The sequence below is a fragment of the Pelobates fuscus genome, chromosome 1 (assembly GCF_036172605.1).
Source record: "Pelobates fuscus isolate aPelFus1 chromosome 1, aPelFus1.pri, whole genome shotgun sequence".
NCBI classification, from domain to species: Eukaryota; Metazoa; Chordata; class Amphibia; order Anura; family Pelobatidae; genus Pelobates; species Pelobates fuscus.
Genome location: NC_086317.1, coordinates 105,184,384 through 105,312,130, shown reverse-complemented (window position 1 = coordinate 105,312,130; position 127,747 = coordinate 105,184,384). Strand labels below are relative to the sequence as shown.

Here is a 127,747-nt window from a genome sequence, read left to right as displayed (position 1 = left end):
TCATAGTGTAGAACCGGAAATACAAGCTCACTTAATGACTCTATAACAGATCTGGAACAAACCTACTTAAAATTGTTTTCTGTGACACAAATTAAAGAGTCTTAGGTTAATTGGGGATGATTTATTAAAGTAATCTGAAATACAGAGGCATACCTAGGGTATTTGGCACCACCTTGACACACCAAGCACCATAGTTCATTGTAGTGATTATGGTTACCCAATACCTCCTATTCTGTTTTTACAACCCTCTTCCTGTTTGTCCAACATCCCTTTTCATTCTGTCATTCCTCCATTCTCTTTGTTCACTCCCCCATTTTCAGTTTGTCCAACCCCCAAACCTTTCATTCTGTCTGTCCAACCCCCATTCTTTGTCTGTCCTTCCCATTCTCTGCTTGTTCATCCCTCATTCTGTGTCCAACCCCCTTTTCAGTCTACCCACTCACATTCTGTCTGTGTCCACCGCACATTCTGTTTGTCCAGCTCCATCCCTTCCACTAAGTCTGTCTACTCCTTATGCTCTCTTTGTCTGTTCACCTCACAATTTTCAGTCTGTGTAACCCTCATTCTCTGTATGTCCACATGCCTTGTGAATATCTCCTTAATTTTTGTGTAGCTGAGTGGCACTGAGGAAGACAGTATATGAGAGGTGAGTGGAGAGAAGATATTACTTTAAGCTTCCACCACCTACACTCACTGCAGGCTAAAAGCGCCAAGCTACTTAGACAGGCAAGGTTAGAGGAGCCTGAATACCCTCTGTCGCAGTTCTACTCGGCTTTGGCACATTTAGGCCCTGCGTAGTAAGGAGAGAGGAACTTGGTGCACTCCCATATTGGTTGTCACCTGGGTGGCCGGTTTCCCTATTCCCCAGTACTCTACTACTTAAAGGGACTCTCCAGGGAGGTGATTTTACTCACCTCGTTCCAGCGCCGGGAGCCTCGTGAAGCCGCGCCCCCTATTTCGTCAAAATGACGAAATAGGCGGGCGCGAGCAGGGAGCAATCAGACGCTTCCATTTGGAAGCGTCATTGCTCCCTTGTGCGCATGCGCGGCTTCGCCGCACATGCGCACATACTTCAGAGGGCGGCATGCATGCGTGCGGTGTGTGACAGCTCAGCTCGCGGTCTTTGCCCGCCCCCCTCCTCCGCTGACAGGCTGGAGAGAGAAGGCGTGCACACAGTGCCTTCTCTCTCCTGAACACGTCAGACGTATTTTAATACGTCTGACGTGTACAGGGCCTTTTTAGGGCCCTGCGTGATAGGAAGTCCCTCTAGTGGCCGTCTGAGTGATGGCCACTGGAGGTATTCCTATCAATCAATGTAAACACTGTATTTTCTCTGAAAATACAGTGTTTACATTAGATTGCCTGCAGGGAGCTATAGATAATACCTGAACAACTACATTAAGCTGTAGTTGTTCAGGTGACTATAGTGTCCCTTTAAATGTCTTGTCTCTTCCAAATAAAAGTCAGTGTTCAAAGTCTACATTCGCCAATGCATCGGTTAGTGAAAATTCAGCTGTGGAGAGCAGATATTCACACTTGGCGAGCGTGCCTTGGGCCAGGCTTGCAATGGGGAGTAACTTTTATGACCTGGCTAGTAGTGTAGGATTTGAAATTTTAAACACTGATATTAGATTATCACTGTGCTCATATGACTCCTTCAGCAGCACCCTTGATAGCTCTGCCTACCACTTAACCTCTTGGAAGAGAGTCAGGGTACGGTTTAAATAGGCTTTTGGTATAGAACCCAATTCCTACTGTAAATTGACAAAAATAAATATTTTTGCTTATCCCTACAAGCACTGTTCATCCAGCTGCTGCTGACAGATTATCAGATAAACTCATTATCCCCTTCTCCTGAAGTTCAGGAGCATTGACCACAACATGTTTAACAGCAGCTTGTCTTTTGGGGTGGCTGTTTTAAGCTTCCCTTCGAGGTGAAGAATCAGCAACTCACCAGCCATTCTTGACGCATTTAACATCTAAACAGGCACTTTAGGCTCCAAGCTTCCATGATATTACTCAGTTTCTGTGTGGCGTATGCAGTACATGCCATGTTTACCAACAGTGTGGTCACTTTAGTAGTGATTTATGGAACGGTTCAAATATGTTTATTTTTGGTGTTTTTGTTTTTTGTTATATTTTGTTTAAAATGGTGCTATATGGTCTACAAATGTCCTATTCTGTTTTTATCCCCGTCAAAGGGCAGTCAAGACTGTTTTGCCCAATGTGAACTTCTCATTGCTAATATATGTGCACTATGATGATCCAATGTATCACAGAGCTGATTATGATACCTACAAAGTTGTAATATGAATAAAATCAATATTAAACCGATTTCATTTCTTTTAATAGGTTACCTGATATTAATTGAAATAAGTGGTTCAGTTGATTAGCTCTTTTAAGTATTATCTGTCAAGTGTATGCACGCAAAAGCAAACCGCAATTACAAGTTTATGTTTGAAAAACTTTATTGTGTTTCATGAACAATTGCACATTTTCAAAAAGTATTATTACAGGTTCAGAGGAAATTCAGAACAATGATTAAAACGGAATGTTCTGTAACTCGTCATAAAGTTTGTTGTAAAGGTTTTAAAATTAGTATGTGAAGCAAGTTAATTTGTACCATAAGTTATAAAATAGGCTGAATCAGCTGAATACATCTAAAGAAAAATGATTTAAAAAAAAAAAAAAAAATCTTATGTACAAAATAAAAAAACAGGTTTTATTCAATTGGTTATCACGCTCATGTTTGATAGAAATTATTTCAGAAATAACTGGTTTTATTTGTGTTTAAATGTTGTGGCGTTTGTATCTGCACCAATATAACTTTTGGTCAACGCTATTATATAATTGATCATAGAAAATAGATGATTGAGAAAATGCCACTTTGATCCTATTTTGCTGTATAAATCAACAAATATATAGACACATTTATTTATTTTCTAACACATTTTGTAAGTAATAACTTGGGAATATTGAGTTTTTTTTTTTTTTTAAAGCATTGATGGTTAAACTGGATGCCCCAGATATATAGTTGGCATAAATTTCGGCCAGCAGAAATGTTAGCCCTTGTTGCAGCGTGCTATGTAGATGGTCTTGTTGTAGTCTAGCTAAAATAAAGAGCATTATTTATACAGCAACTGTCATGCAAATATCAAGTGATGGCATTTTATAAATGCATTGTGCAGAGGTATCCTTATGCTACAGGCATAGAGATAATACACTGCAAGTATGCCACTTATATTCAACCACACATTGTGCAAAGTCTGAGTTGGAAACAAGGGGCATGGAGATCTATGGTTATGCACATCTGGGTGCCGGCCACCATCACCCAGCCACACATGCACAGCCGAGTCTAATATTTATGTTTAATGTTGTTGTACTTATGTTTAATCATCAAAAGCATCTATTATGCGGTGAATTTGGCTCTTAATTTCTATTTTCCTTCTGTATCACGGGTGAGTAGATTGCCAGCTAGGGGAAATTGAGCACGGCCCGGGTCCCAAAGTGGAACTGGCTAAATTGCATACATTGGCATTTCTGCAAACACAAAGTGTATAAAGTATCACATACAGTTTTGTTTCTACAGGTATTATTGGCACCCATCGAGGCACATGTAGCAGAGAGCAGGGTAAAAATATAAGGGAATTATAACATTAATCTATACATACAAAAACCGTTTTAATGGAAAAATGTGTGAGATAAATTTTATTTACTCATAAAAATGTTTTTACCCACATATTAGCCTTTCAAACAACCTCTATTTTTTTTTTATAACGGCAATTATCTGCACAGTATATTGTATTTCAAGCTCCTATATGTTTTTTTTTGTCACCTCTATTTTTTCTGCTCCAAAAGCACCTGAACAGTGCAATAGGATACACCAGCCCACCAAAGTAACATGCTTGTTGCATAGTTCTATGTCAACTGGGTTATCGAGTATCTGCACAAATAGAATTGATGGACCAGCAGCACCAAACTCCTGTACACTAGAGTTTATTCCACCAAAGAATGGACTTAACAATGACTCATTTCGAAGGGGACAGAGAGTTTGGTGGAATAAACTCATGGCTTCCTGAGTTTCGTGTTGGCTCAGTAATGTATCCAAAAACTAGATTGAGGGAATCTATATTTAGGTAATTATCTAGACAATTATGGCTCTTTGAAGTTTATTTTCCCATTATTGATAATGTTATATCTGTTAATACTGGTTCAATTAGTAAATCCCAATAAATGAGGTTCCTATTCCTGATTACATTGACCTGTATTGTTATCCAGACCCTACGTGGCCAAATTACTGAGCTGCAAATTTTATTTAACTCCTCTAATTTGCCTAAATTTTGTAAGTATATTTTAAACTCACCACATTGCACTGTTTAACAAATAAAATATATATATACTTTCATATCAAGGCAACAGGTTGTTTTTGTATGTGATCCACATAGCATTGGCATGATAATCATTTTTATTTTTAAAAAGTAATTTTCGTTTTGTGTTTTAAATGTAAATCACGTTTCTCATATATGGTCATGCTTACTAGTTAAAGGACCACTCTAGTGCCAGGAAAGCATACTCGTTTTCCTGGCACTAGAGTGCCCTGAGGGTGCCCCCACCCTCAGGGACCCACTCCCGCCCGGCTCTGGAAAGGGGAAAGGGGTAAAAACTCCTCTCCGCCTCCGTTCCTCCCCGTCGGCTGAATGCGCACGCGCGGCAAGAGCTGCGAGCGCATTCAGCCGGTCACATAGGAAAGCATTCATAATGCTTTCCTATGGACGCTTGCGTGCTCTCACTGTGATTTTCACAGTGAGAATCACGCAAGCGCCTCTAGCGGCTGTCAATGAGACAGCCACTAGAGAATTAGGGGGAAGGCTTAACTAATTGATAAACATAGCAGTTTCTCTGAAACTGCTATGTTTATAAAACAATTAGTTAACCCTAGCTGGACCTGGCACCCAGACCACTTCATTAAGCTGAAGTGGTCTGGGTGCCTAGAGTGGTCCTTTAATGAAAACACACACACACCTAACAGATGTACTTTGCCTGAAAAAAACAAACCAAAAACAAATAAAATACGGTGGTTTGGCTATGCTGAATATTTTTAATGAAAACAAATTCAGGAAAACTAACCAGACAAACCAAAAAGCGCAAAAAGTATAAGTATTATGTGTATAATCTGCAGTATAGTGATAGACATATATTTTCTGCCATTTGGTTCACAGTTCAAATTAAAAAAATATACATATAAACAGAGGGAAAAAAGGAGCAGTGAAAAATCTATATGTATATTTTGATATTTTTCACTACTCTTTCCCCCTATTTAGGTTTCTTCTCACTTGATCTGTGAATAGTAACACCAATAGTGACCATTAGGTGACTGTCCTCTATTAGCCATCCCCATCAATCTTCTTCTTCTTTCTTTTGTTTTTTTTTTTCACCCCAACATATACTGAATTCAGAATCACAAAACAAACGCACATGCTTATCTCTGGCACATTTTATTTGGTTTGTGATTTGGCTTCATTTTGGCTCTGAGTTTGGGAATTCAAACAATCACTGACTGATCCACAATTTGGATGAATTGGGGTGTGAGAAAACGAATGTCCAGGTCTACAATCTACAGTCCTACCTTGCGGTATGTATTCTTTATCTACAGTGCTTTTGTCATACATTGAGCTTGGATCCAGGTGCTTATTCATGAGGGAGAGAAGGTTTGTGCCTTGGATGACAACTCTATAATGGTTGGTCACAATGTTATACCCTAGCCCTGTGATTTATAGAGGTGCTAATGGAATGATAGAATTCTCAATGGTGTATGGGCTGAATTCAAAAGCAAATGCATTGTAAGACTAACCCATTAAAATATAACTAAGATTTTGGTTATGATGGCTGCTTACTACACCGCTCAGAAGAAGCTCAGCCAGTTGGTGACGTCACCAGGTATTTGGATTGCAATGAATTTCAGCAGGATTGCTAAAGGCGAACTACCCCTAGTTGGTATTGGAAGTGTAGACAGGTAACCACAACCTTTGACAATTGACAACTCTAATAATCCTCAGCCTACATTTATTTTAGGAATGATGATCATGGGAATTATAGTTTGACAACAGACAGAGCTGTTTGCTAGTTACAGACCTGTTTTGCATTGAAAGTGAAGTGTATACAAACATCCCCCCCTCTACTTCCATACATTTTTATATAAAGATTAAAATGTTTGTGTATGTGGCTGGCATCTAGCTTTGTGTGCACATCTTTTATTGATGTCCTTGGTAACCAATAGAAACACCATCAGTCAAGTACTTTGTTTAAAAAATAGAGAGAGAAATAGTTCATACATAAGGTCAATCTCTGCTATACTAAAGCGTACAAAAAGCACTTGTAAACATTTGAGATGGAAAATACAAGTGAAGTATGAGACATAATTAAAACACATGCAAAGAATAATGTATACAGTCAACATACCATTTATTGAAATGGTAAAGAGCAGGCATTGATTGCCTAATGTCCTCATCCTATGGGGCTTCCTATTATCCATTGGTGACTTTCTGTCATCCTCAGGGAGCTGTCTAGCATCCTCCCACCACCATGGTCTCTGCACTCTTCATGGCACACTCTGTCATAATTTGGTGTGTTTCTACTATCTTCAAAGGAGCTCCAATATCTTTACACTACTGTTTATCAAACTCCGGGGGCTCCTTATCATCCCCAGAGGGCTCTATGGAATAAATTGTGCACTCTTGTAGCAGTTAGTAAGACTAAAAACAGACTACAAGTGTTTTAATCTTATATAGGCACAGCATTATCCTGACCCCTGAGTTTCCCCTTCAACAGCTGTTACAGGCAGTCACTGGCAACAGGGGGATTCTGTGACCTCCCCTAATGTAGGAAGGTCCTTCATAGGCATTCCTTTTTGCCCAGGTGACAAATTACCATGCCTGCACTGCTTCTTATAATCCAATGATGTTCAGCCTTGACCCTTAGCTTTTATTGGACTATATTTCCCATAAATCTCTGAAAATAAATATACTCCACCAACAGCTATAAGGCCAAGGCTGGACATCTGTGTCATAACCCAGTATTGCATAATTGTTTTAGATGACTTGCTTCTCAAATCTATTCAGAAACATGGAACGTAAATATTATTTGAAATAAATATTTTTAAAAATAAAAATACAAAAACATTTCCCTAAGTAAGGAATTGAGCAAAAATCATAATTCTATAATATGAATTTTTGAAGTAAAAAAAAAAGGAAAAAACGAATGTTATTAAACAGCAGTCATGGTCTCATCCAGTTTCTTAAAACAATATGCAAAACTATCTACTACTTTTTTTATAGTTGTGATTAAGAAAGAACAACAAAAAATGTAAGGTTTTGTTTTTTTAACACATTAAAATTACTTTAGTCTTCGGTCATTGTAATCTTGTTTGTTAGTCATGGTATCTATGGTAATATCCCTCATGGTGTCGATAATCGTCTTGATAACCTTCTTCATATCCTTGGTGATGGTAGCCATGGTAACCATATCCACCATACTCATCTTCAGGGCAACGCATACCCAGTGACTGCTGAATGGCCATTTCTTGGCGCCGAAGTTGCATAGAGTCAATTAAATCATAAACTATGGCCATGGACCACATAGGGGAAGGATACCAGGATTTTACGTTTCCGTCTTTTCCAACCAGAAGCATGGAAAAATATTCTGGGCTTACTTGAAAATAATTTCTTATGTCTTTCACCAAGTTGGAAGTAAAATCTTCTCGGTCTACACTGGAGCTTCCTGTTAGGAAAATACAAGATATATATTTTCAGAGATGCTAAGCTAGTAATATTTTCTGAATTTGTACATATTGCTTAATACACTGATATGGACATTTTATTACGTGTAGGTAAGAGGGGCTGTTTAAAGTATTGCCCTCAAGTGGAAAACTCTAGGCACCATAACCACGACAGCCCACTGAAGTGGTTTTGGTGCAATGATATTATGACACTGTACCCTGGTTTTACGTGTCAAGCTGTTTTGAGGCAGTTTGAAAAAACATGGCTCTCCCTTCAACCATAGCACAGGCTCTCTGCAGCCACATTAATAATGCACAAATTAGATTTTTACATTATCAGTGCAAACATGTTTGTGTTTGGACAACAATAATATGCCAAGAGCAGTGAGGATGGATTACTCCAGTACTCTCAGCCTTAAAGTGAATTTACAAATTTACAAAGGCCTCTGTGTAGGCCGAAACGTTGCTTCTTTTTCTGTTTTAATAAAGCTGCAATCTGTGGTATCCAGATGCCTGGACCTGATTTATTTTGTCTACTATTTTACTATATTGGGGTTTGGCAGCCCTGGGTCTGGAGCACCTGGGCCATGAGGCAGGAGTGTGGTGTCCTACAGTTTGTGTAAAAGTGAATTTTTGGGCTCCTATGATAGCACTTACCGTATGTCAGTTCTCTGACAATCCTGATGGGGACTTATTATTACAACTAATTGTGTGCGCTAATCACTGTCATGCCACCATCTGCACTGTCCCCTTTCTGTCCTGCTTGCATACGTTCAAATTATAGGAGATGCTTACCTGTCAAAAACATGGATTGATCAGATAGGAGGTTTCAAGGTGGTGCTGCTCAGTGATACAGCTCGTACTGTGAGACTTTCTGTTAGGCCTCATAATTTGACATTGTAAAATCTTTTTATATGTTTGTTTCACTATTTTAAAGAGATGCAGTGCTGCACATTACACTTTTGCTATCTGTTTATTTAAGGTGTTTTTCAGTGCAATATATGGTAATTCTGAGATTTACTTTAAAATTGAGGAACACTTCTTCAGTCAGTTAAGCTGTACATTTATTGAAGCTTTCTAGTGGTTCCCCTGTATATCGGACAGCCATCTTGATTCATCCTTTATATGCTATTTTATATTGCTTTACAATGTTTTTTGGGGGGATGTCAGACCAGTGTCTATGATAATATGTTACTTTATACATTAGATGTTTTTTTTTATTATGCATTACACTTATTTTTTTGTTCTATTTCTTTTACATTTAAAGTTATGGAAAGTAAAAAAAAAAAAACTATCCCTATGTCAATATATATTTAGACACATGAAGGGTATATGGGCTTATAATTATTTGGGTCACTTATGTGTGATTGGGCACACCACTGACATTCTGCTATTTAGGAGGTTGCAATATGTAGTGCCAGAAGAAAAGAGTACCCTTTGGAATGTGGGGGAATGCACATTTCATCTCAATGAAATAGTTTGGGTGCAGTGTCCCTGTCCTTTTAACCATGCAATGTAAAAGTTTTTACACCTCGCAGGGTTAAGTATGACAGCCACAAGAAGCACTTCCACGGGCAAAAAAGTATGCGGTGTGCCCCTCTATGACGAGCATAGGACATAGGTGGAGGAGGCCATGCCTCCTTAAAGGGATACTATAGTGCCAGGAATACAAATCTTATTCCTTACACTATCGCTCCCCTGCCTCCCCCCTCCCTCGCTCCTTCCCAGCCAGGTGAATAAAGGGTTAAAAACCTTTTATTTACTAACCTTATCCCAGTGCCAATGTTCCTCGGCGCTGGGCCGACACTCCACCCCCTCGGACATCCCGCGACCAGCTGGCTCTAATGCACTTGCGCGGCAAATGCAGTATGCGCGTTAGACCTTCCCAAAGGAAAGCACTGAATCAATGCTTTTCTATGGGGGAAAATCTGACGCTGGAGGTTCTCATGCAGAGCGTGAGGATGTCCAGCGTCAGATACCGGACCAAAGGTCCATTTCAATTCAGGAAGCATTGCCGCACTAAGTGCACCCAGACCATTTCAATGAGCTGACGTGGTCTGGGTGCCTCCAGTGACCCTTTAATGACACTGAGGGGGCTTGGGCGTGGAAAAGAGTAACTAAATCTTTGTTTATTCTATCTTATTTTTTCTTTACAATTTTAATGCACCAGGGTGACCTAAGAGTCGGGACAGGGACACTATAGAGTTAGGAATACAGATTTGTATTCCTAAAACTATAGTGTTCCTTTAAGCGCCAGGATTACTGGCCATCATTCTGGTGCTGTAGTACCAAGAGAAAAGGGGTGGGTGTCTGACCTATTTTTTTGTGTGAGTTGCTCACATGAAACACATCTCCCTTGGTTTTGCCAAACTGTAACATAATTTTAAAGAACCAACATTTTTTGAAGTTTTTACTTTTGGGACTGGATATGTTTAAGTCCTGGAAAAGCTGGTATTTATATGTTGTTTTTTAGTTACTATTGACTAAAAAGTCCAACGCTACACTTACTGGAACCCAGTGAAACACACTTGAAGAATAGTTGCTGAATCAAGTTACTAATGGCGAGGTAGTGTTACATATTTTTCCTTACTTTTTCTATGTTTAGGCGCCTTTACAGACCAAGGGATTGGGGCTGCCAATACGTTAGTAGGCAAGAGCATAGGCATTTTCTATCAGATTAATATAAGGTCCTGTGGCCTCCAGTACTTAGAATATACAATGTATCCCACATCCAAGAGCCTATGGCATGATGGAAAGAGCCTGGCTCATTAACCAATAATCCACTGCACTGGAGGTTGTAGTTATCGAAGAGGGTCTTCACGACCCTCTTGCTTGCTTTTTGTTTTTTAATTTAATTTCTTAATGTTGGTTGTACCTTGATGATGGCATGGCCTTTTAAAGCTACACAGGAGCTAATAGGCCTCTACTTTACAGACAACCTTTTAACACCGGTTGTCAATACCATTGACCAACAGGGATCACGAGTGTAGGACAGCGCATGACAGTTGTTCTTTCTCCCTATCTGCGTACTCTGCTGATGGGCTGGATTCACTGTATTCAATAGTAAAATGTAAGAATGTTTCATAAGTTGTTTCAAGCTAAATTTTTACATTATTATTTGTTTACGTTTACCACAATCCATAGTTTAGTGACTCAACCCCAGTTTTGATTTTTAAAAGTTTAAAGTGACTTCTTACCATTAATAGGATACAGTTCTAAGACACCATTGGCTTCAGCACCAAGTCCTACCATTTTTAGGATCGATAAGTGACGGAGACCTATAAGAAAGAAAGAAAAACAGTGATCATTTTCTGCAGTATTGCATTATCCATATTTCCATTAGCAAAAGCTTGTATATGTTATATAAAACTCCAGGCTCTGAGTTGCTTGACAGTCTAAATAGTGGGACAGGATCCGATGTGGATGTATCATTATTACATTCATAATGTGTGTGTATACATTGTTTAATTACATGCTCTTATTTCAATGGTCGTTTCATCTTGAAAAAGTGACCAATAGGGCGAAAAAGAGGAGGAAGACTTAAAAATCCACCAGCAGCAATACTTGCAGTGTAGTTGGTGTAGCTGCACAGGAGTCCTCAGGCTGGTGAGCCCATCAAGCATCTCTCACACTTAGGGACACCCAATGGGCATCTTTGATCACTTCCTACCTGGTTACAGAACACTGTGTGGGAAGGGTGAGGGGATAACAGAAAGAGTTGGGGAAAGAGAGAGGAAGTAGCAGTCTACCATCAGCCCAAGACTCTCACCAGCTTCAGGCAGCAGCCAGATTCTAATGGACACCAGAGAACCTTCTACACCCAAAACATATGACAGCAGAGGGTGTATACAAATATGTATATTATGACTGCTGTGTGTGTGTGTGTGTGTTCGTGTGAGCCAATGTGTGTATCTGTGTCTGTGTGTAGGTGTATGTGTGTAGCTGTGTGAGTGTGTGTCAGTGTGTGTTAATCTGTGTCAGTATGTTTGAGTATCTGCATTTTAGTGTGTATTTGTATCTGTGTGACAGTGTATGTGTATATGTCCATAAATACTAGCATTCAAATGCCCACACTATACACAAAACAACCCTGCAGTCAAATGCCAACACTACATACAAACAGACCCCTGCATTCAAACACCAACATCATATACAAACAAAGTCCTGAATTTCAATGCCAACACTACACCCAAATGCACAACTGCATTCACATTCCAATGTCCTGTACAAAGCTTTGGATTACTTACTTAAAAGAAAAATTCCCGTATGCATATCAAAACAAGGCCACCCTTAAGGATAGTGAAGATGTAAATGCCAGGGAAATTCCATGTGCATAAGAGAGCGAGCAGCCTCAGCTCTATACTGGCGCCTTAAGAAAGAGCACACACTAGGATTACGCTAAAGTTGATATGTGCCATTCTTAACTGAGTAACTCTTTGTTGTCATGATGTCAATACAATTATGGTCTCTCCCTAAGAGTAAAGGAGAGGTCCAGATATTGACTGTGTGCTTACAGTGTCTAGTTACGTACTGTTTATACCTCACTAAGACTAAGACACATGTACTATGTCTCATATATTCACTAAACGTTTTACTAGCAATACGAGCAAACTAAACCTGATTTGAGGTGCATCTAGGTGGGCACCATCCTTTAGCACACATTTTCTCCATTCCTGGGTGAGTCTCTCTTAGACTTTGGAAGACTCCACTGAATACTCCCGTTTTGACCCTAATTCCCACAAGGAATCCTTATTCAGGGTTTCCCATACTTTGCTGAGAGAAATCAAGTGAATTTATAGGTTAAAGCGGCACTGTCATGCCGAACTTACCTTTCCCCAATCGATTCCTCTTCTCTCCCTCTCTCAGGATCTGTTCTTCATTTCTTCCTGTCTGCTCTAGTTTTCTTTAAAACATAAGACCATGTAGGGACTATTTGTCTCATGGAGGCTTCCTACGCCTGACCATCTATGACTAGCGGAGGAGCAAAGTGTGCTCCATTTCCTGTGGTCAGAGAAATGTCCCCACAATTCTTACCTTTCCTCCGTGATCTCGCAATGCTTCCTGTCAGTATTCCCAAACGTCCTGTCATTTAGACAGAACGCCGTCGAAACTACCAAATTTAGTCCTAACATAATGAGAACACTCTGATCTGGTTTACCATGGCAACACTCTAATACATTTACTGGCACCAGCCAGAAGGAGCTGGGGTACCCCACTAGGGGGACACACAAGCTGCATTTCTAATTGGACCACCATGGATCAGGATTCCTCCTTCCCTGGCCCAAGTTAAGCCTCAGGGAAGGGGGAAAAACTGCATTTGTTTTTTCCCCCTTTAATTAAAGCTCCTTATCTGCCCCACTACAATGACTAACCCCCGCCACTTCAGCCTCATAACCCCTATGCCCCCATTACATCCTCTATCCTCCCACTACTGCTCCTAAACCCCAAACACTGCCCCTAGTCCCCACCATTACTCCTAAACCCCAAAAACTGTGTCTAAACCCACACCACTGCCCATAATGTATAACTTTAAAAGGACAATTTCAATAATATATATAAACACATATTATAATATTTAATATAATAAACAAATATTAGAAAGGTATATTTCTAAGTATGAACCATTGGGTAATAAATATAAAAAAAGAAATTCAAACTAATGTGGTTTAGGGGGAAAGTAAAACCAAGAGGTTAAAAATAAGAAAAGGACATTTAAAGCATATAAATATTATTATTATTATTGCAATTTATATAGCGCTGGGAGACCATAAGCTTTCCTAAAGAGATAGGTTTTAAGGCACTTCTTAAATGATTGAAGACTAATCTGATAGCGGTAGGCAGGCTATTCCATAGGAAGGGAGCCGCCCGCAAGAAGTCCTGCAAGCGTGAGTTGGCCGTACGGGTGCGAGCAGCGGTTAGGAGAAGGTCATGGGCAGAGCGGAGAGACCGAGAAGGGGCATACCTATGGATCTGTGAGGAGATATAAGAGAGGTTAGAATTGTTCAATGCTTTATAGGTATGGATTAGTACTTTAAATTGACTCCTACGGTATACAGGAAGCCAATGTAAGGACTGACACAGGTGTGAGAGGACCGACTGAAGAGGAAAATCAGTCTGGCGGCAGCATTCATTACAGACTGTAGCGGGGCAATACAGCTTTTAGGAAGACCAATTAGGAGAGGGTTACAATAATCCATGCGAGAAATTACTAGAGCATGGACAAGCTCCTTAGTAGCATCTTGCGTAAGAAAGGGGCGGATTCGAGCTATGCTTTTACGATGAAATCTACAGGATTTGGTAACATACTGGATGTGAGGCTCAAAGGTGAGGCCAGAATCAAGTAAGACGCCAAGACAGCCCGCTTGCAAGGATGGACTGATGAGAATACCACTAACTTGAAGGGAGAGCAAAAGAGGAGGATCAGTATTAGAAGGAGGAGAGACAAGGAGCTCAGTTTTAAAGAGATTGAGTTTCAGAAAGCTGGAGAACATCCAGTCAGAGATGGAAGAAAGTAGTGACACGTTGCAGGACGGCAGGGGAGAGGTCTGGGAGGAGAAATATATCTAGGTGTCATCAGCGTACAGGTGGTAGTGGAATCCAAAAGAGGTAATAAGTTTGCCAAGAGAGGCAGTATGGAGAGATAAGAGGAAAACTACAAGAGGACAGAGTTACAGAGACTGAGTGATTGAAGAGTTTGAAGAAGGAGAGCATGATCAACAGTGTCAAAGGCAGCAGAGACAGATCTTCTCAGTAAGGAAGACCTCTCCCACCATAACAAGTGCAAGAAAATATTAAATACTGGTGTTGTTCCTTTTTCTAAAAAAAATATTTTAAGCCATTAGATAGAGCTCTCATAGCTGTATCTTTTAAGCATGAAGATTTCAAATGATTTATGAGATATTCCATACGTTTTTTTAGAATGTGAAAAGCGTACATGACAATTTACGAATCAGAGAAATGTATGCACCACTTTATATTGTTGAAACATATCTTATAATCTCAAATGGCACAAATATCATCCATGACAAGGCTACATACACATGCTTAATCATGCATAAATATGATAATGAATGAGTAATGAGTCATTTTCAGTTCTCATTTGTCAGTAAAAAAAAGTAGATATAAACAGCAGGTAGAAATGTTTTTTTTTTTTTTTTTTTTTGCACTTCTGTATCTATCCCAGACAACCTACAAATGTTTAAGTGGATACACAACTTGGAATCATTAAAAATATTTATTAAAATTCGGCATACTTTTGTGTCTAATCATCACTTGTATTTGTTCATATTTACATATTCTAAATATCAGCAATAACCAATTCCCACTCATTGGTGTTCAGCAAAAATGTGCGTTACTATTTATAGACCTTCCATCCCTAAACTCAGCTCTGGTGGTTTCCTTTCTCCCTTGTTGCAATGAGTCCTGTACTATTGCAAAAATAGTTGGGGGTGTAAAGCTGTCACTGACCACTAGAATTATGATGTTCAGCTGTAAATGCTAAAAGAGAGCTAAATGTATGGGTATACCTCTTAGCTCTCTCCATGCAGGTCTTTGAGTGTTATATCATTCACATTGTTGCAACTTGAAAATGTATAAAGGGAAAGAAAGGTAACTTTCTGGGAAATTAAAACTAGTAAATTATATTCCTTGACTTTCAGTTATATTTTTTCTTTTCTATCAGGGCTATTTACTAAAGCCAGAATTCAAACTGAATTAAATGTAAATTTCAAATTTAAAGGAAAACTATAGTGACAGAATACAAACACAGAATATTCCTGATACTACAGTGTTAAACTGGCTGTTTAGGTGACTGGCCCCCTCTCTGTGCAGTAAAATGGTGATTTTACTCACCTTTTCTCCCACACCGCGCCAGTCTCACTGTGTTTGGCTCCGCATCCATGTCTGAGATCATCAATCTTGATGATCTCAGCCAACCCAATCCTTTCCCATAGGAAAGTGTTGGGAGGCTATTTTGCGGCATAATGCCACGCGGCGCCATTCAGCATGTCCTCATTGAGATGCAATGAATCAATTCATCCATAAGGGGAATGTTTAGCGTCTCCATGCAGTGCATGGAAACGTTGAATGCCAGTGCTGCACACTGTGTAGAACTAGATTAAGAAGCACCTCTAGCAGCCGTCTGAGTGACTGATACTATAGTTATTAGCCACCAATGTAAACACTGCCTTTTACAAAGCTAATACTGTAGGGCCACCAGATACAACTACATTAAGCTGTAGTGGTTCTGGTGACTATCAGGGCCGGCGCGTCCATAAGGCAGCACAGGTGGCTGCCTTAGGGCACCAGAGCAGGGAGATTTTTCTTGTCAACATTTTTTTAAAGTAGCCCCTGCCCCCCTTCTACAGCCCCTGCCCACCCCTTCTACAGCCCCATGTCCCCACTTTCAGCCCCTGTCCCACCTCTCAGTCCCTTTGCCCTCCTCTATAGCCCCTGTATTCTCTCTACAGCGTATGGCTACAATGGATAAGTTGGTTGCAGCCCTTGTGCTCCCTTCTCAACCCCTGTTTTCCTCTACCTAGCATTTTTTTATAACGTCTGACTACTACTTACAGTTTAAACTGCTACTTTTTTAGCCCACTTTACTTTACAATAGTTGTCAGTAGGTTGTATCTTTGTAAATAGAACCTCCATCAATATACTTATAAATCAGAATAACAACAATAATAATATCATGACAAACTTACTCATGTTATAAAATAGAACAAAAAAAGAAAAAATATCAGACTAAATCAACATTAAAGGGACACTATAGGCACCCAGACCACTTCAGTGGCCTAACAGTCGCTATTTATGAGGACATCCAGATTCTGCTAAAAACATATAGTAAATATATGTGAACACATGTGCATTGCACATTAGGTCCCCAACTACGGCCGACGGCAAGGGAGGAGGAGGATCGGAGGCAGAGCCTGACCCAATGCCGAGGGACATCGGCACTTGATTCAGGTAAGGGACTTAAGGGTTTCTGCGCTGCTGGTGGGGAGGGCGTGCGAGCGTGGGGGGCACTATAGGATGATATAGTGCTAGGAATACAGTTTTGTATTCATAGCCTATAGTTTTCCTTTAAGCAATAGAAACTGTTGGCAAATTTTATTTTCTAGCATTCTGAACAAGTAATAAACCAGCTGAGTATGCTGGATGTTGTATTTCAACAGACGCAGGTCGCTGTGTTTAGACATATTGTAGAGTACTATGAATCATGCTCAAGACAAGTTAAGAGAAAATGTTCGATATATCCTTCCTAAGCATGCATTCAAAATCATAACTCTACAAAGTAATATATTATAAAAACAACATGTTAACAAGCTTCTGCCACCTGCAGCAATCTCCACAGACCTCCCTGTTTGAGACAAAATTACACATTCATTCTGTTACGTTCTGGAAAACATATGACCATTGGGATCAGGCCTGCTCTGGCAGACAGCCAGTAGAAAGCAGCAAAGTCTTCAGCAATTGCACTGAATTGCTTAAAAGGGTACCCGTTGCCCACAATTTAAAATTCTCCATAAAAAAAATCCTCTATAATATGTTACCGATCGAATGTGAAATGTAAAATGTTAGTATATAATGAAGGAAAGGGACCTCAATTAGGAAAAAATGACTTCCTTACATGGGAGTTTACAAAGGAAAAAGGTCTATTTCAGCTGTCAAAAGTAAAGACAAATAAGTCAAAATAAGTCGATGGGGCCTGATGGAATGCACCCAAAGTAATTAAAAGAACTTGGTGGTGTACTAGCAAAACTGTTTGCTGATTTATTTAAACAATCATTGTTAACAGGAGTTGTCCCAGAAGACTGTAAATTAGTAAATGTTGTGTCAATTCACAAGAAAGGTAGTAGGAAGGAGTCAGGCAAATATAGGTGCGTTTCTGTTTCCTCCCGAACTGCTAGAAGCTGAGTGATTATAGCTCGCAGTTTGGGTGTTGATTCGGACATCCTCCCGACGAAACTCAGCATCCAAGTAAATTCACAAAGCAAGACAGACGGATACCCAAACATCAGCCTAGACTAGATGAAGGGTACAACAGGAATCAATTTATTCAGGCCAACTGGCCGGTTTATATGCAGTTACAAATGTACAGGATTTACGGTGACATATTCCAGGGGCATTCCCCACTGGACCTGAGAGGGGACAATGACAAAATACATTCTGCAGTTACATTTGCTCTCAGGTTCAGGACACTCCAGCATAAAATAATATAATCCTTCTCCTGTGCCTGGGAGATAATTGAGTCAAGCACTATACTATACTCAATTATCACCAAAAAAAACACATATTGCCACGAAACCCCTGGAAACCCCTCAAAAATCATTTCCCCTGATAGCCCTGATCTGGGGGACCAACATATTCAAAAATCACCCAGATCGGTTCAGGGGTTCGGAAGTTCCATGGAAGTCTTAATTTGACCGACTGCACACGAGGCTCCTGCCTAGAAAGAGTTCCATGAAATTATGCTGTGCGGTTGGTCTCTTTCGGGAAGTCTAAAAACAGAACAAATCCACGAACGGTTCCCCTGGCTCATAGGTAGCGTCTGTTACCCTGGTTCATGGGAACAAACCTACCTAATAGCGCTCTCCTGGCTGGTCAGTGAAAAGAAGCAGGCGTTCGTGAAATTGACCGGCGTTCGGGAAGTCGAGTGTCCAATTTTAGTTCCAGACACTGGACGACCAAGTCCCGCTGCCCCTTTTTTTCCATTTTCTCCCGCACGTAGCGTTTGGCTATACAAATGGCAGCCACACAGAAAGATCACTTAATCTGCGGTCTTCTTTGTAGTTAATGAGCCAGTGGGGTGGTCGGTGTTCGGTAGTTTTATCTACTGAACGAAGAAAACTCTTCTAAATTACTCTTCTAAACTCTAAACTCTTCTAAATTACCGAACACAAAGAGTAGTTTCTTCACAGTCAGTAAGCCTTACTTCACTAGTGGGGAAAGTAATGGAAACCATGTTAAAGGATAGGAATGTTGAACATCTAAAATCACATGGATTTCAAGATCAGAGACAACAATGATCAGGGAGATCATGCCTAAGTAATCTTATTGAGTTTTTTGATTGGCTAACTAAAATAATAGATCACAGTGGTACAGTAGACATTGCTTACCTAGATTTCAGTAAGGCTTTTGACACTGTCGCACATAGAAGGCTTATCAATAAACTGCAATCTTTGAGTTTAAATTTCCAATATTGTTGAATGGGTTAGGCAGCAGGGGCCTCGCTAGGGGGGGACCAGAGGGAGCCTTGGCCCGCCACCTACATCATGCAATTCCCTCCCTAGTGCCCCCCCCAATTGCAATTGAAGCTGGGAGCATTGAGTCTCCATTCACAAGCTGCAGCAGCAATGCTGTCAGCTCCACCACTGATTCTCACTTGCCAGGTGGACCCTCTGGACCGGCGGCAGTGCACAGAGGTGGGTGGTCCTTCAGGGCCCCTTCCTCCATCTTTCTTTGAAGTATGGAACCCTAGATGGAAGTTCCCATGTGCTGCCAGAGGGAGAACTTCCTCCTGGATCATAGAGAGCAGTGTAGGTGAGAGAAAGGGAGAGGAAGCTCAGCTCTGCGCAGAGGCATCCAGGCAGCTGCTGGTAAGTGTGAGTCAGTGTGTGTATGGGTCAGCCTGTGTGTGGTGGGGGTTCAGTCTGTGTTTGTATGGGTCAGTCTGTTTGTGTGTGTGGAGGGGGTTTAGTCTGTGTGTATGGGTCAGTCTCTGTGTGTGTATGAGTTAGTCTGTGTGTGGGGGCAGTCTCTGTTTGGGTTATGGGTCAGTCTGTGTGGGGGGTAGTCTGTGTGAGTGTACAGGTCAGTCTGTGGGTGTGTGTATGGGTCTGTCTGTGTGGTGTGTATGTCGGTCAGTATGTGGGTGGGTGGTGAGGGTTCAGTCTATGTGTGTGTGGAGGGGGATCAGTCTGTGTGTTTGGGTCAGTCTGTGTGGGGGGCAGTCTGTGTGTGTGTATAGGTCAGTCTGTGGGTGTGTGTATGGGTCTGTCTGTGTGTGTATGGGTTGGTCTGTGTGTGTGTGTGTGTGTATATGTCAGTCAGTGTGGGTGTATGACTCAGTCTGTGGGTGGGGGTCAGTCTGTGTGTGTGTGTGTAAGGGTCAGTCAGTGTGTGTGTATGACTCAGTCTGTGGGTGGGGGGCAGTCTTACCATCAAGCCCTTCTGCAATATCACTAATTAAAATATTGAAGAGAATGGGTCCAGCTATAGATCCCTGAGCTACCTAAATGGTAATAAGACCGCTGGCTACCTAATGGACCCCCCCGGCGGGCGGCAGAGTTCCTGTCAGACGGGGCGAGGGAGCTGTGTTCTCTCTGCTCTGCTCCCTCCCTCGTGCGCCTTTTGTTGATGCCTGGAGCCAGAATATGACGTCATATTCCGGCTCCCGGGATTAGTAGACATTAGTAGACAGCGCGTGAGGAAGCAGAGAGAACACAGCTCCCTCGCCGCGTCTGACAGGAACTCTGCTGCCCACCGCACTGAAGCCCCACTGGACCCCATGGACAGATCCATGCCAGCTCTCCAGGTAATAATTTGTGTGTGTCTGTGTCTGTGAGTGTATGTGTGTGTCTGTAAGTGTATGTGTGTGTGTGTCTGAATGTGTGTGTGTGTGTGTCTGTAAGTGTATATGTGTGTGTGTGTCTGAGTGTGTGTGTGTGTCCGTCACATTCTATATGATATAGTAATGGTAATGCATTCTACATATTATTGTTTTATACTCTATATATCAATTTTAAGGGAAGATAATATATTTAAAATAAATTTTATATGTGTTACTTCTGACACTATCGTCTGTAATACCTCTATAAAAAGATTAAGTCTTTATCCCCTGAAAACTCTATACAGGCTCCTTGGGGAGACTTATCAAACTGTTCTGAAAAGTGATTGTTAAATTCCACCATTATTTTGATTGTATGTATGTCAGTCTGTATGTATGAATGTATGTCTGTATGCCATTATGAATGTATGTGTGTATGGATGTCAGTGTCTGTATGTCTGTATCTATGAATGTTTGTATGTATGTCGGTGTCTGTATGTATATATGTGTCTTTATGTCCTCATGCATGTGTCTGTATGTATGTTAGTATGTGTCTGTCTTTTACTATGTATGCCTGTGTGTATGTCTCAGTATGTGTGTGTCAGTATGTATGCCTGTATGCGTGTATGTCTGTTTCAGTATGTGTGTCTGTTAGCAGGGCCGCCACCAGAAATTTTGGGGCCCCTGACAAAGCACAAGGTCTGGGCCCCCCCCGCCCCATCCCCCCCGGCCCGCCCCATCCCCCCCGGCCCACCCACGACTCCGCCCACAGGACTCTTACCTAGTCCGCAAACAATGATGCAGGACTGAATGTGGTGTGTATAGTGGAATTAGAATGTGTGTAATGGATGTAGTGTTTGTGTGTATTAGATACTGTTTGTGCAGTGAATGCAGAGTATGTGTTTGTGTAGCGGATGCAGTGTGTGTAGTGGATGTAGTGTGTTTGTGTAGTGGATGTAGTTTTTTGTGTGTACTAGATGCAATGTGTTTAGTGGATGTAGTGTGTGTTTTAGACGCAGTGTCTCTGAATAGTGAATGCAGAATGTAAATGTGTGGTGGATGTAGTGTGTGTACTATGAATACAGGATGTTTGTGTAGTGGATGCTGTGTGTATAGTTAATGCAGAGTGTGTGTCAGTGTAGTGAATGCAGAGTGTGTGTTAGTGTAATAAATGCAGAGTGTGTGTGTCAGTGTAGTGAATGCAGAGTGTGTGTGTTAGTGTAGTGGATGCAGAGTGTGTGTGTCAGTGTAGTGGATACAGTGTGTGTGTTAGTGTAATGAATGCAGTGTGTGTGTTAGTGTAGTGAATGCAGTGTGTGTCAGTGTAATGAATGCAGTGTGTGCGTCAGTGTAGTGGATGCAGAGTGTGTGTTAGTGTAGTGGATGCAGTGTGTGTGTTAGTGTAATGAATGCAGTGTGTGTGTTAGTGTAATGAATGCAGTGTGTGTGTTAGTGTAATAAATGCAGTGTGTGTGTTAGTGTAATAAATGCAGTGTGTGTGTTAGTGTAATGAATGCAGTGTGTGTGTTAGTGTAATGAATGCAGTGTGTGTGTTAGTGTATGTATGTAATGTAATGAACGTTATTCCCCCCTCCCTGTTTCTTACCTTGTTCAGGGAGGGGGGAAGATTCTTTGATCCCTGGTGGTCCGGTCCGGTGGCATTCTGGGCCCCCCGGCTCCCTGTATTTGCAGAGGGGGCCCAGCGGACTGCATGAGCACTTTCCAACATTTCCCTGCATCTAACTCCCGCGAGACGTGGTTTGCGCGTCGCGCGTAGCGTTGCCATGGTAACCCATGGCAACGCTCTACCGACCACACATCTTGCGGGAGTTAGACGCAGGGAAATGCTGGAAAGTGCTCATGCAGTCCGCTGGGCCCCCTCTGCAAATACAGGGAGCCGGGGGGCCCGCGGCTGCACATATATATAGCGATGATCGCTATATATATGTGCAGAGTGTAATTGTGGGGCCCTGGACTGCCAAAGCAGTCCGGGCCCCCCAGGACCGCAGGGCCCGTGACAACCGTCACGGTTGTCACCCCCTGATGGTGGCCCTGTCTGTTAGTATGTATCTGTGTCCTTTTGTATCAGTGTGTGTGTTTGTGTCTGTGTGTGTATTCCTGTGGGCGGTATTTGGAGGCGGACCCAGTGGGCGGTATTTGGAGGCGGGTCCCCGGGGGCCCAGACCCTGAGCTGAGTTAGGGGCCCCAAAATTTCTGGTGGCGGCCCTGCTTATTTGTATATTTATACATATTCCAACTGAAGAGGTTAATGCATACATTGTAAGCAAATTGCAAATTGCTTCTTGTGTTCAAGGCCAACTACCCAGTGAAAAACACATCTAAACATACATGGGCCAAAATGATGTGTGAGACTTTTCATTGAGTTTATAAAAAAAAAAAAAAGCCAGACAAGTTGGCTAAGTGGTCTTTATCTACAGCTAGGTTGGTTTGTTCCACAGCCAAATGACTCATAAGGGAAGACTCTGAAGTGTGTTTTTACATAATCTGGGTACTTTCCAAACATCAGAATTTCTAAATTCTCCTACAGGTTTCTGGTTAAGTAGCCCAACAAGTTCTAAACATTTTAAAAACAAGGCTGCCTTTTGTACAAAGGTTCTGTTGGTGCAGACAGTAAAAAACTAATACTGATAAACTAAGGTCTGTCATTTGAAAGGACATTCTGGGTGTGTAACTGAAGTCCTTTACTACACTAGTATCCTTCTTTGTAAATTTTTACAGGGATAAACACAGTATTGTGTGTAAACTGCATCATGTATGAATATAAAAAAATATGGTAGATTTCTTAATTATATAAATATTTAATGAAGTTAACATTACATTTTTGACAGTGTTCTGTTTTGGCATTTTGTTAGACGATATACATATATATAATAGGATATGGGCATGCAAAAACATTGTATTGACTACATTTAATATGGAGCTAACAAAGGGATTATTCATACAGCTACTCAGGGTACAGACTGGCCAATATAACCATATGGCATGGAGGGGTTGGCCATTGGCATACAGGCTCAGCTCACTGTGTAGGATTATAGTGTAAAATTACATAATATTTTTTATGAAGGAGGCTAACGAGGCTGGGTTCTGGTAATGAAGCAAAAACAAAGAATATGAGAATGGGTTCTGGTAATGTTACCCATTTGTACTACAGTCATAACACTTCACAATAAAAATGTGCAATGAGGCATTTTTGAAAACTGCACATAAAATGCCTGCATTGGAAGTTAAAGGACCACTATAGGCACACAGACCACTTCAGCTTAATGAAGTGGTCTGGGTGCCAGCAGTACATCTAGGACTAACCCTTTCTGCTATAAACATAGCAGTTTCAGAGAAACTGCTATGTTTATAATAGGGTTAATCCAGCCTCTAGTGGCTGTCTCATTGACAGCCGCTAGAGGCGCTTCCGCGCTTCTCACTGTGATTTTCACAGTGAGAAAACGCCAGCGTCCATAGGAAAGCATTGAGAATGCTTCCCTATGGACTGGCTGAATGCGTGCGCAGCTCTTGCCGCGCATGCACATTCAGCCGATGACGGGGAAAGGAGGAGGAGAGTCCCCAGCGCCAAGGGAGCCCGGCACTGGAAAAAAGGTAAGGGATTAACCCCTTCCTCACCCTAGAGCCCGGCAGGGGGGGGGGGGGGGGGGCACTATAGTGGTTCTTAAAGGTAACAAAACAAAAAATGTTTTAGTGCTTATACTTTTATTGTTGTTGGCAGTATAAAGACTTCAGATTATTGGAGTGCTTATGGTGCCCAGAATCCACTGGTGCTGACTCTAAGGTTTGATTTTTTTTTTTTATTCTTTATTTTGTTCGTGCAGAGATAAAACATACGATTTGCACTGCCACAATAGCTGGTGCAGATCGATTGGCATTCACATATGTTCACATGGCATCAGAGACATTGCACTTTTTTTTTTTTTAAAGCGAAAAACCAAACAGGTTTACATCGTATACTTCCTAACCACCTAGAAGGAACAGTCGCTTTGCCCACCGATTGATAGCGTGGCTTAGGAAAAGGTAGGGGTTAAGGTCATGCTAAAACATCTCTTTATAGAATTGAGTCGAGGGCAAATGGCTTTGTGCCTAGCTTCCTCATGTTAGTGCCTAGTGCATTGAAACAAGAAAAATAATACAGAACAAGTTTGATAAACAACCAAGAGTTGGTGCAAAGGTATGACGGTACAATTTCTCACAGAGCCCCTTCAACAATTGTCAGCGTTCTGAGTGACATATTAAAACAGCGTTAAGCCATGATATACAATGCACATTTTTATAGTTTTAGTAATATACGATGAACATACTAGTGTTGATTGTCAGTGTGTAGGTTAGTGTGGTCATTAGGTTTGTCAGCGGACTGTGTTATTGAAGAGGGATATGTTGCTTAATAGCCGCTTCATGCGGCTGGGAGAGGTACACAGTGACGCTATGTCTTACAGCTATGTGTGTTGAGTGTGGTGCCATAGCCGTTGTGTCCTTGTGGTGGGTCGGTGGTAGTAATTATGTAAGACTACGACTGGTGCAGCGTGTGTAGCACCCAGAGTGCAGTCAGACATGCTGTGCTCTGTGTCTAAGTGCGGTTGAGTTGCACATGAGACATATAAGGGATATACACTCTGAGTCCTACACATGGGAAAGATAGGGTAAAAAATACTGTACAAAAATTAGGCAAAAGGCAAGTGATCAAATGGCAAACATATGTCATACATAAGGCAAACCATGGTACATGTGAGGTCTCACGGCTGCAACCTTTGTGTAAGGATCAATAGGAGATATCTTGTTGAGTCACCTTTTCAGCCTATTCCCGCTGTCGGAAAGTGGCTGTGTCCCTCTGACTGGTCGTGGGGAGCAGCCACCGCTCCAAGGTGAATTGGGGCGTCTTTCAGTTCGTGTGGGCTAGGGTGAGTAAAATGTGCAGGCTTGAGTACAGTCCCTATCTGTGATAGATCGCTTTGTGGGGCGTCCAAGCATCTCAGAGATGTCTGCTGGGGTGGCTTTCATTCAGCGTCCAAAGATGATATAGTCCCTGGGGTGCTGTGCGTATTATGAGGTGACCGCAGCGTAGGATTCAGGGGTCGAGCCTCTTGGGATAAACGGGTTGATTTTTGCCGTGTCCCAAGTCTGCGCTGGGGTGGTCGGGTGAAGAAGTCTTTCCTGAGTGAGCGAGGTCTGTGGAATGCCCAGAGTCCGCAGGAGGTCAGGGGCTTCCTGGATGTCGTGAATCAGATGAGAGACCGTTCCTTGCTGAACACTGAGGGTTCTAAGGTTCCGCCAGCGGTAGCTGATGTCGTACCGTTGGAGCAAAGATGTGAGCGGTTGGAGCGATCTGCGCCAGGCTAGGGTGCTATCCGACAGGTCAGCAAAGAAGGTCAGTCCCCTGTTTTCGAACTGCATGGGGGTTTTCCCTCGGAGGGCCGTGAGAATTGTTGCTTTCTCTTTCCCATTTCGGAAAGTGATTATAGTGTCTCTTGTGGCTGAAGGTGGTGCTCTGGGGGGTTTAAGGATTCGAAATTGGTCCACAGGGGTGTGATAGCTTTGGTCTGTCCGTGTGGCAACATGGCCGCTATCATGCGCCGCATAACGTGCGGCAGGTCGGTCTCAGGTATCTCATCTGGGAGCCCTCTGACCTTTAGATTTTGTCTTCTTCTGCTATCCTCTTGGGCCGCATAGCGGCGTTCATGTATCTGGTTCTGCCTTTGTAAGTCCTGTACCGCCTGTTGCAGGGACGATAGGTCCTGCTGGTGTCCTTGTGATGTTGTCTCTAGTGTGCTGATGCGGCCTGTCAGGCCCTGCAGTTCTCCCCTGAGGGCAGTTACATCTGTCAATATATTCTTTTGAAGCTCTGCCAGTAGAGCTTTCATAACCCCCGTGGTTACCAACTCACCGTCGGTTCCCGTTGTTTGGGGCTTGGCCTTCCATGTTATGGCTGGGGCTGTCAGGTAGTAGTCCTCAGCGTCTCCAGAGAGATCATCCGAGAAATCGGAACAGCCGCCGTGGAGGGCCGCCATATTAGGCTCCATCGTGCCTCGTGCTTGCCTCCAAATTTCGCCTATCGTCCGCCCAGAGGTAGGCTTGTCTGGACCCGGTTTTTTATTTTTCTTCCCCATTGTGTTTTGCTTAAGGGGGGGTCTCCGCTGTTGTTTGGAGGTCAGTGAATGTTATTTTGTTTAATTTAATCGGCTTTTCCGACGTTTGGCGCTCGGAGCTCTAGGTTCTTGCAACTGCTTTCCTCGGCAGTTCGGCCACGCCCCCCTCTAAGGTTTGATTTTAGACAGTTTATGAATTGTGTAATGCTGAATGAGGGTCCCCAGGCAACATTAGCCTGGCTGTCAACCGGAGGGATAACTAAAGTAGAGCCATGCCAATTTATGGTGGAACTGTATCCATTCCAATTTATATATAGATACAAACAACAGTTTATTTCACAATTCACAAAGAAAGTGTTTATGCTGAGTCTCTACCCTGAAGATATCCTCTTATCTTCAACACACAAATCTAAAAAATATAGGGGTGATCCTACTAAATGGAACAAAAACGGCATAACATAGAACAGAATGTAAGAACACTTGGAAAAAGTATATGGTACAATTGGCCACTTACAATTGATAGATAAAAGCATAGCTGTATGCACTGCAAAGACTGTCCATGAGGAAGTCCCATTGTTGATGGAATGCGTAGGACTTGTGGTGATACTGCACACTTGTTGTGATTAACTTCCATGTAAGTGAATACATTTTTTTCTGAGCTTTATTTGGTTTTTACTTCACTTTGTTGCATTATATCACTTTATTGCTGCTAACTGATTTGCCAACCGAAGATCGGGGAAGTCACCTGACGGTATACATCACTCTAAAGGCATTCCTACAATCCAGACACTTGGAGGTCTGAGAAGACTTGTATTATTCTAAAGGCTCTTTATGCTTGTAGCAATCGTGAGTGGACAATTGTACCATATCATTTTTCCATGTGAACATACATTGTGTGCTATTTAAGCTGTTTTTGTTTCATTCCAAGTTATACAAGCAATGGGTGACTGTGTAGGATGAGAGTGGTAGGCTGATACCCCAAGTCAATCATTGCCACCCACCACTGCTTTGGCTAATGCCTGACTAGCACAGCACTGTTAGTGTTAACCCGAGTAGCACAGCACAAAAAAAATAAATAAAATTAGTGGTGGCTCATTAATTCATTGAAAAACAAATACAAAAAATGACATAGTATGAATCGTAAACCAAAGAGCTTAGAAGCTGGTGGTGGTAATTCAAAGAGCTTAGAAGAATCTTAGTGTAATTCTCAAGTAAGTAGTCTAGCAGCAGGAGCCAAAATACAAAGACTGTAAGTTGGGAAAGGTAATAGCTGCGAGTGTAAAAAACTAATTCATCATATCAGCGAGACTACCTGTGGGTTCCCAAAAATAGAAATTATGAAAATTGTACTAAAAAATATATTCTTAGTTGAAGCCCTATAAGCTGAAGATGCTCGTGTTTTTTTTTCAACTAAAATGAATAAAAAGTATATAGATTTCCCACTAGCCAACATAAACACTTGCCTTATTACGTAATTGTAGAAAATAAACTGGCCCAGTGTTCTCAACCTGTATTTTAAATGTAAGCTATTTATACTCTTTCTTTGAAGCTGTTTTACAATTTGAAAATGGACTAGAAAAGGAAATTCCTGCACATGGAAAAGCATACAATGAAAAAAAAAAAAAACTTACAAAACTGGGAAAATATGCATTATTTTATTGGACTGGGACGATAACAAAAAACAATCATACCCGCCAAACATAAAAATGATATATATATATATATATGAGTTTATTTTATTGGCCTTGGAATGAGGCTATGGCGCAGTTAAATGAGACCTGAGCGTGCAGTGCATGGTTTGAACAGTTTCTACAGTTGTTGCTTTTACCAACTGATCTACCTCACATGTTTCAGCAAGTCTTTTTATAAATGAACGTGAATAGTTTGAAACCTTTTAACAGCAGCACCAATGAAGAGAAGCTTAATCCAGAATACATATTTAGCTTTACTCAGCTTCCATAATAAAATGTATTTTGTATCTTGCTTTTGGAGGGAAGAGGAAAGGCAGTCTTGCATGTTTTGTGACTCTTGGGCACTTTATGAAGCCACTTTATCAATCTTTGATAAAGTATCCTAGAGGTGTAAAACGCACAATACCATTTCCCTTTCTGCACCCGCTCCACCAGTAAAACTAAAATATACATTTTATTATGGAGAATGAATAAAGCTGGGTTTGTATTCTGAATTGAGGTTTTTTTAAGACCAAATGAACCCAAATGGAAGCCGACTTGGAGAATTCTTCAAAATCAGCTATTTTGGCCTTTAAATTTGACATTCACTTTGACTTCCTGACTTTAGTAAATAACCCTGTAAGTATTAAAGTATGAGTCTTAAAAACGGTTTTAAATACTGAGCATACCCCAAACTTACCCATGTTACATGCTTGTCCAGTAAGTGCGTTCAGCTGCTGTTGATAGGCCCATTCTTCATCGTTGGGAGCAGAGATAACAAGTAAACGTCTTCTCCAGCGGAACCTTTATAAAAAAAACAATAAAATTGTAATGTTCACAAAGGTTTGTATAAAACATTTTTAATATTATAGATATATCTACATATAAAAAAAAGACATGAAAGTGCTGACATTTTGATTTTTTTAAAATCTGTTTCTTATACGATATTCTCCTGGAAGATTCATTTTCCTTCTGTAAAATATATTAACAGAAAAAAAAACATTTCCCTGAATATTGGAACAAATCTTAAATGTATTGAAATAGCAGACATGAGTGATATTACATAATGGGGAATGCATTTCTGTCCAATGATTGTATTTTAAAGGACACTTCATGCGCCAAAATAATTTTTAGCATTTGGCCTAAATAATCAGCTGTCTTATTTGTTCGATTTTGTAAAATATGTTTTATATCATTCTGCAACTTAATCCTGACTTGTCTGTCCCACCTCCAGCATTCTAAAATACATTCCTTCCATTCGTGTCATCATGAATGGGTAGATTCTTAGGATAACACTCTGTAGATGACTCAGTTGGTGAGTTTGTACTTTTCGTTTAGTTAGACTAATTAAGTACTTTTTTATTAAACTACAATGTACCTTTAGAGTATAAGAAGTATATGACAGTGAAATTGTTTTAAAAAAAATTAAGTCTAGAGGTCAACTCATAGGACTTAGGACTCATAGGACATAGAAGTTGTGTTTTGTTTTTTTAGGGAATTCTTTTCCCAACTGTTGGTAGCCTTATTTGTCAAGAACCATATCAATGCTTGCATCACCATTATATTTTTTAATGTGAGAATGCTTAATGGTGCTTTATGGACGATCCCACCAGGGATCTGTTGCCTCTAATCAATGGCTGACAGCTAATATGAATGGGAGAGCTATCTGGTTGGCCCAAATACCTGCAAACCCTAGAATGAGAATGAAGCTCAGTGTGGACACAGAGTTGTGAATCAAGCAAGAATGCAATAACTTGTAATTGTATAGCGCTGATAAATATCAAAACACGATACAAATACAGAAAAGACTTATTATCAGAGAGAGAGAGAGAGAGAGAGAATGACAGACAAATAAAGCAGGCTTAGAAAGTCCTATCCCTGATGCAGTTACAAATGTCACATCAACTAAAATATCAAAATACTAGCTCAAAGTACAATATGGCAGCAACGTCCGAGATATATGCAAATATTGTGTGCAATTCCAAGAAGTGATATGGCATCTGTGTCATGGCAACTCAGATTATAATATTCTATTGACAGATTTGGTTTGTTTATCATGATTTTCATAATTACTACCTGCTCTGAATTCTTGGCTGCTTAGCCAATTCTAAACCTGACCTCACTCCAGCTATAACCGTGTTTGTGCTTTTCTTGTAGTCACACAGTCCTGGGCTTTCAACACCGGATGGAAATGTTTATCCCTGGGTGGCAACGAATTACTTTATAGATGTTAAATTAAACTGGGCTGAAGAATGGAGGAAATAGAACCAAACGTAATTAACCCTCTGCCGTTTAGAAGTTAAAGGTGTAGAACCATAATAATGTGAACATTATAAAATATAAAAACAAGAAATAGTCATCAACCGATCTTATCTCTAGATACTAAATACAACCAATCTAGTCTCTAGTACTAAGTGACACACTCACGTTAAGATTTGGATCACAAAGCCATTAATTATAGATAATCTTTATTTAGCTCTGAATCAACTTAAATTAACTTTTTTTTGAAAAATGTATAATAGAAGATCAAAAAATGAGTTTGATAGAACACTCCTAAATATTTTTTTTCAATTGTTTTGTGTTACATTACAGTAGATTTGATTTAGTAGCATCAGTGGAATTACAAGGCATTAGAGAACACTATTTTATAATAATATATATATACATTCTCCACATCCTCGGGAGGGAAATGATCACTTTTGTGTCAGACAGAGGAAGAAAAAATAAAGATCAAAGGCTTCTTTAATTCATGTGAGATGATGTGTAATACTATAGACATAAAATAAACTTGAGTTCAGTAAAGAGGACCACCTGACATGATGAAACCGTACTTTTAAGTAAAAGTCTAGGGTCAACATTTCTGAAAAATCCCTGAGTACTAACTAAAATCAACGAAGAGAATGCATGTTAGAAGATGTTACTTTCTTTTTTATACACAATCTTATGAACATGATCTGACAATTACATGTTAGAACTATACTGCTCTGAAGGTGCATTGATTAAGGTAAAGTGCTTGTTACTATGCTAAGGCTTGTCAGAAAAAACAATATGCTTCTTGAGCATAACTGAAATCTACAATCAAGACCTGAACCAGAGTAAATGGAAATCCCAAGTTACTACTAATAACCCTTCTATATCCCTTATCAATTATATTTAATGGGAGAAAAAAAAAAAAGGAATAAATTGACACCGCTCTAGTTAGCTTTATTCTGGAACTGGGTGTTTCCATCTTAACTCATTGAACATTCTAAGTTGAGATGGAGAATGTGCTTTAGCAAAACAAGTGCAATCATAAATACTATTAAACAGGTCTCTTCAACCAGACAAAGGCAGAACTTAATAAAGGAACATTTATTATGAAGGAAAAGTAGTCACGCTGTATATATAGAAAAATAGACAATAAGCAAGTTATTTACACCTATATATTTATATTTATATATATATCAGCAGATTTGTGGTGGGGGGAAAAAGTGTGGATGAAAACACTTGATACATGGATTCCTTGGAGTCTGTGTTTGCTGTATACAACAGCTTTGAAACAACTCAGGAAGAGGAGCAAAGCCAGAGAACCACTCATGGACAGCTGTTTCATTGTTAATGCAACTCATCAGCATGCCAAGGAATCCATGTATAAAGTGGAATTATGAGGCAAAAATGTGGTTCTTTGTTGAGCTTATTTGCATACGCCTATCCACAATCCTTTGCAGTAGTGAGAGCACTGTTAAAGTGAGATTTCTGTGGGAAAAGCTAATTTTATGGATTCACTGATGTGTATTTGTGTATAGCAATGTAATAACTATCCACTTACTTTAGGTGGAAGGGGTTTTCATCCCCACTTTTTTCCCCACCACCACTCTATTGGTATGTACTTCACAAGTATCGGCAAGCCTCCATTGCAAGTCAGTAACCAACCTCATGCTGATGAGGCAAAAATGTGGTTCTTTGTTGAGCTCATTTGCATATGCCTACCCAGAATCCCTTGCAGTAGTGAGAGCATTGTTAACGTCAGATTTCTGGCATCTGGCAAAACAGACCGCATAGAGGGAGTTGCATGGCAATAAGGACCAAACTATTGGCCTCCTCTGCTCTAATGGAGTCCTGAAAAACATTATTGCACCAAGGCCCTCTATTCATTATTTATGCCACTGGTAATCTAACCAAAATGATATCATTATGTTTGCCTAAACTCTTGTGCTGAGGGACAAGACCAACTCATCAAGTGGTATCTGCAAAGCAAAGTCAATATTCACATTGCAACTCTGACCATAGAGATTATAAGTTTCTTGCCAGGATCCTGGTAGTTCTTAGTTTATATCTGTACTTTCTCTTTCAAATAACCTCATAACTCAAGACTTATAGTGCAACGTTCCACTTGCTTGAGATAAATATTTATTCTTGGAGAGGCATAAAGGAACACTCAACAAACTGTGCAAAAATGAAGACAAACACACGTTATTGGACGGAACAGTTTTGGCACGTTAAAGTGCCCTCACACATTAAGAATAGTACTATTTGTGCCGAAACTGGTTGGTTTAATATGAAATACTTTACTTCATTTTTGAAAAGCTCCTTGAGCATTTTTTGCATGCCTTTAAGAATAAATATTTATATCAAACAAGTGGAACACTCAGTAAAGTAATTTTGCTCTGAGTTGTAGCGTTTGCATGAAAGAAAAATACATACAGTGTGTCAAACACAACACCATTTAACCCTTTAATAAATGTTTTGTGAATATTAACTTTGGCACTCCCAGACACTTATATCTGATTGCATGTTCAGCTCGTCTTTAATCCTGTAGGGTGTTTAATCTAGCTGAGCTAATCTTGATTCCTATAGTAAGGGACTAGTGATTTTAGGTCAATATATAGATGTTACATCAATTTATATACATATATCTAAAGCCAAAATGGAGAAGCTGTGTGTGAAAGTACAATTCAATAGTTTATGGAACCACCATTAGCAGCAATAGCTTGTGGAACCACCATTAGTAATTGTTTTCTGTATGAATTTATTATGCACAATAAAGATCCACACCTGCTTAAATGTATTGGTATAAAAAAATGTTCTACCTCTTGGCATGGAGGAGCTATAAAAAGGTTACTTGGGAAAACAGAAATGGAATGGGTGTATAATCTTCAGACCCTTATACCCCATGGTCTTAATGCAGACTTTGATCTGCATAACTTTTTATAACAATAAGTAAATATGTCTATACCTTTAAATTAACTTGTTCTTAATTTGTAAAATATCTTTTTATGTTTTCTACTTGTTTTCTATCCAGGTCACTATTTAAAAATGTCTATTTACTTTTGTTTTATTTAAATATCTTATATTCCCCCTTTTTTTTTATTATTTATATATATACCCTGCCTCAATACACGTTTTACTAATTTGCCCTTCTCAATATGGCCTCTATGCACTCTTTTGCCCTTCCTAAGATGGACGCATTCTAATTTTAGCCAGTAACTAAACCCTCCTCCCCTCTGTTTACACGGCCACCATTTGCGGCTACTCGAAACTACATCTTCCATGCAGCTGTGCGGTTTAGCTTCCGATACGCGGAAGTGCCGCAAGTCACGTGGGAGATTTCAATCGCTAAAAATCATATCTTCCCACCCTCGTTTTAGCCACATATCTCGAGACACATATCTCAAAATTGTTGTGTTATTATAAAGAACCCATTTATGTTTTTAATTATGTGTTTTTGCTCATTTTATTTTAATCCTATTGGCTAGACCATTTTGGCGCCAATATTCCAATTACTTGTGTTCCTATATAACACATTGCCAGGTATTGTATGTTATTCCATTTGAAAAAGTCTGTTGACGAAACGCGCTATGGAAATTTAATATTGTGTATTTTTATATTAAAGTATTTTGGTCATTTGTTTGTGCCCATTATCTTTTTTATATACACATAATTTTTATTTTACCCTGGCTTTTTATTTTTATTATTTTATCTATTTTTTATTGGTTTTATAACCGTTTGGAAGTTTCCTGCACCCAAAGAAATCCTATGTGGGGATCAATCCACCCATGCTGATATCACAGAGCAGTCGGTCTGCTCTCTATTTGTAAGTACGTTTTTAATTAATTTATATTAACACTGTCATACAGTGAGCACTATTGGCTGTCTCTTTTTTTCTGAGAATTGGACACCAGAGACGGAGAGTCTACATATCCCATAAGCGGGGATTATACCGATGTACGCGCTTTACCCTAGAGCTGGATATAAGCTCTTGTAAATGTGAGTTCTCTACCATCATTTTTTATTTCGTCCATATTTGAGCTATACATATTGCACTATTGGTTGTCCCTCTTTTTTATCTTCCATATAAGTGGAATCACTACAATATCTGAAGACCCCGTCACTGCACAAAAGACCATTCGTAAGGATATAAAAGTTGGACTTTTTTTTATTTAGACTTTGCTTATTATTATTTTTTATTCTATATTCTGTGGCGCAGCCTTTTCTACCATTGTTTTTTATTTCTTATATTGTTGTGATGGAATTTTAGCCCACTCTTCTTTACAATGTTGCTCCTGTTCATTAAGGTTTGCTGGCATTTGTTTTTGCACAGCTCTCTTTAAGGTTCCGCCACAGAGTTGAAGTCTGGACTTTGACTGGGCCATCGCAACATCTTGATTCTTTTCTTTTTCAGACATTCTCTTGTAGATTTGCTGGTGTGCTTGGGATTATTGTCCTGCTCCATAACCCAGTTTCAGCCAAATTTGAGCTGTTGGACAGATGGCCTCACATTTGACTCTAGAATACTTTGGTAAAAAGAGAATTTCATGGTCAACTCAATGACTGCAAGGTTCTCAGGTCCTGTGGCAGCACCACCACTGCGCTTGACAGTTGGTATGAGCTGTTTGTCCTGATATGCTGTGTTTGGTTTTCACCAAACATGGTGCTGTGCATTATGGCCAAGCATCTCCACTTTGGTCTCGTCTGTCCAATGGATGTTGTTCCAGAAGTCTTGTGGTTTGCTCAGATGCAGCTTGGCAAACATAATCATGCTGCCTTGTGCTTTTTAGAGTGAAGGGGCTTTCTACAGTGCATTCTGCAGAAGCCAGATTTTGTTCAACCTGCTTCAGAGGTGACCCAGCGCCCAGAAAGACCCAAGCACAAACTATTGCAAAATGGTTTGCCCCATTATTGGGAACAGTGCCAGGATACTCCTAGTATCATCACCACTACAACAGGTTAATGCGGTTATGGTGCTTCAAGTTATGTAATATATGTAAATTGTCAGATTCCAGATAAAATATTATTTGCTTATTAACTAAGTTTTCAGCCCTGCAGCCTTCTCTTCCTAAAGCTAATTGCACATAACTGGGATTTGAAATCATAAATACATGTCAATTACTTAACGCTTGTAGATGGAAGCTGCTTCCCGGTATTGCTTACTCGTGTATGATATTCATCGAGTTACTGCACTGATTAATATTCTTGATCACAGAGATGCTCAGAGGGAAGTTATAAATATATATATAAATATATATTTATATTTATTTATTTTTGCTTATTTTATTGCATTAGAACATTTTTGTTTAATGTTATATTTTATTGTGTAACTTTTTTCAGATTGGCACCTGATTTATAAATAAAACATTTGATAAATTCGACCACAGACTGTTCTTTAGTGAAATAAAATATTGGATTAATTAATGGAATTAATAATGGAATGTCGCATATATGATATACTATTCTCTTCACTGCTACTTTTACAATGATTATATCCTTAATAGGAAGTTGGTAAGGAATAGATTTTTTTTGTATCGAGATAAGATTACAGTAATCTCACTAATCACTCATCAGACAGATGACGGGAAAGAACACTTAACTGGCACTTATTTATAAATGCCTTAAATACTTAAGAAATGCCTCAAGACCTTTATTTTGTGATTTCAACTGTGAGCTAAAGTTTAGAGATTCATTATATGCATTCCCCACATATGGCCATAAACAAATGCAGCTTTGTTGATGGGATACAATATTACTACATTTAAAAACTTGTAATCTAAAAGTAAAAAAAAAAAACGGTATAAAACAATATCTCGCAGAGTGGACATGTTTCTGATGACCCATTTACAACAATGACCTTTATGATCTGTAGGTCATTTAAATACACATCAGGTGGCTCACATTTTACACCTAGTATATTTTTTATAGCAAGACAAATTATATCTTTTTCACTTTTATGAACATTAGACATGGTCAAACCTCAGTTACAGCGAAATGACGTTAAAAAAAAAACAACAAAAGGGGGGCGGAGTTAACAGCCGAGCTGGAAAGTCGCATAGCACATGGGCTCCTGCTGTACTAGCCAAATAAACATAAAAAATAGCCGTTTGCCACCTCCAAACCGGCAACCTTTTCGGCTCAAGGGAGTGCCAGGCAATTCGCCATCAAGATGGGGCACAAAACGAAGAAGCCCAGACCGGATAAACCGAGACAGGGCCCCAACATCGCGGAACTCTTGCGGCAAACGCAGGGGGCGCCTGGGCCCAAAATGGCCGCTTACCCTGAAACCTTCTCCGAACTCTCGGATGATTTCTCATCTGGGGAGGAAACACCAGACCTACCCCAGATGGCAGCGCCTAAGCCGAATGTCCGGGTAGCAGACACCTCACCGGTAACAACGGCAGTCCTCAAGTCTCTATTAGCCGACCTCCAACGGACTCTCCAAACGGACGTGGCGTCCCTCCGGGCTGACATCCAAGGCCTAACGGGAAGAATCAGAACCCTGGAGGCATCTACTACTACCCACACATCACAGATAGCTGCACTACAGCGAGAGGTACAAGGCCTCAAAAGCCAGAACGCAAGGCATGAGAGCCAGTTCGCAGCCATTGAGGACGCAAGGCGGGCCAAAAACCTGAAAATCAGAGGCATCCCGGAAGATATTCAGGCCGCGGAGCTCCCACATATGCTAAGGCGGCTATTAACGGCACTGTTACCGCCGCGACAAGCCAAAGCAGCGCAGCTGGACAGCTTCTTTCGAGCCCCGAAACCGGCAAAGGCACCTACCACGGCACCCCGAGACCTCATCATACGTTTCCAGCACCACAAGGACAAGATGGCGGTCGTCGCAGCAACCAGGGAATGCTCCCCTTACAAGTTTGAGTCGATGTCGCTTTAGTTTTACGCTGATTTAACCGGCAGTACACTCGCTTGGCGCCGGTCATTCAAGCCATTTACCAAGCTGCTGCAACAGCAAGAAATGCCATACAGATGGCTGAAAACGCGTGCCATATGGCTCCAGAAGGGCAAGACCAACTACAATATAGGCTCCCTTGAAGAGGCGACGGCTTTACTACACACCCTGGGCCTGCCTAAAGACTCTCTTCAACCTACGGCGAACCACACAGGGCCTACTCCGACTCACCAGTGGAATCCTGACCGGGTACAACCCTTTGTTCCACGCAGAGCGGAACGGAACCGAGATGAGGCTACAGCAACATGAAGCAACCAAGTCCCGATAAGGACTCTTTGTTAACCCATAGTTCTCTCTTTATTTCGTTATGCATTATTATGTTTCTTTTCTTTTATCGTTTATCTCCATATAATGTTTCCAACTGGACGAGACACTACACCCCTACCTCCACCGACTGACAGGCATTTCAGCCATGTTCCACCCTCTCCCCCCCCCCCCCCCCGCCTGACAGGAGAACGACATAGGACAAGCGACAACACCTGACAAAGCCAGGCGTAACACCACTCACAATAAGGTACGGCCCACATAGATCCACGCACATACTCTGACCCGAACAGGGACCCACCGCCACGACTGACCTCAGACTAAATAAAGGCTTTACCTGGCCAAGGAACCCAAACTAGACGATGAGTCCCCATCACAGTACCGGGCACATACCCCTAGCCATGAGATACCACGTACTAGGCCGAGACAAAAATATAAAAAGTGCAAGAATTAACAAGCCACACGAATGTCAATGAATATTGTTGTATTACTCTCTGGCACAAGCTGTGAAATACTGTATGTTTGTCTATGCACGGTCAAAATAAAGAAAAAAAAAAAAAAAAAAAAAAACTATATTTAAAATAAATATGATTATCACATTATTAACATTTTACAATTTCATATGATGTTAAGGTACTCTGCATTTCATGAGACAATTTTCCCTTTGCAATAACGCTTGCACATATAATTCCAACAAGCAATAATCCAGCAGTTCTTTATTGCTTCATATTGCTGCGCCCCCCATTGGGGCATGTTGCCATATTAGTCCAATATGTAGGAGACTATATTTAAAAGAAGAAAAACTACCACAACAAGAGGACAACAAGAGGACATAGTCTTAAATTAAATTAGAGGGACAAAGGTTTACAAATAATATCAGGAAGTATTACTTTACTGAGAGGGTAGTGGATGCATGGAATAGCCTTCCAGCGGAAGTGGTAGATGTTAACACAGTGAAGGAGTTTAAGCATGCGTGGGATAGGCATAAGGCTATCCTAACTATAAGATAAGGCCAGGGACAAATGAAAGCATTTAGAAAATTGGGCAGACTAGATGGGCCGAATGGTTCTTATCTGCCGTCACATTCTATGTTTCTATGTTTGAAAAAGTCACACTGAAGAGACACGACTATATATACAAGCGCATGTCCAAATAATATATATGAGGGCTGGATGGGAAGTGAGGGGGGGGGGGTTAATGAGGGCTGGGTGGGGGGTGAGAGGTGAAGAAATTAGACAAATGGAGGGACTGGGGAGGAGCGGGGAAATGAGCCATGGAGTAGCTGAGAGGGAGAGAATGAGACTCGTGGAGGGGCTGGGGGGAGGGAAGGAGACACGTGGGGAGCGGGATATATATATATATATATATATATATATATATATATATATATATACACACACACATGCAAACACCCCCCTCAGGGCAGCTGAGCCACTTGGAGTCATGACCCCATTCGCAGTTGTGACCCTGCAACCACAGTAGTTACGCCACTGCACATTGCATCCCTTACACACTGATGGCTGATGGCCAGGGGCCGAGGCCCTGACTGATGGCCAGGATCTCCCCGGCCAGCCCATGCAGGGCCGATACTATCACTGTGCCGGCCCTGCTGTGTGCCTCCAAAGATCAAAGATCTCCCTCACCGGCCCAGAGGCACTGTAACACTGTTATGCCGGCTGGGGAGGGAGGAGGACCGGCGGAGCTCTACCCTGCAGCTCCGCCGGGTTCCTCTTGCGAGGTCGGAGCTATGCCGCGGTTACCGCGGCAACGTTCAGAACTCGCGAGAGTGAACTCTACCCCAGGAACTGCATGGTAGAGTTCACTCACCTTTAGGACCACCAGGGACTGCAGCATGGGAAACCACCACCAGGGACTGCAGCATGGGAAGCTAAAGGTAAGAAGGGAGGGGGGGATATGAAGTTTATTATTTTTTATATTTTTTTTTTTATCCACTATTTCTAAAAATCTGATTTTATCCCACATTATTTTTAATTATAATAATAATAATAATAAAAAAGAATCATACATTTACACCTTGCCCCCCCCACACACACAATCCCTCCACACACACACAGCACACACAGCACCCTCAGACACACACACTCACCCACACAGCAACCCTCAGACACACACAGCACCATTAGACACACAGCACCCTCAGACACACACAGCACCATTAGACACACACAGCACCATTAGACACACACAGCACCGTTAGACACACACAGCACCGTTAGACACATACACAGCACACTAACAGCAACCTCAGACATACACTGCACCCTCACACACAGCACCCTCAGACACACACATCACCCTTAAACACAGCACACTCAAACTAACAGCACACTTACCCACACAGCACCCTCACGCACACACAGCATGCTCAAACACACAGCATGCTCAAACAGACAGCACCTTTAGACAAACACACAGCACCCTCACCCACACAGCGCCCTCACGCACACACAGCACGCTCAAACACACACACACACATATATATCATATAAAATAACCCTCAGTGAATTAACAAAGATAATTAGACACATAGAATGTGATGGTAAGAACACCCTCACACACAACACACTGCACCCCTCACACACAACACACTGCACCCTTTACACACAACACACTGCACCCCTCACAAAACACACTGCACCCCTCACACACACATGCTGCACACAGCGCACCCAACACACTGCACCCCTCACACACACATGCTGCACACAGCACACCCAACACACTGCACCCCTCACACACACATGCTGCACACAACACACCCAACACACTGTGACCCTTACACACACACATGCTGCACACAGCACACCTAACACACTGTGACCCTCACATATACATATACATATATATAATATATATATATATATATATATATATATATATATTTGTGTTCGGGGCATTCTCATATGATATAGAATAAGATGGTTGTAGCGATGTAGCTTTAGGAATAATCGGTTGAGGTGTGCTGAAACCGACGTATGCTGTAGGCCGGTAAAAAGTGGGCAAAAAGAGAAATATTAATGCAAAACATTATACAGGATCATAGTGCATTTGTTAACCATCAGGTAGACATTTTAATGAAAGCTTCCTAATTCCTGAATCGGCTGTGGTATGTAAGTCGCATAAGCCTATGATTCCGAGCGGCCCCGTGTCTTTAACGTGTGCGGGGATATCTTGGCTATATAGTGCATGAAACTTCCCTGTGTTTTGGGAAGTAGAAATACGTATAATGTCCGTGAGATAATGTTTAACCGTGTTGTGCGAGAATTTTTAACTAAAGGTGGAAAAAAGAAGTGAATGCCATAAATGGTGAAACCTCAAACCAGCTATCTAAGTCATGGTCCGACATGAAACGTATTGTATAAGTGGAAACCCTGTAGCAAGCGTGTTGAGTGCTGGTGGACAAGGCCAGTTTAGTCAGAGCCCGGTTATGTTGGCGAGGTTCATGTAATCCATGACCTTGACCATAAATGACCCCCTGCCATGGCGGCTGTCACGTCAGCTGCCACAGTAGTTTACCATTACGTGTGGTTAGGTCTGCCGTGGCTTGGTTGTCTAGGGACAGCCCCTGATCATCATGCGGGAGTGTGGAAAAAGCAAAGTGGTCTGATATGAAAGCGCAGCCTGCGGTATGATGCGCATGGCAAATTTTAAGGAACCTGGCAGGGATTGTAGTTCCATGCGGTTGCGAGTACCAAGCAGGAGTTGGTAATTGGTGTTGTTGCGACTGTTTCTATTTCTCACGTGGTAACTTGTTGGCAAGGATGCCAAGTCAAGTTGTATGCCCAGGAATGTAACGATAGTGTCTGGGTCTTCTGTGACCTTAGGGAATACTGGGACCCCCAAGTGTTCAGGCATACAAATGGCTTCCTTGAAGCTTCTAGAGGGAAAGGCGTTCCCTTTGACCAACAAGAAATCATCTCGGGAGTGTATGACTGTGGGGCATCTGGATATGTTTAACCACAACCCGCAAATAGTTCTACGAATATATTTAGGCCGGGGCTGCTCTTGACCCGAAAGTTAAGCAGGAGAAGAAATATATGACTGCTGCCCATAAATGCCCTGTAAGTGCCAGTGTAGGGTGGATGATGGCAGTCTGAAATGCGTTGTGATGTCAGTTTTACTTAACCAGGCTTCCCCCGCTGCTTGAGTGATAGCTGTAATGGTATGAACAATGGTGGCATACTGTAATGAAGACTCCTCAGAAGGGTATGAGAGAGTTGAGACTTGGGGTAGCCGAGGCGGGAGGTGCAGATAAGTCTATGATCAGTTACAGTGTGAGGGAAGATTCCCTGTGACAATCCCAATGGGATTGCGCCACGCGGTAAATGGTGTAGATCGGAGAGGCCCAGATAGAAATCTTTCTGCCATTCTTGGGCCATGAGTGTAATGCCAGCTGTTGTGATGACTGCAAGTTAGGGCATTCTAGATTTCCCCAAGAGTATTTGGCAATACCTGTCCGGAAGGCCTTTAAAATCGGAGATTAGGAAATCAACTAAATGTCTGGAAGGGTGAGGAGTTAGAAAGTACTGGAAATGCATAATGTTTACAGACGTGAAGTAATGTTCAGGGTACATTTATTGGGACACATGGTTTCATGTGCCCTGACGTACTGGGAACATATCTGCCACAGTCTGCATACACTGAAACTACTTGTGCCAACATGGAAATTGTTGCAAATCTGGGATTTGCCAAAGAGAATGAGATGACCCAATTTGTCTCTGGTAGTTCTGAGGTGCTAGAGCTTGGAGCCTGAAACGTGATAGTCCGCTGTGTTGGGACAAAATTGTCGTGTGGGACCCGCAACATCCTCTCCAAGTGAAAGATGAAGATAGCCATTATTATATAAACCCACAGTGTGCTAGTACTGGCTTGCTAGCTAAAGCCACATGGCGAAACAATTAATCCTTTGTTTTGTGACAGGTGAGGCCCTGCTAGTTGCCAAGTGGCTTGAGAGGCATTTTTCTATGCAATGGCACGAGGGAATTTTGTGGCCACCAACGTAATGGCAGGATGTTGGCCTCTCGGTGACTGTAATAAGAAAAAAGGGGTGGGGAGTGACAGGTGAGGCCCTCTCTATATACCATGCGAGGCGGCTAGCTCACGAGTGGCCCGATGGGTGTTTGCCTCCGAGCGTTGAGGCGGAGTGTTGGCCTCGCGGGACCACTATACGACAGGCGTAGATGCCAAGAAATGAGAATACCTATTGGAAATCTATAGTCCCTAATTGCCAGTACACTAATTATGTATCCAGGGGAAAACAGAAAATGTATGTAAATACCACATAAGCAGGTGTATATACCTGGTAGTATGATTAGATACCCTTACTGGTCGTAAGGGTTATAAATACCTGTATCCCGGATGGGTAAAACAATGTATGAAAATTGAATATAGACATTTAAAAGCGTATACCCATATGTGTGTTATGCACGTTTAATAGAGCAAAGTGCTCCGTCCCAATGTTTATTGTATGCTTGTTAATGCCCCTGTTTGTGGAAATTAACTTGTCGGGAGTGTTATATCATCTGTGATATGGAATGCAACTGTACCCGGAAACATGAGTGTAGTGAACCATGACTGGCTGCTGAATAACCTAATGTGTGAAAGTATGTAATTGGAAGGACTTTAAGCGTGCAACCATGCAAATATTCCGTAGGAGTCAGTATAAAAGCGAAAATGCTGTAGTTAGTTTGTTTGCTTATGAAGTGAAATAAAGTCTGAGAAGCCTGTAGTATACCGATTGACCAGTAGGGGTCAGCATGTAGGCGAAAATGCAGTGGTTTCTTGGTTTCTACATGAAATGCAATAATGTCTGAGAAGCCTGTAGTACACCGAATGACTGATAGGGGTCAGTGTGTAGGTAAAAATTTAGTGGTTTATTGGTTTGTACATGAAATGCGATAATGTCTCAGAAGCTTGTAGTACACCCAAAGACCGGTAGGGGACAGTGTGTAGGCGAAAAATTGTATTTCGTTTGTAGTTTTAACCGCACAGATGATTTTAACCCAACAGATTTTACATGAACAGCTAGGTGAGTATTAGGTAATGAAATAACCGTGCAAAACGAAAGGAAACTGTTAAGTGAGGACCCGTGCTGTGCTGAGCGCCGTGGGAACTAATCCTGGCACGACAGGTGGGTCAACTTACGGTTTGAGAGTCCCTGAGGCACCAAATGTGATGCTGACCGGAAAGAAAGCCACTGGATTAACGGAAAGCCCTGCAGCAGGATTCCTGGACACAGCTTGGAGTATGAGACCTCATGGAGCAAAGGTGAAATCAAAATGGCGTCTTGTATGACCTGGAAGTGCTATTCGTCTGACCCACAAAGGTAAGTAGGGAAAGGGGGGAGTCCCTTTTGTAGGTCTATAACCCCTCCCACAACTTCAGGCCATGCCTTCCAATATACACACACCACACTATAGCACCCCTCACACTGCACCACTACACACATTACGCTCCAGATACACGCTAGATCTCTTACCCAACTCTGGATCCTCTAATCTACACACACATACACACAGTGGATCCCTATATACACACTAAATCCTCTACACACACACAATCTCCTATACACACTCTGGGTCCTTTACACACTAGATCCCCTACACACACACTGTACCACCCACACACACTACATTCCTGACATACAAACTCTGGATCTCCTATGCACACACTACATTCCTTGTTAACAAACACATGCTACATTCTCTAAACACATACTCTCTACAACCCTTACACACACTACAGCCGGTATGCACACACTCGCTACATCCCCAATACACTCTATGCCCCCTATACACACACTCTCTACAGCCCCTAGCACGATAAGCTTTCCTGGCCCTTTTGTTCTCTGGTATCCCACTTACTGAGACACCAGAGACAAGTGAAAAGCAAACACAGCGCAAGCATGTTATTAAATTTGCTTGCGCTGCGCAGACCAAATACAGGGCCTTTTTCTCATGCTAGAGCTCTTCAGCAGAGCTCTGCGCATTGAACTAACATGCTCACTTTTGTGCTTGTCCTTAGTGATGACAAAACACACCCTCTCTGGCCCCGCCCCCTTCTCAGGGGGCCGCTCTGATTGAAAAATGCCCGGTCCAAATTTTCTTCCCAGTCCGGCCCTGCACACACTGCATACACTATTCAAACACACACACTGCATTAACTATGCACACACTCACTGCATCCACTATGAACTCTCTGTATCAATTAACTTCCTCTCTGACATACACAGACACACAAACAGCATCCACTACATCCCCTACACACACAGGATTCCCTATAAACATACACTAAATCCACTAAACATAAACTACACTGACTACCACAGCTCTAAGTGTCTGCAAGATGGTGGTGTAATTGATGGTGGGTAACTTGGTGCTAGCCTTGTGGGCAGACTTGGGGCGGGCCCCAGGCCTTGAGCTGTGTTGAGGGCTTCAAAATTTCTAATTGCAGCCCCGATCATTGTATTTCAGACTATCATTGTGTATGGCTGTTACAACGTGTATTTGAAAGTAACTTCTGGTGGTATATAACTATGTAATACTGATAACTAATGATAATATTTTAAATTGTCTTTGGAAAAAAAAAGTTCCCGACATTATGAATAACAAGAATCTTCCATAATGAGAGGAAATTCAATCACAAGGATAGTGAGAAAAATAACAGAAGCTGTTGATATAGGAAAGTGGACAAATTCTGGAAAAACAGATTTCACAGGAATGACTCACTGTCACACCTTGATTCTTTGTTTGTATTATTTATAGTCTGCAACATTAAAAAAGATAATATACAGTTACATTAACTGAGCACATTGCAAGGATCATGAATAAGATGTTCCACATTCAGGGCCGGACTGGCCCACCGGGATACAGGGAAATTTCCCGGTGGGGCGCGGCACCTGGGGCTGGGCTGACAGCCCTTATCAGTGAATAGGCTCCTGTGATCCCCGCCGGCTATGTGCGAGCTGTGCGGCCGCACAGAGCCCCATGGGAGCAGCGGGAGCAAGGCGGCCGGCACAGCCCCCACATGGCCGGCCGGGATCATTAAAAAAAAAAAAAGCGGTGGGGGGCGGAGCCTAGTGTGCGGCAGGGGCGTGGCCTAGCGTGCGGCGGGGGCAGAGCTTGCGGTGCGGCGTGGGCCTGGCTAGCTGCAGCATGGGAAGCAGGAAGTCCCTGCTTCCCCAACAACCAGCCTTCAGGAGCTCCAAGCAGGAGTTAAGAAGCAGGTCAGTGTGTCTATGTGTGACTGCCTTTGTGTGTGTAACTGTGTGTGTGACTGTCTGCCTGTGTGTGTGACTGCCTGTGTGTGTGTGACTGTGTGCCTGTGTGTGTGTCAGGGACCAGGAACCAGACAGAGACAGAAGTAGATGCAAACACACCTTTATTAATAAATAACAAATAATAAACAAAAGCAAAGTCCAGGAATCAAGCAGGGGTCAGTCACCAGAGCGGGTAGTCAGACAAGCCAGGATCAGGAGCACGGAGAGCAGCGGAGTCAGGAACAAGGCCGGAGTCAGGAACCAGGATCAAACAGGAAACACAGGAACAAGGAGACTTCTGGGAAACAGGAAACCACGCAAGGGCAAGGAGGTTCTGGGCTTAGCTGCTTAAATAGGCAGAACTGATTAGCAGCAGGGTTGATTACTACTCACAGGTGAGTAACCGTGGCAACAAGCAGAAGCAGCTCATAGTAATTGCAGCTGCAAACTCAATCACTGAAACAGAAAGGTTTGCTGTTTAAAACAGCAAAGAAACCCTGACAGTGTGTGACTGTGTGTGTGTGTGACTGTCTGTGACTGTGTGTGTGTGACTGTGTGTGACTGTGTGTGACTGTGTGTGTGACTGTGTGTGTGACTGTCTGCCTGTGTGTGACTGTCTGTGTGACTGTCTGTGTGTGACTGTGTGTGTGACTGTGTGTGTGACTGTCTTCCTGTGTGTGACTGTCTGTGTGACTGTCTGCCTGTGTGTGACTGTGTGTGTGTGTGACTGTCTGTATGTGTGTGTGTGTGTGTGACTGTCTGTGTGCGACTGTGTGTGACTGCCTGCCTGTGTGCGTGACGGTCTGACTGTGTGTGTGACGGTCTGCCTGTCTCTGTATGTGTGGATGTTTGCCTCTGTGTCAGTGACTGTCTGCCTGTCTCTGTATGTGTGGATGTTTGCCTCGGTGTCAGTGACTGTCTGCCTTTGTGTGTGTGCATCTGCTAGTGAGTGAGCGAGCATCTGTGTGTGTGTGTGTGTGTGCGCGCGCATCTGCTAGTGAGGGAGCCTCTGTGTGTGTGCGCCTGCTAGTGAGTTTGTGTGTGTCAGTGAGCTTGTCTGTAGTGAATCTGTGTGTTAGTGAGCTCTTCTGTAGGGAGCATGTGTGTGTCAATGGGCTTGTCTGTAGAGAGAGTGTGTGCGCATCAGTGAGCTTGTCTGTAGTGAGCGTGTGTGTGTGACAGTGAGCTTGTCTGTAGTAAGCTTGTGTGTGTATCAGAGTTTGTCTGTACTAAATGTGTGTGTGTGCCAGTAACCTTGTCTGTGTGTCATTGAGATTGTCTGTCAATGAGCCTATTTGTGTGCATCAGTAAGATTGTCTGTGTCTGCATGTGCGTATGCTTTACTGTATAATTGAACTACCCTGAAATAACTAATATTTTGAATTAGAAGAAGAAATGTATCAAAATATATATATATATATATATATATATATATATATATATATATATATATTTGTGGTCATGGCATAAGCCGTAGTACAATTTATATATAGGACAAACAACGAAATGGAAATGTCAGTTGTGGTGTGCCGGAACTGACGAGGAAGTAGGCCTGAAATAAAAGAGGACCTACCTTATAAAATGCTTGTGAAAGCGGTGTGGTGGGTGGGACAATTCGTCAGACCTAACAGGTAACTGGAGCCCCTTAAGAAGGGGAACCAAGCCCCTCCCACAACTTCAGGCTACGCCTTCCATATATATATATATATATATATATATATATAAATAAAAGCTGTTGTACCTTGCACTCAGGCTTCAAAGTTGTGTGACCGGGTGCATTACCAGGGCTCCAGTATCCAGGCAATTGAAACAGTTGGCTGCACTCTCAGATTTCCTTAAAACGTAACTTTTATTGAAATATTTAAGAGAAGATCAACGTTTCAGTCCCTCTTGTGGACTTCCTTTCAGTCCCGCCGGAAACCGGAACCTGAAATTGAAGTTCCTGTACCGCGGCGCGCGCTGTTAAGCCGGCCCACGCTACAGGACAGGTAAGTAAAGCTTCATATTCGCTCCATAAGACGCACAGACATTTCCCCTCACTTTTGAGGGGAAAAAACTGCGTCTTATAGAGCGAAAAATACGGTAATTCCCTTGCACATACATGGTAAGAGTGTTTGCACTTTACAATAATGTATCTATACTTTAAAAATTACAGCTGATGCCATTTATAAACAAAAGAAAGAGAAGCGGATTATGCTTATTTATTAATTATGGATTACCAAACTTGATAAAAGTGACAGCTTTGGGGGGCGGGGCCTGATTGCAGAGCTGGAAGGAAGCAAGCCTTAATAGCTCCAGCTATCTGAGACAGAAAAAGTTGAATTTCACAACTAAAATAGCGATTACTCGACGCAAACAGGCCACCAAGGGAGAGGTGACATCCAGGGGCACAGAATGATGCCACACAAGCGACAGCCAAAGCAGCAAACACCTGGACCCATGGTGAGGCCTACCACCAGTATAGGCGCAGGAGGGACGGCCGCCCTCACACTGCTGCAACTCGCCGAAAATCAGCACGAGAGCCCCTGTTCCCCCCCCCCCCCTTGGATCTAAGTCCTCCCTGTACAGCTATGATCAAGCAACAACACAGCAAAACCCCAAACAAACTCTCCATGTGGCTCACAAAATGGCCGGCTGCCCCACCGATGACACAAGCAAGGCAGAGCATGAGACGGAGCTCCGGCTAAACAAAATATTCCAAGCCTTCTGGCAGAAACTAGAGGCCCGCATGAACCCCTCTCCCCCAGAGACTTTGTCCACGAACCTACCACACTGCTTGCCCCGAAGGGACAAGCGGCTGGACACCATGACCCACCTTAATAACACCATCACGGCAGACAAGCACCCACAAGGGGCCACCTCTGGAGCACGCTCCCGGAACCGGCCTAACAAAAAGCACCGCAGACCTCCTCATCCTCGAGCCTGGGAGAAGCAGGAGCCCCGGTTCGTGGACAAAGTCTCTGGCGGAGAGGGGTTCAAACGTGCGGCAGAACACGGCAGGCCCTCCCAGAGTTCGGGCAGACCGCAACAGTGCCACGAGGCGCGCCAGGCAAAAGAACCCGCAGGAAGGATCTCAAGCTTCTCCCGGAGCGCACTCCCGCCCGGCACAGTAACACGAGCAGCATCGAGGCATCCAACGAGCCGACACATCGACACACTCTGGGTTCAGAGGTCCCAGGGAATAGCCTCACAGAAACCACCAAACCAGCAGTGCTCACTCCGCTTGCCTGGCTGTCTTCGGACAACAAGTCTCTCAAAGCTGGACTCAGAAGCACCCCAGCGGGGAATTGGCTGACGAGGGGGCAGAGCATTGCAAATTTCCTTGACTGGCATCATACCACTACTCCTACCGTTACTTGATGAGTATATTTCTGATGTTCTCCGTGGTTATATTCTCCCTTGAAGGGTACATTTATAACATACCCAGGGGCCCATTGGGTGGCTTTATCACAATGTGTGACGCTCACTGTACCAACAACTTTCTATTTACAGCCTGTTGATAACTCAATGTAGTTTATACAAATAGTATAAAATCGTTTAAACGTAACTGCCCAGTTTTCTATGTTGTAGACAACCCAATGTAGTCAATGCATAACTGTTTAGACAAAGCTGACTAGCTTACTACACTATCGATAACCCATTGCAGTTAATGTAAATAGTTTAGAATTGATTAGACACGTGTGCCTAGCTTACTCCTATTCTTTTAAAACAAAAATGTGCAAACCCTTCATGCCACTGTTTAGCCTATGTCTAAATATAAGAGAACGCTGTTGTGGCGTCTGTCTATGCTTTGTAATCACCTGTACGTCAAAAATAAAGAATTAAAAAAAAATAAAAGTGACAGCTTTATAACTATAGGTTTGCAAAATTATTTCCACAGTTGCACTCAAAATATTCTGGCAAATAACAGCAAAACCACTATTTTACATGTTTTATTGTGAATAAATTATGGTTCTTCTTCATTTCTTAATCTTTGTTATGCAGCTATGTAGCCAAAGGAGATTTCAGGACAAATAAAGGTGCTCTGTTTACACAACATTTAAAAAGCATCTCTAAATATTTGAAATGCCTCCTTAAACTAGCTTTATCCCTTGAATTTAACCAATTACCATACATCAGTTTACACTTGCATCGCATGTCCTTTTCAGATCCACATAGGGCTTGTCACACTGCTGAAGAATCAGGCTGTGATGCTGGCATAGTTTGGCATTTGTACTTGTGACATTAAACTGAAATATTCTACAGTACGGTTGTCCCACTGGTAATTGTCACATACATGCGGGTTTGAGTAAAAATTAGAAATCCAAACGAAGGATAAAAAAAATTGAGAAACATGAAACCCCCTTGTGCAGCATGGTAAAACTTATGCAAAACACAGGGTAGAGAAGTGTCTGAAAATGGTAGTACTTCAGCACCCCTTCTCTCGCAAGTAAAATTCCATGACTGCATTCTAATAGTCAGAAGATGGGGAGAAGAAGAGACGGTCTCTGAGTATACCACAGGCATGCCTTGCTGGCTGCTATAGTAGTATATAAAACCCTGGATGGATCGTAGAGATATTTGATGGTCACCAAAACAACTTTAGCTTAATGAAGCAGCTTTTTGTGTATAGATCATGCTTAATTCTCTGCCATTTAGGAGTGAAATTACTTTTTTTTCTGTTTATGCAGCCCCAGCCACACCTCCCCTCGCTGTGACAGGTACAGCTTGCATACAAAAAGTGGTTTCATTTTCAATCAGATGTAACTTACTTTAGTTTTTATTTTGTACTCTGTAATTTGAACTTTACGCACCTAGAAGAGACTTCTGCAAGGTCTAGCAAACAATTAACAGTGCAGTTGAAAAGAAATTCTAAATTAAACAGAATTTGCAATAAAGGAAGTATAAACATTAGATCTCACTTTACAGGAAGTGTTTAGGAAGGCTGTGCAAGTAATATGCAGGGAGGGTCTAGGGCTGCATAAACAAAGTGTTTTAACTCTTAAATGGCAGAGAATTGAACAGTGAGACTGCAGGAGCATGATCTATATACCAACAATGCTTTATTAGCTTAAAGTTGATTTGGTGACTATAGTATTCCTCATTGGAAACTGAGATAAGTATATCTACAAAACGTAATTCACGCTCTGAAATTATGGAATCCTTGAGAAAATAACAATTGATTTACCATGAAATAATGATGCTCCAACTGTGATAACAAGTTACTTGTCACTCGTTTCATTGCCAACATTTTCATCATAATGTAAACTGAATGTAAACATTTATTTAATCTAAATACAATTACTGATTTAAATCGGATTATCCGAAAATCAAATCTTGTGAATTCACTAACTTTTTAAAAAAGGTTTTATTAATATTCAGTTTAGAAGAGCAGCACACAAATGTAACTCCTAAGCATAAAAAAGAAATACAAATTGATCCTTTAACATTTATTACATAGAAACACAGTTCCCTACACTTTGTTTACTTTCATATTGGAATCCATATGTGAAATTTTAGGTTACAATTCATGCATTCAAAATAGCTATAAAGGCCAACCCCCGGAGCGAAAAGGGAGGGGGGAGCATGACTGCTGCCCTGAGGAGTTGGCATAGCAACCAAAAGGATACAGTTGGTTTTACAGTTGAAAGCATGGAATTCTGGGAAAAATTACCAGACTACTGGTGAACAATGATGAGGGAGCCTGGCAGTGTCTTTCCTCTGGTAGTCTCTGTAAAAATGACTTTATTAAATTGAGTTTCACTCCCTGAGGAAACCTGGCAGTGCTGTTTCTCCTTAAAAAAAAAAAAAAAAGACAGACAGAAATTAATTTTACCTTCTACTGGGGGTACAGGATGGCCCACACCCCTGCTGGGTCTAGGGAGGCCCTGCTTACCCAATTGCAGGCCTTCCAGAGGACCCATGGGGCTGAATCCTTCAACTCGCTGCTCCACAGTACCGGTGAAGGAAGTGCAGACTAGGAGTGGACATCGGGCCCACCGTTCCAGACTGCATAACAGACTGTTCTCTAGTCCAGTGCGGAGGTCCAGGGTCGGAGTACCACAAAAGGGTCCGGGGACGAGTGAGGCTGGCTCCAGGCGGCAGGATGCGGGCAGCGTGAGGCAGAGGAATGGCAGCAGGTGGTGCAGAAGTCAAGATGGCCGGGCTGGGCCTGGGCAGCAAGATGGCGGTCCCAAAGATGGCGCCGGAGGCGAGGTGAGGTCCCACAGTCCTCACCCTTCTCTTCCGGTGGTTGTGGAAGTGACGTCGGTGTGTGCAGCCGCACGCAGGAAGAGGCGGAGCGCCTCTCGCCGGAACTCGGGGGGCGCGTACGTGACATCTGCAAATCTCGCAACACAGACGTCACAGGCCCCAGCCAAATTCGGAATTCCCAGAGCTCCTTGGACTGCGGAATCGGAGGAGAAGCACAGCTGGCTCTCGGCAAGTGGGGCAGGCCAGCGGGTGGTGACGTGCTGGTGGAGGATCTCACCAGCTTCTGGAACGGAGGCCAAGGAGCACGCAGGATTCCCCTCCACATGCCTGGCATGGACGGACTGGAACACCCTGGGGTGTGAGCCTCCGCTCCACTGACAGAACAGCAGGTAGGCGGACTGCAGAACCCTCACAGCTAGATAGACCGGAATTATAGCCGGGGATAGAGAGACCCCTTCTCCTAAACCGTGAGTTGGAGTGTGCTTGCGCTTGGCAGGAGTTAGGGGGGACTAAGGGCTAGTGGGGGAGGGTCAATGAAAATTGGTGTAATTGCTTCGCTTAGCGCTTGGCCGGTCGGTGCCTGCAGGGACCGTTGGGGCAGCATACATGCGCAGGGCTCAGCGCTTCCCTCTGGGGCTCCCCCTTGAGGTACAAGTGAGGTGAGTACTTCAGGGGGAACTGTCTGTGACATTTCACCCCTGGGGTTACATGTGTCTTTGGAGGTGAGAGAAAAGATACTTAAGGGTGTGATGTGGACCTACTATCCTTGGTACCATTTGACAAGGAGTAGGCGGATAGACTGCATCGGTGTGACGCAGCTGAGGGCGAAAAGTTAAGCAGACCCCCATACCTCAGGGAATTGGTTGCATCCTATCAGCTAGGTTTCCGGAAAAGGCCCCGTCACGTTTTTTTGCATCTGGTCTTGATTTGGGGTGCTTATAATGTGTACAGGGGGCAATGCTGGTTTAAATACGACCAGCAGTTAAAATATAAATAAATAAATAAATAAAAAAATACAGCGGTTAGGCCAAACTTGGATTTCGGTGTGAAAGACGGAAACCTATGGTTGCTTCTTATTAATCCCTGTTGTCCGTCGGGTTCTTACTTTCTGTCGGCCGCCGGGACTTCCGGAGGAGCATCGGCGGTTCACAAGAAGGGCATCTGTTGGCTCTTTAACGTTTAAGCATGAGTGCTCCCACTGTGGTGGGGCTCACCCAGCCGTCTGTTGTTTTAAGAGGTGAAAACCCCACCCGATGTCTGAGTCCAAGGATTACATTCCTTGGGGAGAGGACGCCATTGAGGGCAGAAAGACAGGTGCAGTGGCTCTCACTCTGTCTCAGGCGTTCCCATTTACTCCATCAGGGGAGGAGTCGTTGTGCCTAGCCTGTCCTCGGTTCGGCTAAGGAGGGGGTCCTGGCAGCCGAGCTAGGGGAGGAGGTGGAGCTGTAGGAAATCTGTCTTATCCGTCGGGGTCCTCGGTTCATGATGGAATTTCAAGGAGGACTGTCGGGTGCGATACACTTCTTTTGATCGGGCTTTGGATTTGGTTTGTGGAGTAGTACCCGGGGGCCCTGTTGGCGACGTCTGATATCCAGTCGGCTTTTCGGGTGCTGCCAGGTCACCCAGATTGTTTTCATCTGTTGGGGTGTCAGTTTCAGGGTGATTTTTCTTCGACATGTGCCTTCTCATGGGTTGGTATTCATCTACCTTTTAACTTTACTTGCCTTTTGGGAGTTTGGAGTTTTGTTCCTTGTGGGTTACAATGGTCAGACATATTGGCGCAGTAAAAACCGTGTCTAACTTGGCCTTTGAGCTGTTTATGGAGGCGGCAACTCAGTTGGTTTTGGTGCTTTTTCTGAGGGCTATGATGTTGGCGTGGTCAGATTCCTTTTTGGTGCTATTCCCAATTGTAGTGTCGGCCAAGCTCTGGGTCTCAGCTTTGGCAAAGAAGCAGGTACTTTTCCATGCAAAAAACCTTAGTGTGGTTCATGTTGTTAACCAGTTATCTTTGGGTTCTCTTCTGGGATGGGCTTTATTGCGACGGTTGGTTCTGCATTGCTTGGAATTTAATATTTGTTTGGGTGCAGGTGCCAGGTGTGTCTAATGTATTGCCGACTCTCTTTCTCGCTTCCAGGAGGATGAATTTCAGGAGGTGACTCCAGAGGCAGAAGCTTGTGGAGAGCACTGAATTCTTCTGGAACCTCAGTTTTGGAACTTGACTGACTTGATTGAGAGATCCCTGTCTCCTAAGTCTTGGGCAGCATACTTGACGGTGTGAGATCAATTTGGTTGGTCTTCTTCAGAAAGTAGGTTGTTATCCACTTAGCCTTTCTTTCTGACTTGCGGCATCGAGGGACATCCGTGTCAGTGGAACAGGGTATGTCAGCTCTTTCAATCTTAATGCACTTCATGTGAGGGGAAGATGTGACTAAAGCATTTGTGGTTCAGCGGGTATTTCACTGTTGGAGACGTAAACTGGTGGCGGTCGTTAGGCATCCTGTATTTGTGCACTTTCTGGTAGACATAGGTGGGATCCTGCCTGCTATTTATGTTTTCCCATTGGAGGCAATTCTGTTTCGGGTAGCCTTTTCTGTGTGTTTTTATGCAACTCTATGCGTCTGCAGATTGGTGGAGTTCTAGAGCTCAGTCACCCCTTTTTAGGAAGGAGGTTCTTTAGTTTCAAAAATAAGTGAAATTTCTAATTTGGCGATCTAATACTGATCAAGCGGGTAGTGGTAGAGTGATTAGGATTGGAGCGTCCATAATTGGAGATACGTTCCAGTGCATGCATATCGGTTATTATCAATTCACTAGAATGTTTATGTTGGTGTTGTGCTCGTTAGGAGTGGATTATACTGAATTGCGCTTGTTAGGAGTGGACTCCCAAAAAAATAAATAAAAAAATAAAATAAATAAATGAATTTAAAAAAATGATAGTGGTTATTCAACTCATTCATTCCGCATCGGTCTGACTCTGCAGGCAAGCAGGTTAGGTCTGTCAGACTCTTCCATTTGGCTGCTGGGTCGGTGGGAATGAGCAGGTTTTTGATTGTATGTTCGGCCTTTAATAGGTGCCTGGGTATGGTTAATGTTCGGTTGATTTCTTTATTGCTAGATATTCTCTATATGTTTGGATCCTTGGGCATTCTTTTATTTATTGGGCAGCTTGTCAGGTAGACCAGAGGTCGTATGACCAGGATCTTGGGATTACTCATCACCAGGTCAATGTTAGGTGGTGTGGGATCAGGGGGTTGCGCTGGCAGCAATTTTATCTGGAGAGATCGCTTCAGCGATATGTGGCAGAACCAGTTATACTGCTGATTCTGCTGATCCACGCTGGTGGTAATTACCTGGGTCAAGAGCGCGCAACGCAAAAAGGGATATAATGAGGTGGATGTCGCTTCAACATGACAATATCACGATTCGTACAATGCTTGGGTGGATTGGTGATTCCTCATGTTGAACTAGAAGGAGATAACCATAATGCTATGCATACTAATTTGGTACATCTTACTCATGTTGGTTTGGATACATTTAAAATGTGGTTACAAGCAATAATGACACAGGCGCTGGGTTTGGGGGACGCATCCCCCTCCCTTTAGTAGCGGTGGCGGGTTTCCTGCGCCAGCAAGTTTGGTAAATGAATAATGCCCGGACGGGCTTGGGGAGTCGCAGCCTGAATTTGGTTGATGACGAAGGACAGGCTGAAGAGGCTCTGGAAGAAGTTTAAAGTGTACCTGTCTGTTGGGTGAAACCAGTAGCTGACAGTATTTGGTTATGCTGGTTTAAATAAAGCTATGGCCGTTGCCCTTACCCACTTAACATGGTGTTGCGTTACTTATTGGGAATGGAAGGGTAACGGGATTTGGTGATCGAAGGAGTCAGCAGTCAAGGCCAACCCCCGGAGCGAATAGGGAGGGGGGAGCATGACTGCTGCCCTGAGGAGTTGGCATAGCAACCAAAAGGATACAGTTGGTTTTACAGTTGAAAGCATGGAATTCTGGGAAAAATTACCAGACTACTGGTGAACAATGATGAGGGAGCCTGGCAGTGTCTTTCCCCACCCACCCTCCCCAACTGTTCTGGAATTATTGTTTTGTGTTGTGTTTTCTTTGTTTTTAATTTTGTCACAGCTGCGGGTTTCCTGCGCCAGCAAGTTTGGTAAATGAATAATGCCCGGACGGGCTTGGGGAGTCGCAGCCTGAATTTGGTTGATGACGAAGGACAGGCTGAAGAGGCTCTGCAAGAAGTTTAAAGTGTACCTGTCTGCTGGGTAAAACCAGTAGCTGACAGTATTTGGTTATGCTGGTTTAAATAAAGCTATGGCCGTTGCCCTTACCCACTTAACATGGTGTTGCGTTACTTATTGGGAATGGAAGGGTAACGGGATTTGGTGATCGAAGGAGTCAGCAGTCATGTAATAATCAAGACGGAGCTACATGGAATCTATCAAATTAATCACAACTGTGTGAAAAAAAACATGTGTATTGGAGTCACCCCTTTCGAAGTCATGTAATTGAGTTGTCATTTTTTTTTTAAAACAAACTAACATCAATGCCTATGGACAGTGCTCCTAAAAGGAATTCAACAAGAGTTAAATTCAGTCTGAAATTATAGAATTAGCACAGCAGCCAGGTCTGCATTGCAAAATCAAAGATAAACAAACCATTTACGTCAATTCTAGAAACTACACTTTGGAAAATCAGTTTGATGGAGAAAATAAATGATTGCCTTCAATAAAGAAAGAAAACAAATATTCAATATGTATAGAACATATAGAACCTATGAATTTTAAAAATGACAAAATGTGATACCCTTTACCACTGTAATTAGAAGAAGATGCTGAGAGGATAGAAAAAAAGATGAATTATATATTTTTTTATACCTTTTATTTAATAAATAGTGAGTCTTATGAGCCCGTGTAGGTAATCGTGGTATACTGGAGCATTTGCATTAAATATCAGACATTTTGTTCCACACATAAAAGCCCCTGCATTCTGATATGTTATCCATCTTTCACATGTTTGAACGTTATTGAGGAACTATTGTTCCAATTATTGTTCCATTTAATATTTTAAAGTAAGACTACAATCACCATAAATACTACAGCCTGCTGTAGGGGTTATGGTACCAAGAGTGTACTGATGCTCCCCAGTGTAAGTATTCAAACGGTTTGAGAATGGTTTGACACCTTATCTGGAGTCCAAAAGGTGCTCACAGATGCCTCTTCTGTCCAGGGCGGTCTTGCACTGAGCTTATTGGCTGAGAACGCTAAGGGGTTAGTTAATAGGAGCTCACAGAAGCTTCTTGCAGGATTTTCCTTTTTTATTCTGCTAGCCTTCAGGACAGGCTCTATATCCCAGAACCACTACATCAGACTGTAGTCTCAATGGTTCCTATAGTATCCCTTTACATCCTTTTAAATCACCAGAAGACTTCGAGCTTTCAATGGACAGACTGACACCCCAGTGTCTCTCTGCATGCCACAAGTGATCGGCACTGGGCTCTTCCAGCTGCCAACAGTAGAGAGCACTGACAGAGTGCTCTGCACTGTGTGAGATGGGAAATCCCTCTGTTGATGTCAGGGTTAGGGTTAGAGTTATGGGTAGGCATATAGGATTAGAGGGTTGATTAGGGGTAGGGTTAGGTTCAGAAATAGCGCTTATATTTCATACTGCTCAGTACGCTGACACAGATAATGTAATTTTACCAAATCACATCCCTAGTATGTAAACAAAGTGACATGTCAGTGGCATGTCTGTTATTTGTCCCTACACTCTCTGAAACTCCTGGCAAAGGTATACATGTGGGGTATCAGTATGCTCATTGCATTACTGACCCTGTTTGGTGATAAAATGGTTAAATAAAATGCTTTCAGTTTATTAGCCTTGGGATCTACTTTCTACTAATGTATACATTTATGTAGGGGTTGGTATTCTTTGACTAATATTAAGATAACAATTTCAGCACGCCAAACAATAAGGTGTTTCTTTAAAACCGTAATGTACTCCTTGCCATATTTGCTTTATTATTTCTAAATGTTTATTGAAATCCTAGACACATTGGGCATTTTGACAATTAGGACTAATTAGTGAATCTTCTTAAATTGAAATAGAAAGTATTACATTGAAAACTGAGATGTATTTTGTTTTCTTACCATTGTTTAATATTGTATTTATTTATTGTTATGTTATATATAAAAGTAGAAGATTATTGTAAATGACTCCAAAGGGACAATCACATTTCTCCATGTACCTGCAAGCTATTAAAGGTACACTCCAAGCATCACGATAGTTACAACACTCTGTAATCGTTATGATGCCAAGAGTGCCCTGGGGCTCCCCCCCATGTCAGTAGTCAAATGGCTTTTACTTTTTACCTGAAGTCTGCCGGGAACCTGTTACATTATCTATGAGAAAAATAAGCTCTCGGTTCTTAGCTAAGTTTACCTCATTGGCTGGGAATGATTCAGCTGACTCTCTCAGCCAATGGGCTGGCCTGCAATACAGGGCTTTGGTCAAGAGAGACAACAGAGCTTCCTTGCAGGAGTTTCCGTCTCTCCACAGCAGACGAGAAGAAGGAGGAAGGCACGGAGTGGTGTTTGACAGGCTCCAGGTGAGGAGTCAAAGGAGTCAAACAATTAGCAAATGGTCTGATTACTTACATTTGCACTGTGGCAGCTCACTCTTGGCATCATAACCACTACAGCATGCATGGAGTGTTGCTTTAATAATATTCCTATAAACTAGTTTGTCACCCATTTTCCGACGGTAGGTGATATTTCAGAAGATGACCTCTTGTCCTTTGTACAGACCTGAATCTGAACCGGCAATCAGAGAGCCATGCACATATTTGTATAATGTTATCATTACTAAAGTGCCTTGTCCTTCATACATTTGACAGTTATGTTAGGCACATATGTGCTCCTGTAATCCTGTTCCTGTCTTGTGGCCAATTTCAAGTGGCCTTTGCATACTTGATGAGTATGTTGATTACCTACAAAGTCCCACCATTAGTGCATTTGTCAACTCCCAAACTTACTGCTACACTGAGGCTCCTCCTGTTAAAACGCCACCACATCTGGAAATTCACCTTGCTACTAACAGAGGAACAATCCTCAGGAGAATTCAATTTATTTTAATTATGATGCTCAACTGCTTAGACTATTGAACCTTTATTGTTCTTTATAAAACCCACATATTTTATAAGCTAAGCTGATCAAACGTTTCAGAGTTAAATACAGCGGAGAACCCCACCTAAGAATGAGAAACTAAAGGAATGCAAAAGCAATCACAGGGAACAAAAAACGGTTTTGGAAATTTTGAGTAAGTAATCTGATATACAACATAAGCCATCTGAAAATAAAAGCCATGAACAACTTAGAAATGGAATATCCCAATAGTATATCCAAGATTAATCAAATCATTTAACAGTTATAAAAGGAATGCAAATTCATATGGATGGGATTTTACTTTCAGATAAGGGATATGATATTCTTTGCTTATTGTGTTTAGGTGGTGTCTAAAAAAAACCAAAAAGTAATGTTGTAGAAGGGCAGTATTAAGCATTGCATTATGAGAGTTTCCATTGATATTTAACAGTGGACAACCTTTTATCTTTAACATTAAAAAATATATATAAATATATAAAAATATATACCAAAATACAAAAACATATTTACTCTTCACTAATTAGTACTATAAGAGATTCTATAAAGTATGATGCATTTTATGGAGACACATGTGTCACTTAAAATCATGGGTTACATTGCAATCCCAGGCCAGTAACTGATTGACAAGGTTGTCTGGATTTTGACTGGAAGTTTGCTCTTAAACGGATCACTATTCAAAAATGTATGGACCATTTTACTGCTTGTAAAGTGGATGTTAAAGTCAGAAAATGTTATCGATTTAAAACTAGATTTGTCAATCTCAAACTGTTCGAGTTTGACAATCCAATATTTGCAGATTAAAGGGGCACTCCACTATCCAAATAAGACATATAAATAAAATCACTGTTTTGTAGATATACTTACAATTAATATCCAAATATCCTATATCCAAAAACAACTTGCAAAAGGTGCAAATATTTTTTACTGCTGCCTTTACAAACCCTCCCCTTCTATGCCAGCCCAGACTTTCTGTGGCTGTCCAATCACAGGCTTCCCAATGCAGCTTAATGGGAAGTCTTTGCAAGTCAGGTGCTCTAGTCAATTGCTGCCTCTTGAGTTTAGCTCCACTGAGCTAACCATACCAGGAAGTAACAGGACCGTTCGTCTGACTGACAGCAATGGGGTGTACCAAGATTGGAGGTCAGGAGGACAAGCTATTCACACATAAAGCTTTTCAGCAAGCTAAAGTGTTTTAGGGCTCTAGAGTGTCCCTTTAACAAAATCATAACTGGCACCATTGTGGGATTTTCCATTACATCACAAGTTGAAGATTACAGACCACAAAGTGCATTGATGATGCTAAAAAAAAATGAGTCAGCAACTTATAGTATCTATATGGACTTTGCAATGTTTTGCGTGTTTCGTTAAGGAAGTTGAAAATGGACAATTTAGTTATTGTGCACATGTATTTGATATGTTATGGATTTTGCTGTTATATTGTTGTTACAGTGCTTATGTGTCCTTATTTTAAATAATTATTGAAGATTTATTATTTAATGTTAATGTTACTTAATGCTAGTTGAAATTGCTTGCACACACAGGCAAGTCAAAATAAGTGCTTGTGGTACTTCTCTGCTTATAGATGTTGACTTTGGTCCAATGGTTCTGTTGCCATAATACAGACACTTACTCGAGTATAAGCCGAGTTGGTTTTTTTCAGCACAAAAAATGTGCTGAAAAACTCGGCTTATACTCGAGTATATACGGTAGTTTGGTTTTGATATGCTGTCTGATTGTGTTTTGAAAAAAAAAACCTTTAGCTCAAGACCAACATAAATCGTGGCATCAGAGTAACTCCCATTATACCCAGTAAACACTAAAGCTAACACTTAAAGGGACACTATAGTCACTAAAGCAACTACAGCCTATTGTATTTGTTCTGGTAAGTATATTTATTCCCTTCAGGCTTTATGCAGTAAACACTGTCTTTTCAGAGAAATTACAATGTTTACATTACAGCCGAGTGAAAATTCCACTGGTCACTCCTCAGATGACTACTAGAGGTACTTCCTGGGGCACTGTCATTCAGTGTCTCCACCCTCTGCATGGAGACACTGAACTTTCTTCATAAAGATGCATTGGTTCAATGCATCTCTATGAGGTGATGCTGATTGACCAAGGCTGTGTTTGACTTGTGCTGGCTTTGCCCCTGATCTGCCTCCTTGACAGTCTCAGCCAATCCAATGCTTTCTTATGGGAAAGCATTGTGATTGTCTTTGAGCAACACTTCTGATGATGTCAGTCAAGCAAGCAGATCATGTCAGAGCCAGCAGCAACAGCAGCAGCAGCAGCAGCAGCAGCAGACTGGAGTAAAGGTCAGATTATATTATATTTAGGGAAGGCATGGGGGGTTAGGGGTTGGGGTGAGGGTAGATGGTGGTTTTAAAGGACCACTATAGGCACCTAGACCACTTCAGCTCAATGAAGTGGTCTGGGTGCCAGGTCCATCTAGGGTTAACCCTGCCTGCTGTAAACATAGCAGTTTCAGAGAAGCTGCTATGTTTACATATGGGTTAATCCAGCCTCTAGTGGCTGTCTCATTGACAGCCGCTTGAGGTGCTTCCGCGCTTCTCACTGTGATTTTCACAGTGAGAAGACGCCAACGTCCACAGGGAAGCATTGAGAATGCTTTCCTATGGACTGATTGAATGCCACGCATGGACTGATCTTGCCACGCATGCGCATTCAGCCGAAGAGGGAGGAGAGTCCCCAGCGCCGAGGGAGCCCGGCTGGAGAAAGGTAAGTGTTTAACCCCTTCCTCCCCTTAGAGCCCGGCTAGAGTGGGACCCTGAGGGTGGGGGAGACCCAAAGACCATATAGTGCCAGGAAAACGAGTTTGTTTTCCTGGCACTATAGTGGTCCTTTAACACTATAGGGTCAGGAAAATATGTTTGTGTTCCTGACCCTATAGTGTTACTTTAACTGTTGACTGTAGCCGAAAAATATCACATGATATAAAAGATAAAATATGTTGAAATGTGCAATATAAGAAAATGATACCATGTCAGAGTTCGGTAAATACTTAGAAACTAATTGACTAATCAGTCCAATGGTTTATTATGATGTCACCAGAATTCCTTGAAGTCATTATTTTACCATAATAAGGATCATCCTGTCTCCCTCGTGTGTATATAAGATTTATGAATGAATTAAAAAAAATATAAAAGGTTATTCACTAAAGTGAGAGTTAAAAGTGAATTTCAAATTTTTGGCAAAAGTAGCTAAACTGGAAGCATAGCTGAATAAGAAAATGTTTCCAGTTTGGCTATTTTGCCTTACATTTAAAATTCACTTTGAATTCCCACTTTAGTAAATAACACTGATGGTATGTATGAACACTTTCACTAGCTCACTGCCTGATTCTTCATTACTATTTTCCATTCTTTGCTACAAGCGATTGAGCACTATATTTTAGTTATTAGCCTGTAAAAACTCCATACAGTTTTCATGATAACTTGCACATATGGAGAACATGAACAGTCAACTGTAAAACGAATGCATATTTTAACAATAACCATGGTATCGGGTTTTTCATCAGTCTCGTATTTCTTTCACAAAACTGTACTCAAGGCAAACTCTTATATCTGTTAACCTAACTTAACAGAACAGTATGCTTAAAAATAAACCACACTTGAAAAAAAATGTAGCAAACATCCTGCAGGGGAAGCACTAACGCACTAGCAGTTTAACACAAAATCCAGAAATGGGAGCATGTTTGCCACAAATCCCATCAAATAGGCAGTTGATTCACATAAATATAAGTATCTGACACTGAAATATTAACCTCTTCATGACTGAGCCTTTTCCCAAATGCTGTTATTACTAGATAAAGGCTTTTTTGGCATATTTTCTAGGTGTTTTTTTATCCCATCATATTTACCCATACATAACATATAACAGTTTTTAAAGGACAGATAGGGTGTTCTTCTGACACCCTTTATGTATACATAACATGTACTAATTATTACCAAAGTATTAAAAATAAGTGCTTTTAGAAGCTTTGCTCATAATAACTTCTACACAACTAGTGCAACTAAATAAAACATTGTCTAAATAGATTCACTTATTAGTGCCCATTGTGAAAATGCCTCATATTTCTAGGATTTTAATAAATTTTTGGCCACTAAAGGACAAATATGGCAAACAGTGAATTACAGTTTTACAACTAAATCTTTGCCAAATTTGGCATGCTGACACTTTAACCTTTATAGCAGTCGCAGAATACAAATGTGCTACTCAAAAGTATATATTTGTAGAAAATAGATGCATCAGGCTATTTATTTATCAGTATTTTGACAGTGTTCATTTAACTATTTTGACACCAACCCAGTTAAAACTACTGGGTATACCCAATTAGTTTATTTTCTGATTTTCCAAAATGAGTAATTTTCTTGATTAATTTCACAGACCATGTATGTCCCACTACTATAAAGACCCCTGATTTGTATTCTGCTACTGACACTAAGTGCAACACTAACCCACTTGTGTATCTTTGCTAGGTTTGGTGGTAATTTTTGCATTAGAGAGTGCCCTAATTTTTACATGCCGCTATACCTGCTTTACATATACACTATTTGTTGGTTACACTATCTGTGTCAGCATATTGACCAGCATCACAGCTTTTTCTAACCCTCTCTTAACCCTAACCTTAATTGTAACCCTAATGCTAACCCTAAACCTAACATTAAGTCTAACCCAAGCTATGCATTTTAGTAGATTGATCCCCCAGGCTGATTTATCACCCTGGAAGCCAATCACAGTAATGCCCTGCCTTGATTGACAGTTTAGGCAGGTTATTACTGTAAATAACTCTCAGGGTCAGGATGGCAGCCAATCAGGGATTACTGCTGGACTGGCTCTTTGTGATGTAGTCCTCCAGTAGCCATTTGACAGCTAATCCTAGCATTACATGCAGGAATTGGGGGGATAACTACTGTGATCACAGTGAACCTATGGTTGTGACAAGCTCTAGTCTGGATGCTGCTTCTGGACAGTCTCAGGACTCAGACTGTCCGGTAACAGCATGTACATGAGGTTAACACTGAGAGTGTGGAATGTACAACTTGTAATGGAGGCCTCACTACTTTGTGATGATGATAAGAATGGCAATCATGGGGTCAGCTGTTCCCACAATCACCTGCATTGTAGGTCCTCCATACAGCATCTATGCATTGTAGGACCGCCATACAGCCTTCAATCACCTGCATTGTAGGACCTCCATACAGCCTCCATGCATTGTAAAATATCCATACAGTCTCCAATCACCTGAATTGTAGGAGCTTTATTGTAGGACCTCCATACAGCTATTTCTGTGATGCCTCAATGGTGGCAATGTTAATGGCATTTAAACCTAGTCCATACGTGGTACTGAGCTTGTTAAGTACATTAATGGCATCTCCATACCACACACAGACTTTGTCATGAAGGTTAAACATTAGTCTTGATAATAAGGTAGATCTACTCACCACATGCAAAAGCACACATGGATTGCTACTTAAATGAATCCAGAACATGGGGGATTAATATTAGCATAGCAAATACCCAAGTAAATCAGCCAAAACTCGGATACATATACAGGTATATCTATCTTTATATATTTACCTAGAAAGGAAGTTCTCTAAGGACCTCGTCTTGTCTTCCTTCTTGCATGTAATCCCTTCTCTTTTTTGCCTTTCCATTTCCTTGATTCTGGACTGAAAAGTATCTACTATGTCGAACACTGACTTCATTACAATGGGAACTTCATAGTATTGCTGTGTATAAATAAAACAAACAATAGTACATAAAACAAAGATCTAAGTATATCAAACACAAATGAAAGAACATGTCCCATATGATCAGTCACAATATTAAAACCACTGACAGGTGAAGAGAATGACATTGGTTATATTGTTACAATGGCACCAGCCAAGGGGTGGGATATATTAGACAGCAAGTGTGGTGCAAGGAGGTAAAACTGGTGAACCAGGGTCAGGGTCATGGGCACCCCAAGCTCATTGCTGCACGAAGGGGTACGAAGGCTAGCCTGTCTGATTCGTTCAAACCAAAGAGCTAATATAGCTCAAATTGCTGAAAAAGTTGATGGTGATGATGGGAAAGTGTCAGAACACACAGTGCATCAAAGTTTGCTACGTATGGGGCCGCATAGCCAGAAATCAGTATAGGTGCCCATGATAACTCCTGTCCACTGCAGAAACCACCTTCAGTGGGGATGTAAGCGTCAGCACTGGACCGTGGAGCAATGGAAGAAGGTTGCCTGCTCTGATGAATCATGCTTTCTTTAGATCAGCTGGATGACCGGGTGTGTGTGCATCATTTACCCATGAAGAGATGGCAGTAGGATGCACTTTGAGAAGAAGGCAGATGCAGCGGACGCAGTGTTATGCTCTCGTCAATATTGGAAATTTATGTGGATGTTACTTTGACATGTTCCATCTACATACAGATTATTGCAAACCATGTAAACCCCTTAATGGCAATGGTGTTTCCTGAAGGTAGTGGCCTCTTATAGCAGGATAATGCACCCTGCCGTACTACAAAAATAGTTCAGGAATGGTTTGAGGAACATGCCATAGATTTCAAGGTGTCACCTTGGACTCCAAATTCTCCAGATCTCAATCCCATTGAGCATCTGTGGGATGTACTGAGCAACAAATCCGTTCCTTGTAGGCCCCACCTCACAACTTACAGGTCGTAAAGGATCTGCTGCTAAAGTCATTGTGCCAGACATCACAGGACACGTTCAGAGGTCTTGTGGAGTCTATGCCTTGACGCATTAAAGCTGTTTTGGAAGCATACATGATTTTAGGCAGGTGGTTTAAATGTCTTGGCTGATCAGTGTATAATCCTACTTATTCTTATGTTGGCTTATACAATTCCTAGAAGAGGGGTCCATTTGGCCTATTAAGTTTGGAACTGTGTGTACCAAACGAATGCAATCCATGTGCCATGCATGACACATGAATTGTATTCTCCTGGTACACGCAGTTGCCATGCCCAAATATGCCAGATGGAACTATTAAAAGATCTCACACGTGAAAGCCTGTGATCTGCACTTCCAGCGGTTGCAGGAATCCAGTGCTTCTGAGTGAATCAGAGCATTGCCATGGGCTACCATGTCAGTACTCCGACTCATTGTTAAAGCACCAGAAGACAGGGAGAGAAAAAAGATTGCAGACCATGAAGGAGACCACAAGTTCAACCACTGGACCACCAGGGATTAATGAGGATTCCTGCACCTGTTTTTCACACATGGCTTCTCCATTTTGGCTTTATTTTTGTTAAATATATCATGACACAGTGTAATATGTCACACATTTTTGTACATCTGAGGTTGTATTTACCTTATTTTAAAACCTGATAAGGAACAAATGATTGTTATTATATCCTGATATGTAAAACTATAGAATTCAATACACACATATATATGTAATTTCATTCTAAGTGTATATTGATTTATTATTTTAGCATAATTGAGTGATTGTACTAATTCTATATTGGGAATCTGCCTGACAACCCAGGCAGCCCCCCTGCAGTGAATCCGCCAATCAAGCTGATCTGAGTCACATTGCGATCACATGATATGGATGGGCTGGATTGGCTGCAGGGGTACTGTCTGTATTTTCAGGCAAATCTCCAATAGGAGGAGGCTAAGTGTCTGGGATGGGGGAGGACGGCATTAAAACCCTTTTGTAGCACGACATACCAAAGCCTTCATCGGAAAAGGGGTTAAGCTAAAGTTGTTTTGGCGACTATACTGTCCTTTGAACTTTGCATTTTGGATAATATTTAATTTCAGAGTAGGAATTTAAATAAGGAATATACAGGTGAAAATTTGAATATTGTGCAAAAGTTCATTTATTTCAGTAATGCAACGTAAAAGGGGAAACTAATACATGAGGTAGAAGCATTACATGCAAAGCAAGATAGTTCAAGCCGTGATTTGTCGTAAGTGCGATGATTATGGCTTAGAGCTCATGAAACCCCCAAATCCACAATCTCAGTAAATTAGAATATTACATGCAATCAGTAAAACAAGGAGTGTACATAGAACAATATCGGACCTCTGAAAAGTATAAGCATGCATATGGACTCAGTACTTGGTTTGGGCCCCTTTTGCAGCAATTACTGCCTCAATGCGGCGTGGCATGGAAGCTATCAGCCTGTGGCACTGCTCAGGTGTTATGGAAGACCAGGATGCTTCAATAGCGGCCTTCGGCTCTTCTGCATTGTTCGGTCTCATGTCTCTCATCTTTCTCTTGGCAATGCCCCATAGATTCTCTATGGGGTTCAGGTCAGGCGAGTTTGCTGGCCAATCAAGCACAGTAATCCCACGGTCATTGAACCAGGCTTTGGTGCTTTTGGCAGTGTGGGCAGGTTTCCTGCTGGAAAATGAAGTCAGCATCCCCATAAAGCTTGTCTGTGGAATCATGAAGTGCTCCAAAATCTCCTGGTAGACGGCTGTGTTGACCCTGGACTTAAAGAAGCACAGTAGACGAATACTAGCAGATGACAAGGCTCCCCAAATCAACACAGACGGTGGAAACTTCACACTGGACTTCAAGCATCTTGCAGTGTGTGCCTCTCCATTCTTCCTCATAGGGTCCTCCAGACTCTGGGTCCTTGGTTTCCAAATGAGATGCAAAAGTTGCTCTCATCAGAAAAGAGGACTATGGACCACTGAGCAACAGACCAGGTCTGTTTTACTTTAGCCCAGGTAAGACGCTGCTGACGTTGTTTGTTGTTCAGGAGCGGCTTGACAAGAGGAATACGACATCTGAAGCCCATGTCCAGGATCTGTCTGTGTGTGGTGGCTCTTGATGCACTGACTCCAGCCTCAGTCCACTCACTGAAAGTCCCCAACACTTTTGAATGGCGTTTTCCTGACAATCCTCTCCAGGCTGCGGTCATCCCTGCTGCTTGTGCACCTTTTTCTTCCACACTTTTCCCTTCCACATAACTTTCTACTAATGTGCTTTGATACAGCACTTTGGGAACATCCAACTTCCTTTGCAATTACCTTTTGAGGCTTTCCCTCCTTATGGAGAGTGTCAATGATGGCTTTCTGCACAACTATCAGATCAGCAGTCTTCCCCATGATTGTGATTTCTACTGAATCAGACTGAGAAACCATTTAAAGGCTCAGAAACCCTTTGCAGGTGTCATGGCTTACTTAGCTGATTAGAGTGGGACACTGTGAGCCTAGAATATTGCATCTTTTCACAATATTCTAATTTACTAAGATTGTGGATTTGGGGTTTTCATGAGCTGTAAGCCATAATCATCGCACTTATGACAAATCACGGCTTGAACTATCTTGCTTTGCATGTAATGTGTCTATCTCATATATTAGTTTCCCCTTTTACGTTGCATTACTGAAATAAATAAATTTTTGCACAATATTCTAATTTTTCGAGTATCACCTGTATATTCATTGGTGATATGATAGGGTTGGTACTTAGGTTTAGGAATTGGAATTGAAATTGGTGTTGTGACATTTAGGGTTATTATTTAAGGATAGTTTGGCGATTATCGCTGCCTAATCCTGTACCTAGCTAGTATAACGCCTGCAAACTTACCACGATGATACCGACTACAAATAATCTGTTACCAAATCTATAGTAACCTTAGAATAAACAACTATATACTCGGGTCTAGCAATTTGTCAAAACGTGCATTCATCTTAAAATACAGCCCAAATTTGCTTTTACCTTTGTTTTATGTTTTGCTCATGTCTATCTTATATGCCTCTTGAATGATTTATGTTCCTAACCATACAAAAATATGCCTGACTTACCATGTACCTATGTGTTCAACTGTTTTATTGCGCTAGAGGATTGCCTTTGGGGTACCTCACATGTGAATGTTATAAACTTACGCACAACAAAAATAACGAATTAAATATATATATATATATATATATATATATATTTAAGGATAGGATTAGGAATCGATTTTAGGTTGAAGTTTATAGTATGGTTATGGGTGACATTTAGGGTTAGGAATGGTACAGTAAGGCTTATTAGTATTATTATTACGAATGAAACAAAATGTAGCATGATAGTATGTGGGATGCCCAATGATTTAGAAAATCTGTGAAAGAGATCTACTTCAAAAAGTTTGGAACCTTTGCTAGAAGTAAAGTGAATAGTTCCTCGACCAGGAGAAGACAGTGGTAGATCCAGATAAGTACGTGTTTTGATCTACATTTTTTTTACTGGTATAATTTATCCAACCGCCTAATGGTGTCACATTATAGGATGACAGGCCCACTTTAGACACGCACAGATATTTCCCTTAAAAAATAGCTTTACCACTTTTCTTCAAGCACTGTGTTTTATGTTCCTTAGATGTCAAATATTGAAATCACTTCTCTTACATGTAATCTGGAACAAGTTTGTATAGTAGACTGTTTATATAAAGCCTTATCAAAACATATCGTAACTGTTCTATGTAGGTTAGATGACTGGACCTTACAAATAACCAGCAGGTTTGGCCTTTTGACAAGAATGTTGACTTACCCAACAAATTGATTTTTTTTATCTTTAAAGTCTGAGGAATTTCAAACAGTAAGGCTTTTATTAGGCAGTAGGTATGCTGTGACAGAGAACATGTTAACTTGAAGGCTAACTCCAGCTGCTGCCTGCAGGATTCCAGAATATTGCTTTCTTTCCTGCATACTTGCACCTTTTGGTCATGATCAAAAGCTTTTTCAAGTTGTAACCTTATAATAAAACATCTAAGACATAATGAACACAGGCATCACTGCCATAATTTGCTACAAGTGCCATTTTGAGGGTTAACTTGAATTATGCAAACATTTATTTAAAATAGATTCTCGTTTCCGAATGAGACATTGCCTCTCATAAGACTCAAAGAAACAGCATTAGGATACAAAGTTCCTTTTATTTTGCAGTCAACAAGTTTCTTGTCTGTGAGGGTGCGGGGAATCCAGTTCTACTTCCTAATGGCTTACCTTGAGACATAATGGCATTACCAGCAAATTAATTAAGTTTAAGAAAAAGCTAAAACTTGTGCTGATATTTGTTTCTTTCAAATGTTTTCGCTCCCAAGTGTGGAGAGTTTGGTACTTGTTTTAGAAGACAAACTAATAGGTGTTTTGATTGTGGCAGATCAGAAACAGGATTTGTTCCATTTTATTCTGACCATACTGAACTTGATCAACTTGACCAATGCACTGTTGAGACTGGGACTAATTTCAGTGATGGTTCACTCCAGTTCAAGCCACTGGTGGATTGTTTTGTGGTCTAGACCCCTCATTGCACAGAATGTCAGTCATTGACTAAAAGCGATCAGGTGATAAATGACGGCTGCCGCAGCTTCCGGCTTGTGCAATTCTGCAGAAGCAGGTGAACAAGATACCACAAAATCACCAGGGAGCCTCAGAGCCTTGCAGGGGCCCAGATAAGAGGACAAACCATTGCTAAACAGTTTTCTACAGTGAACCAAGCCAGGGTACTCCTGGCAAAATAACCACTACAAAGGGCTGTAGTGCTTATGGTGATTGGAGTAGCCCTCTAACGTTTCTCCAATGCGTTTTATCCAGTGTATTTTTTCGTAGTCCATGCCATGATACTGCTAATTGTACCTTCTTTATTTCTTAAAGGGACACTATAGTCACCAGAACAACTACAGCTTACTGAATTTGTTCTGGTTAGTAGAATCATTACCTTCAGGCTTTTTGCTGTAAACACAGTCTTTTCAGAGAAAATGCAGTGTTTACATTGCAGCCAAGTGATAACTTCACTGGCCACTCCTCAGATAGCTGTTAGCGATCCTCCCTGGGTCATGGCTGCCTAAAATGCATGCAAACATTCAGTGTCTCTTCCCTCTGCATGCAGACACTGAACTTTCCTCATAGAGAGTCATTGATTAAATTCATCTCTATGACGAGATGTTGATTGGCCAGGGCTATGTTTGAATCATGCTTACTCTGCCCCCGAGCTGCCTCCTTGTCAGTATCAGCCACTCCTATGGGGAAGCACTGTGATTGGATCAGGCCACCACTTCTGATGATGTCAGAGGAAGTTCACAGGCAGAGGCAGCAGCTTCATACTTGAATACAAGTAAGATTTTACTACATTTAGGGAGGCAAAGGGGGCCAATGGGGCTAGATAGTGGTTTTACCACTATAGGGTCAGGAATACATGTTTTTGTTCCTGACCCTATAGTACTCCTTTAACTCAAAATTACTGACTGCCGTATCCGTTTTCCTGATATACCAATAACCCTATAACATTTCTTACAATGTGAAGATATAACTATTCATCTAAACTTCGCTACCTGATGGTGGTCTATTTTTTCAATCCCAGCTTCTTATATAAAGTCATATTTTCTTCTATAGAAATATCTTGATCTGCAGCATGCATTACAAAAAACAAAATAGGAAAAACAAAAAACGCATGAGTTTATCCTTATTTGTAAATGGCTTACCTTAACTTTCATGTCTAAATCAGTCAATACCATGAAGAAGTCATTGTAAGTCATTCCATACTCTTTCCTTAAATCACTGATAAGATCATGGTCCAAGAGGTCATCATCGCCAATAACTTTCATGGGTTTTTCATTATCTGTAAAAAAAAATATCTATATCAGAAAATAATGAGACATGGTACAGACACTGTCCTTAGGGATAGAGTAGCTTAGAACACCAAACTAGAGGAAAAGCCCTTTCCCAACCCTAACTGTGATTTTAATGAAGTAGCCTGGGGATTGAGGTACCAGTGTCATAATTACATAGATATCAAGGAAGGAGAATCTTAATAATATATTTTTTAAGGAACTCAAATTCCATAATGCACATTCTCAGATTTCAGAAAATCAGCAGCTAATAGATGTTATGATAGCCAATTCAATGGCTCTTATTTCATTGACCTCAAAGGATGGAACATAGAGTAGCCTTCCAAGGAAACAAACATGATAGCCTGCATTTGGAATTGTACCTCTTTATGGAAAAGTATTTGATATTCCCAGTGTTCTACTTAAGATAACAAGAGCATGTGGTTTACATTTTCTTTTATGTTACAAGTGTACAAGGTCCTACTTTAGTCATGCACTGCTACTCATTTAATGGGTGTGTTCCAAATTCATGCATTGTCAGCAAACCGTAAGAATGAGTACCTTCTGAATATGTGGACTCATCCCCTCGAGTTGACATGACTTTCATAAACAGGGGGATAACTGGAAATGTCTGACATTGTGTAGACCAGGACACGTTAAACATTTTGAATATTAATTATTCTGAATGGTGGTGGCAGATATTAAATACTCTCCTGCTTGCTGTTGTGCAAACAATCCCAAGGGATGATTACATTAGAACATATTGCAACGCAAATGTGACTATTATTCTTTAAATGGATACTCTAAGCATCAAATCAACTGAACTTAATAAAGCAGTTTTAGTATATAGATCATGCCCATGCAGTCTCATTGCTCAATTCACTGCCATTTAGAAGTGAAATCACTTTGTTAATGCAGCCATAGCCACACCTCCATTGGCTGTGATTTACACCCCCCTACACACTTTAGCTTCCCTTAGTGGGTCTTATTTAGAATTTCTTATCTCCTGCAACAGTCTCATGTATGCGATTACATTTCAACTAATAGCAAAGGAAATACAAACTTCTAAAGTATACACACTGTGCTGTTAAAATTAAACCTTTTTTTTTATGAAGGTTGTGCGAATCTCTGTCAGGCAAGGTGTGGTGAAGACTGCATGAACAAAGTGATTTCCATTCTAAATGGCAGAGAACTAAGCAGTGATACTGCAGGGGCTTGATCTATGTACCAAAACTGCTTCATTAAGCTAAAGCTGTTTTGGTGCTCAGAGTATCCTGCCATATTTCCAACCTGTAAATAAGAAGTGTAACAAAAAGAATGAAAGGGACACTATAAGCACCCAGACCACATCATCTCGTTGAAGTGGTTTGGATACACTGTCACTGCCCCCTTAACCCTGCAATCTAAAACATTTCAGTTTGCAATGTTTACATTGCAAGGTTAAGATTTCCTCTAGTAAGCTACTCTCGGCGCTTACTGCATTTACACTTTAACTCTGTGAATCGATGCTTGATGTTCTCACTTTCAATGCTTTCCTGTAGAGAAGGCCTAATGCTTGCATGCTTATTACGTTCTCTCTTGGTGTCAGATGAGGTGTAGATGGAGCTAGCGCAGGGGGACTTCAGCACTGGAAAAGGGTGTGTGTTTAAATGGGTTTTAGCCCTTTAATTGCAGGGGGGAGGGAGCAGAGGGACACTACGTCAGAAATACAGCTTTGTGTTCCTATTACTATAGTGTTCCTTTAACTAATATGGGTGAAGACTTGGAATTAAAGACACAAAGTTTGTAATTATTGTGTTCAATATCCAATTTTACAATGTTTTTCTTTCCTTGTGTTTGTTTAATACACATCTTTTGAGCCTGGGATTTGGTGGAAATATATGAAGCAATAAAATACAACACACAGTTATGAGAACAGCATTTTAGAAAGGCTACCAACATAATTTTAATAAGTTGCATTCTTTATACAGTAATTATGATCTGCGCGGTGGGTGGGGGCCATAAATTAAAATTGGGGGGGACCTACTGTCCTCCCCCCCCAGCCCCCACCCCTGGGCGGCGGGTGGGGGCCATAATGATAATGAGGGGGGGGACCTACTGTCTTCCCCCCCCACCCGGCCCCCACCCCTGGGCGGCGGGTGGGGGCCATAATGATAATGAGGGGGGGGGACCTACTGTCCTCCCCCTCTCTGGCCCCCACCCCTGGGCGGCGGGTGGGGGCCATAATGATAATGGGGGTGGAGACCTACTGTCCTCCCCCCACCCGGCCCCCACCCTTGGGCGGCGGGTGGGGGCCATAAAGATAATGAGGGGGGGGGACCTACTGTCCTCCCCCTCTCCGGCCCCCACCCCTGGCGGCGGGTGGGGGCCCTAAGTCAAATCCCCCCCCCCCATTAAAGGTGACTAGGGGTCCCCAAGCCCCTAGTCACCCAACCCCCCACCCAAATAAAAAGGCCCCTACCTACCCCCCTCACCCTAAAAAATAGTGAGGGGGGAATAAAATTACTACCCTGTAAAGTAAAATGAAACTTACCATTCGACGTCTTCTTTTCTAAAATCTTAATTTTTCAGCCCCAAACAAGGCCAAATAAAAATCCATTATACCCGTCGAACTTAAAATAAAATAAAAAACCCAAGCACAAAAAAAAAACCCGACAAATAAGAAAAAACCCGAGCGTAAAAAAAATAATCCATCTTCACCCATGGAGGACTCCACGCAGACTGAGCTCCGCAGGGCGGGGGAAGGCTTATAAAGCCTTGCCCGCCCTGCAATTAGGCTAAGAACACTCTGATTGGTGGGTTTAAGCCAATCAGAGTGCTCTTTGTCATTTTACACAGCGTGGGAAAATTACAAAGAACTTTCCCACGCTGTGTAAAATGACACAGAGCACTGTGATTGGATGGCTTGAAATCCATCCAATCACAGTGCTCTGTCATTTTACACAGCGTGGGAAAGTTCTTTGGAATTTTCCCACGCTGTGTAAAATGACACAGAGCACTGTGATTGGATGGCTTGAAATCCATCCAATCACAGTGCTCTGTGTCATTTTACACAGCGTAGGAAAGTTCTTTGGAATTTTTCCATGCTGTGTAAAATGGCACAGAGCACTGTGATTGGATGGATTTCAATCCATCCAATCCCAGTGCTCTGTGTCATTTTACACAGCGTGGGAAAGTTCTTTGGAATTTTCCCACGCTGTGCAAAATGACACAGAGCACTGTAATTGGATGGCTTGAAATACATCCAATAACAGTGTTCTGTCATTTTACACAGCGTGGGAAAGTTCTTTGGAATTTTCCCACGCTGTGTAAAATGACACAGAGCACTGTGATCGGATGGATTTGTGGGGGCCAGGAACTCGTGGCAAACTCACTTGAAATGGGGAGTTTGTTAGAGCTACCCTAGGGGCTAGTGAGGTATTTATTTTGCCATGGGGATAAATTTATTGATGCAAAGTGTGCCCATCTTTACAGAGCCATTCTTTGTATACATTCTGAGTACGTCATTACTAAGTAATCAGGATGTAAATGCAGGCTCTATGAAAATAAAATGTTCTGTAAACCAAACCACAATTTTCCATAAAACAATTCAATGTGATGAACTTTGTTTAGCTTGAAATCAAAATATAATTTCCGTTAAGTTATGTATTTCCACATTGCAAGCCGTTATCTCAGGCCTTGAAAGCATTTGAGCAAGCATATTCTATTACGTAACGGAAAAAAAATGTAAATAAAATAGTGAGAGTATACAATCTGTCATAAAATGTGTTAAAACTAATGACCTATTACGAACCTAACTGTGCCCTTAACCCTGTGGGTGCCAGAAGGCGGAGAGAACCTGGAACGTATGTGATTTTTTTTATTGCTCACTTGATTGTGTATGGGCCAGACGTGCTTTCCAAAGAAACAATGAAACTATAAAACGGTTGCATCAAGGAAAGTTGATGTTAACCCTGTGATTACCAAGCACTTTTTGTTTAAAAAAATATTAGCATCACATTATTTGAAACATAGGATGCCGACCTAGCTCATAAACATATGATAAAGCAGCAATTTTATGTATAGATTCAGACGAACATAAAAATGACAATCCATCCCACTTCAGTTTCTTGGTGTCCACGGGCACCAGAAAACTGCCCCCTGCCAGCACAGAGCGGGGGCATCACTAGATGCTAATTAGATGTTAATTTTGTCGACTAACAATTTTAGTCAAATTTGTGAGATTTAGTCAATTAAAACCAGACTAAAGCTAAAACAATACAGATGACTAAAATACGACTTACATTAAAATGGCTTTTTTAGTCAAAAGACAATGACTAAAACTAAATTGAAATTTGCCGCCAAAATTAACACTGCTGCATGATCCTGTCGGTATTGGAGCAACCAGACAAATCCTTCAGAACGCTTTTTTGGGTAGCAGCCACTCCCCCTTCCCTCCTGCTCCAAGTGCCAGAGGAGAGTCTGGAGCTGGAGGACAGACAGCAAATCATAAGGAAGGAGAAGAGGGGGGAGGGAGGCAGTGTATTAATTTAAGAGAGGGAAGGGACAGTGTATTAACTTGGGGAGGGGTGGCAGTGTATTAATGGGAGATAGGGGCAGTGTAATAATGGGAGGGGGTAGTGGATTAATGGGAGGAAAGGGACAGTGTATTAACTTGGGGAGGGGTGGCAGTGTATTAATAGGAGATAGGGGCAGTGTAATAATGGGAGGGGGTAGTGGATTAATGGGAGGAAAGGGACAGTGTATTAACTTGGGGAGGGGTGGCAGTGTATTAATAGGAGATAGGGGCAGTGTAATAATGGGAGGGGGTAGTGGATTAATGGGAGGAAAGGGACAGTGTATTAACTTGGGGAGGGGTGGCAGTGTATTAATAGGAGATAGGGGCAGTGTAATAATGGGAGGGGTAGTGGATTAATGGGAGGAAAGGGACAGTGTATTAACTTGGGGAGGGGTGGCAGTGTATTAATAGGAGATAGGGGCAGTGTAATAATGGGAGGGGGTAGTGGATTAATGGGAGGAAAGGGACAGTGTATTAACTTGGGGAGGGGTGGCAGTGTATTAATAGGAGATAGGGGCAGTGTAATAATGGGAGGGGGTAGTGGATTAATGGGAGGAAAGGGACAGTGTATTAACTTGGGGAGGGGTGGCAGTGTATTAATAGGAGATAGGGGCAGTGTAATAATGGGAGGGGGTAGTGGATTAATGGGAGGAAAGGGACAGTGTAATAACCTGGGGAGGGGTGGCAGTGTATTAATGGGAGGGAGGGAGGGAGGGAGGGAGCAGTGTATTAATATCAGTATCAGGATGGGGCAGTATATTAATGGGATGGAAGGGGCACTGTATTAATTTGGGGAAGTCAGGGGGCCAGTGTATTAAATTGGGGGAGGGGGAGGGGCAATGTATTTTAAGGAAGGAGGGGGCGGTGTATTTATTTATTTGAGGGAGGGAGTGGGTCAGTGTATTAGAGTGGTGGGGGGCAGTGAGATAAATTAGGGGTAGGGAGGGCAGTGTATTAAAGTGTAGTGGGGGCAGTCTATTCAATTAGAGTGGAGGGAGGAGGGACAGTGTATTAGATTAAGGGGCAATGTATTAGATTGGGTAAAGGGGGCAGTGTATAACAATGGAAGGAGGGGGAGGCAGTGTACTGGATTTGTGGGCAGTGTATTAGAAAGGTGGGAGGGGCAGTGTATTAGATTAAGGGGCAATGTATTAGATTGGGTAAAGAGGGCAGTGTATAACAATGGAAGGAGGGGGAGGCAGTGTACGGGATTTGTGGGCAGTGTATTAGAAAGGGGGAGGGGCAGTGTGTTAGATTGGGTCTGCATGTAGGCGCTGAACGCTCCCCATGGAGATCCTTTTTGGCCGCGTAGCTTTTTGCCACACATGCACAATAGCTTCCCAATGCTTTCTTATTGGAAAGCATTGGATTGGCTGATATCATCAAGTTTGATGGTCTCAGCCAAAGTGAAGAACACACTCATAGAATTTCAAAATAAACAAGATAACGTAATTTGTTTTTTACAGCTGTGCAACAGCATACATTCACCATTTCAGTCCCATTACCAATTTCTTAATATGTCAAGGTAGTTGGACTGAAATGTTGGTTACAAGCAAATGCATGTCTCCTTAAAATAAATTCGCTCTTTTGTTTACTTTGAAGCCCTACAAGTGTGAGGACGTCCAGTGTCAGTTAGGCAACTTTTTTTTTACTGTACTATTCAAAATAAACCTACATTTCTATGAAAACTCACGTTCTTGTTTTTTTGCGGCCCACATCAAATGTTTATTTGGACCCTCTTAGCCTTTGAGTTTGACATGCTTGGTGTAAATGCACAATTTTCCTCACATGCAGCAGGTATGACAAAAATACATAAATAAAAATGCTGAAATAGTTTGCTTATAGATGTAAGGTGCATGATGACATCACTAGCAGTGCAGTTCAATTAAAATGTCAACAGAAGAAAAAGGTCTGTATATGAGCATAATGCCCATGTACTTTAAGTACAATTATTTTATATATTTTTAAAATAAAGCAGTGTCTGCAATGCTAATATAATGCTAAGAGGCATATGGGAGAATACATTCACTCCCCCCTCGTCCCCAGGGGGGACAATCTTTGAAGCTTCACTCTCTGTTTGGAAGGAGGGAAAAGTCTTGTCATTTTCAGACCATTTGCAGACATTACATGTGTAGTATGGGTTCCAAGCAGACAAAATCATTCCTCTACAAATTAGTCATAATTTCTGGAATATAAATTTAGGTGAGTGAGGCCTATGAACTACATTTCATTGTGCAAAGCAGATGAAAGTAATAATGTGCATACATGCTGTTATTGGAGCCCTCCCGAGTTTGGGCTCTGGATCCACCTCTGCTTAGAAGTGTACTCAGCTAGGCTTCCAAATAAAACGTACCGTATTTATTTAAAGAGTTGCTCCAAGCACCATGACCCCTTCAGTGTTTTGAAATGGTCATGGTGCAAGGAACTTGTAAGTGCTGGTTTCTTTAAGAAACACTGTGTAACGGCACCCCGGGCATAAAAGGGGTTAAACCGCCCTTTAGGAGATCTTCCCCTTCCAGAGATACAGGCACAACTATTGTAGAACACCTAACTCCTGAACTGCATACAAAATAGCACTCCAAACTCCCGAACTGGAACCTCACGAATAGCTGCTAGTAGACGAACAGGAAAAGCATCCAAAAGGCTTACACTCCTGGCAATCAGTCTCTAACCACATACAATAAATCCCCCCAAAGACGAGACAGAGCTCCGTGTTGAGGGTCAAGCAGTGGTCTGGTTTAATGTGGGCTACCTGCCCGGTATTTATGCAGGTCTTCCACCTGGGGGACACTCCCCTAGGGGACCAGATGGAAGACTGGGACACAAATGGTAAAATGACCAATCACAGGCATACAGGGCTAAAACACTCCCACAGTACATTACAATACCTCCCCTCTATCCTGAAGTAATCCAATTATCTCCAAGGACAAAGGCAAAACTCCATTAAACACATGGTTACAATAAAACACTAAAATACAATAAAATACATAATGTTACATTTGTCACATAAAATATATACATGTAACCCATCCCCAGATAGCTGGGATCTGTGTGCACAAAAGTACCGAATAGCGCTCAGATCCTATGCACACAGTCCAATCGCAGTGGAGTTAAAGTGTTCACAAAGTCTGTTCTCCATACGAATAGACCCCACGGGATGGCTATCTGGGGTATTGCTGTTCATGCGGTTAAACTACCGAATGAACAGGCATCCGGTTAAATGACCGAATGCAGAAGCAAGGAGGCTGACGGCTCAGCGGTGTTCGCGCAAATAAGTGTCCGTTTCCAGTTTCATAGTTTGGGCGCTGAACAATGCTGGCCATTCGGGACTTTAAAATGGCTGCCGCCACGTGTTCGGCAAATTAACAAAGGCCACCCAGCATATGTCAATTAAGCTGCGGTTAACCGCAGCTTCTGGAAGGTAAATTGCCGAAACACTCCCAATACAGGTGGTCCAGTCATTCGGTTGTTTGTTCGGTAGATTGAATCTACCGACCGCCGGGCAGAAAGGCACGAACAAGCCTTTTCTGCAGGGGAAAAGAAGGCTTTTTAACTTGGGGCCATAGTTCAGAGGCAACAGGCGGGCAACCAGGCTTCTCCAATGCAATATGGCAAGATTGGTCTCGTCACACATGTATATGCTGGGATGTATTATTTTGTTGCTGAATGTGCATCTCCACCTCCTTCAGTCTTCACTGACCAGCTGGGAATTATATTATTATAGTTCCAGACTGAGTAATGTTACTTTGGTGCATACTCTGTGCACAGAGGCTCATTCGTTGAGCTAAAAGAGCTCCTACTTTTGATTAAGTGTGCTGCACAGGATTACTGACTCCTCCCACTGGGATTAATGTGCTGCATTGTGAGGTCAGACTATGATGTCAACTTAATAGAATCATCTCACTAGACTTCTGACTGTGATTGTCCATGATGCATTATGATTACATTGCCATACTAGTCAACATTTTTCATTTTTAAAGGAACATTCTAAGCTGTAGTGGTTTTGGTGCCAGGGATTCCATGGAGCCATCCCTATTGTAAGTAGTCAAACTGTTTTCTGTGCAGAGCTTAACTCATTGGCAGATGATGATCAGCTGATGCTTTCAACTAATGACCTAAGCATATATTGCCGGGCTTAGCACAGAAGAGCTAACGGAAGCTCCTGCTTAGGATAGTGGAGGCAGAGAGTTGGCAAATGGTGGACTCCAGGTAAGGTGTCAAACCATTCAAAAACTGAAAACTTACAATGGGGGCAGGGGCGAGGGGTGAGCTTTATTGGTTATGGTATTTGTGGTGTTCCTTTAACTGACATTTTTAAGTGAAATCTCTGCTTAACATAGGAAATAATAGTATGGGTAGCCATGGTAACTATGTGTTTAAATGAAAGCCATTAAAGGGACACTCCAGACTCCTAGAGTACTTCAGCTTGCTGAAGTGCTTTATGTGTCATGAGTGTGATCTCTTTTTCCATTTTAGAAAAAGTGCAGATTTCAATACAATTTGGCACTTTTATAAACTAATCTTGTTACACCCCTGACTGTAAATCAGACATGCAACCCTGTTACTTCCTGGTTTGCTTAGCTCAGTGGAGCTAAACTCAAAGGGCAGACAATTGCTTAGAGCACCTGCCTTGCAAAGACTTCCCATTGAACTACTTTGGGAAGTCTATGATTGGACAGCAACAGAAAGTCCTGAATGAGGAAGAAAAAGGCTGACAAGGGCTGCAGAAAAGAGATCTGCAGCTTTTACAAGCAGTTTTTAGATCTATTCCTAATGGATTTTATAAAAGTATATCTACTAAACAGTGATTTAAAAAAATATTTGAGCAGTGGAGTGTCCATTTGTTAAATCTATATGGAGTTTTATTCACTAGATAATAATCCAAAGAGGATCATTAACTGAACTTAGAAAAGTATTACTAAAATAGAAAGATTCTAACTCACGTATGCAACTGTTGCCTTTGATGTATACACCCCAGCAACCATCTTGGCTATTTTAGTACTAGTCTAGATAATTTTGTTTTCAATCAAGCAAAAATAATTGTATTGCAAATAAACAACCACAATTAGTGAACTGCTAGATGGAATACTTCATTGTAGGATATTAAATATAATTAATATTTTAAAGTATCTTAGAGTTTGAACAATAAAGTAAAGGTCGTAGGTATCAATATAACTCAAAGTAAAAGGCATTTAAAGGCATTGTGGCAGGCCATGACTGATATTCTGACCTCCACACATTCCTAGACCACAGTAACAGACAGGCTTATTAAGGTCTCTCAATCCTTATTACCGATCAGTGACAAACTATGTCTGTATCCTGCCGCTAGGATCCTGCTTTTGTTTGTGTGTGCTATATTGTGATGTCAGCATTACAGAATCCTGTCAAAATGTTGTTTCTGTATGTGGATGGGTAAGGAGCAAAAGGAGATGGAGGGGGTAACCTTAACTAATGGGTAATCAGAAGTATTAAAAACTAAATGTTTAATAGATAATTTTAAAAGTCCAAATAGGACAAAGAACAAAAAGACAACACTCTCTATAGTCAGACTATATGTGAAAAATTAAAATAAAAAAGACACACAAAAAATAAATGAAAAACTAATATATGCAGATGAACGGCTGCAATCAGACCACAAATATATATAAATAAATGGCTACAGTTAGCCCAATAATGTCTATATCCCAAGTATAGTATACATGTCTGTTAGGATATATAGACTATTACTTTGACATGCTAACGTGGTAATAGGAACCTAATAATGAATGGGGGAAAGATTTCCACCCTCTAGGTTGTTCTGTGTAATATTATTATTAAACTAGGGGTAATGCAGTCAGTAATGCTGGCGACTACACCGACAGACATGGGCAAGGAATATATATTTTTGGAATTCTTCTGCTGACTAATACGGAAGGATGGCCTGATATTATGCTAAGGATATTATCCTAATTAGTACTGGCGACAAAATGGAAGGGTATGAAAAGAGGTTATTTGCTACTCGGCTCGTATTACTAGATGGCTTTGTAGAATGAAAGCTATTGCGGCAAGATTAACATTGGTAACTATATGACTGTGTTAGCTGACAAAGTAGCTAATATACAAGATATACATATTGCTACTAACCGTTGTGGAGCCCAGGTTTGTAAGTTGGACAATAGTGGACCTAGTAGCTTTATTGGGTAGGGTATGCTGCAATGCTAAATTAATATGATCGGGGTAAGTGCCCGGGAGGGATATACAGAGGATTGAATCACAAGAGGTTAAAGTTGGAGATACACTTTCTCACCCTATTCTGCCTTTGAGGGCACCCCTTAACCCATCAATCAAAAGCTCACCTTTTAGTGAAAAGCAGACAACCCCAATCTTAAAATAATGATAAGAAATAGTAGGTGCAGTATCAAAATATATACATACAATATCTAACAGTAGTTAAGTGACCGATAGATAAAAAACTAGTTGGCAAAAGTTAACTCCTACGATGCTGTGCTCTGATAGTCTTTAGTAGTTGACTGCAGTAGCTATTGTGATTCCGAGAATTCCAAATCACAGAAATAAAGCGTAGGTGAATACCGTTAAAATTTGCATTTTTCTAGTATTTAGAGTATCTGATACCGATAATTTGCCCCCAGTCACCCTAGCAGCGAAAAAATATAATAATATCTGTCTGATAGCACTGTTCTAAGATTGCTTCATTTTGGTGAGATACCCCTAGTCACCCTGACGCGCGTTTTGCAAATTAGCTCATCAGAGGGTGAATGTATGTGTTAATGGGTGTATCGCTGCGCACCTATCTCTGAGTAAGTGGGGTGCATTGTGAGTTCCACACATTCAGGGTTATTTAGTGAGAACTGTCACAAATTTAAAGAGAATTTAACATTTAGGGCCAAAAGTAGCAAAACGGTGAGTATAGCAGCCATTCAGAATCTTTACATTTCAGTTCCGGCGATGGGGCTCAGGCCGGAGGCGGTATGAGGTGGTCGGCACCTCCCAGGAGGCGTGAAGCCATCCAGAGGCCTTCCAGGTCCACCCCCCTTCCCCGGCAGGCACAACGACGGGGCTGTGACAGGGGCCCGGTGAAGAGTAGGCCCTGCAGGGCCACGCGGGGAACCGCCATTGGGGGGAGGACCTCTCATGGGTCTGGGGCCTCCTGTGGGTCTCTCTCCCCTATCTCTTCTTCTGTTTCTTCCCTCCCTCCCTTTCCCTGGTCTTGCCCCTGTGTCCCCCCTTTTGCCTTCTGGAGGGCCCCCCTTGTCTCTGGGAGAGGGGGGGCCTCGTTTCCCTTCTACCTCCTCCGGTCCCTCTGTTCCTGCCCCCTCCCCCGGTCCCCTCCTTCCTTTGATTCATCATTTGTCATACCCTTCAGGGGGTTCGTTAAATTATGACATTTCTGCTGAAGTTTGCCGGGTTTCGGCGGTCCACATGGTCCGGGCGGCAGGCCCTGAGATTTTGCTGGCGAAGGCTGATGTGGAATCAGCTTTCTGGTTTCTACCGGTACACCTGGATGGTCATCACCTCCTGGGTTGTACTTTTGACGGTCAGTTTTATATGGATATGTGCCTCCCTATGTGTTGCTCCCTATCCTATTTTTATTTTGAGTGTTTTAGCACTTTCTTGGAGTGGGTAGTGCGAAGGGAGGCGGGGGTCGACTCCTTTTTGCATTATCTGGATGACTTCTTGTGTGTGGGACCGGCGGATTCGCACATCTGCGCTCTGCTGCTGCGGGTTGTTAAGGATGTGTTTCAGCGATTCAGTGTCCCATTGGCTCATGACAAGACCGTGGGTCCGGTTTGGTGCCTTAGTTTCCTGGGTATCGAGATCGATTCCGTGGCTGGGGAATGTCGGCTGCCCCTGATTAGGGTTCAGGACCTCCGTCAGAAGCTGGCTCTGGGGCGACATAAGATTCAGCTGTGCTGCTTGCAGTCTCTCACCTGTCTGATTTTGCCCATGGGGCGAGTCTTTAACAGGTGTCTGGCAGCAGCGACGTCCGGGGTCACCGGCCCTCAGCACTTTATCAGGTTACTCGGTTACTGCGGGACGACAGGCCATCTGGGATTCCTTCTTGGCCTCCTATAGTGGTAGATCGGCAGATTGGCAGGCCCTGGAGGTCTCTAATACGGACCTCCATCTGTTTACTGATGCGGCAAGCTAGGACGGTTTTGTTGGCAGGCGGCGGTGACTTTTCTGGAGCTCTTCCCCATCCTGGTGGCATTAGAGATGTGAGGTCCCCAACTCAAGAATAGGCGGGTAGTTTACCATTGCTACAATCTTGGCGTGGTGCAGGCCATCAATCACTTGACCGCTTAGTTCTGCACTGTTGGTTCTGCACTGTTTGGTTCTTAATGTGTCTTGTAGGGCTGAGCATGTTCGGGGGTTCACAATGTAATGGCCAATGCTCTCTCTTGTTCGCAGTGGGAAGTATTTCGGGCGGTGGCTCCGGAGGCCGATTTGCTTGGCTTGGCAGACTGATGGAGCTCGTCCGTGGGTCAGTCTCCACGGCCACGTGGGCCCACTACAGTAAGGTGTGGAGTGAATGGGACGGGTGGGAGCATGCCCTCTGGGTTTTCTAGGATTCATCCGCTCGCCTACATTGGCTGTTGCTTCTCCTAGGGGCATGGGAGTCCACTGGTCTGTCCCCCTCTGCGGTTTCTTATTGCTTTGCAGGGCTCAGCTTCCTGTTAAAACTCAGAGGATGGGAAGATGCTACCAAGGTATTTGTGGTTCGTCAGGCCCTTAAAGTTTTAAGGCTTCTTCCAAGGACTCGAGGCGTCCTGTCTTGTGTGCTCTCTTGTATAGTTTGTGTGAGTCTTTACCTAAGGTCTGCCATTCTGCTTTTGAGGCCCGTCTATTTCAGCTGGCCTTTTCCCTGGCATGGGGCCATGCGAATCGGGGGAGCTGGTGTGCCCGAGTCGTCAACGAGTGGGGTAGGGGGTGCTTTTTGGTGATGTTCTTTGCACAGCTGACCGTATTTCATTCAGGATTCGCTGCTCGAAAACTGATGTCTTTGGGTAGGGTAAGTGGGTTCACTTGTGTGCGGTTCAAGGTTCCAGAATTTGTCCCGCTTTTTCCTTTTGTGAGTATTGTCCCCTCCGCCCGGCATCTCCGGGCCCCCTTTCGATTCACGATGACGGAAGCTTTCTCTCCCATTTTCAATTCATTAGGGTGTTACACTTGGGACTTGAGTTCCTGGGTATTGATGGTAGGGAGTACGGGGGCATTCATTCTGTATCGGGCTGCTACGGAGGCCTCTAGACTTGGCATGCCGGTGCAGGTAGTTCAGAGAATTGGTAGGTGGGAGTCAGTTCTCTATGTTTCTTAAGTTCGACCTGCCGGTCTCCTGAGTTGAATTTTCTCTCCGCAGGACTGGTCCCCCCCAGGGTTTTGATTATGGAACATTCCTATATCTATTGGGCCCTGAGGCATGCGGCTGTCCGGCTTCAATGCGAGCTGTTGGGTTTTACGCCTTCCGAAGCAGAGGTTCGTGGTTTGGTGCCAGAGGCATGAGGTGGGTGCAGCTCCTCCCCGAATTGGTTCAGCTGTCTTGCCTCCTGGGGGTTCCCCAGGTCCTTGTCATCCATCTGTGGGGAATGAATGACAAGGACCGGGGAATGGGGTCGGTGCCTGTCTGGGATTTGGTATCTGCCATTAGGCGGGACCTGGCACATATTTTTGTTTTATTCCCTGACGTATGCCTTGTTTGGTCTGAGGTTATTGCCTGTAATTTCTGGCAGTGAGCTCGTAATTAGGGAGCCATGGAACGCTGCTGTAGCAAACTGAACAGGAGGGTTTCTAAATTTGTTTTGGGTGTTCGGGGGATTCCGGTTCACCATAGAATTTTTGAGCGGGAGGCTGCTAATTTATTCCGGGGCGGATGGGGTGCACTTGACGGAGGTCGGACTCGACCTCTTTAATCTCGCCCTGCAGGAAGTGGTGGAACAGTGGCCTAGTGTGGCTTGGGTGGGGTCCCCCACTGATTTTAGGCCAGGGTTGTGGCCGGGGGTGTGTCCTTGCCAATTCAGTTTTGGGGTGTTATGTACATATGTGGAATGATGTGGTCAAGTTTCAGGTCTCAACCTCCCCTGCTCTAAAGGGTTAACTTTAGGTTACCTGTCTGTACGTGCCCACCAAGCAAAGAAAAGGTCGGCTAGTGGTAAGCATTGGAAGGAAAGGAATTTATGGTTGAGGGGGAGGTGAGAATATGTGGTACATAGGCATATGGTCAGTATATTGGCAATGACGTTTGGGTTATACTTTATGACACTATGTGTTAAGCTACATGTTAACATGCTACGTTATGGTTATTTATGTATGACATTTTGTTTATATTAAGAAAGATAATGTTTAAAATAAATTATGGATGTGTTATGCAGTATTTTATTATATGTTATAATAAATGCTGTGGCCTGTTTCATCCAAATTATGTTGTCTGTCATTATTTGGGGGGGGGGGGGGGGGGGGGAGGGTAAGTGGGATAGGTTTCTGTTCTAATTCTGCATCACGATTCCCCACTATGTACATACATGTGTTTTTGCATTATGAGATCAGGATCAGAATATCTTCTGTTACTAGACTCCTACTTCTTATTGTGTGTGCTGCATTGGACATCAGTATTGCAGAATCCTGCCACTAGGTTTCTGCCTGTAATGTGTTGATGCATTGTAAAGTCAGCATTACAACATGGTTTACTATGCAGCTAATCATGCAATATGTGTGCCTTAATTTTTTTTTTACTGAAACAAGTGCCAATGAAAAACTAGAATACTTTACCAAGTATGGGAGGTTAAATCAGCAACACATACAGACACCTAGTTTGTAAAACCACAACAAATCTGTGTAGCAGACCACTTACAGGCATACATATTGTATTACCAGAAACCAACTTTGCAAAAAGTGGCATAGTTTAAAAAATATAAGATATTTACTAGTTGGCTTAGAATTGCCATGATGCCAATTAATATAAGGTTCCACTTGAAGCTGAATTGCTCCATAGCTAACTATATATACCGTTGGACAATTTACTATTGACCTTATGGTGTTTTGGGTTCATTGAATTAAAAAAAGCCTGTATTTTTGTCATAATTTCTTCTGCTTGTGAGAACAGGTGTAAGGACTAACTATTAGGTGAACAACACCAGCATTTTTTAGAGAAAGTACAAAACAACATACATCAACCTGGCTCCATGCAGACTTAAATTAAAGGTAAGGGAGGCCTTTAGATTTGCCACGCCTTCTTGAATTTGCAGTTTAAGCAGAGTGATTGGTTGGTTTCTTGCGAGATTTGCCTCGTAATGTCCGTATACACCCTCTGGACCATTTTTTCTTAAGTTCCACCTGACAGCCTACCAAGTGGATGAAGGGTTTGGGGCCACTTCACCTTCCATGCACATAAGTGGGAGGACAAGGGGAGGCCATACACTGGCAAATGGTTTTACATTTGCAAATTGTTTCATTACTTACCCTTGAAGAATGCCAGGACACTCCAGGCACCATAATCACTACAATGGGCTGTAGGGGATAAGGAGCTTGGAATGTCCCTTTAACAGGTCACTTAATGCAGATAGTGAAAAAAACTAAACAAAACAAAAAAAACACAATATACAAGATTAATTTCATTACCACAAAATCAAATCTGTGAAAAGAAGCTAATTTGTTGTTTGGTTTCACTTAGGTTCCTCTGGTCTAAAATGTACAGTAGCTATGTTCAGTCTCCAAAATCCCTGTGTGAAAAATGATAAACAAGAAAAACTAGAGAACACTAAGGACAAAAACTCAATTGGGTTTGCCTTTGGTTATACCCTAATCAGGTCTCAAAAAGGTTTAGCTCACACATAACCCACCTCCTATAGACTGTAAACTCGTTTGAGCAGGGTCCTCTTCAACCGATCGTTTCTGTAAGTTTTCTTGTAATTGGCCTATTTGTAGTTAAACCCCCCCCTCTCATAATATTGTATAATGTACCATTTCATAATACACTGATCCCCATATCAGGTAGAATCCAATCAAAGTCAAGATGGGGGCAGGTCCACTCTACACGAGTAATAGAGCAACCTCATGCCATTTACAAAATTCACCAATTTGGTACATGGCTTGATAGCTCTCTTTGACTTTTGGACTTTGACTTTTGGAGATCCTAATTAAAAGCAATTAACCAAAGCAAAAAAAAGAAAGAGATCATTTTTGATCCAACTGTCATCTATTTGCAACGAAAACAATAAAAAGGAACTAATCAAAATTGCATGAATAAAAAGGAAAACCATTATCAATTTTGTTAGTCATACATATAGGTCTGCTCAAATATATAATATTTATTTTTGTGTGTATATATATATATATATTATATATATTATTTTTCCCCCCAAATCAATAAATGTGCAAATGACATATTTTACCAATCAAGAATCAATCACACATGATAAAGGGGCACATGGGAAATTTTCTCCCTTTCCCCTAGATTGGGAATTTACAGAATTTATTTTGCAAAGACCCTCAAAGGTTAAATCCCCGGTTGAGGTGCAGAGGCTTGGTATTAAACTGCACGGTAAATATATGAACCTGAAGCCGGTGTCTCGTGAGACCACAATAGCTAGACCAAGTCTAGTGATCTGCGAGAAGCAGCCTGGTTTGACAAAACTTTGATAAAACTTAGTGGCAAAAACATAATCTTTGGTCAAGTTTCGTTAAACTCTGTCTTTACAATAGGACAGTCCCTACTTTGTTTTATGATATCTTTTATAGTCTTATGGGTATTCCACAAACATTCTATCTGTATTGAATACTCAAAATGGTGAAATAATAGCTGCATTAAATATATTGAGCATTGTTCTAGCAATACTAGTTCCCTTTAAAATGAACTCTGGTATACATTTTTCACATATAAATGTGCTGGCTGTGTATTCAATGTTTTCTTTCTTTTTTCTATCTTAGAATGAGTGCATAATTGGTTGTGATAATAGACTGCAGATCTTTATTCATGATCCAGAATGATTTCCTAATGCTAACAAATTCTTATTACTTCTCTAGTTCTTGCTCAGCACTGGTGGTATCTTTAATCGGTACCACGTTAAGATGATGTAATTGTCAACATGTAAATAAATACATTGCCATGGAGATTCTTTGTGATAGGCCATCAAGATGGTAATATTTGTAGCTCCTTAAAGGAAAACTATAATAATTTTTGCATTATATTTACAATAAAAGCTTCTATTGTAGGTGATTTGCCCCCCTGGTGCCCCTTAAATAGGATAGCAACTCACCATTATCCCAGTGCTAGCCTCACACCCGATCCGCCTCCTTGGCTGAATCATTGGAATTGGTAATATCAGCCACGCCAATGCATTCCCATAGGAAAGCATTGGATTGACTGAGATTGTCAATTCTGTTGATCTCAGACAAGGAGGCAGGGTGGGGACAGAGCCAAATACCACACAGGCCAATCAGCATCTCCTCATAGAGATCCATTAAACCAATGCTTCGCTATGTGGAATGTTCAGCATCTCCATGCAGAGCGTGAAAACGTTGAACATCAGTGTTGCATGTTGTGCAGCACGGACTGTGGAAACACCTTTAGTGGCCATCTGAGTGAGTGCCATTAGAGGTGTCCCTAGGCAGCAATGTAAACATCTGAAAAGGCAGTGTTTAGTACATGAAAAATGGACTGGTAATTCATTACCACACATGATGTTTTTACTGAGATGTAAGTGGTTAAAACTATTTTTATGCACTTTATGGAATTTGCACATCGTTCTTTGCACTCTCTTTTTCTAACATCTATGGTCCAATATATCTGAGGATACTGAGGCTATATAGCAACAGGAGAATCCATTGACACCATAAACTTTATATTGAATGCTTGAATTTGTCATACAAAGTGTGAGTGGACAATTATTTCAAACATTGATTGTTAACACACATTTAAGCACTATGTTGTGCCTTTCTCCTTTCTTTTCCTAGCAGAACCACCCCTATTGTGTTTTTTGTATAGTACATGAAAATGCCCGCAGGCACAGAATATAGACGCCAAAACAACTACATTAAGCTTTAATTACTCTGATGACTATAGTGGTCCTCTAAACTAAAATATCTACTTATATGTATTCATTTTAAAATAATACATAAAGAGATTTTAATATACACAAGCGTTTATTTTAAACAATAATAATAATGATAAAAATGATGACTGTAAAATCAAAAGTTTACTGTAGTATAAAACACTTAAAAGAAAATTATTAAAATGGATTCCAACATAAATAATTACGGTATAACATTTTGCATACAGTACTAAGATGCATCCATAAATAAATTAAATAAATGAGCACTAATAACTTTAGCTTGGAATAAATATTCTTCATAAGGTCCTGTTTATAAACCACAAAGATTTTTCCAAAGCCCATATTCTGTTGCTGGTCATGCATTGGCATTATAACACAACACCTTCAGTACTCGTGGATAAACACAAAATTGTGTGGATGACATCTATTTTGGGATGTGTATAAATTATGTAGTTATAAACCTATTTAGGTACGAGTACACAGGCGCAGAAAAAAAGGTTACTTATTTGGACGTAGTTTTGGCAGGACTTAAGCAATGTGTACACTGCAACATAATAATTAAAGAATTGCTTTCTAAAATGTTTTGGCACGCAAATAAAAATAAAATGTGGCTTTGCATAAATTTCTGCTATCATCACACATTGGCCACAGGTATTAAAGGATTATTGTAGGAGATACAGGAACTGAAAGCCCATGGCAAAATATTGAAAGCATTGAGTTCCAGTAAAGTAGCCAGTGAAAGGGCCACATCGAATTAATATATGTCTACCAAGTAATGAATGCAATGCTGCGTTTGCATCTTGGTCTAAGATGTGGTTTCAGCTGATATCTATCTTTACAGTATGACACATTATAAAAACAAACATATTTTGACATTTTTGTGGCTATTTAAGAGATGAAAGCAAAACATGTACTGTAAATGGCCTTTAATGTGGTTACATTTAGTTGAAAGTGTAGTGCTAGCTCCTTTTAGCCCACTTAATTTCTTTAGACCACTTCACTAAAACAATATTGGATATTTCACAGGTGTTCAGGTGATTCTAGTTACTTAGAAAACTACCAGATTTTCCATTTAGTAAAAAGAACCTATTAAAAGACATTTACTCAAGACCTATACTGATTCAATAAAAGTCACTTATATAAGGGGACATACTGCTTGTGCCACCGGCTTTACATAAAACTACCATAACCACTTGCAATATAAGGCAAGCAATCCCAATATGCAACTGAAGGGACGCACACTTAGACTAAAATATTTAAATAGATAAATAAAATAAATAAAATAAGAGACATCCACTTATACATGTACAGTTACAGAATGTACAATTCTATTTAAAGCTGACAGTAGTAAAAAATATATACATCTGTTGTAAAGGGATAGCGCGGCAACTTTGCTAAACAACGTTTCTGGAAAATGACTCTGATCAACCTCAACCAGTGGACGGCGGAACATATATATGAACATTTACTCCACACTAGATGCATAAAAGAAGAAACTATTTTAATGGACGTATTGAAAACAGTACTTGAACTAATACGTTCATTCATTAAGCTGCTAATTACAGCTATATGTAACCCATCCTCTGTTAAATGTAAAAAACTAAGCCATTTAAAAAGTGCCTGTAGGCATGAAACGTGTCTAGTCTGATACTACTTTAATAGCTCATAGCTGTTTTCTTTTTTACTAATAAACTGTCACATACTTTGTAAGGATTACTGGCTCATGTTGTTCTTCTGGTGTAGAAACATTATCTAAACTGGGGATTACTCACTGTCTGCTAATTTCTATGGAGTGAACTGGAAAACTGTGACTAACCCCCATGACAAAGAGTCAGTGCCACTAACTACTTCTCCATTTTCTCCATTGGCTTCACTTTTATTATGACTTAATCTTTGGAGAAATGGCCTTTAAAATTCATTTTCTGAGACTATACCCATTGCCCTTAACCACATATATAAATATACACAGACACACACAAACACACAAACACAAATTTGTACAAATATTTTTTAAATATACATACATATATATATATTACACACACAAAACACAGAAGTGTTGTCCCATTGTCCCTGCAGAACTTTTATGAATTCCACTCTAGGTAGAAACGGACCACTATAGTGCCAGGAAAACAATCTCGTTTTCCTGGCACTATAGTGCCCTGAGGGTGCCCCCACCCTCAGGGTCCCACTCCCGTGGTGCTGAAGGGAGAGGAAGGAATTAATCCCTTACCTTTTTTCAGCGCCGGTCTCCCTCGGCGCTGGGACTCTCCTCCCTCTTCTGACGTCCCTGGCTGAAAGCGCATGCGCGGCAAGAGCCGCGCGCACATTCAGCCAGTCACATAGGAAAGCATTCTCAATGCTTTCCTATGGACGCTGGCGTCTTCTCACTGTGAAAATCAAAGTGAGAAGCGCGGAAGAGCCTCTAGCAGCTGTCAGTGAGACAGCCACTAGAGGCTGGATTAACCCATAGGTAAACATAGCAGTTTCTCTGAGACTGCTATGTTTACAGCAAAAAAAAAGGTTTAACCTAGCTGGACCTGGCACCCAGACCACTTCATTAAGCTGAAGTGGTCTGGGTGCCTATAGTGGTCCTTTAAGTTTGTGTGGACCCTGGACTTATCTTATCTATAGTTGGAAAAAAAATTCCACCAGTACAGGCAAATCAGGTGATGTGGAAGACAGCAGGATTCAAAGTAGATTTGGTCACAATGAGAAAAGTCATATCAGGTTATAAAATGTACAAAGCCTAAGGCCAGGTTGACATAAAAATTAGGTAACAGGTGCTAAAGGATTGTTGCGGTCGCCGGCCTGCCGCGTGGCACGGCCGTGCCCGACTGGCACAGCTTCACCGACAGCACGAGCTTACCTGCTCGTCGGCGAGCCGGCAACCGCTCCTCCAGGTCTTCCAGGCGATGCGCCCAAATCCAAGATGGCGCTGACCGCGTGGTCGCGTCCATCTCTAGCTCCGCCCCCGAAGTTTATACTAACGTGCGCGTGACGTCACGACGTCAAAGCACACGCACGTTTTGGGGTCAGAGGTTGCCCTCTGACAAATCAGAGCATAGAGATGTATATTTAAATCCCTGACTCACCCCAGTACCTTGCCCTGTCGTGGTTTCCTGTTCCTGGTTTCCTGAGAGTGCTCTATCTTTGTGAATCTGATTTCCTGGTATTCTGATCTTAGCTTTTCCCTGGTTATTCTGAATTCTGTTTTCCCTGACTTGGCTTGTGTAAACGGTATTGTGAATTTTCTGGCTTCCTTGACCTCGGCTTTCCTTTTGACCATTCTCTGTCTCTAGCGTATTAGTCTGGCCATTCTAAGGTCCGGTTTACGCTCTGTTCTTTTATTTTCCTTTTCTTTCTTATGTATATGTTTACATAGTCTCTGCGTGCTAGACCACACTAGTAGTCGTGACATTACGACAGGGCCATGGATCCTGCGGAACTATGCAAACATATGATTGCCTGTGAGAATAGGGTGGAGGATATGGACCACAGGTTAGATCAATTTGCCCAGGCATTTCAGACCTTGCTCCAGAGAACTGCCTATTTGGAGGCACCTCCTGTACCACCTGTGGTTCCGCCACCTGTAGTGGCTCCTGTGGCACATAAACCACCGTCCATAACCCTTTCACCTCCCCCTTGTTTTGGAGGTGATTCTAAAGAATTTAGAGGGTTTTTTAAACCAAATTGAATACCACTTTGAAGCTTCCCCCGGTTCATTCCCTACAGATAGATCGAAAATTGGCTATCTGATGAACCAATTAACAGGAAAGGCTTTAACCTGGGCTAACCCCTTATGGGAGAGTGGAAACACCATAGCCCGTGATTACAGTGTCTTCCTAACAGCATTTAAGGCTACTTTTGAGCCTAAAGTGAGAGAAAAGAACGCTGCCAGAGCCCTAATGAGAAAAAAAACAAGGCAGTCGCTCTGTAGCTGATTACGCCATAGAGTTCAGAACATTGGCGTCTGAAGTTGACTGGACCAATAATGGTTTGGTGGCTGCTTTCTCAGAAGGTTTAGCTGAGAATATACAGGATGAGACCGCAGCCAGAGACCTTCCGGTTAACCTTAATGACTTTATTGCTTATATGAGAGAAAAACAAACAACGTAATAGATGCCCTAACTTGTCCATAGCCCCTCGTTTCTCTAACCCAGTGGTGATTAGCCAAGCTCCACCTCCAGAACCTGAACCCATGCAATTGGGCATTGCTAAACTCACTGAGGCAGAGAGACAACACAGACGCAATGAGGGGTTGTGTATGTATTCTGGCAAGAAGGGACATCAAAGATTTTCATGTCCAGTCCAGCTGGAAAACTTGCGCACCCAAGGCACGTTCGGGGACCGACCTTAGGTGTGATGTATATGTCCCATAAATTGACTAAGAACCGTTTCCTTGTAAGAGTTACCTTGTCTTATAAGAAAACCGCTGTACAGTGTGAGGCTATGATTGACTCTGGGGCAACTGAGAATTTCCTAGACAAAGAATTCTCTGCAAAGTTTCTCCTGCCCTTAAGACAGAAAGAGAGACCCATAGCAGTAGAGGCTATTGATGGGAGGCCTCTAACCCAGCCTCTCATCACACACGAAACTCTGCCGATCACTGTCTCAATGGGTATTCTACACTCTGAAGAGATGGTTTTTCAAATTATATCTTCACCTACATGTCCAATAATACTCGGTTTCCCTTGGCTCCGGAAACACAATCCACGTTTAGATTGGGTTGAAGGAGAGATTGTGAGTTGGGGTGAGAGATGCAGAGGTGTTTGAATAAAGCAGGTGCCACAACCAATTGGTACCATCAATGTTCCCATTGCACCTCCCCTAACCACAGAAATCCCGCCACAGTATTTGGACTTAAAGGAGGTGTTCAACAAGGCCCAGTCGGAGGGGTTACCACCACATAGACACTATGACTGTGCCATAAATGTATTACCAGGTACTATGCCTCCTAAGGGAGGAGTATATGCTCTATCCCCCCAAGAAAACCTTTGTTTAGAGGAGTATATAAAGGATGCCCTCAGAAAGGGTCATATCCGTAGATCCTCCTCACCCGCCGGGGCTGGGTTCTTCTTCGTTTCTAAAAAAGGAGACCTACGCCCTTGTATAGACTATAGGGGTTCGAATAGGATTACGATAAAAAAACGCCTATCCCATTCCCCTTATTTCTGAGTTATTCGACAGGTTGAAAGAAGCTCGAGTCTTCACTAAGCTCGATCTCAGAAGTGCGTACAACCTAGTCAGGATCAGAAGCGGTCATGAGTGGATGACCGTGTTTAATACTAGAATGGGACATTACGAATACCTGGTTATGCTGTTTGGATTATGCAACGCTCCAGCGGCCTTCCAGGATTTTATTAAAAATGTCCTTAGAGAGTACCTCCACATGTTCATTTTAGTGTATCTAGATGACATTTTCATCTATTCCCCAGACCTAGAGACACATCACGAACATATGAGAATAGTACTCAAAACCCTGTTAAAGAACGGTCTCTACTGTAAGCTGGAGAAATGCCAGTTTGACCAAACGGAGATACAATTTCTCGGATACGTTATATCTCTGTCCGGTTTCAAGATGGACCCCCGGCAAGCTGGAAGCAGTCTTGCAATGGCCGTTGCCCAAGGGCCTTAAAGCTACACAACGCTTCATAGGTTTTGCGAATTATTACCGCAAATTTATTAAAGGTTTTTCTTCTGTAATTTCTCCTATTACCAACTTTTTTTTTTTTTTTTTTTTTTTATTCTTTATTTTTGCATGTACATATAGGGTACAGGCAAGCGTGCAGGGCCACGACAGCTACTGCAGGCATATTCATGGCATTTCAATGAGTGGCATTCTGATACAGCACATTTTTTGTTACATGAAACAGCAAGTTTTGTTACATTCTAAACATGCACACAATTAAGTTAATACTTTCAGGCTTAACGAAGGGTAAAATGGTAGGTATGTCAGTAGGTCGTCTATATCAAGTATGGAAGATCATAACGTAAGCTGACAGTAAGTGTAGATCAGCAGCGTGTATACTGACATTCTAATGAGGCATTGGCATAAAAACAGTACACATTAGCATTTCAAAAAATATAAACAGGCTTAAACTTTCCGATATGCCACATAGGTAAAAGAATAAGTGCTTCTAAATCTAAAACAGAGTGTAGACCAGCTTAGCAGTTATAGTAGACATGGTTGAGTGAGAGGTAATGCTGGTCTCGTGCGGGGTTAAGCATACAATATAACAAGACTTACGAATCTTAATATTAGATTCCCTACATGTCTAAATGTAGGCTCATGTTATTTGCGTGGGTGCTAGGAGGGTTAGTGGTTGCGGTATGTTACATGCAGGGTGTTATATTTTAATCGGGTAGTGAGACCTATTTTGTCCTATTACCAACTTAACCAAAAAAGGAGCACATTGCAAATCATGGCCCAAAGAAGCAAGAGAGGCATTTGAACAATTAAAATCTTTATTTTCCTCAGCACCTGTCCTGACCCATCCTGATCCAACCAAGCCGTTTATTCTAGAAGTAGATGCGTCAGAAACAGGAGTAGAAGCCATTCTGTCTCAGAGAGAAAGTCCTGATGCGCCTTTACATCCCTGTGGATTTTTCTCTCGCAAACTCACACCTGCAGAGAGAAATTATGACATTGGGAATAGGGAACTTTTGGCCATTATACTTGCCCTTAAAGAATGGAGGCATCTCTTGGAAGGTTCCAAAGAGCCACTTCTGATCTTTACCGATCATAAGAATTTGGCTTACCGTATATACTCGAGTATAAGCCGACCCGAATATAAGCCGAGGCCCCTAATTTTTCCCCAAAAAACTGGGAAAACTTATTGACTCGAGTATAAGACTAGGGTGGGAAATGCAGCAGCTACTGGTAAATTTTCTAAATAAAATTAGATCCTAAAAAAAATATATTAATTGAATATTTATTTACAGTGTGTGTATAATGAATGCAGTGTGTGCGTATGAGTGCAGCGTGTGTGTATGAGTGCAGCGTGTGTGTATGAGTGCAGTGTGTGTATGAGTGCAGCGTGTGTGTGTATGAGTGCAGCGTGTGTGTGTATGAGTGCAGCGTGTGTATGAGTGCAGTGTGTGTGTGTATGAATGCAGTGTGTGTGTGTATGAGTGCAGTGTGTGTATGAATGCAGTGTATGAATGCAGTGTGTGCAGGGCCGGTGCAAGGATATTTGCCCCCCCCCCCCATATGTCCTGACCTCCCCTCCTCCTCCCTCAGTGGTCCTTACCTCCCCACCCCCGTGTTCCTTCACCCCCCTCCCCCAGTGGTCCTGACTCACCCCTCCCCTAGTGGTCCTTACCCTCCCCTCCCCTAGTGGTCCTTACCCTCCCCTCCCCTAGTGGTCCTTACTTCCCCCTCCCCTCCCCTAGTGGTCCTTACTTCCCCCTCCCTCCCCTAGTGGTCCTTATCCCCCCCTCCCTCCCATAGTGGTCCTTATCCCCCCCTCCCTCCCATAGTGGTCCTTATCCCCCCCTCCCTCCCATAGTGGTCCTTATCCCCCCTCCCTCCCATAGTGGTCCTTATCCCCCTCCCTCCCATAGTGGTCCTTATCCCCCCCCTCCCTCCCTCCCTCCCTCCCATAGTGGTCCTTATCCCCCCCTCCCTCCCATAGTGTTCCTTTTCTCCCCCCCTCCCTCCCATAGTGGTCCTTATCCCACCCCCTCCCTCCGATAGTGGTCCTTATCCCCCCCTCCCTTCCATAGTGGTCCTTATCCCCCCACCCTCCCTCCCATAGTGGTCCTTATCCCCCCCCTCCCTCCCATAGTGGTCCTTATCCCCCCCCTCCCTCCCATAGCGGTCCTTATACCCCCCCTCCCTCCCATAGTGGTCCTTATCCCACCCCCTCCCTCCCATAGTGGTCCTTATACCCCCCCCCCCCACAGTGGTCCTTATACCCCCTCCCCCACAGTGGTCCTTATACCCCCCCCCCCCCCCCACAGTGGTCCTTATACCCCCTTTTTTTTATTATTATTTTTTTTTTTTATTTCTTATTTTATTTATTTTTCGTCCCCCCTCCCTGCTTGATACATGGCAGGGAGGGGGGCTCTCCTTCCCTGGTGGTCCAGTGGCAGTTCAGTGGGGGGAGAGGGGGGCTGGCAGAGCTGTAACTTACCTGTTCTGCAGCTCCTGTCAGCTCTCTCCTCCTCTGCGCCGTCCGTGCAGCTCCTTCTATCAGCTCACACTGTAAGTCTCGCGAGAGCCGCGGCTCTCGCGAGACTTACACTGGGAGCTGACCGAGGTGCTGAACGGACGGCGCAGAGGAGGAGAGAGCTGACAGGAGCTGCAGAACAGGTAAGTTACAGCTCTGCCAGCCCCCCTCTCCCCCAGGCTGTATTATGGCAATGTAAATTGCCATAATACAGACCTTGACTCGAGTATAAGCCGAGTTGGGGTTTTTCAGCCCAAAAAATGGGCTGAAAAACTCGGCTTATACTCGAGTATATACGGTATATTGGGGACGCTAAGAGATTGTCCTCTCGTCGGCTAGATGGTCATTGTTCCTCTCCCGATTCAATTTCGTAATTACTTATAGGCCTGGGACCAAGAACACCAAGGCAGATGCACTGTCTAGACAATTTGAGACAGATGAAGCTCCTGAACAGGAGGTATTTCCTATCATACCTCCAGAATGCCTCATTGCCACAGTTTCCGAAGTGTCTTCTCCACTCTTCTGTGCCGTAATAGCAGATCAAACTCAGGCACCCGTGGGGAAACCTCCGGATAAACTGTATGTTTCACCACCATTTAGAAAAAAGGTACTTGATTTATTGCATGATAATCTCACAGCAGGTCATCCTGGGGTCCATAAAACTCTATCTGCTATCTCCGGGAGGTTTTGGTGGCCTACACTTAGGAACGACATCAAAGATTACGTTGGGGCATGTCAAATATGTGCCGTTTCTAAAGTTCCTCCTAGGTCACCTCCTGGACTGTTACAACCACTGCCCATACCTAATGCTTCATGGACCCATTTAGCCATGGATTTCATTGTGGACCTGCCCAGCTCATCGATAGATTCTCAAAAATGGCACATTTTATACCTCTTAAAAAATTACCATCTGCTCAAGATCTCGTACACATATTCTTGAGAGAGATCTTTCGGTTGCACGGAGTGGCCAAAAACATAGTATCTGACAGAGGTACCCAATTTATTTCTAGGTTTTGGCGTTCCTTTTGTAAACAATTGGGTATCGAACTCTCTTTTTCTTCAGCATATCACCCCCAAACAAATGGTACAGCAGAGAGAGCCAATCAGTCTTTCAAATCCTATTTACGCTGTTTTATCAATGCCAATCAGTCTAACTGGTATGAGCTCTTACCCATGGCTGAGTTTGCCAGGAATAATGCAACTCATGAATCTTCTAATCATAGTCCATTTTTTGTAAATCAGGGTTATCACCCCACGGTTTTCCCTTCTGAATTTTCAGACACAGATATTCCTGCTTTGAACACCCGTTTGGAATCTTTTCATTGTACTTGGAATTCCGTTCATTCAGCTCTTCAGAAGGCTTCGATACGTGCGAAGGTCCAAGCTGACAAGAGACGGGGTGCCAATCTTGTCTATCAACCGGGCGACAAGGTGTGGTTATCCACACGCCATATCAAGCTTAAGGTTCCTTCCATGAAATTTTCCCCTTGGTACATAGGTTCTTTTCGAGTCATCCGACGAATCAATCTGGCCACCTATTCCTTGGCACTTCCTGCCCATATGAGAATTGCCAATTCATTTCATGTATCTTTGCTCAAGCCTCTTACTTGCAATCGATACACTAGAGTGTCTACTTCTCCTCCACCCTTGGTAGTGGGTGACCAGGAGGAATACGAGGTTCGTTCGATACTGGACTCCAAAATTTCCAGAGGTATCCTATCTTGTTGACTCGAAAGGGTATGTCCCCAGTACCTTGCCCTGTCGTGGTTTCCTGTTCCTGGTTTCCTGAGAGTGCTCTATCTTTGTGAATCTGATTTCCTGGTATTCTGATCTTGGCTTTTCCCTGGTTATTCTGAATTCTGGTTTCCCTGACTTGGCTTGTGTAAACGGTATTGTGTATTTTCTGGCTTCCTTGACCTCGACTTTCCCTTTGACCATTCTCTGCCTCTAGCGTATTAGTCCGGCCATTCTAAGGTCCGGTTTACGCTCTGTCCTTTTATTTTCCTTTTCTTTGTCATGTATATGTTTACATAGTTTCTGCGTGCTGGACCACACTAGTTGGATATTGTTTTACACAAAAATGTTGGTCATATATTTATCTTTATGCCTGTATGGTATGTATAAAGATGTCACATTGGGCCTTATACATGATGAACAAAAATGGGGTTCACTTCTTTTTTTCTCAATGGGGGATTTTTTGCTTTTGCGTTTGTGACTTTTCCCCACAATACAGATAGCACCAAAAAGCATTATGTTGGAGGAACTCATTTCAATGACCTGATGTAAAAAAAACAAGTTTCAATTTGCTACAGCTGCCAAGGAGGGATACATTTCCACAACAGTTCCTGTGTTTTTATGGCAGCGATTTCCCAAAGAATCACGTTTATAGTCCCCAAATTATCTCCAAGATCCAGATGTAAATAATAATGAGCAAGACTGATCCTTTTTAAATGTTACCTCTCAAAATGTATTATCTATATCATTTCTTTCTACCAAATCACGGACAGTGATATCATTTTCCATAGATAACGGATAAACGTTGTATTCTGTACCGCTCTGTGCTTCTTAGTTACACAACATTCTATAATCTGAAATTGTGCTACTAATTCGAGCAGCAGTTGTTTTAAGGAATGGGTGTTAGTCATAGTAATGATTATAACGGGATGTGGCGTCACTTCCGTATAACAACTGCGTTGTGTTCATACTGCTTTGATTAAGAGACCTGATTGTTTTAAATAGACATCTAACATGTTGCTTGGGCCCTGTTCACATGGATACTGAACACAAACATAAGGCCAGGCATACACTTGGAACATCGCTCTCATATTTTCTATTTGATTATCAGAAGTGAGGCTGCTGACTCTCTGCAAAAGCGAGCTAATGGTAACTGGGGTTATATTTTAGTGGACTGTTTCTAATCTCTCCTTTACCATGATCAAAGCTAATTGCTCCCAGCTGCAGGCTCTTCTCGGACTATAAATGCTTGAGCTAAAGAATTTTGTTGTAGTCTTAATGAAAAAAAAACTCAAACTTACTTTTGTATTGTAAAACTTCCCTTTACGCCTTCCCACATTACTTAAATATATAGGACTAAAGGCAATTGTGTTGACACAGCTGTACAACCTACAGCTATTGCACTAGTGCATTGGGTTTGCAAAAACTATTTCCTTAAATGTAAAGCAGTTTGTTTAAGCTCTTTCTGATGGTGTTACTTTTATCTTGTTTGGCTAATTTAAGACCTCAATTTTACAGTGGCTCTCTTTCAGAGCATTCCTTATACTGACACCGGGTTGGGTTATTTGCTAAACTGATGATAGGGAGAACTGACAAGGCGGATGCAAATTGTAGGCAAAAAGAGTTGAAGATTCTCAAACTCAGCGATATTTCCAGCTCATCTATTCTGGCGTAAAATGTACACATTTCACAATTTCAGCATTAGAGAATTAATCAGTTTGCCTTTTCACAAAAGGTGATTTGTGGGGAATTAATTATACACTAAAATCTCTGGAAGTCTGGAAAAATCTCAATTTCAGCCAACATGGCACTTCCATTTAATATTTTTGGATAACCTTTTCAAATGATCTAATATTTTTGGATAAACGGTTAAAATATTTAATATTCTGAAAAATATTTATAAATTTGATATATTGATATAATTTTTATATGTGATATATTTTCTAAAATATATCTTTTTTTAATTTATCCAAAAATATCAAATCATTCAAAAAGCTTATCCAAAAATATTAAATTGAGGTCATGGAGATTTGTTTTCACACGGAGTTTTGCTAAGTCAGTTCTCATCTCACCACAGCTGAATGTATAGCGGATAAAGCCCAGGGCTGGATACTATATCTGTTTGGTATGCTGAAATATAACATACATAATCCCAATAACATGTATGCTCTATTGCCAGATTAAATATATATTGGAATTAAATTGCAAGGTTCCTATGCCAAGTCTTTTCACAATCCCTGCAAAGATATTTGTAGAAATTAGAAAACATAATATATTTTAGATACGTAATACAGTACTAGAGCACATGCATTCAAACCTGTTGGCGCTGGATTTTTCACAAGAATTGTGTCCAATAATAATCTGATTTGTGACAATTTATTTCTATTGCCTCCTAATTGGGGAGAATGTTTAGCTTAATAGTATTTCATCACATATAAGATGAGTTTAGGTGAAGGTTACTGCCATACCCATAAAAATAAGTTAAACACAATCTAACTCTATGCAGCATGGACCTCGGACTATTGCACGACGAGGGAAACTGTAGAATAAAAGTAGCAAAAATGAGCATAGTGCTATCAGAACCAAAAGTGCTACCAGTGGTTTAGCAGTCCACGTACAAACATTTCTAGTTGCCCCTTCATCAATGCATTATGTTCTTTATATATTGACGAAGAAACACAAAACATTGTTACATGATTGTGTCCTTCTAATAAACCACTCGTAGCATCTTGTGTGCAGTATTGCTTCTGATTGCAATGCCCTCATATTCGCTTCTTTGAATTCTATGATAATATTTCATCTTTGTTTAACTATCTCTTTGTTTAACCAGAAATGATTCTGACGTGAAGAGTTTATTTTAGAATCAGAAATTCTGTTTTACATTTGAGCAAGGTGCTACATAGAAAAGTAGGAAAAATTTATGCATCCACGGTTATTCAATAAGGTGTGAATTATTGGAAATTCCAAGTGAAATTTTAGGCCTAAATAGCCTAACTAACTAAAATCTTGATAGAAAGTTGCATTTCCCTAGATTGGCCATTTTGGCATAAAATTTTAAATTCACTTTGAAATCCCATCAATTCATTGTTAATGAATGTCACAGGAGATGGTACTCCTCGTACGTGTTTCCTTATTTGTACTTTGTTTCATCTTATATCCCCCTGCTTGTGAATGGAATCAATACCTTATAATTGTTCCCTTATGTTCGGCTTTCCGTTCCCTTCTGTTCGGTTACCGAACCGACTACGTGTGGTCCCCCTTGTTAACACCTCATAATTACCGACCATCCCTGGCTGTTAACCACAAACAAGCAATCAGCTCAAGTGCTTCCCTGGGTGGCCGCGATTCGCATATACGAATGTCTATATCTTGTCTCCCGAACGCAGGCAGCAGTACATGGTCGTCGATGGCATGGATCTGAGTCGGCTATGCAAGCTCGCAAACCCGGCTGAAACTTTTACCCGTTCGACTTCCCAACCAGCTTGGAGAACGGCTTTCGGGAGTAAGAAACTACTGAACAAGGGAAGCATTAATTATTTTTTTTTTTTTTAACCTAACTCATGTTCTACTGAACCGATTTGAGTGCTTTTTGGATCTGTTGTGCACTCAGATCGGGGCTATTTGAGAACATGCTTTTTGTGGGGTTCCTATGCTGTTTTCATGTGTTTTCGTAATATGTAAAAATTGTGTGCAAGTTTTCATATTTTAGAGATAATTGAGTTATCTTAATTGGAGATCAATTATCTCTCAAACACAATGGCTTGTGGGAAGGAAACCCCTGTGATTTTGTCTTAGAAACCCCATGCTAGGGGCACTGTATAAAAAGCTGAGTGTGGTCTAATAAAGCTCAGATTGCTTCTTCTTCCCAATACAACTGGTTGCGTCCATTATATTAGGGAAATTCTACACAGCAATAATACTATCACCATATTTAGCACATCTGGAATTAGGACTAGTGGAGGATTGAAGAAATAATAGCAATAGAGTAGCGAACCCGTGACAATGGGCAGGAGCCTTGTGTGTGGTCGATCAAATTATAACTTCCATGGAAATCCCGAACCCCTGAACCGATCTGTGTGATTTTTGGATATGTTCGTTGCCCAGATCGGGGCAATCAGGGGATATGATTTTTGGGGGGTTTCCATGTGCTTTGGAAGCACTTTTGGGGTGTTGTTAAAGTGTACGTTTTCTGTGCCTGGAGACAATTAAGTTTAGTACAGTTTATCTCAATTATCTCACAGGCACAGGGGAGGGATTATCCTGTTTTGTGTGGGAATGTCCTGGACCTGAAAGCCAATATAATTACAGTGTGTACTTTGCCATAGTCCCCTCTCAGGTCCAGTGGGGAATGCCCCTGGAATATGTCACGGTAAGCCCCTTGCATAGGGACTTGCATATAAACCGGCCAGTTGGCCTAAATAAATTCATTCCTGTTGTACCCTTCATCTAGTCTAGAATGATGTTTTGGCATACGTCTGATTGCTTTATGGAAATTACTTGGATACTGCATGTTCTTTTGGAGAACGTTTGAATCAACACCCGAACTGCGAGCTATAATCACTCATCCTTTAGCAGTTCGAGACGAACCGAAAACAAACTGAAATACCAGCGTTCCTCAGAGCATCAGTCTGGCATATCATGTAAATTGCAGTAATATTATGCTAATCATACTATGTACACACATGGACATGCACATCGCATCCTGGTCTATGTTTCATGGTTGACTGTGGTGACGGAAACTGTCAACCACTGAGAGTTCAAGCAGTTTTAGATAAAGATACAGGTTTTCTTTACATTTTTCCTTAATTTTAAGCGTTTTAAATGTAATTAAAAAAACTACTTTTTTTTAATATGCATATAAATAAATAGCTAAACATGAGAACGAGACGTAGTTGGGTGAACAATGAGAGACTGGTTCGTGTAAGCTTAGCACTACATCAGTGATAATCATGTTAATAGCCATTATTCTGGCTTTTTGTCATAAGGAAGGAATAAGGGACAAAGAGAGGGTAAGTCTGAAAGAGTAGATAAAAAATATTTATATGGTTCCAAAGGATGTGGTACCCTTTAGATTACTGGTTTCTAATTCTGACCTCAAATCACACCAACACTCTTACACTCTTGGATTTAAGACCCATGGATCAAGGGTAAGCTCTACTGATAGACAGACAGAGATAGATAGATAGATAGATAGACAGACAGAGCAGACAGACAGACAGACCGATAGATAGAGTGTTAATAATTTAAATAATGAATTGTATCTAATAACATATCTTGATTTTGTGAATAAAACAGACAGGAAGCTAACACAAGTTTAGCATAATGTACAAAATCTGCTTATCCCCACTAGGGAATAAATACATGTTAATCCATCTGTTTCTATTGATGTCCTAATACACAAATGCATGGCTAATCCATTTTGTTCTGCTGATGTCCAAAGATATTTGCTCATGATTTGTTTAATCCAGATATGCGTTTCTGAGAACAATCAGTCTGTGGATTTTCAAAAAAAAAAAGCCATCCTGTTATTATCTACACTGTGGAAGTATTTTTTTTTTTAACTTTCCAACCGTTTAATATTTCTATAAAATCTTTTGTTCTCAAACACTGCCAGGTAGAAATTTAGTTCTGGACAGTGAGTACATTGTAATTCACTTGAAAAATGGTGACATTAACAAGCTACATGTCAACATGTCAACATTACAACATCGTAATGCTGCTGCTTAAAAGAACGTTCCAATTACCATAAACATTACAGTCCCCTGTAGTATTTATGGTCCCAGTAGAACTTACGTGGCAATGCAGATAAGCACTCTGTGGCTGAGAGCAAATCAGACACCCTGAACAGCACGGCTTAGCTCTGGGGAGTTACAGAGGCTCCTTGCAGGAACCTTTTGCTCCAGAAAAGGCAGCAGCGGGCACCCCAAGAAAGTTGTCAGACACTAAAGGGTTTGACTACTTACCCTGGTAGGATGCTAGGGCACTCCTGGCACCATAATTACTATAACAGACTGTAGAGGTTATTGTGCTTGGATTCTTCCTTTAAAAGGAATGTACTAACTAATAACACAATTAATAATGGCTGGCTTGATTACAGCACTGGGTACACTACTGAACCAAGTAATGGGTTCAAAGATCTTTATTTCTGATGAATCAACGAATAGCAGAAATTCCCGTCCGAATTTCGGATAATAGCGAATGCCCAAGTTAAACTGGGCGTGCACAGGATTTTCACTGTGCTATCTAGTGTGGGCAGATGATGTGTCCCACCGGGCCTTCATCTGCCCACACTTGGATGGCAGCATCCAGGACCTAGGTCTGGCAAGGCATCATCAGGTAAAAAAGGGTGAAATGGGGGTGTAGGACATGTTTGGGGGGTGATTAGTGGGACATTTAAAAGTAGTGGAATCTGGAGGGGAGGGGGAATAAATAAAAAATGGATGCGGCCATGACAGTACCCATTTAAATCTGATTGCTAATGGTGTATGGTAACTGCTTTCTGATTTATATATATAAAGCAGAAAACAGTTACCATACTCCATTAGCAATACATTTCTGTTTTGTTGCCTGTAATCAGACTTAAAGGAGAACTCTCACTTGTCTGTGAGTTACAACATTGCATAAAATATTGAAAATCAGCTATAATTTGTGTTAATCTGTTTTTCATGAAAATTCTCTGTTTCCATTAAAAAGCATTTTAACTATTTAGTGATCGATGCCACGATTAAGTTCCGTTTTGAGACAGCCAGGGTATAAATTTCATTGGAAGAGGGAAAAACAAAAAAATATTTGTTTCTCCTCCTCCACTTACTATGACCAATCACAGTAAGGGACATCACAGTGACTATTATGGAGCTATAATGACATTCAGTCCAGTTCAGTCATGTCAAAATCTACAATTAAATGCACTTATTTACTTAACTTTAAAAGGATATATTATCTACTACTTTTGTTGGAAGAAGACCTATTAGTTGCCATCTAAAGTTGTTATCAAGATTATTATCAGGATTATTGTCAAAATTTACAGACTTTAAAAAGTTTACAAAATGTACAAATTTACAGGAGGTCCGAACTATCATTTTCAGAAAAAATTGTTTGGCTGAACCAAATTTTTCCGCTATGTACATGTCTACAAGAAACTTGGGTTTACTTAAGTCCAACTCAGTGAGACTTGGACCTTGTACCGCAAACTCTCGCAAGATGAAAACGAGATGATTTGACAGTTTCCTTAAAGAACACAGGTAATGTAAAATTTTCCACTCCATCCAAAAACAGATGCTGATTGTCAGTATTGATAATCTCCCAGCAAGCAGAGCAGAGCAACGGTGAGGCATTTAACATAAATTAATGCTTTATATAAGAGGAACAGAGGTGAAAGGGAATGCAAAGTGGACCTAGCAGATACGACAACGCTCCAGCATTATGAATAAATGTATTTATGTTGGAGTTTTCCTTTAAGCACCGTTCTACATAAACAAATCAGGTCTAATGTGAAAATGTGTTCACGTAAAACTTACCTAACTGAAAATGATCGATCTTCATAGTGCTGTTTGCCAGAGTTCCAATAATAGTAATAATTGAAATTTTTCTTACAGCCATTTCACAAACGGTCTCCAGGTATTCATCCCTCTGCTGAGAATACATGTTGTTCTCTTCTTTTGGAGCTGTAATTAGCTGCATGTGTAAAAGAAATTGTTGACAAGGAAAAGCAAAAATGAAAATTCAATCAAATCAGTTCAAAATAAAAAAAATAGAATGAGGAATTAATCCAATAACCATTTATTTGACAAACAGGATGACTAGCTGGCATTTTACCAATCAAGAAATAAATAAATAAATATATATTTGTATGTACAGACATTCAGATCCAGACTTTATTATCACTGTACAATATGCATACAACGACATTGAAACACAGTTAAAGGACCACTATAGGCACTCAGATCATTTCTGCTCAATGAAGTGGTCTGGGTGCCAGGCCTCTCTAGTTTTAACCCTGCAGCTGAAAACATAGCAGTTTTAGAGAAACTGCTATGTTTCACCGAGGGTTAATCCAGCCTCTAGTGGCTGTCTCACTGACAGTCGCTAGAGGCGCTTCCACGATTCTCATTGTGAAAATCACAGTAAGAAGACGCTGGACGTCCATAGGAAAGCATTGAGTAATGCTTTCATATGGGCTATTTGACTGCGCACGCGGCTCTTGCTGCGCATGCGCATTCGGATCCGATGTCGACAGGGGGTGGAGAGTTCCCCAGCACAGAGGGAGCCCGGCGCTGGAAAAAGGTAAGTGGCTGAGGGGGGAACCTAACGACCCTATAGTGCCAGGAAAACGAGTTTGTTTTCCGGGCACTATAGTGCTCCTTTAACCTCTGAACAGAAATGCAGCAGCAATTAATAAAAATTACTCAATAAATACTATAAAATAAAATAAAAGTATTTGTATGTACAGACATCTGTTTTGGAGATTATATGTTATCCGAGACTGGAGTTGAGATATTGACATAAAAATGGAAATATAATTTTATCCTTCTGCTTTTAGATATACATATATCCCAGAACACATTTTTTCAGAATGCAGTTTGCCACAAATGCCATCAAGATGTTATAATAACTCTGTATGTGGTGATAAAACTGATAAATAGTAGGCTAACATTGGCCTTATAATGTATCTACCTCGCCACTACTTGACTGTAACAATGTAACTATTGTAATTTGAGCTATATTAAAGGGACACTATAGTCTCCAGAATAACTACAGTTTATTGTATTTGTTCTGGTGAGTAGAATAATTCCCTGCAGGCTTTTTGCAGTAAACACTGTCTTTTCAGAGAAAAAGCAGTGTTTACATTACAGCCTAGTGATAACTCCACTGGCTACTCCTCAGATGGCTACTAGAGGTGCTTCCAGGGGCACTCAGGGTTTCATGTAGTCTTTCGTCTGACTACAAGTCCATTTCTGGTTTTCATATAAAATTATCATTATCAGCCAAACGTAACTGATGTATTCTCTCTGAACGTGATATCTACTTATCATACTATGGAGGTCTCCTGACTTGCATCCCATCCATAAATCTGACTGCCAGTTGCCTGGTATCAAGGGCACAACTTAATTCTACTGAAGGACAAGAGTTGTTGATCTCCTGATTTAGACTGCAAATGGCGTGTTTCCAAGATCATTTTCAGGGTTATTAACTAAAGTAAGAATTGCCAGGAATTCAAAGTGAATTTAAAATTTAATGTCAAAATAGGCAAAACAAGCATTACTGACTGATCATTTTTTCCAATTTGGCTATTTTGGCCTTAGATTTGAAATTCACTCTGAATCAACTTTGTGTTCCGAACAATTCTCAGTTTTGTGAATAACCCTCTTTGACGCAGATCTGACCCTGACCCTCCTAAAACTTTTTTCACCCATAGCTTGCCGAATGGAAAAACTGAATGGAGTGTAAGACAACATAATGGGGGAAACAATACACTAAAGGGGAAATTCAAAATGGGGTTTAAAAGACACCAGTGAAGATGCATTTTTGGGGGAGAGGGGAATGGGGTGGCAAAATGCATCTTTGTGTGCACCTGTGTAGCCAAAAATCCTTGCACCGGCCCTGAACATAAATCATATTGAAATGCAATAAACACACAGTTTAAGATTTATATTGAAACTATCATAGTCTTTTTACCTTAAGGAGAAAACACACAGTACAACAGTTCAGACTGTGAATTTGAAAATCTTAATCTTACAGGGAACCTATCTTTTAAATATCTGGTAAAAAACGTCAGTGTGTTTTCTCTGCCTTATGACATCATTGTGCAACTCCACATGCGTATGACTCTTCAATGGAGTTGAATTCATCAGCATATAGACTCATACATGTCATGAAAAACACACAATCAACATATATTTTAAATCTGTGTATAGATTTTACGCTCTCTCTATATATGTCCTAAATTTTGTTAGACACAGCTACATGACAGATTTCCTTTAAATATGGGACAGACTCCAACAAAGCAGGATACTGGGAAAGGAAATCAAATGTTGTGATTTACCCTGGAAATCCAGGTCACTTGGCAGTTGGATATTTACTACTTCTGTGATCTTACATCATTCAAAATGTGTTGCTGTTTCTAGATTAAACTCTGTTAAATCATTAGCATTAGACAAAGGTTGTCTTGTTTAGAAAATGGTAGATACACGTTAGTGTTAACTCTTAGAGGGGCAGAGGCGTACACACTGTAGCAGATAAAGATGATTGCATGCTGTTAAACTTAATCTTCGTATGTAAATGTGTTACTTGTAGTTAATGTGCCCCGGACCTAGTATTTTCAAACAGCAGGAGGTACTTTTGGGAAAATATTCTACTCATTCAAAGTAAAAAAGTCTTCTTGCATACTAGATTAGTAACAAGGCCTCTCTCAACAAGCACACTCCCGGAAGAACTTACTGCATTGAAAAATCTAGACAAAAATAATTGATTTGGGAAAATTATCCAACTTATGTCGCACCTTGGCTGTTGTAGCCTAAACGTTGCAATTTGAATCCACTGCAAATTGGTTGTTAGTGAATAAGCCCCTTAGTTGTGGGTCAAAACACATAAAAAAAACACATGGTTTATGAATAATGGATACTGTTTCAACCTGTTTCAACAATTCGTGCAACTAAAATACAACTTAAAGCAATATTATTTACATTGATTTCTAGACTTGTTCATGGTGGAATATAAAACAATTCGTAAAAAAACTAAAATTGTTCAGTACTCCAATATTCTTTCATACAAATTTTTTAGGAAAAGATTCCAAAGGACCAAAGAGGAGATGAAAATGGGCCAATCAGTGTAGTGCAAATTATACACTTTATGGATATAATTTGCAGTACACTGATAGGCACATATTGAACAATTTAGTAACCAACAGACAAAAAAGAGGAATAGCCATAAAAAAATCTAGATAAAATCTAAATAAATATAGGTGTTTTTTTTTTTTCTTTTTTTCTGTTCATCCTTTTTCCCCTCTGTGTGTTACTTCTCACTTGATCTATGAATAAAATCAACATTTAGAGGCTGTTCCCTAACCATCAATCATCTTTTTCCAGAATGGTTTTCATATATCACCTATGTTCTAGGCCTGGTGGGGCCGTCCTGATTTTGCACCATCTTGGGTCATTCTACCAGAATGCTATAAAACCAATAAACACACGTTGAATCTGAAAACTGAAACCAGGTTTGTGTGTGCATGAGACTGGCCATGTAGGAATGCATTTTAAAACATTCTGTTTATGCACAGAGTCTAATGTGTGAATATAAAGAAACTGCATCCGTATAAAATGGATTCCATATTTTAATGTTAGTGGCTATATATTTGATGTGTCCTTAATTAAAACAGACACTGTGTTTATCGAATATAAATTATTTTGCTATCCTATGGCCTTCCTGTAGATTTTCAATAGATCATATGAGATATTGCAGACTAGCATAAACCAAAACATTACATTTTCCATGAATATTTGCAACATCAGGTCTTGGGAGTACCTCAAATCTAGGCTCTGGGGCCAAAAGTAAGAATGTAAAAAATAGCCGGAGAGCAAATTGTTCACTACCCATGAAATATATTATAAGTATGATCTTGAAAAAGCAAATATACCAAACATATACACTTACCAATAATCGTCGTTTGCCTTCAAAATTTTCCAGAAAAGCTGGCAGTGACCTTTTATGAGTTTCAACATATGGTATCTTTGCCGGTTTAATAAATCCATCATTCTCACTTTTGCCATTTTTCTTGTTTTTTTTGCTACGGTCCTTTTCTGGTTTAACTTTTTTCTCTGTCTTGTCTTTTTTTGCTTGTTTTTCTTTCTTGGGAGGTTTATCTTTGACTTTTTCTTTTTTATTCTTTTTCTTGTCAGCTTTGTCTAGTTTCTCCTCCTTTCTTCCTTTTTTAGGAGGAATATTTATCTCTTCGATTACCTCTTCAACATTAGACGTAGTAGGTTTACCAGTGTCAAATTTGTCTTCGTATTCATTGGTTAATATTTTTTCTATTGCTTTCTTTTTCAGTGGCTTCGTTTTTGAAGGCTTCTTTGCGGTTGGAATGATATCATGAGAACTATGGGATTTTCTGTCTGTACGGTTATCTCCAAACTGCTCTGTATTTTCTTTTGCATAATTCTCTGTAGGTAAAATACTAGGAGCTTCGGTTTGTGACTCAATAATTGTTGCTTTGTTTGGTCTGCTTGTAGTAGCAAAGTGTTTCCCTTTTTTTCCATGCTGTCTGTCTTTGTGTTTGTCTGTTCTCACAGTAAAGTAGTGGTCTTGTTTCTCGGTTTCCCTTGTTGTTACTTCAACTTGGTATCTGTGAGTTTCTGTAGTGCTGTAAGGTTTGGCTGTCAATGGTTTTGGTGTTGTAGTTAGTAATGTTGTAGGTACTGTAGTAGGTGGCCTTGTTGTAGATGTTACTATTCGAGTAGTTGCTTTGGTAGATGGAAAAATTGTTGGTGCCTTAGAAGTTGGAGAAGGAGTTGGAGGTATTGTTATAGTTCTTCTCGTAGTTTTTACTCTTGAGATTCTAGTGGGTACCACAACAGTCTTCTTGGTTTCCTCTTTTTTTGCTAACACCTGGACTGTGTTACTTGCTTGTGTAGGTTTCACACTACTTGTACTCTCACTGTTACTGCTTTCACCATCTTCAGTTACTTGTCCTTCAACTCCAGCTGCCTTACATTTTTGTACAAAGCCTTTCTGCCTGAGTTTCTCTATTCGTCTTATTGGACTTTGGTCAACTACTTCATACATGGCTTCTAGACGCACAGGGTAAGGATATCTTTCCTCTACTTGCAAGGTCTTTTTCAGCAAAACCATACCGAACTTTCCTTTTTCAAGCTTTAGGGAAGTCATCATTTTTGGAACAATTGCTGGATCAAGTGACTGTTCAACAATCTTCCCTTCATTTGTAATTCTTCTAATTTTACCACCTTCTTCACCTTCTTCATGAAACAAAACTATCTGTTGAATATGTCTTTCAGCAAGTTCACAGTACACATCGTTCTTGAGTAGACTCATCATTAGACGGTAATAACCATCAGAAGCATGTGGTGCAGATATGATCCAAACCCTGTTTTTTCCAGCAAAGCTGGCAAGGATATTTGGAGAATTTGAACTAGAAGAAAAACGAAGCATCCTTGACCGAGCAGCTGTTGTACTATCGTCCTTTAACATTGTAACCGGGGGTTTTCTAGCAACAGGTCTTAGTCCTTGTTTTATGGTTGGGTTTTTTCCTGCAGTATGACTTTCATCTCTTAACATACTTTGTGGCGAGTTTCTTCTAATTGGCTCACTGGTTCTTTCTGAAGCAGAATGAGTTTGATTTCTGACCAGCTGGGGATGTCGTCTGCTGGAAGATACTGGTCTGCCCAGGTTTCTGGATAGTTGTGCTTTATGTGTTTCTCCATTGTTTGACGATGTTCTCTGAGGTCTTTCAGAAACACATACTAACCATACAGTCAACAGAATTGTTAGGCGCAAAATTTGTATCCAGTTCATTGCGAAGGCGGCTATAAGGCAAAGACATATATTGGATGAGGATTGAAAACAAAATTACAACTAATATAATAAACAATTTAACATACTTTTAACAAAGAAAGGGAAAGGGATTTTTCTCAAGTTTAATATGTCATTTTCTTTCATATGTGTGTGAACTTTCAACAACTTGCAAACGGCTACAGATTTCTATGTTCGTCTTTGTGCTTCTTATGCTAAGTTTCTTTCTTTTCAACTATTTATTTGGGTTTTGTTTTATGCAGTGTGTACTCAAGGTGCATTCCGATTTTTCCACAGAATTTTACTATTTTTCATAGGATATTAATGGCTTGAAGTGGAAATCTGATAGAATTACTGTGGTAGGCTTCAGTAGTGAAACAAATCCATATATTTTGTTTAAATATTACACTGCTTCTCTTAACTGTGATAAATAGTTGTGAAGATATAAAGCAGCAGTACCAAACACATTTTCTCTGGACTGATAATCTTAGAACAGTGATGGCGAACCTATGGCACGCGTGCCACAGGTGGCACGCCGAGTCCTCTCTGTGGGCATGCAGCCATAGGTCGCCGGGGGTGGGGGCCGCTGGCTCTCTGCAGTAATGCAGAGTAGGCACCTGCCTGCCCGAAACGGCAGGTGCCTACTCTGCTTCTGTGTCGGGAGGACAGGGGGAGGGATCGAGCAAGCAGTTCTCCTGTCCTCCCGCGAGCAATCTGTGTGGAGCGTTGCCACGTGTTACCATGGCAACGCTTCACACAGCATCGCACGGAAGGACAGGAGAGACAGCTTCACAGAGCCATACTTACCACCACCGGACCACCAGGGCTGGCTGTGTCTCCCCCCCCCCCCTTCTTCACCAAAGGTAAGAGGAAGGGAGGGGGGGACACAGATTTAATATCCCCCCACACACACAACCCCTACCCCCCCACACACTGAACCCCTACCCTCCACACACAGCACCCCTACCCTCCAAACACACAGTATCCCTACCCCCCACACACCGCACCCCTAACCCACAACACAGCACCCCTACCCCCCACACACTGCACCCCTACCCCCCCCACACAGCACCCCTACCCTCCAAACACACAGTATCCCTTCCCCCCACACACCACACCCCTACCCCTCCAACACAGCACCCCTACCCCCCAACACAGCACCCCTATGCCCCCACACACTGCACCCCTTCCTTCCACAAACTGCACCCCTACCCTCCACACACAGCACCCCTACCCCCAAACACACATCATCCCTACCCCCAAACACACATCACCCATACCCCAAACACACAGCACCCTTACCCCCCACAGCACCCCTACCCCCACACACTGCACCCCTACTCTTAACACACAGCACCCCTACACCCCAAACACACAGCACCCATATCCCCCCCAGAGCACCCCTTCCACCCATACACACAGCACCCCTACCCCCCATACACACAGCACCCCTAAACACCAAAACACACAGTATCTGTACCCCCCAAACACACAGCACCCCTAACCCCCCACACACAGCACCCCTACCCCCCCACACACACCACCTCTACCCCCCCATACAGCCCCCCCACCCCCCCACAGCACTTCTCACACACACACAGCACCCCTCACACACACACACAGCACCCCTCACACACAGCACTCCACAACCTTACACAAAAACACATACACTGCACCCCTCAATGCAGTATGTGTGTGTGTATTCAGTGGACTGTGTGTGTGTGTATTCAGCAGACTGTGTGTGTATGTATTCAGCAGACTGTGTGTGTGTATGTATTCAGCAGACTGTGTGTGTGTGTGTGTGTGTATGTATTCAGCAGACTGTGTGTATGTATTCGGCAGTCTGTGTGTGTATGTACTCAGCAGTCTGCGTGTGTGTGTACTCAGCAGTCTGCGTGTGTGTGTACTCAGCAGTCTGCATGTGTGTGTACTCAGCAGTCTGCATGTGTGTGTACTCAGCAGTCTGCGTGTTTGTGTACTCAGCAATCTCTCCGTATGTGTATTCAGCAGTCTGTCTGTATGTGTATTCAGTAGTGTATGCATTCAGCAGACTGTGTTTATGTGTTCAGCAGTCTGTGTCTGTGTGTATTCAGAAGCATCAGAAGCAGCTGGCTGCTGTGTGCTGGAGCCCCAGTTCCTGTCCCACCTGACCACCAGGGATAAGGTTTCCCCTTCCTGGCCCTAGATAAGCCTCAAGGAGGGGGGGCACACTTTAGCTCCTGCCCCCCCCCCCTATACAGCCCCTGTACCTTACCACAGCCCCTATCCCGCCTCTCTATAGCCCCTGTGCCCTCTCTCAGCCTCTATCTCCCCTTATGTAGCTTTTGCCCACATTTCTACAGCCCCTGTGCCCCACCACAGTCCCTGCCCCTTCTACAGTCCCTGAACCCCCTTCTCCAGCCCCTGTCCCCTCTTCTACAGCCTCTGAGAATATTACCAGTACCACTATTTTGGCAATCCCTTTGTTCTCTTTACTACAGTTATACAATATCTATTTATGACAGCTATAAAAAGCAGTGCACAGCTTCCCAAAATAACAGAAAACCCACATAGATAAAGCTACTTCTGAGGGTCTTCTCCTTTCCCCACAGGCAACAGTGTGCATGTGGATATGTCGCCTGTTGAGGATCTTTACAAAACATGTAAAGACCTCTGAAGCATAGGTCCCAACATACTCAACTTTAGTGGTATAGTCCTTAATTTTGCGGTACAGTTCAAGCAAAATTGGTGACAGGGACATGTCTTGCAAGCGGGCTTTTCAAAATGCAGGAGGGGACTAGTCATTAGGACCATGCACAGAGCACTTCAGCAGGGCTTCTTGTACCGTCTGCTTGAAGGGGCAAGCTGTCAGTCAGCATGGCCACATTCTTTAGCCGTCTGTCATTCTCTTTTGATGGATGCACCTGCCTCTTTGATGGGCTAACTTGCCCCCTTGATGGACGGTCTTGCCACTTACAACGTGCTGTATGCAAACTGCTCTTTTCTCTGCCCACTTCCAGAAGGTGTGGAGAAGATTGGCAGGTATTGTCAAGTGGCAGTGCCCCTTTAAGTTAGAAGACCATTGTTTAAGCAAAAATAATAATGCTAGCCAAGTCAACAGGTCTGCTTTTTAACAGGTTTCGCCAGTACACATTGCTTATACTACAGCCGGGAGTTCTGGGTAGAAATATGCAAATTATCACCTATGATGGCTGTATTCACTTAGAGAGACACTATAGTCACCAGAACAACTACAGCTTATTGAATTTGTTCTGGTGAGTAGAATCATTACCTTCAGGCTTTTTGCTGTAAACAGTGTATTTTCAGAGAAAATGCAGTGTTTACATTACAGCCTAGTGATAACTCCACTGGCCACTCCTCAGATGGCTGTTAGAGATCCTTCCTGAGTCATGGCTGCCTAAAATGCACCCAAACATTCAGTATCTCCTCCCTCTGCATGCAGACACTGAACTCTCCTCATCTATATGAGGAGATAGTGATTGGCCAGGGCTGTGTTTGAATCATGCTGGCTCTGCTGGCATTGTGATTGGATCAGGCTACCACTTCTGATGATGTCAGCACACTGCTTGTTTTTCTGAGTCTAACAGCATGCCGAGTTACAGCTTCAAGCTTGAATACAGTAATATTTTTATTATATTTAGGGAGGCATGAGGGGCCCAGGGGGGCTAGATGGTGGTTTTAACACTATAGGGTCAGGAATATATGTTTGTGTTCCTGACCCTATAGTGATCCTTTAACATGTAGACTGTTTCAATATAAGAACTCTGCTCAAAGGAGCTATTGATACAAAACCTAGGTTAAAAGTTATTGTTCCATGAAGAAACCCACCCATGCACAGATAGTTTCATCCTCAACGGAGCTCATCTGCATGGTGGTGATTTCTGTCAGATTTTAATGTAAGGCTGGAATGGTACATGACAAATACATCATGTCATTTACAGCGAGTAAAAAAAGGTAATGGAAAAAAAACCTACTGTGGGTACAGTAAACTCAGTGGAGCATTGTATGAGCATAACTGCACATCACAGAAAAATGAGCAGGCCTGGCTTCTCACAACTTTCCATACTGAACTGAGTCTCCGAATCTTAAAAAAACATGCTGTGAAAGCAAATTAAAGATGGGAAAATAAACAAAGAAGGAACATGTGCTGACTTCATGTACGATTTGTAAGAGTCTAGTTACAGACAAACTGACACCGTCTGTAACACTATTTCCCACATCATCAACTTTTAGCAAAATATAATTTACCAAATATTACATAATTCTGTTTTTTATTCATAACCAATACAGTTTATTTTAGTAGATATAACTCTAAGAAGTTATAGTAAAAAGCCCTCCATTTTTTGTTATAATATTTTAAAACACCCTATTCTTATCCTGTCTCCTGAAGATGTCACAATGAGGAAGCTTACTTTCACAATTTACATCCAAAGTATTTGTACTCAGCCAATGCAATAAGGTTGTGAGCATAGTTATAAAGGTGGATTTGGCAGTGCTAAAATTCCACAGCGTTTTCAGTGACAATGTGTGCGTGTACATCATACATATACTTTGTACTGATTATGCGGAAGTGAACTTCCTAATTCTGATCCCTAACAAAGGGGGTGAGCTTAGCGTGCTTGAGATTTCTCCACTTTTTGTGAAACCATTTGAGAAATGAGTGACAGAAAAAAGAGACTTCAATGTGATGTGGTTTCCTTACACCATAACCTCTACAAGTTTCTATAGGGATTATGGCACGAGTGTATTTTTAAATCGGCTCCATAATAAATAGGCATCTTAGTACAGTAAAATACATACTAAATTAAATAACAACTTCTTAAAAATAAATAACACATCAACTCTTAAAGGACAAGTGTCACCACACAACCTTTTTACATAATAATCTTTTCATCAAATTTTTTAAAAAAATTTTTAAATTAAGTATGAGGTAAAAATGAGAAAGTAATCCCGACCTTAAGCACATGACAGGATCCTTATGTCATATACATGCACCTTGTGTCAGACAGTGTTTGCCAACCAACAGTTAGTCTTCTGTGCAGGGAGTGAAGCAGGAAAGATCAGAGACTAACAGTCGGTCGGTATACTTGATTTAAAAAAAAAAATTAAAAAATCTATCACCTTTCAATTCATGATGAAAAAATTATTTAAAATAGTTTTGAGGTGACAGTTTTTTTTTTTTCAAGTATGGGTCCTGCTACTTATCTAATAAAAAAACAACAATATCACGGCTATTGTTTAAAATATTGGCCTGCTTTAGTTATTTTATTTTGTGTCAAATAGTGACCTTTCCTATAAATCTACAACCTAAATAAAAATGATTTCTGACTCATTTTAGGCATAACCCTCCCCCAACATTTTTTTCTCCTTCCTCACGCCAGCTGTAGGTTTGGTTTCCTGTAATCTCTTGGTAGTCCCTATGTTTTGGCTGTGGGAACAAATACAGTGGTGTTAGCCTCAGGTTTATTGTCAGCTGTATCAACAGAATCAGAAAGCATGTATTTACCTATAGTTTTAGAGTATAAAAGAAGTGAAAAGATGTGGAAGGCGGATTTAGGCCACAATAGGCAAGTTAGGAATATAGCTGAATTGTAGAATTGTTTTTCCAAGTCAGCTAGTTTGGCTTTCAGTTTACAAATATTGTTTTTACTTTTGGCACGATTCACTATTTTAATAAAGAGACTCCCTATGTGTTTTGAAGTTATAGAAGGGGTTAAATGCTTTATTTTCCTAGACATAACACGTGTCCGGTAAGGATTAAGTTCAACACTCGTGCAAAAGAAAAACAAAACAAGAACACAACAAACCTTATTCCAATTATTAAAAGCGATCTGTCGACCGTAAGAGGAATCAAAAGTTCTAAATATAGTGTATAACGTCTGACACACACGTACGATTTCCACAAGACTCCCATATTAAACTGCAAACTTTGAGATTGTTTTCAAAAGTTTAATTTTATCAGAAATTAAAATAATGTGTACTTTATATCAACACAATGGAACTATAGTACTCTTGTATATGTTTCATAGATTTTATATACTCTCTTGTACATTTCCATTTCCATTTTTTTTAATAACATAAAATGCATAACAACCAAAAAGTATAGAAAAAAATTAACAAGATATTTATGAGAAGTGAAGAAACAGTTTTTTTCATTGTGAAAAAATAAAAATAAAACATTACCTTGATTTTATTTGCTATCACTTATACCGTCATTTTATCCTTTTTTTTGTAAAGTCCTTTTAAAGCATCTGGTTTCAGACGTCCTTGGACTCCAGTGTCATTTTTCGGTCCTTGGTCCTTTGTTTGTAGAAAGGATGCCTATATGGATGAATATAGTGTAAAATCCAAGCTAATGAAAGTGACATGCGTACAGTTTAAAGGAAGAGAATCATTTATTTTCTGCTTTGCCTGTGATTTCCTGTTGTTTTTTTTTTTTTTTTATAGTTGCTCTGCATGAAAAAAAAAAGAAAGGTTTATGGATAATGTGTACTCTTCTCCAAAAAAAAAAAAAGATTCACACGAGAGCAGTAGCCACTGCAAGTAACAGAGAAACTTTAGGAAGAATTTAACTGATCAGCAGCAGGACACCGCCTCCTGCCCAATTTAAGAAATAAGGGAGGGCTAAGAGCTGAAACCTATTAGGGGGCTGAAACATTACACATCATCAGAAAGCACTGTAAGAAAGCATTATGAAATCTACGGAACATTTTTTATTCCGTTGCATTCTATTCCATTTCCTTTACACCAAAGACAATTTACTGCTTAACCCTTTAAGGACAAATGGTAGACTTTGCCTTCCTCCCAATCTGGTTCTTGTCTGTAAGGAATGTTCTATGTATTTACCATTGGTAGCCCAGCCAATGCTAAATTAGTAGATGAACATTCCGTGACAGTGCAAAGTCTCTAAGGACCAGATTGCCATAATGAAACAGGACGTCATTAGTAATTAGTCTTTATGTTTAATGAGCGGGGGAAAAAGTTAAAGTTTGTGTATAGATTCGGAACAGTTTTCATATGATTTAAAATGACTGTGGCTATCTAAAGGAACACTAATTTGCACCCTGAAATAGAGTAATAAGGAGTAAACCGTGATCCCTTGTTGATGTAACCAATGAAATATTCTTCATTTAACATTACCACTTATTACATATGTATCTCACTCAGACTGAATCCCCACCTCACCCAAGACAATAGGATTAAATACTTCAGACAGGGTATAATAGATAGTGCAAACTGTTCCGGTTTGGATGAGTGAAAAATTGCAATGTTGCCCAGATGTTCCTGCCCTTGCGCCGAAGACCGACGTCTATCCTCTGCTTGTACTTCCACCTCTGATGCTCGCCTTCAAGACTTTTCTAGCGCTGCACCATTCCTGTGGAACTCTCTGCCCTTCTCTGTTAAATGCTCACTCAGTCTCCATTCCTTAGAGAAATCATTAAAAACTCACTTCTTCAGGAAAACATATCAATTAAACTGTTAACAGCTTTTCCTCCCCGCCATGGGCGTCCGCAGGAATTTTTCCAGGAGGGGGCATAATTGTAATGACATCCACGCTTGGTCCCTTTTTGACAGTGTCATGAAGGGGAGGAGCATAGTCATTATCCCATAAAGCCAGGGTGAATAGCATTTTCACAACTATGGTGTCCGGAATACATGTTTGTATTCCTGACACTATACTGTTCCTTTAAGCAAATTAAAGAAACATTCTGGTCACCATAACAGCTTCATGTAAATGAAAATGCTATGATGCCAGGAAGCCCCTGAAGCCCCGCTCTCAAGTGGTTTAACCCCTATCTCTGCTCCCCCCACCATATGCCTCACTCCACTGATCTCTAGGCTATCTCTGCCCCCCCCATATGCCTCACTTCACTGATCTCTAGGCTATCTCTGCCCCCCCCCCATATGCCTCACTTCACTGATCTCTAGGCTATCTCTGCCCCCCCCCCATATGCCTCACTTCACTGATCTCTAGGCTATCTCTGCCCCCCCCCCATATGCCTCACTTCACTGATCTCTAGGCTATCTCTGCCCCCCCCCCCCATATGCCTCACTTCACTGATCTCTAGGCTATCTCTGCCCCCCCCCCCCATATGCCTCACTTCACTGATCTCTAGGCTATCTCTGCCCCCCCCCCATTTGCCTCACTTCACTGATCTCTAGGCTATCTCTGCCCCCCCCCCCCCATTTGCCTCACTTCACTGATCTCTAGGCTATCTCTGCCCCCCCCCCGTTTGCCTCACTTCACTGATCTCTAGGCTATCTCTGCCCCCCCCCCCCCATATGCCTCACTTCACTGATCTCTAGGCTATCTCTGCCCCCCCCCCATATGCCTCACTTCACTGATCTCTAGGCTATCTCTGCCCCCCCCCCCCATATGCCTCACTTCACTGATCTCTAGGCTATCTCTGCCCCCCCCCCCATATGCCTCACTTCACTGATCTCTAGGCTATCTCTGCCGCCCTCCCCCCCCCATATGCCTAACTTCACTGATCTCTAGGCTATCTCTGCCCCCCCCCCATATGCTTCACTCCCCTAATCTATAGGCTATCTCTGCCCCCCCCCCATATGCTTCACTCCCCTAATCTATAGGCTATCTCCCCCATCCCTCATTTACCTAATCTGTAGGCTGTCTCTGGCTGCATGTGTTGCTCCCCTGCGGATTCAGTCAGAGAGAAGCAGGGATAAGATGAAGCTTCCGGTCCCTGTCTCTCTCCATACACAGTGCCACCTACTGGCCGGCACTGTATTTTCAATTTCACACGAAAATCAGCAGAACAAGCTGAAAAATGCAAGGGGGGGGGGGCAAGTGCCCACCCTTGCCCCCCCCCCCCCGTGGACGCCCATGTTCCCCGCACCCTGATTCTTTGCCTACAACTCTGATCATGAAAAACAAACAAAAAAATACTCAATCCCTCAGTGAATACTAATATAGCAACCTAGCTTTTCTACCATACCCTAACCTTTTGTGTCACTATAACCCACTCCCTCAATGAGCAGGGCCCTCCACCCCACTGTTCCTCTGCGTCCATCTTGTCTGGTTCCAGCTATGTGTCTGATAGTACCTCACTGTGGAATCTGTTGGTGCTTTATAAACAATAATAATACTAATAGTAATAATAATAACAGAATCTCTTATTTGCTAAAATGGACCCCAACTAAAATGATACTAGAAGAAATATTGTTTCTGAAAAGGAAACTGAGGTAACAGTTAGTCATCTAATAGTGAATAACAACACTAGAGCAATAAGACCAATGAAATAATGTACAATGTGTCATTCATTAACATGTGGTGTTGCAGCCAATATTAGAGTATCACACAAGAAACTGCTGTTATCGGTATCCAAGTAAGAAAAATACTGGGTACAGAAAAACTGGAGAATCATTTCTAGGCCTGATAAAAAAATTGTTATGTAAATGAAAATTCCCAATTACAGCTATCTAATATACCATATGTTGACATAGCAGCTATACTGGTGGTGGTTTATTTTTTATTGGAAACATCGAGTACCTTTTGTAGCCCCATGTAGCCAAAGCGCAGCTAAGCGAAAAAAGGCCTTGACCGGGGTTAGGAGGCGGGCATAGGAGGAAGCAAGGAAGGAATGGAGTTATGGGTAAGTAGGCTTGGCTATTTAAATAGGCATCCATTTTAAATGATTCACTTTTAATTTCCTACCTGGCGGAGTTTGTCCCTCCCACCCCCCCCTGAGTTTTTTGGTTGCTTATTAGGGTTATCCCGTTTTTTCACAGCAGCAGGATAGGGTGCTGAAGGAGAAGAAATAGGCTCCCTAGGATGAACGTCATGGAGACGAAAAGCTGTGGTCATTGGTGGTTGGTAGGTTCCGAGTCCTGTCGGTTGCTCAGAACCTGGTGGGGCAGGGGTATCCGGGTATACCCCTGCCATGGTCAATTTATGTTTGGCACTTTAAGTTGGTATGTTGGAATATGTTGGTATATATGTTATATATATATATATATGTGTGTGTTATTTATATGGGGGTCATTGCCTTTTATATCAACAGAAGGATTCGGATGCGAGGACGGAGTATGGGGGGCAATGACCCATGTTTATTTGTTAAATTATTATTATGGTTAGTGATATTGTAATTAATAAATTGTTATTATTCAGGATTGTTTAAAAAAAGCTGTGGACAAAATTTTCCATATACCTGCGTGTCAGGGTTAGGTATGTGGGGGGGTTGTCCTGGAATCCGACTGCCCATATGGCGACTATACACCGGTCAAGCAAACAGCAATAAGAGGCTGCAGGACACCTGAACATACTTGGAATCAAGTGCAGTACTTTTTAATGGCAGCTGTGTTTCCATCTGCTATTAGACGTTTTCAACAATATGCCACAAGACTTGACTTTGTTTTTTGAAAATGACAACCTACTCCAATGATTTTCCTAACAAACAGCTCAGTCCTATAACAAACATCTCTATTGAGCATCTATACTGCTGAGTAAAAAGATCCTATTCAGAATAAAAATTGAATACTGAGCAACTGGACACAAATCAGCAAGTTGACAAAGATACATAGTGAAATACATTAACAGGTTTATTTACTAAAGTGAGATTTTAAAATGAATTTCAAATGTAAGGTAAAAGTAGCTGAAATTGATTTTTTTTAAGTCAGCTATTCTTCTTTTTTTTTTTTTTGACAATCTTTATTTATAATTTTTTTCCATTTTTATCCAATTTGTCAAGTAAGAGAAGGGTTTACAGAAGGGAATAGAGGGAGGGAAGTCAAACAGTCGTTTAGGGTGTACAGAAGCAGCAGTAAACTTTACAATTACATAGCATTGCATATTTTCATGTTTACATATCCCGAGTTAGTTGACGACTGTAGGGTATGTATAGTGTTGGTTGTTATTTACACCAGACCGTATTGGTGTGCGTCTTATGGCTCTCACAGTATCGAACCCCTACCTATTTGGGCCTTCATGAAGCCCCAGGGCGTGGTGTAGGTAGGGCGGATGTGGGACCGTACCTTAGCCGGGTTATCAACGGCCATGTATGTGTGTGGGTCCGTCGGTAGCGGCACCTCCCTCCATAGCTCCGTTTTGGGTTTGTCGATGCCATAGATGGAGCAGCCAAACCCACCTCACCCGTGCTCAGGTGTGTGTACTTTGTAAAGTGAGTCCCTTTCTGCGTTTGGCAGGGCTTGGGTGTTCAAAATGTCCCTTATGTATGTGTGCAGGGTAGGAGTGTGGCCTGTGTGTTGTTGGGCTGATCCTGGTGCTTGAGGTGGTGTGGCCTATCATGCGGTTATTTTTGCCATTGGGTCATGTATTTTTCAGGCTTTTGGGGCATCCTGTGTTTACCTATCACTTTGCATACATGTACTCTCGGGTTGAGTGTCTTAGTCTAGTACACGGTGAGGGGCGGTCCAGTCAGGATGTGGTCAGGGGGATGATGGGGGGGGGGGTTGGGGGTGTAGAAGGGGGGGGTATAGTCTAGTATGTAAAAGGCATGTAAAGGGTCGGGAGCAAGGGGGGGGGAGGTCTTCAACCTGATCTGAGTATAGTTTATCATGGGGCTGAGCCTCCTGCCGCGATGTACAGAATCCAAGGTGTCCAGGTTAGATGACATTTCTCCTGGCGGCCCAGGAGGGCTGCTGTCATAGTCAGCTATTCTTCTAGTTCCACTTCTTCGGACTTCAATTAACTTTGAGTTTTCACTTTAGTTAATAATCCTGTAAATTGACTGAAGGGATCATTAGCTAAGCAGATGTGTACACCAAAACGACAGAAGCTAGAGTTGCTAAGGGAGAAAAAAAGAGGCTATGGGGTCACAAGGGTTCTCAAACAACAATGATAATATAAAGGATGAATAGAACAATGGAAGGATGTCCTGAAAAGGACAATAGGATAGAAATTCAGGGATTTAGGAGGGCTTAAGGGTCCACATTATGAATTCAGTGGTGATAAGGGTTCTTTGGATCTTCGGGTACCACATCTGCGAATGGAGAGGAGGTGCCAGTACAGATGTAACACCAGCTGTCACATTTCAATATTACTATAATGAGGTCTGTGAAATATTTCACTAAACAAATCTCAGGCTCATTAGGGCACGGCCCTCTCTATCTACTGTTCCCGTATGTCAATAGAATTAAATGTTTGTCTTGATTACCTATTGTACAGCGCTGCGGAAAATGTTGGCACTACTGTATATAAATAATTGGAATTTTAATTAAATAGGTTATGCTCTTTCAGTTTTATCTTAGTTGATGAGTTTGGTTGATTCTCCCTCCGTAGCAACACAAAAATATGTTGCCCAAACCCAACCACATGTAAACAATGAATAAATAACTATATAAATATCAGATTTTTAACAGCCAATATGGTAATGCTGGCACTTATCCTATAAGTGATTTGTAGTAAAATTAGTTAGCCATGTGTTTAATAACTGGATAAAACAGGAGGTAGGTGCAGCACCTAAATTCTTTATATGGGATTATATAATGACAAGAAAAAAACAAACAGATGGAACTGGTAATGTAGTATGTAAAAATATAATAAATATAAATATGAGAAAAATGTGCACTCACACTTTTTTGGAGCTTCAATACAGCTCCAACTTTTGCGCCTGGGCGGAATGATCCCCGCCTAAGGATAAAGTGCAGTGCTGATTCTTCATATATTCGTGGTTGTAGAAGGTATCCTCATAAAAATTTTAAATTTAAAAAACCCATAATATAGTGTAGTATATTTGGGCTATGGAGCAGGGGTAGGTATGAATATGAAGTGTGCACTCACATGTAATGGAGCTGTGGATATGGCTCCAAATTAGAATATGAAGTGGTATGATCCCCACTCAAGGATATAGGTATAGTCAATATTTCACTGTAGATATATATGTGTAAAAGAACAAATAAAATCACAATAGTGTACACCGTAAATATGGAGTGAAAAACACAATAAAAAGATAAAAAACCTACTCACATGATAAAAAGCAAAGTACGGTTTGCTCAATCCAATACGCTTAGGTGGTATTATCCTCACCAAGGATGCAGCCCAAAGATCTAGCAGCAGCAGAAGAAGGTCCTATAAAAAAGTACTATAATGTTAAAAACAAACAAATAAAAGCAAATAAGGTAGGGGGCGTGGCCTGGACACGGAGCGAGCTGGACGTGTTGGCCTAGAGCTCCGCTCCGACCACACCACTAGAAAGCTCATACAAGCGTGCTAAACCAACAAAAATACCAAAACAAACTCATCAGGATGGAGAAGAGGCCGGCCAAAAAACAGCCGAAGAAGGACCAAGAATCAGGAGCCTCCGTAGCAGAATACTTCTCGGCCCCACACGCCGGACCCGCAGGCCCACAAGATGGCGGCGACGCTGAAGTGGAAACCGCGGGATCACAGGGACCGCTGATGAAACCTGCAGCTGTAACTGGGGGATCCCCAAACGCCACAATGGAGACCACAACAATCCTGGCGACCCTGACGGAGGTCAAAAAATATCTGGCAGGGGAGATTGAGCACTCCACACGCGTCCTGAGAGGAGAAATATAGTCCATAGGCGATCGCACCACGAGGGTGGAAAACCGCCTAGAAGTCACCACAGCCGCTCACAATATGGTGATTCACCAGATAAACCAGCTGACCACCAGTATGGCTACAGCTGAACTAGCCATAGAGGATATGGCAAACAGATCGCAGCGGAACAACCTGCGGCTCAGATGATTGCTGGGGGCAACAGGGGAAGGCCCGATGATCGACACGGTGACAGCAATCCTCAAGCCACTGCTCCCGGGCCTACATGATCATCTCTGGCATATAGAGCGAGCAGACAGAGCCCTGCGCACCAGACCCCGCGGGATATCATCATCCGCTTCCTACAATTCCAGACCAAAGAAGCGCTAATCAAAAGAGGCAGAGACCATGCAATCTCCTACCGCGG

The 127,747-nt window shown here is 41.7% G+C and overlaps 1 protein-coding gene across 2 annotated transcripts; it reads right to left on the bottom strand.

Annotated features, from left to right (window-relative positions):
- Positions 1 to 7,227: 7,227 nt before the first annotated feature.
- Positions 7,228 to 126,410, bottom strand: CCDC80 (coiled-coil domain containing 80). Of its 2 annotated transcripts, XM_063450147.1 has the most exons (9): positions 126,393 to 126,410; positions 120,024 to 120,161; positions 111,966 to 113,854; positions 107,834 to 107,990; positions 71,680 to 71,816; positions 64,828 to 64,979; positions 28,802 to 28,905; positions 10,972 to 11,052; positions 7,228 to 7,776 (listed from the first exon to the last, which is right to left on the bottom strand). In XM_063450147.1, exons 3-9 carry the CDS (start codon positions 113,841 to 113,843, stop codon positions 7,427 to 7,429), a joined length of 2,859 nt encoding a protein of 952 aa, XP_063306217.1. In that variant the 5' UTR covers positions 113,844 to 113,854; positions 120,024 to 120,161; positions 126,393 to 126,410; the 3' UTR covers positions 7,228 to 7,426. The 2 variants fall into 2 exon arrangements, with proteins under 2 accessions (XP_063306217.1, XP_063306216.1); XM_063450146.1 differs by lacking the exon at positions 126,393 to 126,410 and having other exon boundaries at positions 120,024 to 120,391.
- Positions 126,411 to 127,747: the final 1,337 nt, after the last annotated feature.

What these genes read in the sequence shown, in the direction of transcription:
- CCDC80 (XM_063450147.1), bottom strand. Translation starts at nt 113,843, where the DNA reads ATGAACTGGATACAAATTTTGCGCCTAACAATTCTGTTGACTGTATGG. An exon ending in AAGGCAAACGACGATTATTG is followed by an intron (nt 107,991 to 111,965) that starts GTAAGTGTATAT and finishes TTACACATGCAG; the next exon opens with CTAATTACAGCTCCAAAAGA. An exon ending in TTAGAGAACTTCCTTTCTAG is followed by an intron (nt 28,906 to 64,827) that starts GTAAATATATAA and finishes TTTTTTATAAAG; the next exon opens with GTTCCGCTGGAGAAGACGTT.